The sequence below is a fragment of the Dendropsophus ebraccatus genome, chromosome 6 (assembly GCF_027789765.1).
Source record: "Dendropsophus ebraccatus isolate aDenEbr1 chromosome 6, aDenEbr1.pat, whole genome shotgun sequence".
NCBI classification, from domain to species: Eukaryota; Metazoa; Chordata; class Amphibia; order Anura; family Hylidae; genus Dendropsophus; species Dendropsophus ebraccatus.
The window spans coordinates 35,529,433-35,673,611 of record NC_091459.1 but is presented as its reverse complement, the minus strand read 5'-3'; the positions used below and the strand labels follow the sequence as shown (position 1 = coordinate 35,673,611).

Genomic DNA, 144,179 nt, shown 5'->3' with positions numbered 1-144,179 from the left:
TGCTGCTCCTGTACTGGCCTCAAATGACTATTGTTGGACCTCCACTGGCCTCCAATGACTACTGCTGCTCCTTCACTGCATTTGTGACCTTTTCCTGCATAGACCCTGTAATGGTGAATTTCCTGCATAGACCCTGTAATGGTGAATTTCTTACATAGACCCTGTAATGGTGAATTTCCTACATAGACCCTTTAACCCCTAGACGACCCTGGACGTAGGGTTACGTCATGGAAGTCTGTCCCCAGACGACCCATGACGTAACTCTACGCCCTGGGTGTTTCTCCCGCTATGAAGCGTGCTCCGGAGCAGAGCGCGCTTCATAGGAGGTGGGGGCCGGCTGCAGTGAGCAGCCGGGACCTCACCGGTAATGACACGCTGCAGCGATCGCGCTGCCGCGTGTCATTAACCCCTTAAACGCGGGGGAGTCCCCTGTCACTTACCGATCGGGACCCCCGCAGTGTGACTGCGGGGGTCCCGATCGTTGAAACGGACCGCCGGAGGTCTCTCACCTACCTCCGTGCGGTCCGATCGGCGATCTGCTACACTGAGCCTGCACAGGCAGGCTCAATGAGCAGAGCGCCGATAACACTGATCAATGCTATGCCTATGGCATAGCAATCATCAGTGTAGAAATCAAACTAGTGTATGTAGAAGTCCCCCAAAGGGACTTCAAATGTGTAAAAAAAAAAAAAGTTCAAAACACTATTACACTACCCCAAAACCCCTCCCCCAATAAAAGTTGAAATCACCCCCCTTTCCTACTATATAAATAAAACATATAAAAATAAATAAATAGATAAACATATAATATACCGTAGCGTGCGTAATTGTCCGATCTATTTAAATATAACAAGAGTCATTGTGATCGGTGAACTGCGTACACGAAAAGAGGGGAAAAAGTGCGCAGATTACCGATTTTATGTTACATTATATATTAAAAAAAAAAATTAATAAAAAGTGATTAAAACGTCCGATCTTCACAAATATGGTATTAATAAAAACTAGAGATCCTGGCGGAAAAAATGACACCCCATACAGCCCTGTAGGTGAAAAAATAAAACCGTTATAAGCGTCACAATAGGCCCATTTTATTAATATTTAATTGCCAAAAAAAAGGATTTCATTAAAAAAAATACATATATATCATGAGAGAATCTGTGTAACCTGCATATGGTTGTGTTCGGACTGACCTATAGAATAATAGTATCATGTCGCTGTTACCATATAGTGCATTACGTAGACACAGGAACCCCCCAAACGTTACCATATTGCATTCTTTCTTACGATTTCACCAATTTATTTCTTCATAAATAATATATTTGGAATTCCATCATAGATGTTATGGTAAAATGAATGACGCCATTACAAAGTACAACTATTCCTGTAAAAAACAAGCACTTACATGGTTTGTAGATAGAAAACTGAGAGTGCTAGAGCTCTTAGAAAGGGGGAGGGAAAAATGAAAACACTAAGATCAAAATTTGCGCGGTCCACTGGGTCATTTTGGGCCTGGTCCTCAAAGGGTTAATGGTGAATATTGAAGTCTAAAAAAAAAATAGACTTTGAGATATCGAAAAGATAACGATGTTACTGACATGTAAAGCCCTAAATTCAACCAAATACACTACCCCCGTATCATATAGATGCTTTAAACTATGAAATCCAAAGAAATCCGAAATCTGGTCGAACCGAACTTTTTAAAAAAAATCTGGAAGTCCGGTCAGGACGAACTTTTGAAAAGTTCGCTCATCTCTAATAAGCAGTGGCACTCACCAGTTTCAGCAAAAGATGTACTTATTCAGACACATGCAGAATTACATGGGGCAGTCCACAGAACCAACGACAGCTGTTTCACAGATACTCACTTCTTCTGGTTCACAATAGGATATCTATCATACATCTGGCTAAGTAGTACCAATGACAGTATACAGTGGCAGGGGACAGAGGAGAGGGGGCAGACACAGGGACATCAGCTTATGAGATCATTATGACCCTATAAGCTCATGTCCAAAAATGACTTGGGCATTGAGGTATCAATGACCCCAGGTCGTAAAAGGGTTAAACAAGTTAATACATTACCTGTCAGTGCTCCCGCCTGTTTCTCTAGCCAACCCGCTCACCCAGTTAGTCCTCTGTCCCGCTGCAACGCAGATTGGAGCAGGGACAGGCAGCTGATGCATTAAGTAGGATGTGGCTACATTTTCAATCCACTGTGTAAATGCAGAGCCATAGGGCATAACTGTACTGCATATCACAGGGCAGCATGAAATCCGCTTTGAATGCGGTGCGTGCGAACGCAACCTAAAGCGCGAAAGAACACCATCCCCTATGTAGTAGCATTATATAAAACCTCTTACAGCTGTTTGTAAGCCACGTGGATTTAAACAAAGGGAAGATGATTCCAAGTATTCACACTCTTAGCATAATCTTGTATTTTGATCAAAAGAGATGCCAGATAGGTCAATCTGTCTGAATTCCACTTGAAGCCAAAATTTTGGTTCAGTAGTGTTTAGGGGAAGATTAATATTAAGAGTCTCTGACTTCGCGAAGTAAATCCCCAGTACAGATGACTCTGTAAAACTTATCCATCAAGAGGAATGAGTTAGGTAGGGACACCAAAGGGGAGGAAGCAATCACCAAGAAGCCATAGCAGGGGCCAGGAGCTCTACCACCAGGGCAAATATGGCTGGGGATAGGTGACAGCCCTGTCAAGTACCCTTAACTGATTGAAATTGACCCAGTTTATAACGCTGAACAATAATTTTTGCAAAGGTTCAGGTTGGGTTCACGCTGCGTTTTTTACGTCCATTTTTTTTCATCTGTCTTATGCAGAAACGAATGAAAGAAAACTGATGAATTTGAGTGCACCCATTTTGAGACGTTTTTCCATTGACTTCAATTATAAAAAAAAAACAAAAAAAAAACAGTTTTTAGCGCACACAAAAACATGGTCAACCACCCATGTTCTGGCATTACATGCCCACCCAGCCATCATCATAGGTAAAACCACAGGAGGTTGGATTGAGGCAGTGGCCATATTTCTGGAAATCTGAGGTAGTACTAAATTTACCAACAGTGATCCTCTAACATATGCCTATAAGATGTCAAAAGAAAAATTTAGTTTTGACCTCTGATATAAATATAACATCTCCAAGGATTAAAGTCTGAACATTTCCTTCTAAAGGTCGGTGTAATGATGGTAGGCCCCCACCTGTAATGCATCACGTAGTGCTGTCTAGCTAAGGAGTGATCATACTCTAGGGAATCCTGAATTCAGTGAACAAGGTTCAAGTAGTAAGCTAATAAAGCGATATCCTATTTTACTGTTGCTTTGTGTGTATCGCGTGCAATGCAAGATAAGTTGTTGTATGGTAGTGGTATAACAGTGACACCAAGTGGTCTTAATAGGTATTACTATTATGCTGCGTTTACACGTAACGATTATCGTGCGAATTTGCGCGATAACGATCCAGTTAGAATGATAATCGTACGTGTAAACGCAGAGAACGATCAAACGACGAGCGAGAAATCGTTTATTTTGATCTTTGAACATGTTCTCAAATTGACGTTGATCGTTCGCAAAAAATTCGCAGATCGTTCCGTGTGAACAGTCGTTCGCCATTTTAACCAATGTGTGAGATAGGCTTAAGCGATCACAAAACAATCGCAAAACGAATTTTCCGTGCGATATATTGTACCGTCTAAACGCTGATCGTTATGAAAAAAGACGTTACTCCGACATTGTTAATCGTACGATCGGGCCAATTATCGTTTAGTGTAAACGCAGCATTAGTCTCAGTAATTAAAGGGGTTATCCAGCGCTACAAAAACATGGCCACTTTCCCCCTACTGTTGTGTCCAGTTTGGGTTGGGTTTTGAAACTCAGTTCCATTGAAGTAAATGGAGTTTAATTGCCAACCACACCTGAACTGGAGATAACAGTAGGGGGAAAAGTGGCCATGTTTTTGTAGCGCTGAATAACCCCTTTAACTCTGAAATAAAATATTGTATCTACCATAGGACAGCTCTAAGTCAACAAATATTAATATTCTGTAGCAGTAGTATAGAGTGTGTGTGTGGGGGGGGGGGGGGGATAGGAGGCAGTAGGGCAGTTGCCCGGGCACATAATTCTGCTTTCCTATAAAGTGGCGATGTGCAGAATGCATGCATCACTACTCACTATTGCACAGGAGCAGGAAGTCATTTTGTGATGCACCACTTCAATGAGAAGACTGCACAGCTCCAGGTGGACAGGTACAGAGTGGAGGAGAAGGAAGAGGGCCTGTTACTGGAGCGGAGGGAGTCGGATGTCGGATTGTTATTTTTTATTTGGTGGAGACCTATTACGGGCATTGGCGGGTTGGGTGTGCTTGGGGGTCATGACACTTTGCCTTGACCAAGGTGCTGCCAACCCATGCTACATCAGTGTTCTGCAGTGTCCAAAGATGGCCATATACTTTCAATAACTGATGGCCATCAGTTATCTCTCCTGTCCAGCCTCCGTGCTTCTCATACACAGCAACGTTAGGCACAACCTAGCAGTTGTGTGTTCTCTATGGGGAGTGGAGGGTTAAGCTGCTGTCAGACCAAATCAGTTGGGGGTGATTTCCCATCACACCTGATCACTATCTCCTTCTGCACCTGCTGTAGATTTCTGCGCCTGCCCCCCTATATTACAGATTTGGTCGCCAGCAGAGAGCAGAGAACAAGGGATTACACAGTGGGGGCTGCATGAAAGCCAGTATTCAGAGGTCAGCGAGGTGTGTGCTGACTGTCAGAGGAGATAGCCGGTGATGTAGCTGTAAATTAACTTTTTGTTGTCCTGTTTTGGTGCCTCATCTCCCTCCACCCCTCCCCTCTCTATAGAAAATCATGAAGACAGTGGGGAGAGCCCCAAACTGCATTTTCATGATAAAAATGCATTTTTTGGCTAATAAACCCCAATGACAAAGTTTCTTAAAATCACCTGTACTATTGATTTCTGCAAAAAGAAATTAAACAACAGTGACACTTTAAAGATTTGAAAGGTCCCTCACAGTTAAAGGCACATAGTAGAGATGAGTGAACCTGAACCACACCCAGGTTCATCTGAACTCGAACGTTCTGCATTTGATTACCGGTGACTGGAGAAGTTAAGTGCATCCGTAAGGCTGCCTGAAAAACATGGCTACAGCCATACACTGTATCCATGTTCTCCATGACGTTCTAGGGCTGCATCCAACTTCTTCAGCCACGGATAATCAATTGCCGAGTGTGCTCAAGGTTTGCTCATCTCTAGCACATTGTTAAAAGGGGGTCTGTTAAAATTTTCTATTGGGGTCGAGAAGCTTTAAGCTACTAATATACCACACAGCAAATATCATGTTGTAGCCACTGGGATGCAAGAGGACAAGCAATCCCCCACTTGAAGCAGGCAAGGTGCAGAGAGCTTAGCTAGAGGGTTCTTAAGTGTTTAAAGCAAAGTGCTTCTTAAATATTTAACTGCATGACAGGTATCGTACAATATAAGTGACGAGGCTGAAAAGTCCCGAAGTAAAGGTAAACACGTGAGTGACAAAAGAAGAGGAAATGGAGAGATAACATTGTCACTGCTGTGTGTGACTCCCTGGCTTAGCTTCCATTGAGAAGAACATAACATTGGAAGAAGTCCAAATGATACAATGCATTTAACAAACATGTGATTGTAAGATATTATAGGGAAGATCAGTCTCAGCGCCTGCTGGATTTGACCCCTTGCACTTGTCATCCTGGTATGGGTGCATGCTTTTGTTTACCTCAATACTAATTTTATGAGGTGTGGCACTTCTTGTGGTACTGAGTCAATAATTATATAAATGCATGAAAGGCTTGAAGAAGCATATTGGTATGTATTGTAATACCAGGACAATGTATGCTCTGTTCTGGGTGTGAGTTATGAATCTTCAAAGAAAACACCTACAATTAGTGAATAGAAGATAAAATGCAAATTAATCGAATTTTTTAAAATATATTCATATATATATCTCAACACAATGGGTCTACGGCAATGTACTTTGACCCAGGAAGTCTCCCTCACCTTCCAAATCATGGCAGATCCACTTCAGGCTGGGGCTTGTATCAGGGGACAGGACTGTGGAGGGAATCTCTTCATAGCTGTAACCCCTCTCTCCCCAGAGAGCGCTGCATTTATGTGCCCACATATGCCCTGCTCATTCCTTGATGCTCCCTGCAGTCTTTGACAGCCCTTATGTTTACCATCCTCTCCATTCCTGCTATAATGTGCCTGCACTCACACTCAGCTATACACACTGCTGCTATAATGGGCCTGCACTTACACTCAGCCATTCACACTGCTGTGTAGAAAAGTCTCTGTCACTGTCCTCCTGCACAGCTCTGTGATTCTCACTTCTTGATTGGTCCATGCTGAACACACCCTTCCCCATTGCTGTCATGTGACCACACCGACCTCTGACAGCAGCCCTGCTTCTCTATTCTAGCTTGTTGTACTACACTACTGCATTATGGGGATCCATTCTGCATCTACAAACTACTGCTGTTTTTTTCAGGTTTATGCACTTACTATACATTATATTCCACATGCTGATGGCTATACTGTACAGTAACTTATAATATCACATATTCAGCTGTTTCTAAATGTTTGTTTTATTTGTTTTACATGTTATTCAGATTAAAAAATATTTTTTTGGAGTGTGGAACCAATTGTCTGCATATCAGTGATTTCTTATGGGAAAAATTTGCTTTGGTTTAAGAGTGGATTTGGATTACAAGCACAGTTCCAGAACGAATTATGTTCATAATCCAAGGCACCACTGTATAAGGTTTATGTATTCCTTTTTTTTAGACCAATTGCAAATTGGGCTACTTTTGTAATGCCAACAGCTGCTGCAGTACAGCCAGGAAGGAATGGGAAGACAATGACAGCGAGCCCCAACAGTAGATCCACCCAAGAGCAATAGCAGAGGAACAGAATACTCAAGATATGAAAGACAGGAGAAAACGCCAGCATGCTCAAAAAGACTAATAGCAAGCGCTGGAGTCTGGGCAAGTCAATCACAGAAGCAAAGCCTAAAGTAACCATCTAAAAGCCAGAGAAAACTGAGATGGAGAAGAGATGGGTGTGGTGGAGATTCAATTACCACAGCAGAAGGGAATAGTGCTGTATTCAGACATTCAGGTGTACAAAAAAAAAACAAAGTCATGGTCACACATGCATCCCCTGATATTTGGCTGAGCATGGAGTGACCCCAAACAGCAACTGGAACAGTAGTGGGTGGTAGTGGGGAATGTAAGTATATGCTTTTTTATGTTATCCACAAGCTGATTTATTTTCACATGGAAACATAATATGTTTATCACGTCTATTTCCTAATAGTACGTTTTTTAATGGCACAGTCACCTTCACCATGTAAGTTAACAAATACTGAGATTCATGAGCCTGCCTTTAAAGATATGTGTAATAATCTGCAGCACATGAATCCCTCTGCCATAACCTGAAATCTTATTCAAACATATTCAAGTAAACACAGATACTGTAACACTCACTATCTTCAGGGTCACTACAATTAGGAAAGTAAAATGATGGGTGCACATTACTACAAGGTTCACTGAACAAATGATTTCAACAGGTCAATGGCCATAAATCTTGTTATTTATCACATTTAAGACACTTGTAAAATGACATGTCTGCAAACCTCACAATGTGTACGATGTAATGGCGATGAGCTGCAATACTCTATGTCTACTATCTCATAACCTACAACAACTTACACATACAAAGACTTACTTTAAAATAAATATACAAGATAAATAAAGTCACACAATTAAAAAATAAAATAAATGACATCACCAGATTGCATCAGATATTTATAGTAATATGCAGTATATATGTTGTATTTCTTATTTATGCACAAAAGAATCGAAGACTTTCTAACAACAATCTACAGCCAATAGAAATGTAATCCCCAAAAGGTGCAAAACAAAAAGTACAAACTATCCCATATACATAAATCCCAATGTTAAAATATAGCAAGTGTTTACCCACAACATTGAAAGAACACTAGGGGGAGATTTACTATCCCATTCCTGGCATAAGGCTAGGCTTAGGCTATGTTCACACATAGTATTTCCGTCAGTCTTTCACACACACAACATATCTGCAGCGGATTTCTCACTGCGGATACTTGCCTATTAACTTCAATGGGCTGGCATACTCACAGCGGGATTGTCATCCCACTGCGAGTATGTAAAACTAGATTTTACTTTTTAATGAGCAGCATCTAAGCTTGTGGATGGAACGGAGAACCACGTATAAAGTTATGGGGTGACATTGTCCCTTTAATGTCATCTGCAAGTACCCATATTTACCTAAGGTATAAAGTCATGTTCTGCAATAATGCACTGCTGAAAAGCATGCTTTTGTGATAACCTGTAAGGGTAGCTTCACACGGGCGGGCTCGCAGCGAGATTCTCGCTGCGAGCCCGGCAGGTCCTGTCAGTTTCCATAAACTACATACTTGCTGCGGACCGCAGCGAGTATGTAATTGTACCGCGCTTAACCCCTTCTACTCCCGCCGGCTCCCCCGCTGTAAGCAGCATACATTACCTGTCCTTGCTGCTCGGGTCCGGCGTCCTGCTCTCCCGTCCGGCTAATTAGTGTGTTGCCCAGCCGCAGCCACTGATTGGCCGGGCGGGAGAGCAGGACGCCGGACCCGAGCAGCAAGGACAGGTAATGTATGCTGCTTACAGCGGGGGAGCCGGCGGGAGTAGAAGGGGTTAAGCGCGGTATAATTACATACTCGCTGCGGTCCGCAGCAAGTATGTAGTTTATGGGAACTGCCAGGACCTGCCGGGCTCGCAGCGAGAATCTCGCTGCGAGCCCGCCCGTGTGAAGCTACCCTAATGGTTTCATTGCAACTATCCACACAATGCTCTAAGGATAGGTTTAAATCAAACTGTGATTGGTGGGATGCCACAATTGTCTACCAGAGCCACAGCTCCCACAATACACAGTGAACAGAGCTAGGAGCAGACAGCGCCATACATTGAATAGGGGCTGAGCTGGGTTACTGCAGCTCGAATCCTAATGAAACGAATGGGTGCTGAAGTACTAATATACACTATGCCATCTGGAGGAGATCAAATGACGTGAGTATTAATAAAGAAAATATATCTTTATACCCAGACAACCTATTTCCTCTGTATTATTCTTTAGCAAATAGTAACTACTAAGCTGCAGTGTCAGGGTGATCAACTTCTTGAAAAAAAATGACTTTTTAATTATCTCTTTAACACACAAAGCTCCTTTTTTTATAGCAAAAATGTGATTGATGAGAATAATCTGAAACACATGATTTTAGGTGAAGACAGTGGAGGTCTATGAGGAAGGTTAGGCCAAGGCATCACATAAAGGACAGAGCTCTTTGTGATGATGGCCAAAAGAGACAAAAGAGAACATAGAGAGAAATGTGCTGAAGGACACATGCCAGGAAGGGAAAGAAGGTTATGTGGGTGGGGGGGTGGGGGCAATGCTTGAGACATGATGAAGATGAAGGGGTATGGGAAGTGCTTGATAGGCCAGCATGACAATGCAGAGCGTGGCTGGTGACCTTTCAGACAAGTCACAATGGTTTCAGCTTACAGCACCTGTCACTCCGCGCTATGAGGAAGTGGTCTCCTAACTTTCTTTCTACCGAGTAATTAAACAGAATACCATGAAAACATCTCAAAGTTGATGAATTATGAATACTATGGTATTTCACACTCTTGTCGATAGTGGAAACATTTCTCGCTGACAGAAATGGAAGTTCAATATATGACAACTCATTTAATATTGGTGAGTTATGTGTAACCAAACCACACCAGTAACACCAGGGCTACGCACGAAATGGTTCATAGAGGAGACCTAAAAGCCTCATTCATTAAGGTTAGTGGTAAGATACTCACTTCTCACCATGTGGCGTCAATGAATATGTAGATTGTTTTCCATTAACAAACAGAACCCCTATAGGTTGTTTGAAAAAAAAAAAAAAAAAAAACATACAGAAATGCAACATGGTAAATAAATGTTGACCCTCTCACCTGCTTCCTCAGTATGAGCTCTCTGGGATTTTTCATTCACTAACATTAAAGGGGTTGTCCAGCGAAAATCTTTTTCTTTCAAATCAAATGGTGTCAGAAAGTTATATAGATTTGTAATCTACCTCTATTAAAAAAATCTCAGGTCTTTCCATACTTGTCAGCTGCTGTATGTCCTGCAGGAAATGTTTTATTTTCAGTCAGACACAGTGCTCTCTGCTGACATCTCTGGCCGAGACAGGAACTCTGTCTCGGTATTCTATGAAACCCTATAAAAAACCTCTCCTGCTCTGGACAGTTCCTGTCTCGGCCAGAGATGTCAGCAGAGAGCAGTGTGTCAGACTGAAAATAAAACATTTCCTGACAAATAGTAGCTAATAAGTACTAATTTACTAATAGAAGTAAATTAAAAATCTATATAACTTTCTAACACCAGTTGATTTGGAAGAAAAACATTTTCGCTGGACAACCCCTTTAAAAAAGTATTCCAAGAAAATCAACTTTTCCCCTATCCATAGAATAGGGGAAAAGTAAGAGATTGCGGGGGGTCCGACCTTTGCACTCCTCCCCCCCCCCCCCCCCCACCGATCTCCCTATTGGCCCTGGCTTCTGTATTATTAATAGACCCGTGGGTACGGCACGTGACCTGTGGCTCTATTTATTTCTATGGAGCGACGAAAAGAGCCAAGTACGCCGGAAGAGAGCTGTACTCGGCTCTTTCCATCGCTCCATAGGAATGAATAGAGCCACAGGTCACATGCCGTACCCACGGGTCTATTAATAACACAGAAGTCGGGGCCAATAGGGAGATCGGCAGGGGGTACAGAGGTCGGAGTTTTACCCTATCCTGTATGGCTTGTTAAAAAGTGTTGTGCTATACTAATATTATCAACAGTCCCAGTGCTATACAGGTATGTACTTTTAAAGGGAAACTCAGGTGAAATAAAATTATGTCAAATCAACTGGTTTCAGATAGTTATATAGATTTGTAATTCACTTCTATTTTAAAATCTCAAGTCCTTCAGTACTTATCAGCTGATGTATGCCCTGCAAGAAGTGGTGTATTCTTTCCAGTCTGACACAGTGCTCTCTGCTGCCACCTCTGTCTGTGACATGAACTGTCCAGAGCAGCAGCAAATCCCCCATAGAAAATCTTTCCTTCTTTGGACAGTTCTTTGGCAGCAGAGAAGCGCTGTATCAGTTTGTAGAGCAAATAGCAGCTGATAAGTACTGGAAGGCTTGAGATTTGTAAATAGAAGTAAATAACAAATCCATATAAACTTTCTGACACCAGTTGATTTGAAAGGATAAAAAAAAATGTTGGCGTTCCCTTTTAATGCATGATAGAGGGAAGATCCTCAGTATGACAGGATACTGTACTTTGCTTTAAAGGGGTAGAAAGTGCCAGAAAGTGCCAAAGATTTGTAATATCCTGTATCAAAAAAAAAAAAAAAAGTCTTCCAGTACTTATAAGCTGCTTTATGCCCTGCAGTAAGTGGTATTCTTTTCTGGAGAGCAGGAGATGTTTTCTATGGGGATCTGCTGCTGCTCTGGACAGTTCCTGACATGGACAGAGGTGGAAGCAAAGAGCACTGTATCATACTGGAAAGAATACACCACTTCCTGCGGGATATACAGCAGCTGATAAGTACTGGAAGACTGGAGTTTTTTTTACAAAAGTAAATTACAAACACTTTCTGGCACCAGCTGATGTGAAAGAAAAACATTTTTTTTGGTGAGCTACCCCTTTAAGAGCAATGAAGACATTTTATGGACTGGCCAAATAATTATGAATGACTGTAATAAATGTATACGTTCCTCTGACCCTGATATAAAAGTTTCAGGGTGCGTTCACACCTACCGGATCCGCAGCTGATTTTCATGCTGAGAGTTTGCAGCGAAATCAGCTGCGGATCCTGTACTGTGATGCTCAATGGGTCCCACACATGCAGCGGATCCGCTGCCTGCATGGGACCCGGCCCCTTTAACCCCTGCGCCGCCGCCAGCCGCCCGCGGCTTGCACTAAAATATTGACTATATTATTTAAACATAAAGTAAATCACTTGAGTGTTAATAATACAAATTATGAATGTAAATGCAGCATTATATACTAAATGATGCTATTATACCCAGTAGTATACTCACCAGTATACTTTATTTGTGTGTATTTGGTCGGCTTTGATCACCCCAGTGTACCGGAAGTTTCCCCAGGTATGTAGAGAGACGTGGCCTTTCTCTAACCTCGGCTTTTTGAGTCAACCTAATTAGGCTTGAAAATACAGATGACCCTTTCAAGTCCTGTAAACTGAGCCTCCTGCCTTATTGCAGGTAGATAGCCATTACTATGATGTGCCTAACAAAAAGAGAAGAGAAAGGACCTTGTTTATATTCTATGCTCCACGGCAGATCATCTCTAACCCTGGGGGAGGACAAGGTGACAAATGACACGGCTGAACAACTTACTTTAGTATAATAAAATAAGTTGAAACAAAAAGTGATTTTTGAATACTGTGTAGACACAAAGACACTGTTTGTTTGTAGCTGGTAGACAAAGAAACAAACAGGGATATTCATGAAGAAGAAAAGTGAAGAGGGAAAAAAGGCCGACTTATTGGAGGATAGAGAAAGAGGGCCTTGTGGGGGCTGCTGTGCATTACCGGCATCATCTATGGGTCTACATAGCAATGGGGATATTAAACACAATGCTAAGAGGGCTTGGGAAATTGTGAGGATTTAGAGGGGGAAAATAGGGAAAAAAAATATTTTGAACCAAAAAGTGGGCATAGTGGGGGAGATTTATCAAACATGGTGTAAAGTGAAACTGGCTCAGTTGCCCCTAGCAACCAATCAGATTCCACCTTTTTATTTTCCAAAGAGTCTGTGAGGAATGAAAGGTGGAATCTGATTGGTTGCTAGGGGCAACTGAGCCAGTTTCACTTTAAAACATGCTTGATAAATCTCCCCTAATGTCTATTTACGTTATAGGTCTTTTTACGATTTTATAGGGCATTAGGCTATGTGCACACTCTGTATGAGACAGGCCGTTCCGTGACCCCGTCCCGGTCACGGAACGGCCGGTCTCTGGCCGGATCATCTCGGCCGATACTTAAGTACCGGCCGGGTGATCTTTCCGGCTGCGGAGCTCTGATGCGGGTGCATCAGCGCGCACCCGCATCAGAGCTTCCCATAGCACACAGTGAAGCAAGCGTCCGGAGCCGCTCGCTTCACTGTGTGCACTAACAGGTCTTTCTGCAGCCGGAATTCAGTGAATTCCGGCCACAGAAAACTGACCTGTCAGTTTTGTTCCGGCGCCGCATGGGCTCCCAGCCGGAACGTGTACGATGTGTGTACGCTCCGGCCGGGATCCCATTCAACATAAAGCTATGTCACACACCGCAAAACTACGGCCGTAGTTCTGCGGCGAGAACTACGGCCGTAGTTTTACGTAGTGTGAACATAGCCTTAAAGTTAAACAGCAATTTTTTAGTTGGGCTAAGGTGTAGAAACCAGATGTTCATGTATGTGAAATTCCACTATTAGGCTATGTTCACACAACGTATAGAGACCGGCCGTTCCGTGACCCGGCCAGGTCACGGAATGGCCGATCTCTGCCTGGATCATCCCGGCCGGTACTTAAGTACCGGCCGGATGATCTTTCGGGTACATCAGCGGCCGCAGAAAACTGACATGTCAGTTATTTGCGGCCCCGTGCAGGATCCCGGAGCGCACACAATGTGTATATGCTCTGGCCGGGATCCCATAGAACAATAGGTGTTGTTCACCCGTACGTAGTGTGAACATAGCCTAAGGTACTATTATTAATATTATTATTTATTTTTAAAGCATCCTTGATTCCAGAGTGCTATACTAGCGATAGGGGTGACCAAACAGGAACATTAGAAGATCAAAAACACATTACATGAATAAGGTAAATGGTAGACTGGTACATGGGGAAAGAGGACCCTGCCCGCAAGGGCTTACAATCTACAATATACTATATGTAACGCTGTAAATACTCACATTTCTAATCATTGGTGGTCAATTGAACCCCTCTCTTCGCCACTGTAATTTAAGAAACACTTCTAATCATTGGTGGTCAGTGGGTTTGTGGCCGTTCTACATACTGACCCCCACCCGATCAGGCCGCCCATTCTGCCTCTTCCCATTGGTGGTCAGTGGGTTTACAGATATTTAACCCCCTTACCGTCACTGTACCTTTAAAAACACTTCTACTCATTGGTGGTCAGTGGGTTGGTGGCCGTTTTACATCCTGACCCCTATCCGATATGGCCACTGTACTGTACCTTAATGGCCGCTGTACTGTGCCTTTTAAACAGTTATAACCATTGGTTGTCAGTGGCTTCCCGTTTAACCCTCTCCTCGTTATTAAGGCTGCGATTTATTCATCTTATGATATTGCAGGGGTTGAGATACAGATGAACCACAAGAACCATCTTCTGTCTCAGTGGTGCTGGAGCAGTGGGAGAAGGTAAAGAGTTGGCGACTTTACTACCTCATTCACTTGCGGTTCATCTGGATCCCCCACCAGCCACGCCACAAGAGGAATGGATTGCATCTCTGAGCAGCAACAGGGAGAGGGTTACATCTTTGGATGAGGTAAGTACAGTGGTGCCTTGGATTACAAGCATAATTCGTTCCGGGACGGCGCTTGTAATCCAAATCCACTCTTAAACCAAAGCAAATTTTCCACTAAGAAATCATTGAAATGCAGACAATTGGTTCCACACCCCAAAAATAAATATTAATTATTATGACTAACTTGTAAAACTAATGAAACAAACATTCAGAAACAGCAGAATATGTGATATTATAAGTTACTGTACAGTAATGGAGAGGATGGGAAACACAAGGGCGGAAAGAGACTGCAGGGAGTATGAAGGAATGAGCAGGACATATGTGGGCACATACATGCAGCGCTCTCTGTCTGGGGAGAGAGGGGTTACAGCTATGGAGAGATTACCTTCACAGTCCTGTCCCCTGATGTAAGCCCAAGCCTGAAGTGGATCTGCTATGATTTGGAAGGTGAGGGAGACTTCCTGGGTCAGAGTACAGGGCTGTAGACCACTCCAAGCAGACTATGCCCCTCCTCCAATTGTGCTCCCACCCAGCACAGGGAGCTCTTAAACCAAAACAATGCTCTTAAACCAAGTCAAAAATTTTAAATACTGTGCGCTCTTAAACCAAATCGCTCTTAATCCAAGTTACTCTTAAACCAAGGTACCACTGTATATCTTTTCTTTTTAAGACGCACTGACTTTTTCCTCCCACTTTTGGAGAAAAAATGTGCGTCTTATAAAGTGAAACATACAGTTCTATCTCCATCATCTGGAATGATCAAAGCATAGAGTCAAATGTGAGGCCATCCTTGCAAGGATGACTATAACTGGGTCATGCAACAGGACAATGATCCCAAGCTCAGCAGCAAATCTAAGGCTCTATTGTCTATTCTCCAGCGTGGAGAGAGGAGATGCAGAAGCCTCCCATAGACTCCCAGTATGACACAGAGGCTGCCGTGATTCCTCGCCGTAGAATCCGCCAGTTTTACTCCGTGTGAATGAAGCCTAAAACAGAATGGCTGAAAAAGAAAGAAATTAAGGAGGTTGCAATGGCCCAATCAAAACCCAGGCCTTAATCCAATAGAAATACTGTGGTAGGACCTTAAAGGGAACCAATCACTTAAAAAAACGCATGTAACGCTATGGGAATGTGCTGTAGCAGCACCCAGCACGCTTCCTAAACATGCTTCTACACCCCCGTCCCTGCAATGTACAAGCCGAAAACTTACTTTATAAGCTTGGCGCCCTGTATGTAAATTACCCCCAAGTAGTCCTCTGGGCGGGGAGCTGCGGGCAAGTAGTCACTGTCAGCTGGGCGTTCTGCGGTGCTAATCACGCCCCTCTGGGCGTGATTAGCCTGCATAATTGTGGCAACGCCACCGGAGGCGCGCTGTCCCTAACATCAGCACGCCTACGTTCTTGCTGTGCCGCACTTGCGCAGTACAGCGGGTCCAATCTGGCGTTATCTGGCGTTTAGAAATATTTCCTATATATTGCTGCCCTGTTGGTAAACATAATAAACAAACATGTTATGCTTACCTCTCCGCACTCCACCGGTGTTCCCAGTGTTCAACGCCCACTGTGGCCCTGCTACTTCTAAAACAAACTAATCTCTGGAGTGGCAGCCTGCTCAGCCAATCATTGGCTGAGGCAGGACTGTGCCGCTGCCAGTGATTGGCTGTGCGGGCTATCAGTCCCGAGGCCACTTCGTCTTGGAAGTTGTGGAGCTGCAGTCAGTGGAGGACACCAGAGATACTACATTGGGGCACTGGTGGAGTGTGGAGAGCTAAGCATAACATGTTTGTTTATTGTGTTTACTAGCAGTGCAGCAATATATAAAAATATGTTAAACACTGGATAACCCCTTTAAGGGTAGATTCACATGTACAGTATCGCAGCTAACTCCACTGTGATACTCTGTACTTTTGTGGCCTATGGCTCTGCATTCTGAATGTGGTTGCAACTTTCTTTAACCCCTTAAGAACAGAGCCTAAAATGACCTTAAAGGGGTTGTCCAGCGAAAATCTTTTTCTTTCAAATCCACTGATATCATAAAGTTATACAGATTTGTAATTTACTTCTATTAAAAAATCTCAAGTCTTCCCATACTTATCAGCTGTTGTATGTCATGCAGGAAGTTTTGTTTTATTTTTAGTCTGACACAGTGCTCTCTGCTAACATCTCTGGCAGAGACAGGAACTCTGTCTCGGTTTTCTATGAATGCCCATAGAAAACCTCTCCTGCTCTGGACAGTTCCTGACTCGGCCAGAGATGTCAGCAGAGAGCAGTGTGTCAGACTGAAAATAAAACAAAACTTCCTGCATTGACATACAGCAGCTAATAAGTATGGGAAGACTTGAGATTTTTTAATAGAAGTAAATTACAAATCTGTATAACTTTCTGACACCAGTTGATATGAAAGAAAAAGATTTTCGCTGGACAACCCCTTTAAGCACCGGGCCAATTTTCAATTTTGCGTTTTCGTTCTTTTCCTCCTTGCCTTCTAAGAGCTATAACTTTTTTATTTGTCCATCTACAGGGCCATGTGAGGGCTTGTTTTTTTCAGGAGCAGGTGCACTTTGTAATGGCACCTTTGTATGTACCATAAAATTAATGACAAAATACCCAAAATATGATTTTTGGGGTGAAATAGTTTGGAGACAAATCCTCTATAATTAATATAATTGAAAGGAGAAGTCTGGCCACTGGAGAAATTTTTATTTATTTTTTTAACGGCAGGGGCTTGGGGGAATATAAAAACTATACTAACTCACCTCTCCCCATGCCTCTCCAGCATTAGATTGCCACAAGAGCCGACGTCACAACCCGGCTGATGGACTGACCACTCTGCTGCTCCAGGCACTGATTGGCTGAGTGGGCTGTCCATCAGCGAATCGTAGGCACAAGGAGAGGGAGGAAGCATTTTTAAAATGGACGGACTTCTCCTTTAAGGTCCTAAAGGGTGTAATAAAATCTTTAAATACAACTTTACTTGGTCAGAGATTCTTCATTTCAATATTAATTATAATGGCAAATGATAAGAAAAAATGTTCACACATGTTTAGAGTGATACATTTATAGTCCTATAACATTTTTTCATTTGTCTGGTATTTTGTAGGGTATGTTACATATTAACTATTGACAACCTTATCCTGTTTGCTTTCCAATTTCTTAACTAGGGTACATGGCTTATGCCTTCCTGTCCAATTCATAAAGTTTATGGCCTGCTCTAAAATTATGTATTCCTGATAAAGTGATGTCCTTGCACATTATACTTTGTCAGTAAATAAAATCTTTGCCTACAAAGAATGAAAACATGCTGCCTTCTTATATTTAAGCAATGAACTGAAGGTCACTTTTTCTTAAGATCAATAAGTAACTAGATACAAAGTGTGAAGACCTGCAAGTTAGTTTCACCTGTTATTTTAAAAACCTTTTAATATCTCGTAGAGATATATGAAGGGTTTTATCAGTTGGGGTGTGAGACAACTCCATTTCGGTAGTAGTGAGTGGAGCATTCACAGGGGGACCTGAAGACGCCAAAAGAGGAGCCCAGGATCTGCACCTGTGTCCTGTTTGGATAACCTTGAGGTGCAGCTCTGCATGAACCAACCAACAAAATGGACATTACTCATCTGGACATGCCCTCATTTGGTGCGGAGATCAGCTGGATCTGCAAGACATAAGATGACTTACCTATTAGGATAGACACTCTTTCTCCCTGTGTAGAACCTTGCAGTCTTTTCCCCTAGTTTGCCCTTGTTATTGTCTATTACTTATAATGCATACTGTCCACATTCCCAATCTTGCTTTCTGCTGGCAAGATTGGTAAATGTTGTAAATTGGAAGGTCATCCATCCCAACATTGTTAGTCCCCCTTAAGGGATATGCTAAGCGTACCACTAGCCAATGAAACATGTGTCCTTCAGTATGGTGGGATTTAGATTCCAGGAAACACTAGGGGGGGGGAGGATTTATGAAGACCAGTACGCCAGTGTTATATTAGGCCCCGCCCCTTTTCACCTGCAGGATTCACTAAGAGGCGCACGCCTGCTAGTAAATGCGGCCGGCCAGGCGCCACCTTCGCCCGGCACACTAATCCTACACCTGCTTCCGGCAGGTGTAGATTTACACCTGCTTGCACGCCTCCTCCCCCGCTTGGCCCCCCCCCCCCCCAAGCTCCCCCAGCCCGCACATCGGGCGAGCGGAGCATACGCCAGGCGTACACCAGGGAGAAGAGGCGAATCTGCATATTCTCCCTGCCGTACGCCTCGGCCGTACGTTTCATAAATATTCCTCTTGATGTGCATTTCCAGGAGAAAATACATGCTTGAAAAAAGCACACCTTTCACAGTGACTTCACTTTAAGTGAAACTTTAACCCTTGATACCACCCCTGTAAGAGTTAATTTGGTACCTTCCCTTAAAGTTCAACTGTGATGCAGTACCTTTAATCCCTTAACGACGGATGACATACATTTACACCATTTTGTCGCTAAGGGAGTTCAGAGGGGGCCGCGCCGCGACCCCGCTCTGAACTGCTGGGATCCCAACTGCTATCTGAAGGCCAGGACCACGGCTATTAGCGGGCACGGCCGATTGCCACTCCCGCTAATTAAGACGGTTAAATGCGCTGTCAAACATGACAGCTGCATTTAAAAGTCCTCCATAGCACATCATTGGTGGTCTAGTGGCTGGATTCACCCCCCCAGCCCCCCACGCAATGCGATCGCAGAGGGGGGATCCCTTTATCTTACCGGCCCGGGCCTCGGCATCCGAATGACGCTGATCTCGGCTCGGTATTCTATTAATCCGGTCTGCAGCAGACCAGACCAATAGAGCACCGATCTCATTGATCAGTGCTATATAATACATACTACACTAATCTCTATGAGAGATCAGTGTAGTTATATTAGAAATCTAATTAATGTATAAGTTTTAAAAAAAAAAGGTTTTTTTATTAATAAAAAAAATCCCCATCCCTAATAAAAGTCTGAATCACCTCCCTTTTGCCATTTAATAAATAAAAATAAATAAATAAACATAATTGGTATGGCCGTGTGCGTAATCGCCTGAAGCTTTAAATGATCACATTCCTAATCTCACAAAGTAAACGGCGTAAGCGCAAAAACCCACCAAAGTGCAAAATTGTGCATTCCTGGTTGCATCAAATCCAGAAAAATAGTAATAAAAAGCGATCAAAAAGTTGCATATACGGAATCAAGGTACCGATAGAAAGAACACATCATGGCCCAAAAAATGACACCTAACACAGCCCCATAGACCAAAGGATAAAAGCGCTATAAGCCTGGGAATAGAGCGATTTTAAGGAACATTTATTCTCTTTAAAAGGTTTTATTTTTTTTAAAAGCCATCCAACAATATAAAAGTTATGCAAGTTGAATACATTTAATCGTACAGACTTGAGGAACATATATAACATGTCAGTTTTACTATAGGACGAATGGAGTAAAAAAAAAAGAAGAAGAAATTACACAATATAGTGCTTTTTCAAGCACTATAACAAGAGACAATATGAGGCTATGTTCCCACTAAAGGTTCATAGCAGAAAACACAAAAGTATGTTATTATTAACAGTAGGCCACAATGATCACTATTTGCAGCTGTCAATATTAACATATGCAGGGCCGGCGTCAGCAGTAGTGGATTATAATAGGGGCGTTTTGGGCGGCAGCCCGGGGCCCTGAGCTCCTGGGGGGCCCATGACCACCCAAAAAGACTTATACTTTCAGTGGTGTACTGTCTCCTGGCTACACTTCCGCCATGAGTTGCAAAAATCACAGGTTTTTTTATGGCAATTTTGCACAAATCAGGACATCATGACATTATTTGTCCTGTACTATGAACGCCAGCCTAGTGCTACCATAGTTACAGTGGGGTGGGGGGGCCCAGGCTTGGTGAACAGCCCGGGGCCTATAGTAAAGTTAATCCGCCCCTGGGCGTCAGCACCCGGCATACTCGGCAAGTGCCGGGGCCCACGGCCGCTCAGGGGGCCCCCAACACTTGCCCGAGCAGTGAGCCAGACGCCCGCCTCATCACCAACCTCCGGACACCTGGGGGGGAGGGTGCTGCCGACCCTGAGTCCGTGTGTGTGTGGGGGGGGGGGGGAGGTGCTAGAAGGACCTGCTGTGTTTGCTGCAAAGCAATGGGGAAGGACCTGTGGTGACGTCATAAGGGGGCGGGGCTGAGAACGGGAGAGGCTGCATATGGATGAAGGACCTGTGATCATTGTCATGTGACATGAGGGGTCGGGGCTCACTTATACCTTCTTTCTGTATGCTGTGAGTTGTAGTCCTCCTCTTATACCTCCTCCTGTAATGGCCTCTGATCTCCCATAATAACAGGCTGGACATGCTGGGAGTTGCATTCCTCCTCTTATACCTCCTCCTGTGATGTCCTCTGATCTCCCATAATAACAGGCTGTCCATGCTGGGAGTAATAGTCCTCTTCTTATACCTCCTTCTGTGATGTCCTCTGATCTCACATAATAACAGGCTGGACATGCTGGGAGTTGTAGTTCCCCCCGGTATACCTCATGTAATGAGGACCCGCCCCCCGCCCGGATTAGTGAGTATGGTTTTATTTTTTATTTTCTTGTGTTGAGGTTGAGCAGGGGGCATTTCTATGGGGGCAGGGGGCATTACTATGGGGAATGGGGGACATTACTATGGGGGCAGGGGACATTACTATGGGGGCAGAGCAGGGGACATTACTATGGGGCAGGGGACATTACTATGGGGGCAGGGGACATTACTATGGGGGCAGAGCAGGGGACATTACTATGGGGCAGGGGACATTACTATGGGGGCAGGGGACATTACTATGTGGACAGAGCAGGGGACATTACTATGGGGAGCAGGGGGCATTACTATGGGGGCAGGGGACATTACTATGTGGACAGAGCAGGGGACATTACTATGGGGGCAGGGGACATTACTATGGGGGCAGGGGACATTACTATGGGGGCAGAGGACATTACTATGGGGCAGGGGACATTACTATGGGGGCAGAGGACATTACTATGGGGGCAGGGGACATTACTATGGGGGCAGAGCAGGGGCATTACTATGGGGACAGAGCAGGGGACATTACTATGGGGAGCAGGGGACATTACTATGGGGAGCAGGGGACATTACTATGGGGAGCAGGGGACATTACTATGGGGAGCAGGGGATATTACTATTGGGGCAGGGGACATTACTATGAGGAGCAGGGGATATTACTATAGGGGCATGGCAGGGTACATTATATAGAGGGCATCTTTACTATATGGAGGGCACCGCATTGGGACATTATTACTATATGGGGGGCACAGCACAGGACCTACAAACCTCCTTACTTTACTGCACATGACAACAAACAGTGGAGTTACTACTGTATGGGAGTCTATGGGTGGAAAAAAGGGAAGGAAGTTGCTGGAAATGTGCGGAGTCTAACATGTTTGTCTGACAGGTCCCGAAGAGATGAATTGTAGCTTGAAGATATCATCATGGAGGTTTGGGCAAGATGGAGAGGAAACGAAGAGCGATCGCCTCAGATCAAAGAAGACGTCACCTGTGAGTTACTGGGTTACGTTTTTTTTTCAGTATTTTGTCAAACTTTATTTGGTAGGTGTGCCCCGAGGTGTGCTATACAAAGGGGCCCCCTGAGGCTCTCTCGCCCAAGGGCCCACAAAAACCGGAAGCCGGCCCTAAACATATGGCACCTTTTTTCACTATGATTCTATAGTGGGAACATAGCCTTATAATGTGTTCATATTATCATGGCTAATGTGATAGCTTGGAATGTCTGAGAATTGGGAAAATCCCTCTAAAAGATGAGATGTTCTTCTGTACATCAAACAGTTGCCATTTTATGTTTGTTTGAGACACATCTTATCAACACTATAAAGGGTGTATTGGATAAAATGTTAGTGGACCTTTCCTTCCATGCAAAATTTTTTTTTGCCTTCCTAGGGATTAAGTATCCTAATTCACTACAGTATTGTGTTTACAGAGCTAAAAGACATCCACTACACACTGACACTAATGAATTCTTCAAGGACACCACCAGAGGGCAACATTGCACTATTATTCTCTTATAACGCATGACATCGGGAATAACTAGTTTAATCCTTCCCAAACAAGTTCACATATTCAGGCTTTTTTTGTTTGTTTTGTTTTTTTACACAACAGGTAATGATTATCACCATTTCCTCTTCTTCTTTACTACATCATGCCCAGCCTTCTCATTTCATTTTTTTTTCCCTGAAGCACAACGGGGGCCATTTCACAAAAAGAAGTGGAACATGGTGAGGTATATAGAGTGCTGAAAGTATAAAAATATTAAATGCAGATTGAGCCATAGTGAATGTGGCAGGGTCATGTCATAAAGCTCCCAATGATTTTCATGGGAGCTTAAAAAAAGATACCACAAGGTGAGGCAACTTCTTTTTCCATTTGGTACCATGTCTCCCATTGAAATTAAAGGAGAATTCCACCCATGGCATAAAAAAAAATATTACAAAGCCCCCTGGTTTTAATACCCAACCCCCTCCTCATTTGCAGAAGTTATCAGCACAGACGGTCAGAAGGAGCACTGGAGAGCAGAAGAGGTAGGACTGTTTTTGCTCTCCAGATAACTCCTTTTGGGTTTAAAGGGGTACTCTTTTTTTTTTTTTTTTTTTTTTTTGCTAATACGTTGCTTTAATGAAGTTATATTACTTTGAATGTATATATTTTTTTAAACATACTCAATTGCATTGACTGCATTGATCAGTAAGGGGTAACATGGCCCCCTCTGTGATTGCTATTACCACTCTGCAGAAGCTGCTGGACACCCCAATCCTGTTGCGCAGCTTCCCCCCGTGTACTGTATATAACAACAGTTCTAGAATAGAGCAGGTGATCAGGAACTACAGGGCCTAGACCCCTGCAGTTTCCGACACAAACAATGGTGGCAGCAGAGGGGGTCGTGTCACTGCTGCAAGTCAACAAAGGTGGATTTGTAAAAAAATATTCTTAAAAAAAAATAGTTATATTACAAAGTAATAAAACTTTATAAAAGCAATATATTAAAAACTTTGTTTTTTTTGTCTCCATAGTACCCCTTTAAGAATTGTGTGGGTAGAGGGGGTTGTTGTTACAAAAACAATCTTTTGCCTCTCAACACTGGTGAAGGGAGTGGTAAATTCCCTCAACATATTTTCTGCTCCCCAGACAATCCCTGGCTTTTATACTGATAAAGACTTAACAAAAGATATTACCTCTTTCAGACACTAAAATCTCCACTTTGACATATAACTGTTTCCACACAGCAGATAACTGAAAGACAGCAGAGAAGAAAATTGTGTTGGTATATAAATTGACACTGACATTCTTCAAGGACACCACCAGAGGGCACCATTGCACTATTATTCTCTTATAACTGATGACATCTTGAACAACTAGTTTAAATCCTTCCTGGACAAAATCACATATTCAGGGTTATTTGTTTTTACACAACAGGTACAGTTTTTTTTCCTGAAACAAAATGGGGGCCATTTCACAAAAAGAAGTGGAACATGGTGAGGTATATGGAGTGCTGAAAGAATAAAAATATTAAATGTGGTCTGAGCCATAGCCAGTGTGGCAGGGTCCTGTCACAAAGCTCCCAATAATTTTCATGGCAGCTTAAAGGGGTAGTGTGGGGGTAAAGAATTATTCACAGAATAACACACATTACAAAGTTATACAACTTTGTAATGTATGTTATGTCTGTGAATGGCCCCCTTCCCCGTGTCCCACCGCCCCCACCCGTGTACCCGGAAGTGTGGTGCGCTATACATACCTGTCACGTGCCTCCGATCTTCAGTCAGCGGTGTCGTCAGGGCCAGATTAAGGTTGGTGGAGGCCCTGGGCAACAATTTTTTCTTGGGGGCCCCCCCATTTACTTCCCCCACATATAAACCATACAGCAATCTATACAGGTGGTTGATTACTGTAGGGGACTTAGCACCTACCTCTCCTCACTCCTGGCTGTATGGCTCAGCATCCTCCTCTGTTCTGCATACGATGGTCCCTAGAGGCTGCAGTCCAGAGGAAGATGCCAGGCCCTAGAGACAGGATGGGGGAGGGGTGAGCATCGCGGTGTGTTCCCACTTAATTCAATGCGAGAACAGAGCACTTTAGTACTTTCTGTGCGCTTTTGCCCACTGTGTTAGCCACCACAGCAGCATATGCAGTTGTGAATCGCAGGCAGAACCTGGACTTGCAAGTCTAAGCCCCATCAGTTCCCAACCATATAAACTACCTGAAGCAGTAAAGAGCAGAAAGTACTTAAAGGCTGTGTATAATCTATAGCGGATATGGTACATGTGAATATACCCTAAGGATCATGGCATATATAGCTGCACACAGGCTATATGTCATACACTGCCCACAGGCTATATATCATACACTGCACACAGGCTATATACCATACACTGCACACAGGCTATATACCATACACTGCACACAGGTTACATGTCATATACTGCACACAGGCTATATACCATACACTGCACACAGGCTATATACCATACACTGCACACAGGCTATATGTCATATGCTGCACACAGGCTATATATCATAGGCTGCACACAGGCTATATATCAAAGGCTGCACACAGGCTATATACCATACACTGCACACAGGCAATATATCATAGGCTGCACACAGGCTATATACCATACACTGCACACAGGCTATGTATCATACACTGCACACAGACTATATACCGTACACTGCACACAGGCTACATGTCATATGCTGCACACAGGCTATACATATATATATATATATATATATATACCTCTGCTCTGATATATGCCCCTATAGAATATGCCCTCAGCTCTGATATATGCCCCCATAGTATATGCCCTCTGCTCTGATATATGCTCCTATAGTATATACCCCTGCTCTGATATATGCCCCTATAGTTTATACCCCAGCTCTGATATATGCCCCTATAGTATATATATCTGCTCTGATATATGCCTCTATAGTATATACCCCTGCTCTGTTGTGCCAATACAAAACAAAAACCTCATACTCACCTGATCTGGGCAGATGACAGGTCTTCTCTCTCCTGGCTCTTCTCTGTTCCTTCAGCCTGTCAGCCACTGTGACAGATGCTCCAGCATGCTCGATGATGTCACATCCCTGCTGGAGAGATCAGGTTTCCTTGCTAAGGTCCCACGCAGTCCTCTCCTCAGTGAGGGGGAGTGAGGACCTCGGCAGGAGACAGGCACCCGGAAGCTTGACAGAAAGAATCCATTCAAAGACCCACCAGGCAGGAGTCTGAGCCTGCCGGGAGGGAGATGCTTACACAGGATTAACCCTACACCTCCCTCCCTCCCTGGACAGCATGCAGTGTGGCCAGTGCTGTGTCCAGGTAGGGTTTCCACATGCTTTTTGCGCGTGGGACTGGCTCCCAGACACCACTTCCGGGTTTGAGCTGGTGGGGGCCACCTTGTGATGGAGGCCCCTCGGCACATGCCCCTTGTGCCCTCCCTTTAATCCGGCCCTGGACGTCGTCTTCGGACGGCCGGGCCGAATCCCTCCAGCCGTCCTGAGTGCCGGCCGCCCTCTTCAGCGTCATCAGATGCTCAGCCGCGATTGGCTGAGCACAGTTTGGCTCAGCCAATCGCGGCTGAGCAGCTGATGAGGCGGCCGAAGTCGACACCGCTGAGTGAAGATCGGAGACGAGTCGGCACCTGACTGGTATCTATAGCGCACCACACTCCCGGGTACACGGGTGGGGGGGGGGGACACGGGGAAGGGGGCCATTCACAGACATAACATACATTTCAAAGTTGTATAACTTTATCATGTGTATTATTCTGTGAATAATTCTTTACCGCCGCACTACCCCTTTAAAAAGTGAGACCACAAGGAGAGGTGACTTATTTTTCCATTTAGTACCATGTCTCCCTTTGAAATTAAAGCGACTCTGTACCCACAATCTGACCCCAAAGCACTTGTACCTTCAGATAACTGCTTTTAATCCAAGATCTGTCCTGGGGTCCGTTCAGCAGGTGATGCAGTTATTGACCTATAAAACAACTTTTAAACTGGCAGCCCCATTCCCTACGGCCGTGGCCTAGATTGTGTGTGCATTAGGCTGGCACAACCTCTCTGTCCCTCCTCCCTGCCCTTTTCATCATTAGGAATGCCCCATGCAGATTGTCTCCTATTCCATAGCTGTGTCAGCACGGCAAATGGGCTGGATCATTAAGGCTCATGTGCAATGTTTAGACAGGAGCATTCTAGGGGCATTCCTAATGATGAAGAGGGTGGGGAGGAGGGACGGAGGGGTGGTGCTAAGTTAGGTCACAGATACTCTAAGCCCCAGCTGTTGGGCACAGGACTGCAAGTTTAAAAGTTGTTTGTTAGGACAATAACTGCATTACCTGCCGAACGGACCCCAGGACAGATCTCGGATTAAAAGCAGCTATCTGAAGGTACAAGTGGTTTGGGGGGGGGGGGGTACAGATTGTGGGTACAGAGTCACTTTAAAGGGGTATTCCTTTCAAAACACACTAGTACCATGGAGGCAAGTCAAGCTCTGCCGCACAGGTCTACTGCCTACTTTGCCTTCATGGTAGCTACGCCACTGGGTGGCACATTAAGGGGCATGTCCTGAAGGGCTCCACACTAGTGACCACACTGTCTGTACTACCCGTGCATACTGCCTGCGTATACTGAGTTTATTTATAGTGCCTCTGATTTTTGTCAGAACATGGACAAAGAGGAAAGGATTGACAGGAAACTTGCCATTTTTTGGCAACCTCCTGTACTATGCTGTTACAATCCTGGTGGGCTGCTTTTCCAAAAGCCACCTGCTCACCTTGACTGAAACCTTCAGCAATCCGCTGAGCTGTAGCAACTCCAGCAGCAACCCACTCAGCTGGAACAACATCACTAGGGGCCTGCAATGGCCGAACACTGCTATCAAAGACAAGCCCAGGCAGAACATTACCATCACCAACCTGCTGAGGCACAATTCCGCTGCCAGCAAGCTGCATTGTAGCAACTCCAGCACCTTCAAAATGCAATGAGTCCAAGCACCAACACTGGAGACCTGCTCAACTGTAATATGACCACAGATAAGCCTAATCTCCATCACCAGCCATCCACAGAGCGTGGCAACCGCCTTCATTGGCCTGCTTAGCTGGCTTAGCGGTATTAGTGATGTGCTCAGTTGGATGTCTACCACCAGCCGCCTGCTAAGCTTCATTTTCACTAAAAGCAACGTGCTAAACGGGATCATAGCTGCTGTTGAGCAACTGAGTTTTATCACCACCAACAGTGATTTAATGACCTGGATCTGCAGCACCACCCTCACCAGCTTCCTGCAGATCTGGACAACCGTAACCAGCTGGATCACCACCATCAGTAACCTGCTTACATGTATTTCCACCACCACCAGCGATCTGCAATTTATGATGAGCAGAATCAGTGAGAAGCTGGTGTGGGTTGCCACAACCATTCCACAACCTGTGTGACCAGCCGCTGCAACAGCTGCTCCTGGCGGATAACTGTGAGTGAGACAATGACCTGGATCAACACCACCAGCAGGATCCTGATCTGCTTCCTACAGACCATCAGACTGCTTCTAAGATACTTCACCAGCATGGAGGAGCTGAGAAGATGCATCTCTACCATCTCCAAGGAAGTGCTCAGTCGCTTCCCCTCCACTAGAGATGATCGAACATCGGAAAATCTTAGGTTCTATAGAACTCGAACCTTCCACACTTGATTCCCGATGCCTTCCCGGTCTGTGGGGAAGAAGGAGACAGCCCGAGTACCGCCTGGAATTCCAGGATTCAGCCTATTACATAGGCGGTATTCCAGGTGGTACCCGGGTTGTCTCCTCCCACGGAGCGAGAAGGCATCGGGAATCAAATGATTTTCCGATGTTCTATCATCTCTTCCCGCCACCACCACCACAAAACATCCCTACCGCCAACAGAAAATTATTACAAAGGTTAAATAAATGTTTTATTTGTCAAAAAATGTGTACTTCTTGTTATAAGAAATAGACATAGGGGGAATTTATTATAGACCAGAATTTTATATGTCACTATACATTGGAATAAGGTGTCTGAAAGGTGTAAGTGTGTATAAACACCATACCCCACCTCTCTTACACTGTACCTGTCAGCTCTGCTCCCCCAAAGATGGCCGCTCTGCAGTACTCACCATTATTGTGTGAGGTGAGGAGGAAAGGGGAACTACAACCAACGTGGGCAGCACAGCACCCCTGCTGGTCACTCTCCCACTGGCTGTAGGAGTATACGCTGCCCAGACAAAAACACCCGGTGGGGTCTCGGTAGATTTATCACAGTGTCCTTGTTTGCACACAGTAACCAATCACAGCTTAGCTTAGCTCACATATTATTTACTCTGGTAAAGTGAAAGGGGAGCTCTGATTGGTTGCTATGGTCTATTAAGGGAAAGGTATTGTGCTGTCTTATAGTAAGAGACCCATAGCAACCAATCAAAGCTCAGCTTTCAACGTATTATTTGCCCTGCTAAAGTGAAAGGAGAGCTTTGATTGGTTGTTATGGGCTACTAAGGACAGTAAGGGAAATTTATTGTGCTGTCTTATAGCAAGAGACCCATGGCAACCAATCACAGCTCAGCTTCTCACATTGCTCTGGGAACATGAAAACTGAGCTGTGATTGGTTGCTATGGGCAAAGAGAATCTTACCCCCATTCTTAGTAAAATCTGTGGTGACCTCAGAGTCACATGTTAAGCTCTTTCAGTATGTTCTCTAATGTTACTAAATTGTCTCCTGGTTGCGGTCTTGCCCTGATTTGTGAAAAAATGAAAGCGCTATGGCATTTTAAACACAAGGAGGAAAAAAACTAAAGCAGAAAAACTAAATTTGGCCTGGTCCTCAAAGAGTTAAAGGAGAAGTCCGGCGAAAATTTTTATTAAAGTATTGTATTGCCCCCCAAAGGTTATACAAATCACCAATATACACTTATTACGGGAAATGCTTATAAAGTGCTTTTTTCCTTTGCACTTACTACTGCATCAAGGCTTCACTTCCTGGATAAAATGGTGATGTCACTTCCTGGATAACATGGTGATGTCACAACCCGACTCCCAGAGCTGTGCGGCTGTGGCTGCTGGAGAGGATGATGGCAGAGGGATGCTCAGTGTCCCTCCAGTGCCCTGTATCCCTCAGTGTCCCCCTGCCATCATAAGCAAAGTCCCCCTGCCATCATAAGCAGGTAAGCAATGCTAGATGCTTCTGCAGAATGTTCATTTTGTTACCTCATGCCGGAGTACCCCTTTAGGCTGCGTTCACACTACATATATTTCAGTCAGTATATGTATATTTCAGTCAGTATATTTCAGTCAGTATTGCAACCAAAACCAGAAGTGGATTGAAAACACAGAAAGGATCTGTTCACACAATGTTGAAATTGAGTGGATGGCCGCCATTTAATGGCAAATATTTGCTGTTATTTTAAAACAGCGGCTGTTATATTGAAATAATGGCAGTTATTTACTGTTATATGACGGCCATCCACTCAATTTCAACATTGTGTGAACAGATCCTTTCTGTGTTTTTAATCCACTCCTGGTTTTGGTTGCAATACTGACTGAAATATACTGACTGAAATATACGTAGTGTGAACGCAGCCATAATCTGGCCCTGTGTGCTCCACAGAAGGATGTAGTACAGCTGAGAGCCAGCAGGAGGCAGTGTCAGGAGCTTCTTATGTACTGCAGGTGTCTATTACTGACAGGGCAGGAACATCACTTATCAGGACATGTGGCAGAGCTCCTGAGAAAGCAGGACACCGACACAAATCCGGGACAGATAGAGGCATGTCTAGGCCAGGGATCAGGATATATAGTAGTTATAAGCCTTCCCTGAGGCTGTGGTCACATGCTGCATTTTTGGTGCATTTGGTACCCCAGACCCCACCCGTCTACACCCAGCCAGGGCTCCCAATGTGTTGAGTGCGCCCCCCAGCTGGCCATCTGCATGAACGACAAAGCATAAATATCAAGTTTCCTGCTCTTTAAGTGAACTTGTGTCACATGCTGAAGCACATAAAGGGTTAAGCAGCAGGACACTACCAGAGATGGTAATAGGTCAAGTGCCAGAGGGAATCACTCACCGGGTGCTACGCCTATGTATTTAATATTAACAGTTATAGTTAAATACAGTGGACTGCCAGTGGCTCTTGTGGCCGCAGGCAGCATTCCTACAAGGATGCACATAGGGGCCTAACTACTACATGAATAGCGGTGCTTGGAAAGTTGTAGCGGTGCTTGGAAAGTTGACAGTAGAGGAGAAAAATTTGTAGAGGGAGTCCCAACCCAATGTAGCAATGTTCTCTGCTGGAAAGTAAGAGAATACTTGTAGAGTGAGAAGTTAACTTGTACCCGTGTATAGACTTTTGTCTGACCAACTTCTGCCCTACAGTGTCAAGTGACCTGTCCTAATAGGGTGATACAAGCCCCAGTCGTGGTTATCTGGGTGAAGCTAAGTTTCCAGGGGTGTCCCAGTTACCTGCACTGCGAGATAGGATACGTAGACCTTCCTTGGTAGCTTTGTACTATCCAGGCTAGTTCCTCTGGTTCTCAGGATACTGCCCTGCATTTTTTATACTGGTTCAGGCTGTGGGTCAGGATGTTCCTAGACTCTTCTCCCTTTCTAGTGTTTAGCACTGCATAGTAAAAATATAGTAGTAGTATAGAAATAACTGGTTGTCTCTAGCTGCATCTGTACACTTTGGTGTCTCAGACTAGACTATTCTTTGGTCCTAGACAAGGGTTGTCATGAATGTGCCTGTACCGAATTCCGTGCGCCCCTTGGCTCGTGCTGCGCGCCTGAGATGGCGCTGATATTCAGTGTTTTTGTATGTTTGTGCAGTGTCCTGAACCTTGTCTGAACACTGCTCTATTTCCTTCTGTGTTTGTTCAGCCACACCCGCTTTGCCTGAGATACTCCTGGCCACTCCGGAGTTAACTATGATGCTGGTTAGCTAGTCTGATTGACTGTTCTCTCTGCCAGTCAGGTTGCTCTTGCCCCAGGTGTTCTGAGGAGATTAGGGGTCTGGTCCAATCAGCTCCTGCACTGGACCTCTGGTGTCCTATATAGTGTCTGCCAGCCTGCCTCTCACTGCCGGATATTGAGCTTGTCTCTGCCTGGTTCTGTGTTTCTATTCTTGCTCTGTTGATTCTGACCCTGCTTTGTATTTCTGACCTTTCCTGCTTGCTGCCTGCCCCTGACCATACTGCCTGTATATTGACTTTGCCTTCGGATTGTGATTTTGTACTTTTGCTGCCCGTTTGTTGTGACCCGGACTGTTGACCATTCGTTATTGTGTTTTGTCTGTCTGTCTTGTCCTTGTGTCCCACCTAGCCAGCGCAGGGACTGCCGCCCAGTTGCTCGCCGCCATTTTAGGGTGGATTGTGGCAAATAGGTAGAGGACAGTGGGAGGGGCTGAGCTTAGGGCTCACTGTTTGTCTTGTCCTGCTGTCCGGTTCCTGACAAGGGTCCTGGCATAAGCCAGGCCCTGCCTTGGCTACAGCAGGGAAGTTTGCTCTGTGTGTCCTTCTCCCACGAGAATCTGGATAAGACTTCCTTGTACTTTCTTCACCAAGTAACTAACTTCCTACAGGGGCTAAGTAATCTACCCTGTGAGTGGTGGGGATGAGTGTGTGCAAAAGAGAAAAGGATAGCGATAGGTCAGAAGTAGAGAGAACCTCCTATAGGTTACTAAGAGCACATGGTAAACAATAAAACACCCATTAGGACCTTCAGCTGTGCATACATAGAAATACATACTGACATCTAGTGGTGAAACTATAAAGTACCCTTCATCACCACTTAACCTGGTGAAAGAAGCTTTTGCGACAGGTGCATAAGAGAAGAGAACACCGGTGGTGGGACACCACATATGGTCTATAGGCACATGAGGGGGCTCATCTACTATATGGGGGCACAGAGAGGTATGTATTAGGCACACTGTTTATATGGACACAGAGGGGACACTGTTATGCTGCATTCACACGTTCTGTGAAGTTGTCCGTGCGCACGGATATATTTATAGTCCATTGCTTTGTATTGGGTGATTCACATGTTCAGCGTTTTCATGGATTCCCAATCCGTTCTGTGAAAAAAAATAGGACATGTCATAACTTGGAGAGGAAGAACGGCACAGATTCCCTTATAGAAATCAATGAGATCCGTGTTTAAACTAGTACACTTCAATTTTATTGGCCACACAACACTGACAGAGCAGACAATGTAAAGTGCATCTCCAGCTGGCCTTACAATGTGAAGAAAGTTTGTAATCCAGCTTTCCTGGGACCCTGACATCTGTCCCAAGGATTCTTACCGTACTTACTTTTCCTGGCCGTTGGATAAGATCTGGGGACCTAAGCAGATATTGCGGCCTGGGAAAGCTAAATAACAGCAGCCTGTGTGGAGCTGTGATGAAGGATAAACCGATCACCATTGTGGCACCACAGAGGATATCTGTATTGCTGTATATGGGGGGATTCATTACTATATAATCAGGCAAACTGTCTGGGGAAAGGGGGTGGGGGGAACCAGAGGGCAATGTTGCACACAGGGCACCTTAAAGCCTAAGGCCAGCCCCATATATATATATATATATATATATATATATATATATATATATATGTATATATACTATATATATATACATCCTGTGCTGCCAACTATCGACCTGTCTCTAATCTCCCTTTTATCTCTAAACTCTTGGAACGTTTGGTCTATTCCCGCCTAACCCGCTACCTCTCTGAAAACTCTCTTCTTGACCCCCTTCAGTCTGGTTTCCGTCCTCTCCAGTCTACAGACACTGCCCTGACTAAAGTCTCTAATGATCTCCTCACCGCCAAATCTAAAGGTGACCATTCTCTGCTCATTCTCCTGGATCTATCTGCAGCTTTTGACACTGTAGACCACCAGCTCCTCCTCTCCACACTCCGCTCTATCGGCCTCAAGGACTCTACTCTTTCCTGGTTTTCCTCCTATCTCTCTGACCGCTCCTTCAGTGCAGTAGTGGATTATAATAGGGGCGTTTTGGGCGGCAGCCCGGGGCCCATGACCACCCAAAAAGACTTATACTTTCAATGGTGTACTGCCTCCTGGCTACACTTCTGCCATGATTTGCAAAAAATCACTGTTTTTTATGGCAATTTTGCACAAATCAGGACATCATGACATTATCTATCCTGTACTATGAACGCCAGGCTAGTGCTGCCATAGTTACAGTGGGGTGGGGGGGCCCAGGCTTGGTGAACAGCCCGGGGCCTATGGTAAAGTTAATCCGTCCCTGCTTCAGTGTATCACTTTATGGTTCCTCCTCATCTTCTCTTCCCCTTACAGTCGGGGTTCCTCAGGGATCAGTCCTGGGCCCTCTCCTTTTCTTACTTTACACTTTACCCATTGGACAAATCATCAGCAAGTTTGGTTTTCAGTACCATCTTTATGCTGATGATACCCAGCTCTATACCTCCTCCCGTGATATCACCCAGCTATATACCATCTTTATGCTGATGATACCCAGCTGTATACCTCCTCTCGTGATATCATCCCCGCTCTTCTACAGAACACCAGTAACTGTCTGTCTGCCGTCTCTAACGCTATGTCCTCCCTATTCCTAAAACTAAACCTTGCTAAGACTGAGCTTCTTGTCTTCCCTCCCTCTGCTAACCGCCCTCCACCTGACATCTCCATCTCTGTCTGTGGTGCAACCATAACCCCTACACAACAAGCCCGCTGCCTTGGGGTTATGTGTGACTCGGATCTTTCCTTCACTCCTCATATTAAATCTCTTTCACGTTCCTGTAATCTGCATCTAAAAAACATCTCTAAAATCCGTCCCTTCCTTACTGTTGAATCTGCTAAAATTCTCATAGTTGCTCTGATTCATTCCCGTCTAGACTACTGCAATTCCTTACTAATCGGCCTTCCTTCCTCTAAACTCTCCTCTCTCCAGTCCATTCTCAATACAGCGGCCAGGCTCATCTCCCTGTCCAGCCGCTATACCAATGCCTCCCCCCTGTGCCAGTCACTACACTGGCTCCCTATTAAACACAGGATACAATATAAAGTCCTCCTGCTCACCCACAAGGCTCTCCACAGTGCAGCACCTCCATACATCTCCTCCCTCATCTCCGTCTACCGTCCTACCCGTGCCTTACGCTCCTCTAACGACTTAAGGCTAACATCCACCTTAATCCGCACTAGTGATGTCACGATACCAGAATTTTGAGTTCGATACCAATACCAACTTTTTTTTTTCAATGCTCGATACCAATTCGATACTTAATAAATTTTATTTAAAAAAAAAACACATAAGAATATGATATTACTTTACGGACTATTACGGACCATATTACTTTAAAAATAAAGTTTGCATTATTTAAAATAAATGTTCTTAAAAAAATTGCCCTATTCTCACTCCTATTCTTTCTCCGCTTGCACCATTTACCATGCGTGATCAGGAAGGTGATAATCTTATAATATGCACAATAACACTTCAGCTATCAGGGCGATGATGGGGGCTGTAGTCATGTAACACACACTTCAGCTATCAGGGATCAAGGGGGTTGTAGTCATGTAACACACACTTCAGCTATCAGGGCGATGGTGGGGGTTGTAGTCATGTAACACACACTTAAGCTATCAGGGCGATGGCGGGGGTTGTAGTCATGTAACACACACTTCAGCTATCAGGGCAATGGCGGGGGTTGTAGTCATGTAACACACACTTCAGCTATCAGGGCAATGGCGGGGGTTGTAGTCATGTAACACACTTCAGCTATCAGGGATGATGGGAACTTGTAGTCATGTAACACACTTCAGCTATCAGGGATCAAGGGGGTTGTAGTCATGTAACACACTTCAGCTATCAGGGATGATGGGGGTTGTAGTCATGTAACACACACTTCAGCTATCAGGGATCAAGGGGGTTGTAGTCATGTAACACACACTTCAGCTATCAGGGATGATGGGGGTTGTAGTCATGTAACACACTTCAGCTATCAGGGATCAAGGGGGTTGTAGTCATGTAACACACTTCAGCTATCAGGGATGATGGGGGTTGTAGTCATCTAACACACTTCAGCTTCAGGGATCAAGGGGGTTGTAGTCATGTAACACACACTTCAGCTATCAGGGATGATGGGAACTTGTAGTCATGTAACACACTTCAGCTATCAGGGATGATGGGGGTTGTAGTCATGTAACACACATTTCAGCTATCAGGGCGATGGTGGGGGTTGTAGTCATGTAACACACACTTCAGCTATCAGGGATGAAGGGGGTTGTAGTCATGTAACACACACTTCAGCTATCAGGGATGATGGGGGTTGTAGTCATATAACATACTTCAGCTATCGTTGATGATGATGGGAACTGTAGTCATGTAACACACACTTCAGCTATCAGGGATGATGGGGGTTGTAATCATGTAACATACTTCAGCTATCAGGGATGATGGGGGTTGTAGTCATGTAACACACACTTCAGCTATCAGGGATGATGGGGGTTGTAGTCATGTAACACACACTTCAGCTATCAGGGATGATGGGAACTTGTAGTCATGTAACACACTTCAGCTATCAGGGATGATGGGGGTTGTAGTCATGTAACACACACTTCAGCTATCAGGGATGATGGGGGTTGTAGTCATGTAAAACACACTTCAGCTATCAGGGATGATGGGGCTGTAGTCATGTAACACACACTTCAGCTATCAGGGATGATGGGGGTTGTAGTCATGCAACACACACTTCAACTATCAGGGATGATGGGAACTTGTAGTCATGTAACACACACTTCAGCTATCAGGGATGATGAGGGTTGTAGTTGCAGTATTCCAGCTGGATTCGGGCGGCAGAGTAATGTGCAGGTTACAGCCCCCCTCCCTCTTCCCGGTTGCAGCCAGGCCGACCTTTTGCTCACCCCCCACATTGCTGATGCCGGCCCGAGACTGTCCTGATGGCCCCCACCTCACAGCCATCCACCTCCTGTCAGATCTCCTCCTCGCCTCCCCCGGACTGTGCAGCTCTCAGCCTCTCTCTTTCCTCTCCTGCCGCCAACGCTGCTCTGTAATTCTATACTGACCCAGGACCCCGCGTACCCCTTAGCTCTTGTCAGATACTCACCGGGCCCAGCTCTGTCTCATGCCTGGTGCCTGTGGAGGGGGGAAGCTCATGCCGCTCCTCATCTTATTCCATAAGACCTCAGCACTATCGCAGCTGCCAAGCCCCGTAGTGGCACACACGTGTCCCCGGGTCGGCGGTGTCCCCTGCGGCGATGTGAGAGGCAGGAGCGGCCGGCGGCAGCTGCATGGTGCGCGGAAGATCGGGGTCCCAGGTCTGTGTTTGCAGGGGTGGCACATAGAGAACAGGAAATCCTGGTACCGAACCGTTTTTTGCCCTGAAAATCGATAGTAGTATCGATTTTTCGGTGCATCGTGCATCCCAAATCCGCACCTCTCACTTCCGTCTCCAGGACTTCACCCGAGCTGCCCCAGTTCTATGGAATGCATTACCCAAGACTGTCAGGCTAACCTCCAATACCCAAAGCTTCAAACGTGCCCTCAAAACTCATCTGTTCAAGCAGGCTTACCAGGTACCCTAATTTTGACTGCTACCCTAAAACCCAACCCAACCCCCCACACACCCCAACCCAACCCCCCCCCCCACACACACACACACCAAGCATTTAAGCACCTAGACCTGTGTATGCAGGCATTGGCTGGTGACAGGTTCACCCCCCCTTACCTGCACTGCCTTATTTATAAAGATGGCCGGACCATAAGAACAATAAAGCACTTTGCCCCTCTGCCATACTGTCTCGCACCCCCTCCTGATAGTCTGTAAGCTCATGTATGCGAGCAGGGACCTCACTCCTCATGTATGGATAATTACATGTATATCTCTGTAATGTCTGATTTCTGTCTGTGTATGTACCTCCAGAATTGTAAAGTGCTGTGGAATCTGTTGGCGCTATATAAATAAAAATTATTATTAAAAAAATTATTATTAAATTAAATTATTTTATATATATATATATATATATATATATATATATATATATATATATTAATATTACAGTGGTACATTGGTTTAAGAGTAACTTGGATACTTGGATTGAGAGCACTTTGCAAGACCAGCTCAAAGTTTTTCAAAACTGTAACTTGGATTCGGAGCATTGCTTTGGTTTAAGAGCTCCCTGTACTGGGTGGGAGCGGGAGTGGAGGAGGGGCATGGTCTGCATAGTGGGATCTACAGCCCTGTACTCTAAACCAAGAAGTCTCCCTCACCTTCTAAATCATAGCAGATCCACTTTAGACTGGGGCTTACATCAGGGGACACGACTGTGGAGGTAATCTCTTCATAGCTGTAACCCCTCTCTCCCCGGACAGAGTGCTGCATGTATGTGCCCACATATGTCCTGCTCATTCCTTTATATTCCCTGCAGTCTCTGTCAGCACTTGTGTTTCCCATTCTCTCCATTCCTGCTATAATGTGCCTGCACTTACACTCAGCTATACACACTGCTGCTATAATGGGCCTGCACTCACACTCAGCTATACACACTGCTGCTATAATGGGCCTGCACTCACACTCAGCTATACACACTGCTGCTATATTGTGCTGGCACTTACACTCTTTATTCACACTGCTTTATAGGAAAGTTTCTGTCACTGTCCTCCTGCACAGCTCTGTGATTCTCACTTCTTGATTGGTCCATGCTGAACACCCCCCCCCCCTTACCCATTGCTGTCATATGACCACACAGACCCCTGACAGCTGCCTGTTGTACTACGTTACTACATTATATGTCTCCGTGGTGGTTAATAAAGTACCCAGTAATGCAAGAGATTCTGCAAATCTTTTACAGTATGGGGTAGGGGACTGTATAAGGGCTGGTTGGGACTGTATGTGAGCTGGTGGGAACTGTATGAGGGCTGGTGGGGACTGTATGTGAGCTGGTGGGGACTGTATGATGTGAGTTGGTGGGGACTGTATGTGAGCTGGTGGGGACTGTATGATGTGAGTTGGTGGGGACTGTATGTGAGCTGGCTGGAACTGTATGTGAGTTGGTGGGGACTGTATGACCTGATCTGGTGGGGACTGTATGTGAGCTGGTGGGGACTGTATGATGTGAGTTGGTGGGGACTGTATGTGAGCTGGTGGGGACTGTATGATGTGAGTTGGTGGGGACTGTATGTGAGTTGGTGGGGACTCTATGAGGGCTGATGGGGACTGTATGATGTGGGGACTGTATGATGTGAGTTGGTGGGGACTGTATGATGTGGGGACTGTATGTGAGTTGGTGGGGACTGTATGTGGGATGGTGGGGACTGTATGTGAGTTGGTGGGGACTGTATGATGTGAGTTGGTGGGGACTGTATGATGTGAGTTGGTGGGCACTGTATGTGGGATGGTGGGGACTGTATGAGGGTTGGTGGGGACTGTATGTAAGCTGGTGGGGACTGTATGTGAGTTGGTGGGGACTGTATCTCAGTTGGTGGGGACTGTATGATGTGAGTTGGTGGGAACTGTATGTGAGTTGGTGGGGACTGTATGATGTGAGTTGGTGGGGACTGTATGTAAGCTGGTGGGGACTGTATGTGAGTTGGTGGGGACTGTATGAGGGCTGATGGGGACTGTATGATGTGAGTTGGTGGGGACTGTATGATGTGAGTTGGTGGGCACTGTATGTGGGATGGTGGGGACTGTATGAGGGTTGGTGGGGACTGTATGTGAGTTGGTGGGGACTGTATCTGAGTTAGTGGGGACTGTATGATGTGAGTTGGTGGGAACTGTATGTGAGTTGGTGGGGACTGTATGATGTGAGTTGGTGGGGACTGTATGTAAGCTGGTGGGGACTGTATGTGAGTTGGTGGGGACTGTATGAGGGCTGATGGGGACTGTATGATGTGAGTTGGTGGGGACTGTATGTGAGTTGGTGGGGACTGTATGATGTGAGTTGGTGGGGACTGTATGATGTGAGTTGGTGGGCACTGTATGTGGGATGGTGGGGACTGTATGAGGGTTGGTGGGGACTGTATGTAAGCTGGTGGGGACTGTATGTGAGTTGGTGGGGACTGTATCTGAGTTGGTGGGGACTGTATGATGTGAGTTGGTGGGAACTGTATCTGAGTTGGTGGGGACTGTATGATGTGAGTTGGTGGGGACTGTATGTGGGATGGTGGGGACTGTTTCTGAGTTGGTGGGGACTGTATGATGTGAGTTGGTGGGGACTGTATGATGTGAGTTGGTGGGCACTGTATGTGGGATGGTGGGGACTGTATGAGGGTTGGTGGGGACTGTATGTAAGCTGGTGGGGACTGTATGTGAGTTGGTGGGGACTGTATGATGTGAGTTGGTGGGAACTGTATGTGAGTTGGTGGGGACTGTATGATGTGAGTTGGTGGGGACTGTATGTAAGCTGGTGGGGACTGTATGTGAGTTGGTGGGGACTGTATGAGGGCTGATGGGGACTGTATGATGTGAGTTGGTGGGGACTGTATGTGAGTTGGTGGGGACTGTATGATGTGAGTTGGTGGGAACTGTATCTGAGTTGGTGGGGACTGTATGATGTGAGTTGGTGGGGACTGTATGTGGGATGGTGGGGACTGTATGTGAGTTGGTGGGGACTGTATGATGTGAGTTGGTGGGCACTGTATGTGGGATGGTGGGGACTGTATGAGGGTTGGTGGGGACTGTATGTAAGCTGGTGGGGACTGTATGTGAGTTGGTGGGGACTGTATCTGAGTTGGTGGGGACTGTATGATGTGAGTTGGTGGGAACTGTATGTGAGTTGGTGGGGACTGTATGATGTGAGTTGGTGGGGACTGTATGTAAGCTGGTGGGGACTGTATGTGAGTTGGTGGGGACTGTATGAGGGCTGATGGGGACTGTATGATGTGAGTTGGTGGGGACTGTATGTGAGTTGGTGGGGACTGTATGATGTGAGTTGGTGGGCACTGTATGTGGGATGGTGGGGACTGTATGAGGGTTGGTGGGGACTGTATGTAAGCTGGTGGGGACTGTATGTGAGTTGGTGGGGACTGTATCTGAGTTGGTGGGGACTGTATGATGTGAGTTGGTGGGAACTGTATCTGAGTTGGTGGGGACTGTATGATGTGAGTTGGTGGGGACTGTATGTGGGATGGTGGGGACTGTATGTGAGTTGGTGGGGACTGTATGATGTGAGTTGGTGGGGACTGTATGATGTGAGTTGGTGGGCACTGTATGTGGGATGGTGGGGACTGTATGAGGGTTGGTGGGGACTGTATGTAAGCTGGTGGGGACTGTATGTGAGTTGGTGGGGACTGTATCTGAGTTGGTGGGGACTGTATGTAAGCTGGTGGGGACTGTGAGTTGGTGGGGACTGTATGATGTGAGTTGGTGGGGACTGTATGATGTGAGTTGGTGGGGACTGTTTGTGAGTTGGTGGGGACTGTATGATGTGAGTTGGTGGGGACTGTATGTGAGTTGGTGGGGACTGTATGATGTGAGTTGGTGGGCACTGTATGTGGGATGGTGGGGACTGTATGAGGGTTGGTGGGGACTGTATGTAAGCTGGTGGGGACTGTATGTGAGTTGGTGGGGACTGTATCTGAGTTGGTGGGGACTGTATGATGTGAGTTGGTGGGAACTGTATCTGAGTTGGTGGGGACTGTATGTGGGATGGTGGGGACTGTTTCTGAGTTGGTGGGGACTGTATGATGTGAGTTGGTGGGGACTGTATGATGTGAGTTGGTGGGCACTGTATGTGGGATGGTGGGGACTGTATGAGGGTTGGTGGGGACTGTATGTAAGCTGGTGGGGACTGTATGTGAGTTGGTGGGGACTGTATGATGTGAGTTGGTGGGAACTGTATGTGAGTTGGTGGGGACTGTATGATGTGAGTTGGTGGGGACTGTATGTAAGCTGGTGGGGACTGTATGTGAGTTGGTGGGGACTGTATGAGGGCTGATGGGGACTGTATGATGTGAGTTGGTGGGGACTGTATGTGAGTTGGTGGGGACTGTATGATGTGAGTTGGTGGGAACTGTATCTGAGTTGGTGGGGACTGTATGATGTGAGTTGGTGGGGACTGTATGTGGGATGGTGGGGACTGTATGTGAGTTGGTGGGGACTGTATGATGTGAGTTGGTGGGCACTGTATGTGGGATGGTGGGGACTGTATGAGGGTTGGTGGGGACTGTATGTAAGCTGGTGGGGACTGTATGTGAGTTGGTGGGGACTGTATCTGAGTTGGTGGGGACTGTATGATGTGAGTTGGTGGGAACTGTATGTGAGTTGGTGGGGACTGTATGATGTGAGTTGGTGGGGACTGTATGTAAGCTGGTGGGGACTGTATGAGGGCTGATGGGGACTGTATGATGTGAGTTGGTGGGGACTGTATGTGAGTTGGTGGGGACTGTATGATGTGAGTTGGTGGGCACTGTATGTGGGATGGTGGGGACTGTATGAGGGTTGGTGGGGACTGTATGTAAGCTGGTGGGGACTGTATGTGAGTTGGTGGGGACTGTATCTGAGTTGGTGGGGACTGTATGATGTGAGTTGGTGGGAACTGTATCTGAGTTGGTGGGGACTGTATGATGTGAGTTGGTGGGGACTGTATGTGGGATGGTGGGGACTGTATGTGAGTTGGTGGGGACTGTATGATGTGAGTTGGTGGGGACTGTATGATGTGAGTTGGTGGGCACTGTATGTGGGATGGTGGGGACTGTATGAGGGTTGGTGGGGACTGTATGTAAGCTGGTGGGGACTGTATGTGAGTTGGTGGGGACTGTATCTGAGTTGGTGGGGACTGTATGTAAGCTGGTGGGGACTGTGAGTTGGTGGGGACTGTATGATGTGAGTTGGTGGGGACTGTGAGTTGGTGGGGACTGTATGATGTGAGTTGGTGGGGACTGTATGATGTGAGTTGGTGGGGACTGTATGTAAGCTGGTGGGGACTGTGAGTTGGTGGGGACTGTATGATGTGAGTTGGTGGGGACTGTATGATGTGAGTTGGTGGGGACTGTTTGTGAGTTGGTGGGGACTGTATGATGTGAGTTGGTGGGGACTGTATGTGAGTTGGTGGGGACTGTATGATGTGAGTTGGTGGGCACTGTATGTGGGATGGTGGGGACTGTATGAGGGTTGGTGGGGACTGTATGTAAGCTGGTGGGGACTGTATGTGAGTTGGTGGGGACTGTATCTGAGTTGGTGGGGACTGTATGATGTGAGTTGGTGGGAACTGTATCTGAGTTGGTGGGGACTGTATGTGGGATGGTGGGGACTGTTTCTGAGTTGGTGGGGACTGTATGATGTGAGTTGGTGGGGACTGTATGATGTGAGTTGGTGGGCACTGTATGTGGGATGGTGGGGACTGTATGAGGGTTGGTGGGGACTGTATGTAAGCTGGTGGGGACTGTATGTGAGTTGGTGGGGACTGTATGATGTGAGTTGGTGGGAACTGTATGTGAGTTGGTGGGGACTGTATGATGTGAGTTGGTGGGGACTGTATGTAAGCTGGTGGGGACTGTATGTGAGTTGGTGGGGACTGTATGAGGGCTGATGGGGACTGTATGATGTGAGTTGGTGGGGACTGTATGTGAGTTGGTGGGGACTGTATGATGTGAGTTGGTGGGAACTGTATCTGAGTTGGTGGGGACTGTATGATGTGAGTTGGTGGGGACTGTATGTGGGATGGTGGGGACTGTATGTGAGTTGGTGGGGACTGTATGATGTGAGTTGGTGGGCACTGTATGTGGGATGGTGGGGACTGTATGAGGGTTGGTGGGGACTGTATGTAAGCTGGTGGGGACTGTATGTGAGTTGGTGGGGACTGTATCTGAGTTGGTGGGGACTGTATGATGTGAGTTGGTGGGAACTGTATGTGAGTTGGTGGGGACTGTATGATGTGAGTTGGTGGGGACTGTATGTAAGCTGGTGGGGACTGTATGTGAGTTGGTGGGGACTGTATGAGGGCTGATGGGGACTGTATGATGTGAGTTGGTGGGGACTGTATGTGAGTTGGTGGGGACTGTATGATGTGAGTTGGTGGGCACTGTATGTGGGATGGTGGGGACTGTATGAGGGTTGGTGGGGACTGTATGTAAGCTGGTGGGGACTGTATGTGAGTTGGTGGGGACTGTATCTGAGTTGGTGGGGACTGTATGATGTGAGTTGGTGGGAACTGTATCTGAGTTGGTGGGGACTGTATGATGTGAGTTGGTGGGGACTGTATGTGGGATGGTGGGGACTGTATGTGAGTTGGTGGGGACTGTATGATGTGAGTTGGTGGGGACTGTATGATGTGAGTTGGTGGGCACTGTATGTGGGATGGTGGGGACTGTATGAGGGTTGGTGGGGACTGTATGTAAGCTGGTGGGGACTGTATGTGAGTTGGTGGGGACTGTATCTGAGTTGGTGGGGACTGTATGTAAGCTGGTGGGGACTGTGAGTTGGTGGGGACTGTATGATGTGAGTTGGTGGGGACTGTGAGTTGGTGGGGACTGTATGATGTGAGTTGGTGGGGACTGTATGATGTGAGTTGGTGGGGACTGTGAGTTGGTGGGGACTGTATGATGTGAGTTGGTGGGGACTGTATGATGTGAGTTGGTGGGGACTGTTTGTGAGTTGGTGGGGACTGTATGAGGGCTGATGGGGACTGTATGATGTGAGTTGGTGGGGACTGTATGATGTGAGTTGGTGGGGACTGTTTGTGAGTTGGTGGGGACTGTATGAGGGCTGATGGGGACTGTATGATGTGAGTTGGTGGGGACTGTTTGTGAGTTGGTGGGGACTGTATGAGGGCTGATGGGGACTGTATGATGTGGGGACTGTATGAGGGCTGATGGGGACTGTATGATGTGGGGACTGTATGATGTGAGTTGGTGGGGACTGTATGATGTGGGGACTGTATGACCGAGCTGCCTATAGTCCCAGTCCGGTCCTGTCACTCAGCCTGCACTATCCTCCCTCTCTGTACATGTCAGTGACATGGAATCTCCCGGGCTCCAGCCTGCTTTGTAGAGCGCCCCCTGTCGGCTCAATGTGGTGACATAAATCCAGTCGGTGTCGTCATTGCTCGGCGCCCGCACTTCTTCTCGGTCAGGCCGTGCAGTCTTCCTGGAGTGTGTAGCGGAGCCGTCTTTGTGTAGTCGTCAGCACCGTGAGGAGATGCAGCAGCCCCGGCCCTTCAGCTACCCGGAAGTGTTCCGCGATGAGAGCGCAGTGAGTGCGGCGGGGCCGGTCTGTGTGCGGGGCGGAGAGCGCTTAGTCACCGTACACGGTCCTGTCGGTGCCGGCTCTATAGACGGAGAGCTGCACTGGTCTGCACCTATTACATGGGGCTGACAGTGTACACAGCCCGGCTGCGCGGTTTCCTGGAAAGAATAAGCCGCTGTTCCCACACGGCTCCTGTAATATCACACACATCCAGTGACTGATGGATCCTGCGATTATTCAGGAGCCATGATGTGAATGAGGCCTCAGCCCTGAGCTGTCACAGAGCTCCTGGACCATACTCCATATGTATATATATATCCATATACTAGTGCAGTGATCCCTGACCTATACAGGAGATGCAGAACTACAACCCCCAGCATGCAGGGAGGTGCAGGTTGGGGGATGTGTGATCACCTATCAGACTTTCCCAAAACAATCACCATTTTCCCTTATGGATCCCTGGAAGTCACTTTGTGGCCATGACTTATCATTACTCTGTTAGGCTGCGTTCACACTACGTATATTTCAGTCAGTATTGTGGTCCTCATATTGCAACCAAAACCAGGAGTGGATTAAAAACACAGAAAGGCTCTGTTCACACAATGGTGAAATTGAGTGGATGGCCGCCATATAACAGTAAATAACGGCCATTATTTCAATATAACAGCCGTTGTTCTAAAATAACAGCAAATATTTGCCATTAAATGGCGGCCATCCACTCAATTTCACCATTGTGTGAACAGATCCTTTCTGTGTTTTTAATCCACTCCTGGTTTTGGTTGCAATAATGACTGGAATATACTGACTGAAATATACGTAGTGTGAACGCAGCCTTAAGCTGGGTTCACACTATGTATATTTGAGGCTGTATTTGTGAGGCTGTATAGCAACCAAAACCAGGAGTGGATTGAAAACACAGAAAGGATCTGTTCACATAATGTTGTAATTGAGTGGATGGCCGTCATTTAATGGCAAATATTTGCTGTTATTTTAAAACAACGGCTGTGGTATTGAAATAATGGCCGTTATTTACTGTTATATGGCGGCCATCCACTCAATTTCAACATTGTGTGAACAGATCCTTTCTGTGTTTTCAATCCACTCCTGGTTTTGGTTGCTATGCAGCCTCACAAATACAGCCTCAAATATACATAGTGTGAACCCAGCCGTAGGCTGTATTCACACGCTGTACAAACAATGGCCGTTCTGCGTGAATGACTGCAGTTTAATGCCTTCTTAATGATCATCATCATTAATTCTGGCTGTTTGTAGTGTTAAACAAGGCCGTTCACGGCAGAACAGAGTGCGAACACAGCCCTAGCCTTAGGGCCCTATTCCACCGGACGATTATCGTTCAGATTATCGTTAAATCTAGGGCTGGGCGGTATACCGCAAAAATACCGATACCGTCACTGGCGTCGGTTAACCGACCTCAACTCTGCCAGGACGGTATCTGCGGTATTTCCCCCCCCACCCGGCGGCCGCGTGCTCTGGTGCAGGGAGAGAGAGGGGTCCCGGGTGAAGAGGTGAAGGCTGGACAGCTGATGATCCGATTTACCTCCCGAGCCAGGACGCACATATACTGCTGCAGGGGAAGGGATGGAAGATCCTGCTGCGGGGGGCTGAAGAGGAAGACTGGAGATGTGACAGGCTGCACACAGACGGCAGGGTCCCCTCCAGTGAGTGCTTTGTGCTGCTGCTGCCGGGGGCTCACTTCTAGCTTCTCTGGAAGCTGCATGGTGAGCCCTGCCCCCCCTCCCCCGCACATACAGTTGGGGTCAGGTATCGGTCGGCACCTCCATGCTCCACTGGCCACCGCACTCTGTCCCGCACAGGAATTCTCGGAGCCCCGTTATGTTTTGTCAGTGCTGGAAGCGGCCGTGTGCGACGCTCAGTCCGGAACACAGATACATGTGCTACAGCACTGCGTGACAGGGGCCGAGGATTCCTGTGCGGGAGAGAGAGAGCGGTGCCCGGGGGAACATGGAGGTGCCGACCTATACCTGACCCCCTGCAGCCACTGAGTGACTGGGGATGGATGGATAGATAGAAGATAGATAGATGATATGATATAGATAGATGATATAGATAGATATCATCTATCATGTATCTATCACCTATCTATCACCTATCTATCACCTATCTATCACCTATCTATCACCTATCTATCACCTATCTATCACCTATCTATCACCTATCTAGCTCCTATCTAGCTCCTATCTAGCTCCTATCTAGCTCCTATCTATCTCCTATCTATCTATCTATCTATCTATCTCCTATCTATATCATCTATCTATCTATCTCCTATCTATATCATCTATCTATCTATCTCCTATCTATATCATCTATCTATCTATCTCCTATCTATATCATCTATCTATCTATCTCCTATCTATATCATCTATCTATCTATCTCCTATCTATATCATCTATCTATCTATCTATCTCCTATCTATATCATCTATCTATCTATCTATCTCCTATCTATATCATCTATCTATCTATCTCCTATCTATCTATATCCTATCTATCTCCTATCTATCTCCTATCTATATCATCTATCTATCTATCTCCTATCTATATCATCTATCTATCTATCTATCTATCTCCTATCTATATCATCTATCTATCTATCTCCTATCTATCTATATCCTATCTATCTCCTATCTATCTCCTATCTATCTATATCATCTATCTCCTATCTATCTATCTATCTATCTATCTATCTATCTATCTATCTATCTATCTCCTATCTATATCATCTATCTATCTCCTATCTATATCATCTATCTATCTATCTCCTATCTATCTATCTCCTATCTCCTATCTATCTCCTATCTATATCATCTATCTATCTATCTATCTATCTATCTATCTATCTATCTCCTATCTATCTGTCTATACATACACGCACACACACACACACCCACCACCCACCACACACACATATATGTGTGTGTGTGTATGTATAGACAGATAGATAGGAGATAGATAGATGATATACGTAGATAGGAGATAGATAGATAGATAGGAGATAGATGATATAGATACACTCTGATGGTAATACAAACGTGAATTTATTACATATAACAATGTGCAGCAAACTTTACAAGTAATATACGATGTTTCGCCGTCTCCTACGCCATTTTCAAGTGGCACTTGAAAATGGTGTAGGAGACGCCAAAACGTTGTGTACTACTTGTGAAGTTTGCTTAGTTATATGGAATAAATCCACGTTTGTATTACCATCGGAAAATGGGGTTTTCAAAAGGGGTGTGGCTTTTAAAAGGGGCGTGTCATAATTATCGTTCAATTTATCGTTACCGCGGCTACATGTACGATAAATCGCGATATTCATTTAGGCCATTATCGCCCAGCCCTAGTTAAATCGTTCGAATCTAAACGATAATCGTTCGGTTGAAATGCAGTTAACGATTAACGACCGAACGAGAAATCGTTGATCGCTTTATAAGACCTGGACCTATTTTTATCGTTGCTCGTTCGCAAATCGTTCGCATTGAATAAGACATCGTTCGGTCGTTCGCAATAGATACGAACGCAATAGCGAATAAATAGCGAAGAAGAAACGATCGCAATTACGATCATAAGTAACGATTATCGTTCCATGGAAATGAGTGAACGTTTTCAGGTCTTTCGCAATAGTGGTCCTTTGAGATCGTTAATCGTTAACGATTATACAAACGATAATCGTCCGGTGGAATAGGGCCCTTACACTTTAGAAGACGTTATAGTGTATTTGTGTTTCTACTTGTTTCCTGCAATATTATAACATCAGTATTATCCTCGTGTGTTTTACAGATCGACGACTACCATGGGGTTAAAGTGCCTGATCCATACAGGTGGCTGGAAGATCCAGACAGTGAGCAGACAAAGGTAGTTGTACTTACACGTTACACTATGCTCAGGCCAGGGATGGGGAACCTTCAGCCTTCCGCCTGTTGGAAAACTACAATTCCCATCATGCCTGGACAGCTAAAGCTTTGGCTGTCCAGGTATGATGGGAATTGTAGTTTTCCAACAGCAGGAGTGCCAAAGGTTAAGGCGGCCAGGAAGCTGTAAGCTGAAGCTGGAAATCACGCACATACTGTAGTGCCACAGGGTACTCAGTTTAAAGGAGAAGTCCGGCGAAAATTTTTCTTAAAGTATTGTATTGCCTCCTAAAAGTTAGACAAATCACCAATATCCACTTATTACGGGAAATGCTTATTAAGTGTTTTTTTCCCCTGCACTTACTACTGCATCAAGGCTTCACTTCCTGGATAACATGGTGATGTCACGACCCGACTCCCAGAGCTGTGCGGGCTGTGGCTGCTGGAGAGGATGATGGCAGAGGGATGCTCAGTGTCCCTCAGTATCCCCCTGCCATCATCCTCTCCAGCAGCCACAGCCCGCACAGCTCTGGGAGTTGGGTCGTGACATCACCATGTTATCCAGGAAGTGAAGCCTTGATGCAGTAGTAAGTGCAGGGAAAAAAACACTTTATAAGCATCTCCCATAATAAGTGTATATTGGTGATTTCTATAACTTTTGGGGGGCAATGCAATACTTAATAATAAAAATTTTCGCCGGACTTCTGCTCTAAGGAATTCCAGCATTATAGAGGTTAAAGTGTACCTGTTCGGGTCAGCAGAAGTTTGGGACTCCATGGCTTCGAATACGCATGAGACTGTAATGTGCACATCCGGTATTGGATCAGAGCAGGGGTTACGTGCGTTACATTCTCTTGCGTGTTTGTAGCCATGGAGACCCGAACTTCTGCCGGCAGAGTGGAATTCACCGCTGATACGGCCCTGATGACAAGTACACTTTAGGACTATAGGAATATGGTGAGTTTGGCTGTTTCCGTATCTGCCATAGAGTATAATAGGAAGTATCTCTGGATGGCAGCGCAGTTCTCATCCTTGGTGATTCCTAGGATAAGTGGTAAACAGCTGGGCAGGCTTACTACAGCGGAGCCCTCTTTGTTTCTTAGATATAAGATACTTTCTATTAGTTTTCCTTTTTTTATACGGTAAGATGAGTCATTGATTGTCAGCCGTATATGACACCGCATTTCCTCCTTTTCAGGCCTTTGTGGAGGCTCAGAACAAACTTACAATGCCATTTCTTGAGCAATGTCCCGTCAGACGGCTATTTAAAGAACGGATGACTGAGCTATACGACTATCCTAAATATAGCTGCCACTTCAAGAAAGGGAAGAGGTAAGTAGAGTGCAATTGTTCTTATTTCTTACTCCGTGAGATGAGATTGTAGTGTGCAGTCAGCGGCTCAGACTCCTCAGTCTGTCTGTGTAACTACACGGCTCGGCTTTCAGATATTACTGAACTCCGGGTGGGGTTCAGGGGTCAGACCTCCCCGAGATCTCCTACTTTTCCTCTATCCTGTGGATAGGGGAAAAGTACATTTTTCCTGGAATACCCCTTTAAGTTTACAGTCTGTCTGTGTCCATAAAGAATATCTATCATTATGGGTGTACGCATGCCTGAGGCTGGTTTCACACTGCATTAGCAGTATCCTTGGAAAATATACATTGGCAAGAGACCCTCTACATATAAGTCCACTGTATAATCATGACTGATACTGCTTAGTGGCATCCATCATTCTAAGGGTTCATACCCTGCAGGCCACAGTGGCTGGGTGTGCTGAGCGCTCCATTCATTGCAGGGTGATTGCATTACTGTTAGGATCAGTGGTGGTCCCAGCAGTCAGACCCCCAGCAATCAGCGTGTCATCCCCTATTGTATAGGACGGGTATAGCAAGCGTGTGACACCAGCCAGCAAGATGGGGAGATGAGACTATTAGCCCCAGAAAGATTGCTAATAGTGATTAAAAATGTTATAACTTTTCAAAATATAAATCAACAGTAGATGTGAAATAAAGCAAGTTTGCTATTTACATTCATTATTTTAATTTTTTTTTTTTTTATCGTGCTGTAAAACAAAGCTGAACTTACCAGAAATCCAGGTCCAGTCTCTTGAAGGCAGATTTTCTGACTTGTGTTGACTTGTGCTGGTACTGGCTTCCAGCCAGTACAGAGAGTCACGGCTCAATGTGTCTATCAGTCACATGACTGTCTTCTCTCTGTGAGCGCTCAGATGGTCTGGGATACACAGGACTTCCTGTTTTCTGACGGTTTCCTGTTTTTTGAGAAAAATTGTCAGAACACAGGAAGTGCAGTGTTTTCCATGAGAACTAAAAAATATTGTAAACTTGCTTTAAATAATGCAATAATGCGGACTTGCTTTATATCACATCTACTGTTGTTTTAGATTCTTAAAGTTATAATGACAGCGACACTTTAACCATATGGGTTTTTCCAGCTGTGAGGCTACTGTCACATGGGAAAGTTTTACTGCAGACAAATATACAAAATCTCTACATACAGTACCATAAAATGATTTTCCCCATTATCTTGCTTTGCATAGCCTTAAAGGGTTAGTCTCAAACTAGTAGTACTTGCATTTTACGGAAACTGGTTTTCTGAAAAATCACTGAACGTGTGAATGAGGCCTTGGGAGGACTGCCCACGCTTTCTAATGTTATGGAAAGGAGTGGAGGGGCCATATCGGTGCTAAAGGGGTTGGCAGTGCTCCTAACTGGTGCCCCAGTGCTCCTAACAGTCTCACAGGACCGTGGAGCAAATGACTAACTGCCCCAGAATGGTGCCGAGGAGGAAGGTAAGACACATACCTTCCTCCTCAGCGCCTTCTGTGCAATAGGGAAATATTAGCAGGTCAGATTAGTCTTGCCTGCTGATAGTTCCCCTTTAATCTTAGTTTAGGTCCTTCCCATCACTGAATACTTGAGTAGACATTGGTACTACTGTTGGCAGTAGACATTGATGCTATTGTTGCTAGTAGGCATTGCTGCTATTGTTTCTTGTATCTCTGGTTTACCCAGTAACAACAGTTTTTCTTTCACATTTAAGGTATTTCTATTTCTACAACTCTGGTCTTCAGAATCAAAGAGTGATGTATGTTCAAGATTCCCTAGATGCTGAAGCCCGGGTTTTCCTTGATCCTAATAAGTTTTCTGAGGACGGCACTGTTGCATTACGAGGTTAGACAACTTTCTTTACACCTAATTATTCTGAGGAGAGGGCATCAGTATGAGATACGGGACTTCTCTCCACATTTATTAGGTGGCAGACCCTCCCCCCATGGTATAAAAATGTATTGAATTCAGGTACCAAATTCTGGAGAACTTTAAACAAACTAATAGTTGGTGTAAACTTCAAGTAGACAGTCTTCAGATGTGACAGAGTTATTTAGCCTGGGCTAAGTGCATTTCAAGACTGTCTACTCAAAGGGTGTGTGCACACAGGAAAACACGCGGAGGACTTGCGTCGGATTCTACCGCTCATCCCCGCACGCTTCCGCTTCACTCTCGGCCTGTGCCTTAGACTCCGTTCTATGTTAAGGCAGATTCTGCCGTCCGCCCAAAGAATGAACCCATCCATTCTTTGTGGAATCCGCCGCAAGTCCTGCGCGTGTTCTCCTCCACGTGCACATACCCTAAAGAAAGCTTCAGCAAGTTCCCATGCTGTTAACAGTGTAATCCTTGGTCCAGAGCACTGCCCCGCCACCAGAGTGCCAAGCCAGTCCGCTCCTTCTAATGATAATCATTGGAGCTGGTGGGCCCGCTTGCTCTCTGGGGGCGGGACAGTGCTCCTAAAGGTGCTCCGGACCAAAAATTACATTAACGGCACAGGAACGGTGCAAAGGGGGAAGGTAAGACACCTACCTTCCTCCTCTGTGTCCCGCGCGTAATAGAGGGCTATCGGCAGGTTAGATTTGTCTAACCTGCTCATAGTTTACCTGTTACTAGAATTAACTTTTGACAATGTTATAGACATGTCATAAGTTATTGATCACAGCAGGTGTCACTGCTGACAACCTCTCTAATTAGAGGATATATAGCCGGAGAAAGATCACAGCAGCGCAATGCAGTTTACAGCCGGCAGCACAGTCTGTCAATATTCCGCATAAAAATCTATGGGAACTTTTGATATTCTGAGCTGCCGGTCGGGTAGTGGATTGGGCTGCCGCAATTTCTCCCCAGCTATATCCTCTGATCAGACCGGCTGTGTGTCTGATGATATGTCAAAAGTTAGTTTTAGTGACAGTGTCCATATAAGCTGTTGCACCCAGTCATGGCACTCAGCAAATTATGAGGGACAAGATTGCACTTGTGTGCAGGGACCACGTGATGATGATATGGAAATCTGAGCAAAACAGTCAAGTGTATACAGAACCCATATAAAACTAAAATTAAATCGTACCTGTCATGAGGTAGGCTGGCCCAATTGGAGTGGAATTCCTTCTGACGCCGTAATCCATGCATATAACCATACCGGGTCGGAACTGTGCTCAAGCCGAATTGGATCAGAATGAGGATTGTGCAGAGTACTGACCCAGTGCGGTAATATTTATGGATACCCGAACTTCCGGTGGCAGAAGGAATTTCACGCTGATCAGGCTGGTATACGTCATGATAGGTATGCTTTAAAAATACATCCTAGTTTACCTTTCTGGTGCCTTATATATGTGCTTGGTTATTTGTGTAATTGTTTGATTGTGCTACTAATATCTTCCACCCCCCAAATGGTTAAAGGGGTTATCCAGCGTGTGGGCACACTTTTTTTGGGACCTCCCCGGTTCCAGCGGCGGGTCCCGCATCACGGCGCTCCGATGCCCGGTTCCCGGACGCTTCCGGGTGTCTGACGCCGCCCGAGACGCTACGTCTCAGGGCCGCTCAGCCACTCAGTGAAGGAGGCGGGATCCCAGCGGACTTCAAACGGATCCTGCCTCCTTCACTGAGTGGCTGAGCGGCCCTAAGACGTAGCGTCTCGGGCGGCGTCAGACACCCGGAAGCGGCCGGGAACCAGGCACCGGAGCGCCGTGATGCGGGACCCGCCGCTGGAACCGGGGAGGTAAGTGGACGTCTTTTATTTCAGCCACCTCCTCCCCGGTCCCCCCCAAAAAATGCCCCCACGCTGGAGCACCCCTTTAATAAAAGTTAATACGTTTACGTGAATCCTAAAATGACCAATTAAAAAGTAAAATTGTTCCAGCAAAAAACAAACAAAAAAAGTCCTCATATGGCTATATCGATAAAAAAAAGCATTACGGCTCTTGGAAGGCGAGCCATAGACTAATGTCACAGTAGAATGAATTTGAAGGAGACAGCACTTTGTAGAGTGAAAAACGGTGACCTTTATTCACACCTCAATGTTGCGGCGGTTCGGCTATACACAGTAGCCTTCCTCAATGCTTGAGGAAGGCTACTGTGTATAGCCGAAACGTCGCAACATTGAGTTGTCAATAAAGGTCACCGTTTTTCACTCTACAAAGTGCTGTCTCCTTCAAATTCATTGGATTATCCCGGACATTAAGCCCAGTCTGGTGAGGTGTGCACTAATTAAAATTTTTTCTACTTTTTGCCTGTGCTGCTATACTATATTTAGTAATGTCTCAGTAGGTCACCATGACTCCTAAGTTTCCCTATGGCGGAAGAAGCTATGCAGGTGGCTCACGTATACTGCAGTTCTCACTCATAGGCTAATGGTGCGTTTACAGATAGAGATTTTTGAAGCCAAAGCCAGGAACAGACTATAAACTGAGAACAGGTCATAAAGGAAAGACTGAGAATTCTCCTTTTTAAATCCATTCCTGGCTTTGGCTTCAAAAATCTGTCAGATAAATCTGTGTAAACACACCATTAGTCTTGGCCAAACTCAAAATTGCCTTTGGTGCAAAGTATCTGAGGCGAGCAGGGTAAAACAGTCCATCTTATCACCATGTATCCATGCTAACACAGCTGACGTTTATGTCTATGGCCTGCTTTCCCATTCTGTGTTTCTTCAGATTTATCTGCTTCGTCAGTGATTTATAAAGTAGTTTTATAGTAAAGCAGGTCCTAATAATTGATGATCTCTCCTTTTCCCAGGCTATGCATTCACCGAGGATGGGGAGTACTTTGCCTATGGGTTAAGTAACAGTGGTTCTGACTGGGTTACAATCAAGTTCATGAAGGTCAGCGACCAACAAGAGCTCCCTGATATTCTGGAAAGGGTGAAATTCAGCTGTATGTCTTGGACCCATGATGGCGTTGGGATGTTCTACAACTCATATCCTAAACAAGAAGGCAAAAGTGACGGTGAGTTATGTTACAGTTTGCTTTATAGCAGGGATGGGGAACCTTCGGCCCCCATCCCTAATAGTTGCCCTTACTTTACCAAACTTACTTTACCAAACTTACTATGTGCCTCAGTACTCCACAGTGCCATGCAATGCACGAAGAAGAAGACGAGAACAGTCTCCCTTACTTTAAGGGGTACTCAGGTTATAACGTTATATATAGATTTATAATTTACTTCTATTTAAAAGTCTCAAGTCTTCCAGTACTTATCAGCTGATGTATGCCCTGAAGGAAGAGGCGTATTCTTTCCAGTCTGACACAGTGCTCTCTGCTGCCACCTCTGGCTATAACAGGATCTATGAGATTTGCTACTGTATGGAATAAAAACTGTTGTGATTTTGCCTATAGCAACCAACCACAGCTCAGGTTTAATATCTTTAAAGGGGTATACCCATCTAGAAAACTGATAGAGCATAAATAGAATATTGTGGAAGTGTCCCCTCTTAGGCCCAGACCTATCTTTAGACTGAGGACCCACCTGTTCACAGCTGCCAGAGTTGGTTGGGAAATCTAAGAAAGCCGAAGTCAGCATGTTGCGCAATTTATGTACTTCCCATTGACGTTAAAGGAGAAGTCCGGCGTTTTCTAAAAGCCGTCAGCCTACAGGGGGGGGGGGGGGAATTGATTACAAATGGGCAAATTACACCCATTTTTCTGTCACACAAGTTGATAAATCTAGAAAAAAATCTGACACTTTAACCTGATACTGAATATCTGTGGGGCAAGCAAAAAGAAAAACTGCTAAAAGGTGATAACATTGATGTACCAGCTGTCTACAATACTCACTTCCTTCAAGCTGCTTCAGCGCATTCTCTAAGCCCTCTAAAAAGAGAAATGTTGGCCTATAAATTCATTACATCGCAAGGGCTTTAGATGTGGACCACGTATTCCATAAGGCCTTGTCTTCCTTTGCATAATAAGTGCTCGCAGGCATAAAACGTGTAATAATCGTATAGTTTTAGAGCCCCCCCCCCCCCCCCAGCTATCATTGTCTCTGAGCTCATTCACACTTACAAGCAGCTTCTCCTTAGCAACTGGGAATTCTTTTTTGCGAGTTGGTAAATGGCCTATAAGTCTAAATTGCATGTAACCCACTGAAGATATCTTCACTGTTTAAATGTCTTTTTGACTAATAATAATAATAATAATAATAGATATTATTTTTTTATAATAACAGGTACAGAAACCTCCACCAATCTCCACCAGAAACTCTATTACCATGTCCTTGGCACTGACCAGTCAAAGGATATATTATGTGCTGAATTTTTAGATGAGCCTAAATGGATGGGGGGTGTGGAGGTAAGATGAAAGCTTCTTGTTTGTTACTAATGAACATTTCAAGACTTGTGGTTTATCCCCAGAATCAATATTTTCTAGTAGTGGTCCAAGCATTGGGTCATGTACAGATTACAGGAACAAAGGTGCCGCAACACACAGGGAGCACTATGGCCCCTTTATAGATTTACCAGATACAGTTCACCCCCCTTCCCCATACGTTTTGGTATTGCTGACACATTCTCTCCAGTAATCACTTTCCGTTACACTAAAATTCCAATAGTTTGACCCACTCCAATCACTTCTTAAAGTGAACGGGATCCCGGTGGCACGGTCCTTTTTTTAAAACACTGCAGTTTTTCTGTGCTTGGCGCTGTTTTGTTCTTGTGCACCAGCCCGCTGAATGCACTGGGGGCAGGACCAGCGCCCCCCAGTGTAACAACATCACCTTCCCTCTTAGCACTGTCTGTTACTAATGGAGGTGTGTCACAGAGGAGAGGGGATATTGTTATATTGGGGGACACCAGCCTGCCTCCAGTGCATACAGCAAGCCGGTGCTCAAGAACAAAACGGGAACCGGGCAGCGTTTTTTAAAAAAAGGACCACACCATCAGGTACCCTGTGCCAGCACCGACTGGTCAGTGCGGAAAAGGAAAACCTCTCTCCACCTGATGGTACATTTGCTTTAAAACACATGGTTTAATGGGGTTATCCAGCGTTCTTCCAGAGACAGCACCACTCTTGTCTCCAGTTTGGCTGTAGGTTTTGCAACTCTGTTCTATTGAAGTAAATGGAGCTTAACACCTGAACTTTAGACGAGAGGTGCTATCTCTGGAAGAAAGTGGCCATGTTTTTCAAACGCTGGATAACCCAACCTTTATACCAGGTTTGTTGTGTCCTAAAGAGACCAGGGACTGAGTGTGGCAGAAAGCATTGATGAAATATTACAAGGTACAGACAAGGTCACTGGTTTCTGGAGTCCTTGTTATTGCTGCACTTTGCAGCAGTCATTTTACAGTCAGCAGCGTCTCCACTCTGTCCTACTAGTTTTGATCCATATCCCCCCCCCCTCAGTATTTGTAGTTTACGATTGCACTGTATATGCATGCACTTGATCAGGGGTGTAACTAGAAATGGCTGGGAACGTTTAATTGCCCCCGCCTTCCCGACTGACCACTAAGCCGTCAGGTATAGTCAGAACTGCAAGAACTAGTCAGGAGTGCTTGCAGTTAAAGGGAACCAATCACCGGAAAAACGCATATAGAGCTTTTGAAATGTGCTGTTAGAGCACACAGCACACTTGCCACACGTGTTTCCATAGCCTCCATGCCTTCCCCGTGTAAGCCGCAAAGTAACTTTATAAAACTGGCGCCCTGTATGCTAATTACCTGAGGTAGTCACCTGGGGGTGATTCAAATGGCCGAGTAGCTGTGACATTCTGATGCCGGACGCCGCTGCACATGCGCAGTGCAGCCGCTTCCATTCCGGCTGTACTGCGCCTGTGCAGAATAGCCTCGAATAGCCTGTTAGCCGGAGTTCGAGGCTATTCTGCACAGGCGCAGTCCAACCGGAATGGAAGCGGCTGCACTGCGCATGTGCGGCGGCGTCCGGCATCAGTACGTAAGCGCGCCGACGTTGGGCACGGCGCGCTCCCGAGTGACGCCACAGCCACTCTGCCATTTGTATCACGCCCAGAGGGGCGTGATTACAGCGGAAGAACGCCCAGGGGACCGTGACTACCTGCTAGCAGCACACCGCCCAGGTGACTACCTTAGGTAATTAGCATACAGGGCGCCAGTTTTATAAAGTTACTTTGCGGCTTACACGGGGAAGGCACGGAGGCTATAGAAACACGTGTGGCAAGTGTGCTGTGTGCTCTAACAGCACATTTCAAAAGCTCTATATGCTTTTTTCCAGTGATTGGTTCCCTTTAAAGAGACACTTGCAGGATCTGGGAGCCCCATCCAGCCACCTGGTGCTGCAAATGATGACAACTCAGGGGGCCCAGTGTATTGCAGGGATGGGCCCCCTGAATTGGTGGGCCCCATAGCAACCGCTATGGCTGCTACAGTGGTAGTTACATCCCTGCACCTGATTGTCTTCTGCTGTAACCCAGTTTATGTTTCTGATCCCTGAAGGTCTCAGATTAATCTCACAATATAGTGGACCAGTCAGCAACCTGTTAATGTGTATATGAGGTTCAAGTGCCCAGGGGGTGTTCCCCAGAACAGCAATAGCTGCTTGGAGTAATGCCTCCCCTCCCTGGTAAAGAAGAGGATATGGGCTGGCTAACCTTGAGGTCCTGTTGTGCTAAATTACATCCCCTGAGCTCATTTACATACCAACAAAGAGGCTGCTGACAGGTCCAATTAAAGGGGCTATCCAGCACTACAAAAACATGGCAACTTTCTTCCAGAGACAGCACCACTCTTGTCTCCAGTTCAGCTGCGGTTTGCAATTAAGCTCCATTCACTTCAATGGACCCAAGTTGCAAAACCCCACCCAAACTTGAGACAAGTGTGGTGCTGTCTCTGGCCGTGTTTTTGTAGCACTGAATAACCCCTTTTTAAAGGATTATTTGGTAAAACTAGTACAAAGAAAAGTATGTAGTTTCCTGTATCAACAAAACAAGTTTTCCCTTAAACTTTATTTCAAAGGTCCTCTGAAAAATTAGAGGTGAAATCTGATTGATGTGTACTACTCCTCTTTTTGTCTGAAGTATATACGTGTGCCCTAGATTTGTTCCCCTGGCACCTCTGCAGAACAGATTGCAGTATGCTTGTGTGTCCAGCAGAGGGAGCTGGACATCTGTGTTTGGTATCATTTTGCAGGGCTTTTATCACTGGGGCAGTGAAGTCATGGACAACTGTAATAAGGAACAGTCGTCTTACTTATGCCTAGAATTTCAAAGTACAGTGGTACCTTGGTTTAAGAGCGTTTTGGTTTAAGAGCTCACAGTTTTTCAAAATTGTGACTTGGTTTAAGAGCATTGCTTTGGTGTAAGAGCTCCCTGTACTGGGTGGGAGCGCGAGTGGAGCAGGGGCATGGTCTGCATAGCTGGGTCTACAGCTCTGTACTCTGTCCCAGGAAATCTCCTTCCCCTTCCAAATCATAGCAGATCCACTTCAGGCTGGGGCTTGCATCAGGGGACAGGACTGTGGAGGTTATCTCTTCATAGCTGTAACCCCTCTCTCCCGGACAGAGAGTGCTGCATGTATGTGCCCACATCTGCCCTGCTCATTCCTTCATGCCCCCTGCAGTCTCTGTCAGCCCTTGTGTTTCCCATCTTCTCCATTACTGTACAGTAACTTATAATATCACATATTCTACTGGGTTTTTTTGTTTGTTTTTCATGTTATTCAGAATAATCATTATCTTGGGCTGTAGAACCAATTGTCTGCATTTCTATGAATTCCTATGGGAAAATTTGCCTTGGTATAAGATTAAATTTATTTTTGAAATCTGTTATGTTTTTTTTTTTTTTTTTTGGCTACTAACAATATTGATCTTTACCAATGAGAGAATCAGTTTTGGGGGTCTTTGTTTTTCACATTGGTTGCCCTTGTTGCTTTCTGGGCTGCCTGTCATGAACTAAAGATGCCGTGAGGGTCCTTCAACAATTGTTTGCAAAGCCTTTGCGTGGCAAAATTAATCTAGCGGCTAGGCCGCACGAACGATCCTTGTATTATTCATGTAGCCATGGAAGCAGACAGCACCACAACCACCTCCAGCTGTCAGTCTTTCTGTAGGAGGCGGTGGCCAAAGCTGGACGGGAGAGCGGGATGCCAGATCACACAGCAACGCATTTTATATGTATGCGCTGCTTGAGTGATTTGCTATTGGCCGCACATCTCCTGTTTACCCAGGGAGATGTGCGGCTGATAACTATAAATTTTCCTTTATTGTACAAGGTATTACAGGGCTAAATAACATACATCTTTCTGCTACCGGAGTGGTATACAGTCTCTGCTAAAGTAGTTAAAATGGTGCCAGAGATTTGTACTTATGATCGAATGTATTCCCTGCGGGAAGTGGTATTCCTTCCAGTCTAGAGAGCAGGAGAGGTTTTATATGGGGATTTGCTACTGTTCTTGACACTTTATGTCACATACAGAAGAGCAGAGATCACTGTGAGACTGGAAAGAATACACTACTTCCTGCAGGACATACAGCAGCTGATAAGTACTGGAGGACTGAAGTTTTTTCTTTTTTTAAACAGAAGTAAATTACAAATCTCTGGCACTTCCTGACACCAATTGATTTGAAAAAAAAATTCTAAGTTCACCAGTTTCCCTTTAAGAGATTTAATAAAATAGTGTCTCGTTTCTGGCCCGATTTTTCAACTGTCTAGAATTCCCAATGCTTCAGGCATTTGTGGCAATGAATATATACCTAATTGTCCTTTACCAAGTTACAACCTATGGGAATTACCTCCATCGTTTTGACCTAGTACTGGGGCTTGTATTTCTTTATCCGGAATAGAAATCCTGAGGCACGGAAACAATTTATAGCAGGTAAGAAGTAATCCACCTACCTGCTCCACATCTGTAGTTTGTATGCAGCCCTCATTGCTGCTTATGAAATCTTTAGATGTAAGCTACCTCTCTCATCAGACAGATAAAAAAGGCCTCTCCCTCTTGGGAAATTGGAATTATTCATGTTCAGGCATGGCTTGTGAAATCTTACTAAAAATGCATATGTGTTTCTGGGAGCATCAGAATTTCTGGTTTGCTGCTGCTGTAGCCCAGGTTTGTGTTACCTTCTCCATCAATTATTTGTGTATCTTTCTTTTTGCTTTATAGGAGCGCCTATTTTTTCATGGTTTATGCCACACATAACATCAGTACCCTTACGGCTTAGAGGGAAACTCTCCTGCTAAGCCGAACTCTGGGTCTTTGTTTCATACCTGTTAAAGGGGTTGGCCCCTTTATAGTAAAATTGCTCAGTGTACAGTATTAGTAAGTGTAGTCACTGTATATACTGACAGCAGCTCCCTGTGTACCTCATAGAGCTAAGATCAGACTCCCCTCCTCCAGGCTGTGCTACCCTGCTCTGTGGTGAGTCTGTCTATTAGATGGCTGACATGGAGGAGCATTTGACCATGTCCCGCCCCCCGGTGTCCACCACAGAGTCTGTATATACCTATGGAGGACACTGGGGGCTGGTCACATGCTCCTACATGTCGGCCATCTAATGGACAGACTCACCACAGAGCAGGGCAGCACAGCCTGGAGGAGGGGAGTCTGATCTTGGGTCTATGAGGTACACAGGGAGCTGCTGTCAGTAAGGGCTGTGACTACACTTACACTACACACAAATCAATTTTACTATAAAGTGGCCAAACCCTTTTAAAGGAGAAGTCTGGGGACTTTGAAAATGCAGGAGCAGGCAGGAATCTGATCATGAGTAGGCACTTACCTCTCCCTGTGCCCACAGTGAGCGGCCTCAGGACCCCCACCAGAAGTCACTTTCCCCCATGTTGTCGGGGGGGGGGGGGGTTGCAGCATATTATTACACATGCTACTGTACACTATATAGAGTTAATCCAAATAAGTTTTCAGCAGCACAAGAAAATAATAGTTTATGGGTGCATGTCTCACCAAACCGGACCCAGGTTCGTATGAAATATCAAAATAGATGAAGGAGACCGCACTTCCGAAAGAATTTGCACTTTTAATTACACCAATGCAATGTTTCGGCTGACAGTGTAGCCCATCTATATGGAGTTATGCATGCATAGGAGCTGCAGGTCAGTATTACATGCATGGGAAGATATGTAATACTGACCTGTGACTCCTGTGTACTACACAGGCTTATACATGCATTGGAACATATGTAATACTGACCTGCAGCTCCTGTGTACTATACAGGCTTATACATGCATGGGAACATATGTAATACTGACCTGCAGCTCCTGTGTACTATACAGGCTTATACATGCATGGGAAGATATGTAATACTGACCTGCTGCTCCTGTGTACTATACAGGCTTATACATGCATTGGAACATATGTAATACTGACCTGCTGCTCCTGTGTACTATACAGGCTTATACATGCATGGGAACATATGTAATACTGACACTGCAGCTCCTGTGTACTATACAGGCTTATACATGCATGGGAACATATGTAATACTGACACTGCAGCTCCTGTGTACTATACAGGCTTATACATGCATGGGAACATATGTAATACTGACCTGCAGCTCCTGTGTACTATACAGGCTTATACATGCATGGGAACATATGTAATACTGACCTGCAGCTCCTGTGTACTATACAGGCTTATACATGCATGGGAACATATGTAATACTGACCTGCAGCTCCTGTGTACTATACAGGCTTATACATGCATGGGAACATATGTAATACTGACCTGCGGCTCCTGTGTACTATACATGTAATACTGACCTGCAGCTCCTGTGTACTATACAGGCTTATACATGCATGGGAACATATGTAATACTGACCTGTGACTCCTGTGTACTATACAGGCTTATACATGCATGGGAACATATGTAATACTGACCTGCAGCTCCTGTGTACTACACAGGCTTATACATGCATGGGAACATATGTAATACTGACCTGCAGCTCCTGTGTACTATACAGGCTTATACATGCATGGGAACATATGTAATACTGACCTGCTGCTCCTGTGTACTATACAGGCTTATACATGCATGGGAACATATGTAATACTGACCTGCTGCTCCTGTGTACTATACAGGCTTATACATGCATGGGAACATATGTAATACTGACCTGCTGCTCCTGTGTACTATACAGGCTTATACATGCATGGGAACATATGTAATACTGACCTGCAGCTCCTGTGTACTATACAGGCTTATACATGCATGGGAACATATGTAATACTGACCTGCAGCTCCTGTGTACTATACAGGCTTATACATGCATGTGAAGATATGTAATACTGACCTGCAGCTCCTGTGTACTATACAGGCTTATACATGCATGGGAACATATGTAATACTGACCTGCTGCTCCTGTGTACTATACAGGCTTATACATGCATGGGAACATATGTAATACTGACCTGCTGCTCCTGTGTACTATACAGGCTTATACATGCATGGGAACATATGTAATACTGACCTGCGGCTCCTGTGTACTATACAGGCTTATACATGCATGGGAAGATATGTAATACTGACCTGCTGCTCCTGTGTACTATACAGGCTTATACATGCATGGGAACATATGTAATACTGACCTGCTGCTCCTGTGTACTATACAGGCTTATACATGCATGGGAACATATGTAATACTGACCTGCGGCTCCTGTGTACTATACAGGCTTATACATGCATGGGAACATATGTAATACTGACCTGCGGCTCCTGTGTACTATACAGGCTTATACATGCATGGGAACATATGTAATACTGACCTGCAGCTCCTGTGTACTATACAGGCTTATACATGCATGGGAACATATGTAATACTGACCTGCAGCTCCTGTGTACTATACAGGCTTATACATGCATGGGAACATATGTAATACTGACCTGCGGCTCCTGTGTACTATACAGGCTTATACATGCATGGGAACATATGTAATACTGACCTGCTGCTCCTGTGTACTATACAGGCTTATACATGCATGGGAACACATGTAATACTGACCTGCGGCTCCTGTGTACTATACAGGCTTATACATGCATGGGAAGATATGTAATACTGACCTGCAGCTCCTGTGTACTATACAGGCTTATACATGCATGGGAACATATGTAATACTGACCTGCTGCTCCTGTGTACTATACAGGCTTATACATGCATGGGAACATATGTAATACTGACCTGCAGCTCCTGTGTACTATACAGGCTTATACATGCATGGGAACATATGTAATACTGACCTGCAGCTCCTGTGTACTATACAGGCTTATACATGCATGGGAAGATATGTAATACTGACCTGCTGCTCCTGTGTACTATACAGGCTTATACATGCATGGGAACATATGTAATACTGACCTTGCGACTCCTGTGCAAAGATCTTTGCAATAACATACTAACTGCATCTCGGTACAACTCCTGCTATTAAGTGTTCTGCATTTGTAGGCAGAAATCTTTTATGTATGTGTAAGCTCCAGCATATGTGGTGGCAGCATAAAGTAAGCCATACATAACCATATCCTCCAGGTAAACTGTTCTCAGGTGCAAACAGGAAAGAGTGATCCAGGCATACAAAATCACATTTTAAGGGCTAGACTACACCTCGTTCCTAGATGTCATATACTGACTAGGGGTATAATTTGTCAAGGCAGATAAATTCCACTGTCCCCATTGTCAAATTTAGTATAACAACCTGTTTTTGTAAGTAACCTATTCATATGGTAACATTAGATTAACCAATGACTCCCACTCAGCTTGGGCGGCCTACTTTCTATCCACCATATGGCAATAGTTTTTCGTGCCATAAACAATACCTCCTTCAGAAATACTCTGAGGGTGCATGAGTCCACTGCTCCTCATCTAAAATACCAACCAAACATATTTTGGGATCACAGGGCACCGTCACCCTTATAACCTCTTCAAGAACATCCAATACCTCTTCCAGAAGTCTTGGACCGGCTGGCATCCCCATACCATGTGGCAAAAATTGTGTCAAAAAGTTGTATATTGTTGGCGGCAGCAGGTGACAAACGTGGGATGACATTATATCCTGTCAAATCTCATCTGTTATGCCGGGTATAGGTGGCCCCTGTACCGAAGGTGGCCCCATTTCTAATTTAGAACTGAGGAGATAGAAGTAGATAGTCGGAATAAGCACCCAGGGTTCTTGTGATCTAATTACTCCTCACCGGTTTGAGGGAATTGACTCTGAAAGGCATGCCTGAGTTGTGAATAACAATAAAAAGATTCTCTAGAGAGACCAAATTTAGTCTGGAAGTGTTGGAAACCATTGTCACCTTAAACATCTTTGACAAAAGTGACCCGCTATTAATCCAGAAGGTAGGTATTCTAGAGTGTCAGATACATGGGTAAGCTGCGGATTATACCAGAACGGCATCTCTACCATGTTATCAGAAAAGTTAAGAATTCTTTTTCGTTTCTGTCCATGCTAATTTATGCATGGGTAATAACTTTGTTCCCCTTGGCATACTTCCCTCCAGCACCGGCCATAGTTGTCTTCTGCACGGAACACTGTTGTGGAATACCTGTAGTGTATGGGAGCATCCAGATAGGTGGGAGAAGATATTGCAATAATAAAAAAACACTTTGCATGCAAGACCAAAGAAGTGATTTATTGCAAAATATGTCCCTGTCAAAAACTCTGTGTGGGCTGAACTAAACATTAACTCAACATCAGAATACAGGAACATATATATATAATATTGAAAGGAAATATGAGGGACATCTGTTATCCCGCCACTACGTGGAAAAGCATAATAGCAGCTTTAAAGGATCTGCGTTTCATGCTATAGAAAAAATTACACCACCCTGGAGGGGTAATATATGTAATATTCAGAGAATTCAAATGTAGAAACATCTACATGTAATACAGTAAATCTGTTGCAAGAAAATATTTTATAACAAAACTCCAACCATATATACATTCTAGTTACGACATTCTGATACACTGTAACGAAACTTCAGCTCTGTATAGATTTCAAATACATTTTACGATCCAGCTGAAGAAAAGTGGTACATTGTAACGGAACTTGAGCCCCTGCATAGTCTAGACACATTGGGTGGACACAAAGGGGTAAGGCGTAAAGACAGAAGGAGGGTCTTGCTCAGCTGCTGAGGATTTGGTAATTAACATGGCACAACAGAATCCTTGGTTTACTGACCGTATAAAGGAGAAAGGATCCTGGGACCACTGTAACCCCTGATGAAGGTGTTTGCACTGAAACTAGTAGGGTTTTGTCCCTCCAAAAGATCTGCAGTCAAAAAGAGTGACGTCACTCAGGGCTGTTTCAGTTCACTACGAAACTATTGTGCTAGTGCTCGAAACACTAAACTAGCAGGAAAATTACCAGGAGGCTGCCCACTAAGTAAAGCGAGCCGTGGGCTCTCAACGTGAATTTAAAGGGGTTATCCAGCGCTACAAGAACATGGCCACTTTCTTCCAGAGACAGCCCCATTCTTGTCTCCAGCTTGGGTGGGGTTTTGCTGCTCAGTTCCATTGAAGTTAATGGAGCTTAAAAGGGTTATCCAGTATTACAAAAACATGGCCACTTTTCCTCCTCTCTTGTTTCCAGATTGAGTTGGGTTTCAAATTCAGTCCCATTAAAGTAAATGGAGCTTAATTGCAAACCACACCTGAACTGGAGACAAGAGTGGAGTTGTCTCTGAAAGTAGGGGCCATGTTTTTGAAGCACTGGATAACCCCTTTAAGCATGACTACACGCATACAACATATATTAGCTAGGCTTTTTCCAGTATTTGTGTTTTAGTGGCCTATGTATTGCAGACTGCTGGATACCTGCTATGATAAATACAAAGTTAGACATTGTCAATACAGTCTACTACTGATGTATATGAGACTGGGCGTCGCTGTGTGACAACAAGTTTTAGTATATCTGCACGCACAATATTCACCAATAGGCACATTTATAACTGGAATATCAGTTATAAGTTATATTAGTACTTTCACTATCTGCGGAGACAATTTGGGTTCTCCTTAACATCTAGCTGCCATCTTGAAGCTTTGTATAGTGCCAGTTTTGATTTTCTTGACTACCCCAGGGATTTTGTATTTTGGTGTTTAGATGCCACCACTCATTTTAGCCTTTTGCCCACCCACTGCCTGCACCCTCCTGATATTTTCAGACATGGAGCCAGTTTGGTCAGTGTATTAAACTAAGAATGGCCTCATTCAGTCTGTTGGCTATCACTTTTGGCAGAATGTCGTAATCTAGATGTAAAAGTGATATGGGCCTATACCATGTACATTCTACCGGGTTCAGTAGTATCACAATGGTTGCATCATATAGTGAATATGGTAATTTACAATTTTTGAGGGCTGACCTCTACATATCCACCACCCGTAATAATTTTCTGCATATCTCTGATACACCTCTACAAGGATGCCGTCCGACGCCTTCCCTTTCCGTATGTCGGCCAAAGCCTGAGCCACCTCATCCACCATGATGTCCACCTCCAGTGCCTCTCTCTGCAAACAAAGCAGACTGATGGAGGATTCTCATGGGCACTGGAGGGGGAAAGTATACACCCAACAACACATACGGGACATTGTCAGTCAAGGCCGACACATAACATCCGTTCGGGTCTGTCTTGACCGTATCTAATTCCCATTTAGGCATTTTATGGACTAGAAGGTATAGGTCCCTAGAATGTGAAGTCCCACATGAGTGTGCTGCCCATTGCACCCACGGCTTTTTAAGCCATTTAGTTGTCTGGGGCGTCTTGTATACATACTACATGAGGGTTGTATTTGTGGATATGAGATGCTATCATCACTCTTTTAGGCAGGCTTTCAATCCCCCTAATATTCCACAACATTACCGTTATTACGGCCATCGTGTTTCCTCTAAAACACTAGGCAGTGATGATGGTTGAACCCACACACACCCCTATAGAAAGAACATTGTTTGGGCAACCAGCAGACAAATAAGGCAACAGTGCCTTCTAGTGGCCAAAAACTGTAGTGGCCAACAGGGCTAAAACTTGTGATCTAGAACTAGTAAGGCAAGGGTATGGTACCATAAACGCCATGCCGTCGTGCCACAGGTTGTTATGGGGAAAGACCCCAGCACACGCTAATGGAGGGGGATAGGTAAGCAGGAAGAGCTGAGAAACGGCCTGTGCAGTTTGCAGGCTTTCCGGTCAGAGAAAATGCTGGATTCACGTGTCAGGGCGCGTTCAAACTATGAAATCCGCACAGAGAACATCCCGCGGAATCCGCTGCTTTCCACCGCACGTGCCCCTACTTGGCTCCCCGTCCGGAATCTGCCAAAGCATAGAATGGAGTCTATAATACAGGGGTATCACCTGTAGGAACGTGCAGAATGCTGCCCGGCATTCAGCAGTATAACACTGTCCGTTGTGAATATAGCCTTAAACTGACAACATCAGGTCCCCACATGAACTGTAACAGTACCAAATAAAGGGTACTCTGCAAGGCTCTGACATATGTATCATGAGTTCTGTACATAGCAGCACCAGGATTGTTGTTTCTCCAAATGTTGTGTAAGGTTGGTAAGAGTGTTGTCTGCCCCATCGATACTGGTGTGCCCCAGATTGGGTCTTACACAGTCCCACCTGTACACATTGCAAAATAACCCCCACCCCCTCCTTTTCTTTACATTTACAATTTGTGCAAATTATGTCAGTCCTTTTCTTGATAATATTTCTCAATTCATACAGGTTTCAGATGATGGCCGCTACATTATATTGTCTATCCGAGAAGGCTGTGATCCAGTTAATCGCCTGTGGTACTGTGACTTGCACAAGCAACCCAATGGTATTGCTGGTGAGTACTGCTCTTTCAGAAGGTTAGGTGTTAGCCTTCATATAATAACTGTAATTATAAGAACTTAAGTAACCGAGATCAGGTGGACATGTGTAAAAAACGAACACAAGCAGAAGGATCTAATGCAATGTACAGGGATAAGAACAGGTAAAAGCTACATCCTGATATATTGGTCCTTGATAATTGTGTTTATTACATTTGTTTTATTCATCGAAGTCCATGAACATACAGCAGTCAGATATGTGAGATCACTGACTGTAAGGGTCCTGTTACATGGAGCGATTTTTAATGATAGACGATCGCACACTAGATTGTTTATTGTTAACCTGAAATCGTTCACCATATTACACAGAACGATGGTCGTTAGATACAATGGTTACTACGGTCGTTATTGCGATCGTTACTATGATCATTTATTCCTTCTGATCCCAGCAAAACAATGAACAATGTGCAATTACACTGATCAATTAGTGAACAAATGCGGAACTACAGCGAACGATTAATGATAATTTTAGGTTCAGATCTAAATCAACGATCAATGACACACGAACGATTTTTCGATCGTTGCCTGCAATTACACAGAACGATTATCGTTTAAATTCGAACGATATAACGATTTTTTTGGATGATAATCGTCTTGTGTAATAGGGCCCTTAGCCTAAAAGTTCTGTGTTGCATTCTGTAAGACCATGTTATGGCCACCAGTGCTTATACACTGTGACAAAACAATACACATCGCTGAAAAATATCACTCTACACAAAACATAACTTTTATTCAACCTGTTAAAAGCTACAAAAGGACCACGATTCCCTATACCCACAACAAAGGCGAAAAGTGTGAGATTCCTAAAAATAAAATAAGAAGCTGAAAAGCCTTTGGATGCTCGTATTGTTTATTTAGCTATATTTTAGTTCCTATTTGCCATCGCTGTATAAGATTGGTATACCCTTTAAGGTTGTCTAAACACAGTAGAAAAATGTCTGCTGGCCCTGGTTTAGCAGGTTTAATAAACCTGTTAAAAGTATAAAGTATGACCTTTTTTGTGATCTATAGCCATTTTTTTATGAATAAATGTGCAAGCACTGAAGGCTTATTCTATTTCAAAGCAAAGACTTTTAAGTTTAGAAAAAGATTTAAAAATGGTTTCCAGCTCCAAAAGCAGGGAACCTTCGCTTTGGCTGCCCAGGCATGATGAGAATTGTAGTTTTGCAACAGCTGGAGAGCTGAAAGTTCCCCATCTCTGTCCTACTGTAATGATATCCCAAGGTTATGGCATCAGTTCATGGTTGGTGATGGTCCCAGAGGTTGGGTGCCATCAATCCTAAGAATAAAGCACTATTCAAATGAATGGAGCCACCCTAGTTCCCTACATACCTGGGTGACCAAGAACATCAATTATCCATGGAAAAATGCTAAAGGGGCCACAGTGGTGAAACAGCGCGCCTTCATTCCCTGTATCTGTGAGGGTCATAGAGACAGACCACCATCATTTATAAAGTGATAGCATATCCTAGCGAGGTGCAGTCATGTGTGGAGGTCAGTATACCTATTTATAGCATACCTGTGGGGAAAAATAGATGTACAATACTGTGATACGATTTCATAGGCTTTCATAGATGACGTTCTCATCGGCATTCGTTCCCAAATTATCCTTTGCTTCTTTTATGTGAAAAAATGCTTTTATTAATGGGTGGACACAGTGTCTTCAATGTGGGGCCTTCCCTCGGACTGAGGCAGGGGAGAGGGGACGCAGCAGCTGAGAAGGGTTCAGACCATTTTTCCAGCAAAAAGCAGGGTTTTTGAGAAGTTCTCTGTGATTATATCATGGGTGGGAGACAGTCGGATGGTGGAGAAGTCCAGCATGTGACCTCTTAACACCTACATGCTGATCACCTAGATAGTGTGGATTATGGAATGGTTTGCGTTTAGTGGTCATTTTATGGTATATTACCACAATAATATTTAAATTATAGCAAATGCCTTGTTTTTTTTCATAGACATTTGCAGCAAAACCAATGAGTTTTAGGGTATGTTTATGTCAATTTTTTCAGTGGAGAGCCCTCCCACAGACACACTGTTTGACACTGAAGCAGGCAGGATTCCGTGGCAGAAAGCTCTGCAGCAGAATTCCACCGATTTTGCTCAGTGTAAACATGCCCTTACTATGGTTTTGTGGTAGTCATAGTAGTAAAAGAGATATGACTCCCTCTTCTTCTACGGAACATGGTCTCGCTAAACCGGTGCATTTTGTCTAATGGAATATATGTCAAATACACAAGCTTTTGTGAAAATGTTCTGTTTGAGAGATGTAGACCGATTAACCCCTCGTGCATGCGTTGTTTAGATAGCATGAGTGACTCTCCTTAATGGAAGCCCATCCTCCTGACATGACATCTATACCTGGGGGTGCACAGATAGTAGTGTTTACTTTTTCTTTCTTTGGTCCTTGGCTTACAAGCATCCGTCAATCACCTGCCATTTTGGTACTGATCCCACTTTTGTCCTGGCCAAGGTTGCTCAGATCCTTTGCCCATTTTCTTGCCACCTGCACATTAGATTCAAGGACTGTCTGTTCACTTGTTGTCTGATATTCCCCACCTCTTGACATGTTCCATTGTGACAAGAGTTAAGGCTGATTTGGTGAATCGATCTAATTTTAGTGCAGTCTATTGCACACCATTGAGCTGCAGCACCTGCTGCATTTCTTTCCTGTCTGCTCTGTGGCACTGTTCAGCCCAAGGCAGCATGCTGTAAACCCTCCCCACTCTCCACAAATGTCCAAATAAATATGTGTATTTGACAGGGAGATGGTGATGTAGGCTCTAGATCAGAGATGATGTCACTCAGGATGTGTGCCTAAAGCTCAAAGACTAAATCTAGCCAAGCCTCCCATCAGAGGCAGGAGCCGGGGAGCTGTAGAAAATACACATTTTGTAGTGTTTTCTCTTTATAACTTCCTGTCAGGGGTGATTGAGGCAGAAGAACAGTGAAGTGATATTATCTGTTAGTGATATACTATTCGTATTAGATACTATTAGTGATAACACTATATTAAAGGGGTACTCCAGCGAAAAACTTATTTTTTTCCCAGTAATTGAAACACATTACAACGTTATAAAACTTTGTAATTTGCTTCAATTACCTATCTGCCCCCATTCCCTATCTTTTCCCCCCTCAACCCTCAACCAGGAAGTGAAGTAAACTCATTCTTACCTAATGACTGATGACGCCCAGGCTTTTCTGTGGCAGCCATTTTGTGACAATGACATCATCAAGAGGGAGGCGGGTCTAAGTCCTGTTAGGCCAGCCTCCCTTTGGCAGATGACTCGGGTTGCTCAGTTCTGATTGGCTGAACAAGATGTAAGCTATCTAACAGTTCTACAGAGTCAGACATCATAGGAGACAAAGTGCATCATGGGAAAGCCCAAACCAGGAAGCGAAGAAAAAATGAAGACACCAACTGGAGCTTCAGGGACCTGCAAACAGTGGGAAATTCAAATGGAGACAGACTCAGGAGGGATGGTAAATGTGAAAACTATGTGTTGTTTTTTTTTAATCAGCGCCGGAGTACCCCTTTAAGTTTAATATCTTAATATAATTTCTGATGCCCTTTAGTCTGTAGTTTTTCAGAGTGGGAATCAGAATGCTGTGAATTCTGCTGTGAATTCTGTAAAAATCTGTAAAACATTCTATGGGATATAAAATCCCCTTCCCATGCATTGCCAGGTGATCATGGCATCCTTAGCAATGCATCATGGCCGACCAAGTTGAGAAGTGGAGCACTGGAGGTATGCATTCATTTTCTTACAGTGACCCACTTTCAAGTAGTGTATAGTTCTTAAACCGGTGTCTTTTTTTTTTAGCTGATCCTTTGCTTTCTAGACTCTCAGATGATGTACACAGTTGTTAAGCTATCTTCTATGTCTACATTTAATTGACATTTCCTGGGTGTGTATGGGACCCAGGGCACACGCTTGTTTAGATAATTTGCATTTGCCATTAAACACTTTCTTTTGGTTCTGTCATTTCATGCCAATCTTGTAATTGAAATCCATTAAAGGAGAAAATTGGATCTCGGCCCTTCTGATACTTTACATAATGAATTTTTCACTTCCTTGGTGCCTGTTGGGATGAGATTTTTGGTGGGGAGTTGGTTTCTTTTATCCACTGAAAACCAATTGAAATGATGAAACCATACACAAAACCCAGATGAATTATTTACTCAGAATCCATCACAAAGTAACTTTCATTAATATTATATTCAAAATATGGGAAATAGAATGGCCATTTGCTGAGTTAAATAGAACGATTTATATATTTTGCTGCCTCAGTTTTAGTTAATTATACAGTATTCATATGCATATAATCGTTCATAATTTATTTTCCGTTTATTGCTAAAATGTTATTTACTGTGCAATATATGGTAAATCCTAAAGTGTACCCATCATTTGGGCAAAGTCTTGCAGCAGGCCAGATGTGCAAGAGAGGGGGAGGGGATGGTACAGGAGAGGATGATGGTGGTGGTAGTGGCCATAGATGTCTACACCTCTCCTGCTGTATAGTGCCTCCGTGCAGGAATGATTGGGTTGCTCATGGGCTGCAGGGGGGTTGCGAGCAACATTGCTATCTGTGGGACTGCTGGACCTTGTAGTTCTTCACAGCCCTTTCTTACACTGACTTTGACGCTTCCCTTGAAAATCTCTTGAAGAATCCCTTGAAGTGCCCACTCAACCAGTCAGTGACTGCAGCGGTGTACAGGCCCAATCACTGACTAGCTGAGTGGGCATTCCTGGGCCCAGGTCATGATGTGGGAGCTGGAGGAGGCTGACTAAGGTCCAGGAGCGAGGACACGGCACTGTGAGGTCACAGAGACAGGCAAATATACTTTTTTTATTGTTATGTTTCCACACCCTCCTACCTGCAATGTATTTTTTGTTTCGGTCTGGCTTCTTCTTTAAAAGCTTACTTGATATAGGACATGGAGAGAAAGGAGGAGCGTTGCACCTCACACCTATGGCTGATACTAATGCCTCGGTTAAATTTAAAAACCAACGCCAGGATGTTGGTATATAATTTGATCAAACCATATTGCCTCATGTACCACATGCAGGTCCCCTGGTTCACGAGTCCCTGCACTAACTCACCACTGTGTCAGTCAGCGACGCCAACCCCGCAAAGCCAGCGCAAGCAGGGAAAGGAGGCCCCCCAAATCCAGCAGGCGCCGCCGGCAGAAAAAATGGGCACCAAGCAACACAGGTGTGAACAAAGTCTTACTACTCACCACTGCACCTGAGGTAGAATGGGAGAACTAGGAGGTACTTACCATTGGGGTCACATGGGTCTTACCAGGAGGAGTGCTAGCCACTCAGAAAAAGGAGAAAAGTAAAATATGGACATGGAGAGAAAGGAGCTGCTGCACCTCACACTGATATAGGCACTTATACAATCGAGTTCCATACAGTTATTTAATGGCTGGCGACCTAAGATGGGTAACTGGACTTGTGTGGAGAGGTATTTGTAGCCAAGAGCATTACTAACCAATGGGACTGGAGGCTTCTACCCCTTCTATCTAGGGAGATTTCTGAACAGGTATCTTGGCTGGTATGGAAGCCAACTAAGACGATTCCTAGAAATGTCCAATCAGTCACTGATCAGTTTTCCGGCACCCGCACTACACTGTTCTTTGTGTAGCGGTAAAGGCTTTTTCCCATATTCAGTAAAACACAGAACCTACAGAGGGGCAAGCCTTGCAGTGCACTCTATGCCCACCTGGCACAATGTATCAATATGATATGGGGAAAGTGTCTAAATCCTTGCTGCACTGTAATGAAATAGCTGTGCAGCTGCATCATTACAGTGTTGTGAACATTTAAACAATTTCCCCGTTCCCGGCATCATACTGATACATTGTGCCAGGCGGGGATAGAGTTCACTGCAGGGCTTGCTCTGAACCCCCATCTGCAGACACCTGCCTGCTATGTCTTTTACTGGGAGGTCTCACGCGTCTCCGCTATCTGTTGAAAGACATAAAAGGCAGAATACGCGGGCGGGGGTTCCAGGCGGTATCTCGGCGCCAATTTGGTAGTGTGATAGCTGCTTCTGGACATGATGACTGTGTAGTGTGGGTGTACTGTGTAGCCAAGTAGCTGTTTGACTGTTCAGAATGCAAATGTTGAAACATTAACAGTTTTAGGCCTAATGTCACTACTTTGAGATCTGCTCTGGAAATGATCGGATTAGATGCTATGGGCAGCTGCTCCGCCTTTTATGTGGAATATACATGGAGCATAGCATGAGTTGGGAGTTTGGGGAAAAAAACCTGCACAGGCAGAACATACAAAACGCATTTAGCGTATTCCCTTGGTTGGCTTTATATAATGACTAAAGATGCTTTGTTACAGATATAATCTTTATATAATTGGATCTGTTGCCAGTTTTTGTTTTTCGCTCTACAGCAGCGTAGTCCTCTGGCTTGTCCGACTTGCCAGCATTGATTCATATCTGCACCTGAGCTTGACGTCAGATGGGTTTTCCTGATTATAAGGCTTTATGGTGTATTCTTTATTGACCTAGGGTTCCCGTTTTCATTTTCTTTTTGGCAGTGATACTGATTTATAAGAACAAGAAGTTACTGAATAACTTCATTTTTAATCGCCTAGCTGCTTACACACATTTAACGGCCGGTATATAAGACTGCATTGTCAGCAGGGCACAAGAAGAAAGATGGAAGACATTAGACTATTGTAATTTTGACCTTTTACATTGCTTTTACTAGTAGTGTTTGTTAATCCCATATTGATTTATGTGGTTTTTTTTTTTTCTTTCTTTTTTTAACTGAGTGCCTTTTTATTTGACATTATGTAGTTGCACTTCTGAAGCACATTGGGTTTCTAGTTCTTTCAGTACTTGTTGTTGTTTTTTTTTTTTTTGCCGTTTTGAAACGTTTCATTTTGAAAAACATTGGGGAAGGTTTATCAAGCAGCCTTGTAGTAAGAATGTGGTTTATTTCCCATAGCAGCCAATCACGTCTCCATTGCGGCTGTATGAATGCTTGATAAGCCACCCCCGGGAAGCTGCCGGGGGGGAGGGGGTGTCTGTCCCCGTGATTGCTTGATCGCCCGGGCAGCTCATAGCAGAGAGCAGCGGTTTGCTGCTGCCACTCTTATTCCATGGAGTGACGACAGCAGATCGTTGCTATATTAGTTGTTTGTCTTTCAACTTTCATGTTGAAAAACCAATGACTGCAACAATCAGCGACATCGTTTGTGTTGGCTGATCAGTGCCTTCTATTACACAAGACGATTATTGCCCGATAACCGTTTCTTGTAAAAGGGCCTTTAGTTTGGACACAAAAAAACTGTTGACATATCCGCTATAAAGGGAATCTGTCAGCTGTAAGTTATGTTTCACACTGTTATATAGCTGTAGGTCAAGGAGGCACTTGGTACCTTTCATATATCCAGCAGTGCTTCCAGGATGTTAAAAAAAAGCTTTTATCTACTGGTACAAAGAGTCAGAGGCTTTTACAAGCTTCTAAATAGCTGTAAGCTGCAATTGGAGGTGAACCAATTTACAGTAATAATCAAGCAAATCAGTCGGCTGCCATCTAACTCACTGCTGCTGGGTCCTCCCTGGATGCTGGGAAAAGATGGATCCAGAGAAGCTTCCCAGGACTTGATCCAGCTTTTCCCAGCACCTCGGGAGGAGCGGCAGTGAGATAAAAGGCAGCAACCTGGTGCACTTTAGGAGCTCTGGAAAGCTTCTTTGACTCTTCCTACTATACAATAAAATATTTTCTATTGAATGACAGACTGATAAATGACAGGTACCATATGTCTCCCTGACCTAACCGCATCTAACAGTGTCAGCAGTTTGGAACGTGAATTGCATTGAAAGATGGAGAGAAAGGGGATATGCAGCTGCAGGTTCTTACTCATTTAATTCGAGGGAGTTATGGCCACAAGTGGGAAATATCCGAATGGCTTTAAGCACCTCCAAACATGGAGAGCAAAATAGTATGGAGATAATGGTTAGACCTTTCATTTCATTTATTATTTGTAATGTTGGATGTATCTTAAATGAAGAAAAATGAAGCTCTCAGAACTGCAGTTTCGGGTTGTAATATTAGGTTAAATTGTCCCCCATACTGGAATTGCAGAATGTTTTTCTCTTTGATGGATAAATTCCGTATTTTCAGCTTGTGCTTTTTTTATGAGTCAATGAAATAGGCTCGTGGAGGTCAACAAGACTTGTGTGTCAGAGCGCTGCTGAAATGATCTGACATTTTCCCAACCGAGTGTCAGGAACAGAAAGAATATTCTGTCAAAATCAAATGACCTCTTTAAAGATGTGGCGCGGGGGCATCATGTGTTCTAGTGTACCTATTGCTCTGTCACTCACCGGGCCTTTTAGATATTTTGATTGCTTTTATTTCTGTACGACAAAGTATGTAAAGTACGGTAAATTTAAAGGTTTTTATCAGTGTGCAGAGATCAATATGATATATATATATATATATATATATATATATATATATATATATATATATATATATATATATATATATATATGTGTATGTATATTTTATTTTTTAAAACAATATTTTCAACGAACATACCAAACAGAAATGTCCAGAAACACACAAGGCATGTTACATGTACCAAGAGTTGAAAGTATGAAAAGGTTATGGCAAATTTGTACTGTGCTTTATACATGTGTACATAATAACATCAAACTGTCCATCCTGCCGCAGATATCTACCGGGTTATTCATCTTCTTAATCCAGCGTGCAACCTCCAGTGTGAACAGTCATAGATGTGCTGCCAATTTTTTCCTTTTTTTCTGTTGAATGTGGGGGATGTGGCTACTACCTTCTTTTGGCTTGCACTCCACCCAAGGGTGCTATAAAAAGAGATAATTTGGCTCCTATCTGCCTAGTTGTAGGCCTATTAAGCCCAGGAGAGGCTATTGCTAGTGTGAAAATACTAGAGTAGGACCATGTCTCTGAGGACACCTTAACGTGGCAACATGGTACACTCTGATCAAATAGTTTGCTAAGATCCTCACTTTTTAATATTTACAGAGCAGGTGTTTACCGTGTGTACACTGGGAGGAGTATATATGGTAAGCCCTTGCACCTGTAGGTTGCTGGTGCACCTTCTGTTTTTTTTTTTTTCTAATTTCTTGTCTACAGGTATCCCTGCGATGCATCTCTACCTAACCGTAGAGTCTTTCCATACAGAGTCAGGGTAGGGCATGATATTTGCTTTCAACTCATGATCTTATCGGGAAACAACCCACTAAGTGCGAACTTCTCCTGTCTTGTTGTTGTGGTCGGTCGGAGTCTGAACGATCAAACCCCAACTGACAAACACTTTTTCATGTATTCCTAAAACATATAAAAAGTGTTTTGTTTTGCGCTTTAAGGCTTAACAGAGCATAATGCATTATGTGGGATTATGTGTTAAATAAAATATGCAAATTTAATTTTGGATTCTTTGGAAGTGCCATTGAATTCTCTTACAGATAGCTCCTATGTAGTTCTGTTAATTGGAAGCGCCAGCATATAGGTGGTCACTTTCAGAATTAGTTTCTCAGTTATTAAAGAGGTATTCTGCTCAGTCTATACTTTCATTCTGTTTCTGCCCTTGGGGAGAACATAACAAACAGCCTACTTTTACTTTTTTGCCAGGTGTCTTTCTTCATCCTCTTCAGGTCCCTGACTGAACAGTCCCGCCTCCACTTCAGAGACTGACACTCATCTTGGCAGTGACAACCCACTCAGCCAATCACTGGCCGCATCACTGTCCCGTCTTAATCAGTGATTGGCTGAGCAGGCTGCTACAGCTCAGATGAGTCCATCTTGGAAGCTGGATCGGGAACGCTGAGAGGTAAGAATAGGGTGTTTTATTATATTCTACCCAAGGGCAGCAACATATTGAAAGCTTAGTTTGAGCGGCATACTCCTTTAATGATCAGCGACAGTTTTACAATGGGTTTCTGAAAAGCCAGTTGCAACCAATATAGCTGCACTTCTTGTCGTCAATATCTGACATTTAATAAATAAAAAAATAAAATATAAAAAACTATTCCCAACCATTTGCTATTACCATTCAGCCAGCAGGGATCTGGCTGCTTTTACAACCACTAAGTGTGACCCATCTCCGGCAATCTAGTATACATAATTTATAATCGTACTCCTTTTAACCTCCTAAGGACATGGCTGTTTTGGGCTTTGAGTGAGCTATTCTGCTTTCTGAAAGCTATTGCTTTTTTGTTTTTTTTGTTATCTCTTTAGGGAACATATAAGTTATTCACAGCTGACCTTAAAGGAGTTTTACAGGCAAAAAGGATTGTTGGGCTATCCTCAGGCTCACCTGTTCTGTGGGGTTGCCATTACTTGGTCTGTGATGTGAAAGGGGTTGGGCATATTTCAGTTTATTTTTGACTGCATCAGATACTTGATATACAGTGCCTCTTATGCATAGGAACACTACATTATGCAGCATCCTTGTGTTTGGTGAAATGGAGCTCCCATCCATAGATGGTGTCCTGTGGAAGGGCAATGAGACTTAAAAACAACTTTGAAAGGGAACCTGTCGCCCAGCTGAAACGTCACCCACCCACCTCCGTGGAGCCTTGGATACTTACTCTTTCCTGGAATGCCCGCTCCTAGAGCCGGTCCCTGGGCGGCGATATCGCCATCAGAAGCTGAGCGTGCGCTTTATGCTAATTGCGCCAAAGATGAGTCCTAAGTCCATAGAAAATTACGTCATTTTCTATGGGTGTCGGACTCCTCTCCGGTGAGCCGCGCGCACAGCTTCCAACTGCGATACCTCTGTCCCGGGACCGGGTCCAGGAAAGAGTAAGTATTCAGGGCTCTATGGGGGGGTCTGGCGGGCTCTGCCCCGACACACCGCGTGACAGGTTCCCTTTAAACTTACAGCCCTGTGTCAAATTTGCGTGGCCTACAGTGTGTGTGCCCTAGGCCTGCACCATCCCACCTTCCCACCCTCTGCATCATTAAGAACGCCCCTGGGCAGGATCTCTCCTATTTATCACCTTTCTAAACACAGCACACGTTGGATTGTTAAGACACGTGCAGTGTTCAGACAGGTGCAGGAGAACTCCTGCCTGGGGCATTTCTAATAGTGAAGAAGAGGGGATGGAGAGGCTGTGCAGGCCTAGGGCACAGACACTCTAGGCCAGGCAAATTTGACAGAGGGCTGCAAGCTTAAAAGTTGTTTTTCAGGACAATAACTTCTATTAACAAATTAGTTGTTTTTCAGTGGTGGGCCCCCAACCATTAGTTGTTTATAGGGGAGGGCTAACCCCAATAAGTGACAGGTGTCTCCCTTCTGGAGAAAAGTGACATGTCATACCTTTCCCCAGGGAGCACGGCCTGTAAGACACCCTGCATCGGCTGCACAAGAGAGAACACTAGTCCCCTGATAGTCCCCTTGTGAATTAATGTTCAATGACCAAAGGCCGAACACTTGTTTTGTTTTCCGAACGATACAAGATAGTTGACAGAAAATGCATCCAGTATTTACTTTGTTATGAAGACAAAGTTATACAGTTTTAATTGGCTTTAAAATGCCAACCGTGACCACTTAATTGGCAGAAAAAAAAGGAACTTTTGATCTCTGTCCAGATATTTCCCAATTTGAGCATAATTTCCATCCTACTGGTATTTGAATTGATTGAAATGGTAATTCCATGGTAAACCTGCAGTGTATTAATAGGGTTTGCTGTCACATTTACTTGTAACTAAGGCTGGGTTCACATTGTGTTTTTGTTGTCCATTTAACGGATCCATTTAAAGGGTTGGCCACTTTAAATAGCTCAGTGTACAGTATTAAGCGTACACACAGCCCTTACTGAAAGCAGCTCACTGTGTACCTCATAGAGCTAAAATCAGACTCCCCTCCTCCAGGCTGTGCTGTCCTGCTCTGTGGTGAGTCTGTCCATAAGATGGCCGACGTGGAGGAGCATGTGACCATATGTTCACACAACATATGTTTTGCATACATCACAGCTGTTGTTGCAATTTGCAACAACAGCCGTGATTTATACAAATCATAAGTTGTACAGTATTTGAATGAACGGAATCCCGGCCGGAGCGCATAGCATACGCTCCGGCCGGGATTCCAACTGGTTGCACAAAAAAAAACTGACAGCCCTATGGCAGCATCCAACTTCTCCTGCTGAGCATCCAACTTCTCCTGCTGAGCATTCAAGTTACAAGTAAAGCAGAATGTTGCCGAACCCAAACAGTTTGACAAGTTCAATCAACACTATTAGTATGTCAGGGGAAAAAGCGAACACTTGATTTTTTTTTTTTTTTAATTGTTTTGTTGTATTTTAGATTTTTAGATATTTTTTTTTCAACTTTTTTCATAAATTAAACTAGTAAAGAAAGTTCAGTTCTGCTGTAGAAGACTCCGTCCCTGCCATTCAGTTCTCTTACTAGCAGATAAGAGCGACTTTGATGTGAAAGAACAATGTCAGTACGTGGAAGCTCAAGCATATGCTCCTTCTCTGCCATCTCGGAGCTTAGCTTTGGTTTGAATGTACCCGGGACATGAAGCACAATAAGAACAGCCACAGGGCATTTTTACTTTCCAGAAGTTGGCTTTTGTGACACTGACAGCCTAAGAAATCTGTTTATGAAGATCTGAACTTTGCATTCTGGGCATACATTGTGTTATCTCTGCAGCTCCTGCGTATGGCTAGCGAGGATCCTAGAAATGCACAGTACACATACTGCAATATCCTTCTATATAAAACTTCCTTTCTTTATCTCTGCTGTAGATCCTTCCTATCTGATTCAATTCTTCTCTTACAGGAATTCTTCCGTGGGTGAAACTAATAGATAATTTTGATGCAGAATATGAATATATCACAAATGAAGGGACTGTGTTCACATTTAAAACTAACCGCAATGCCCCAAACTACAAGCTGATCAACATAGACTTCAGTAATCCGGATGAATCCAGCTGGAAGGAGCTTGTGCCAGAGCATGAAAAGGATGTTTTAGGTAAGTGTATGCTAAAGCTACTTTATTCCTGTAGTCTGTAGAAAACGGATGGATTGGTTGTCCTCGTATAATGTTCCTGTTTTCCGTCACACTCTAAGGGCCCTTTAACGCTGAGCTCTGTAATAAAAACAGTGATCAGCCGAGGAGCGAGCACTCATCTGCTGATCGTTGTCCTTCAACAAATTTAAAGGAGAAGTCCAGCAAAAATTTTTATTGAGGTGTTGTATTGCCCCCCCAAAAGTTATACAAATCACCAATATACACTTATTACAGGAAATGCTTATAAAGTCCTTTTTTCCCTGCACTTACTACTGCATCAAGGCTTCTCTTCCTGGATAAAATGGTGATGTCACGACCCGACTCCCAGAGCTGTGCGGGCTGTGGCTGCTGGAGAGGATGATGGCAGGGGGATGCTCAGTGTCCCTCCAGTGCCCTGTGTCCCTCAGTGTCCCCCTGCCATCATTCTCTCCAGCAGCCACAGCCCGCACAGCTCTGGTAGTCGGGTAGTGACATCACCATGTTATTCAGGAAGTGACATCACCATGTTATCCAGGAAGTGACATCACCATTTTATCCAGGAAGTGAAGCCTTGATGCATTAGTAAGTGCAGGGAAAAAAGCACTTTATGTGTATTTCCTGTAATAAGTGTATATTGGTGATTTGTATAACTTTTGGGGGACAGTAAAATACTTAAATAAAAATTTTCACTGAACTTCTCCTTTAAATATCATCAGCCACTGGCCATGAATTGCTCCATGTATTAGCTGATTGAAGGAGAAGTCCGGGCTCAGGAGGTTGCTGCACATAACAACATGCTCCTACCTCCCCAGCTCCAGCGCTGGTGTCGCTGTCCCCCACTCCAGTTCCCAGTCCACCACTCCGGTTCCCAGTCCCCCGGCCGCTTCCTAGTCAAAGCAGGGACCCAGGTCGTGACATGTCATCCAGTCAGCAGCCATAGCGGGGTGCCACCTCGCCACTGACTGACTGAGCAAGTCACTGCCACTCAGGTGCAGGACTTACTAGCTCAGCGAGTCACTGGCCGAAGCAGTGTCCTGTCTCAGCCAGTGATTGGATGAGCTGGATGTAAATACCCCTTTAAAATTGCCCTTTGACCATCTACAAGTGAATGACTTATATGAGGAAGAGCAGCAGTAAGTGGACACATACACTGTTTACTGTGTATTTTATTTGTGTTCCTAAAGACTGCAGTATACTTAAAATATATCAATAATGAATTTGTATGCAGAACAAAATTTCCACTATACTTCAAAAGCTCTGCGAGATGTTCCAATTAGCCAAGAAGAATCCAGGTAGTTGCTTTCTGAATGCTAATGTGTTTTGATAAGCTGAGTCCAGCTTTTTAGTTTTTAGACATCGAACTTCAGGCAGCCAACATAAAAAATCCTTCAGTCATTTTATCAAGTGAACATCTCGCCTGGAAATTGAGCACCCAAATGCCTACAATGTTGCGTAGTTCTTGGGGAGAGGAGTCGCATGTCGCCTCTCATTTAGCTGTCTTTGGCTACGTTACCACGTAATGACAGCTGTTAATAATCTCATATAAGAGAGGACAGATGTATGTCATAAAACACTAGGCACACAGCTTAAAAGTTCAAAAGTATATAAATACTATCTTTATTCATGACAATATTTACAAAACAACCCTACACAAACCCAAAAACATTAACCCCTTAGGGACCAAGCCTGTTTGGGCCTTAATGACCAGGCTCATTTTTCAAAATCTGACCTGTCTCACTTTATGCGCTTATAGCTCAGTGATGCTTTAACGTATGCTAGCGATTCTGAGATTGTTTTTTCGTAACATATGGTACTTTATGTTAGTGGCAAAATTTGGTCACTACTTTGTGTGTTTTTTGTGAAAAACATCAAAATATAATGAAAAATTTGAAAATTTTGCACTTTACGAACTTTGAAATTCTTTGCTTCTAAAAAAAAAAGGCACATGACAAAAATTAGTTAGTAAGTCACATTATCAATATGTCCTCTTTATTCTGGCTTCATTTCGTAAACATATTTCACTTTTTTAGGGTGTTACAGGGGTTAGAAATGTATGAGCAAATTATCAAATTTTCATGAAATTTCCAAAACTGATTTTTTTAGGGACCAGTTCTTTTTTTAAGTTGATTTAGGAGGCTTGTATACTGGAAACTCCCATAAGTGACCCCATTTTGGAAACTAGACACCTTAAAGAATTAATCTAGGGGGTATAATGAGCATTTTAACCCTACAGGGGCTGGAGGAAAGTATTCACAATTAGGCCGGAAAAAAATGGAAAATAGAAATTTTCCAATAATATATTTGTTAAGATTAAAGTATCTCATTTTCATAATATGAGAGAAAATGCACCCCAAATTTTGTAATGCAGGTTCTCCTGAGTAGAACGGTACCCAACATGCGGGCGTAAACCACTGTATGGGCACAGAGCAAGCCTCAGAAGGAAGGGAGCACCTATTAGCATTTCCAGTTCAGATTTTGCTGAAGAAATTTCTGAGCGCCAGGTGCGTTTGCAGAGCCCCTGTAGTGTCAGCAGAATAGAACCCCCCCCCAAAAGTCACCCCATTTTGGAAAGTACACCCATCAAAGAATACATCTTGGGGTGTGGTGACCATTTTGACCCCACAGGTATTAGAGGAAAGTATTCAAAAGAAGACAGTAAAAATGAAAAAATTGAATTTTTCCAATAACATGTTTGTTTAGTTTGAAATTTCTCAATTTCACGAGAAACAGGGGAGAAAACTCACCCCAATATATGTAACGCAGGTACTCCTGAGTAGAACGATACCCCATATGTGGGCATAAACCACTGTGTGGGCACACAGCGGGCCACAGAAGGAAGGGAGCGCCAAGCATTTTCAGTGCATGATTTTCCTGAAGAAGTTTCTGAGCGCCAGGTGCGTTTGCAGTGCCCCTGTAATGTCTACAGAATAGAACCCTCCCCCCCAAAATCACCCCATTTTGGAAAGTACACCCCTCAAGGAATTTATCTTGGGGTGTGGTGAGCATTTTGACTCCACAGGTATTGGAGGAAAGTATTCAAAACTAGACCGTAAAAATGAAAAAAATTTAATTTTTTCAATAACATGTTTGTTTAGTTTGAAATTTCTCAATTTCACTAGGAACAAGGGAGAAAAAGCACCCCAAAACTTGTAACGGAGGTTCTCCTGAGTACAATGGTACCCCATATGTGGGCATAAACCACTGTATGGGCACACAGCAGGGCTCAGAAGAGAAGGAGTGTCATTTTAGTTACAGGCAATATGTGGGTGTTTACTGGTTATCTGGGGTGGTAATAGACAATCTCAGGGTGTTTACTGGCTATCTGAGGTGGCAGCAGGCAATCTGGTGTGTTATGGGCAATCTGGGGTGGTTACGAGCAGTCTGTGCCAATCTGGGGTGGTTACGGTCAATCTGGGGTGGTTACGGTCAATCTGGGGTGGTTACGGTCAATCTGGGGTGGTTACGGTCAATCTGGGGTGGTTACGGTCAATCTGGGGTGGTTACGGTCAATCTGGGGTGGTTACGGTCAATCTGGGGTGGTTACGGTCAATCTGGGGTGGTCACAGGCAATCTGGGGTGGTTACTGGCTGTATGGGGTGGTTATGGGCAATCTTGGGGTGTTTACTGGCTATCTAGGGGTGGTTACTGGCTATCTGGGGTGGTGATGGCAATCTGATGGTGTTCACTATCTGGGGTGTTGACGGGCAATCTGGTGGTGTTCACTGACTATCTGGGGTTGCAACGGGCAATCTGGGGTGGTGACGGAAAATCTGGGGTGGTGACGGGAAATCTGGGGTGGTTGCGAGCAATCTGTGGTGGTTACAGGCAATTTGGGGTAGTTACAGGCAGTCTGGCAATCTGGGGTGGTTACGGGCTGTCTGGAATGGTTATGGGCTATGGGGGGGATACGGGCAATCTGGGGAGATTACGGGCAATCTGGGGAGATTACGGGCATTCTGGGGTGGTGACAGGCAATCTGGGGTGGTTATGGGCTGTCTGGGATGGTTATGGGCTGTCTGGGATGGTTATGGGCTGTCTGGGATGGTTATGGGCTGTCTGGGATGGTTATGGGCTGTCTGGGATGGTTATGGGCTGTCTGGGATGGTTATGGGCTATCTGGGATGGTTATGGGCTGTCTGGGGTGGATACGGACAATCTGGGGAGGTTACAGGCAATCTAGGGTGGTTACGGGCAATCTGGGGTGGTTACGGGCAATCTGGGGTGGTTACGGGTAATCTGGGGTGGTTACGGGTAATCTGGGGTGGTGATGGGTAATCTGGGGTGGTTACAGGTAATCTGGGGTGGTTACAAGTAATCCAGGGTGGTTACGGGTAATCCAGGGCACTTGACTTTGGTGACAGGCGTAAAAAAGTGCCGGCACCATTTGGAACAAGCGATCAGTGGTATATAGTATATACCGCTGATCACTTGTACTAGGACCACACCGGGTGGTCACCGATCATTGCCCCATGCTCTCCGCCACCTCCGGTGGTGGAGAGAATGAAGCTTGGATCATTTTTAGGAATCCATCACTGTGAACAGAGTCTGTTCACAGTGATGACTGCGGCCATCTTGGATCAGATGGCCGCCCAGGGAGGGGAGGGTCAGTGGCCAGGTCACTAGGGTTAATTCTGGGGATGGGGGGGACATGTTTTCATCTCCTCTCACTGTGGATTCACGATGAGAAGAGATGAAAGCGTTCAGCTGCGCTGGCAATGCCCGTTACCGGTAGCCGCCTTTATACTGATAATAACGGCGATCACCGGTGAGGGGACTGGCCGGGACTGACCCCACACTCTCCCCCAACCCCTCAGCTACCTCCGGTAGCTGAGAGGAGGGGGCTGCAGGCATTACCGGCGTCGGTGCACTATTCTGTACCATCACCATAAAGAGCTGATGGCAGCAGAATAGAGCCCATTAGTGATCGCCGTAAAAATCCGTATCGGCGGTCACTAATAACATAATACATGTATTCTCTGGGTCGCTACGGTTACGGCGATACCACATTTGTGTGAGTTTTTTTTAACTATTACCGCTTTGGCGCAATAGAAACTATCTTCCTAGCCAAAACCCACAAAAACTGTCGCCACATTGCAAGATCCATAGCGTTCTCATCTTTTGCGCGACAGAGCTGGTTTTGGGCTTATTTTTTGCGGGAAGATCTGTAGTTTCTATTGATACCAAGTTTTATATGTACATGACTTTTTGATCTCTTTTATGACGTATTTTCTAAAGTGGATTGATAAAATACAGCTATTCTAGTACTGTTTTTTTTATTTTTTTTTACAGCGTGTGTCGTGCGATATAATTATTGATATAGTTTTATAGATTGGGTCATTACGGACGTAACGATACTAAATATGTATAGGATTTGTGTTTTTGATCACTTTTATGTAATGTTTTATAGTGTATGGGGAATGTAATGCATCTTTATTATTGGGGGGGGGCTGTGTTGTGTTTGGTGCACACTTTTTTCACTTTTTTTTACTTTTACACTAGTGTACATTACTGTACACTAGTGTAAAATACTTTGATCACTGATACAATACATTGCAGTAGCTGATGTACTGCAATGTATTGTATCATACCTCATGCTGACAGGCAATAGCCGCGGCCACCCCTGTCAACATCAGGCATCTCCATGGAGACCCCGGGGACCTTCATTAGGACCCCGGAATCACCATGGAGACATCGGGACCCCGGACGGCGCCGCGGGACATCGCGATTATGTAAGTGACCCACGGCGCCGTCCGGGATCCACCGGGACCCGTTAGATGCCGCTGTCATGGTTTGACAGCGGCATTTAACGGGTTAAACTGCCCGGAGCGGAGAATCCTCCGCTCCGGGCAGTTACAGGAGGGTGTCAGCGGTCACACTGACCGCTGATCACCCGTCCTGCAGCCGCCGCCGGGTGGTAATTTATTCCGATGCGCCCGCCGTTAAAAGGCGTACGCATCGGAATAAAGCCCATTAGTGGCCGCCGTGAAAAGGCAGCATGGCGGTCACTAAGGGGTTAAAGGACAAGTGCCATGAAAAACTTTTTCCCAGTAATTGAAGCACATTACAAAGTTATATAACTCTGTAATATGCTTCAATCACCTATCTGCCTCCCTTCCCTGTCTTTTCCCCCCTCCACCCCCCACCAGGAAGTGTCCTGACTCACACAGACCTAATTACTGTCGTCACTGTCACCAGGCAGCTCCTTCTTGTGAGGATGAGTCATCAGCAGGAGGGCTGCTCTAGGTCCTGTTACACCAGCCTCCCCCTCCTTGTCAGGTGACTCTGCTTGCTCAGCTTATCTTCTCTAGTGACATGACTCCTTCACTGAGTCCACAGCAGCAGGAGAGAGGGGATGAGGGGAGGGGGGAGCTGCCTATGTGCCGGAGTCAGTCAGAGGGAAGATAAGCAAGTGAGATGTGACAAGTGATGACTTGCAGTTGTTCAGCCAATCGGAGGTGAGCAAGCTGTCACCTGACAAGGCAGGGGAGGGGGAGGCTAGTGTACAGTAATCAGGTCTGTGTGAGTCAGGACACTTCCTGGTGGGGGGTGGAGGGGGGAAAAGACAGGGAAGGGAGGCAGATAGGTGATTGAAGCATATTACAGAGTTATATAACTTTGTAATGTGCTTCAATTACTGGGAAAAAGTTTTTCATGGCACTTGTCCTTTAAAAACACTTAAAAAACCAAATGTATCCAGAAGGGATCCATACACAATACAAAAGATCCCTTCATCCCCACTCAGCTCAATATGAATGTAGCCACACTCTAAATAAATATAAATACTGTACAACCTCACTGGTGAAAGAAATCGCAAAATATCACTGCAAGTGCATAAGTGCAACACTATGAAAAATACAGTGTAAAGACAAAAAATATATATTGTCTTTACATTGTATTTTTCATAGTGTTGCACTTATGCACATGCGCTGGTATTTTGTGATTTCTTTCACCAGTGAGGTTGTACAGTATTCATATTTATTTGGTAGAATGTGGGTACATTCATATTGAGCTGAGTGGAGATGAAGGGATGTTTTTTTTACTTGTGTATGGATCCCTTCTGGTTACATTTGGGTTTTTAAGGTTTTTTTTTTTTTTTTTTTGTGTTTTGGGGTTTGTGTAGTGTTGTTTTGTAAATATTGTGTCACAAATAAAGATAGAATTTATATACTTTTGAACATATAAGCTGTGTGCCTAGTGTTTTATGACATACATCTGTACTCTCTTATATGAAATTGTTGCTTGTTTAGTATGTCACACTATGAGCACCATTGACTTGGCTGTGCATTACCCCCCCCCCCCCCCCCCCCCCCCCCGTTGTACGGCTGTTAACAATCACAATAATTATTTATGGCAGCCAATGTAAAATAACAGCCTTTATTTTACATAAAAAGACATTGTGGGAACATAACGACAATAAGGAACTTTGAAATATATCTTATCAGATAAAAAATGTTTCCTTCTGTAATGAAACACACACACACACACACTAAAATGTTATCCACTCTGGTTACAAATTATGCATAGCCCATGGGTTAGATTCCAAGCAATACAAGTCTATGGCGAAGGATGGATCCCTAGCAGAACCCTAGCAGTTCCAGAAGTCTTGTGGTTTGCTTAAATGTAATTTTAGTTTAATAGCAATTCATCACTGTGCATAATTCAGGCATAGAATAGTGAGATAGATAAACTGCATTTACAGATGTGCTGTAGAATTACAAATTTCACGCACACAAAATTGTTGTCTATATTAGTCTAGATGATGTGCCTCTCCTCCCCAGTGCTGGGAAAAGCTGGATCCTGTCCTGGGAAAATTTCTGCCGGATTTCCAGGACTAGATACAGCTTTTCTCAGCACCTGGGAAGAAGCGACATGGAGCGGCAGTGAGTTAAAAGGCAGGCGGCTGATGAGCAAATTACAGGGATAACAAAGCACTTCGCTTTATTATTACTGTACATTCACTCTAGTGTCCAGTTCTCTGTCACTGCACTGTTATTGACAGCACAGGAGAACACAGAGCTCAGAATGCCCTGCCTACACTCCCTGTATTTTTTTTCAAGCACTGCCATTGTAATCAATGAATCCTTTTTAGGGCTCGTTCCCACTGAGCAAAAGCAGCTGAATTTCTGCGCTGAATCAGCGCTGAAATTTCAGCCGTTAAAATAGGTGCAGAGCTAATTTCCATTGTGTTGAATGGAAATTCTGCTCTGCAGTTCACACAGTGGAATTTCCACACTGAACTAATCCGCTTTCCGCCAGAAGAATGAACATGTTCATTCTTCCGCTAGCAGAAGCCTATACAAACCAATGGGGCTCTGATTTTCTGTTTCAGCGCGGATTCAGCGCGGAATACAAGCGGAATACAAGCGGAAATTACTCGCTGAATCAGCGCGGAAATGGGGAAAAGGGGGGGAGGAGGATTCTAGTATATGTTCTGGTATAGTCTAGTTTACTCGCCAAATACTCGCTGAATTTCAGCGCTGAATGCATGCGGATTCAGCGCGGATTCCTCGAGTATTCCGCGCTGAATTTGTCAAGAGCTGATTACGAGCTGAACACTTTCCTAGCAGAATACGCAGGGATTCTGCTTATATTCTGCTCGGAATTCAGCGTCAGTTGATTTCAGGCGGAAATATTTCCTTGCGTAATCCGCTCCTTTTGCTCTGTGTGAACGTAGCCTTAAGTGATTAAGAAAAATGTTTATACTCAAATGCACCGATCAGAACCTCCCTGTGAGGTTGAATAATGCCACGGGCTTCAGTCTCTTCTAGAGTTTCCCAATGTGCCTGCCATAATCCCTAATATCCATTTTCCCTGCTTCAGCCACCTCCAAAGTCCTCTGTATCCTCTCTACAACTTCATGCTGGGGACTCCGGCTGCTCTCTGTCTCCACCAGGGAAGCTCCCCTGATGTAACTATCCATAAATAAACAGTCACCTTATGTTACCTGAGCAGAAATAGAAAGCAGCAGGGTTACATACAGGACGCCAGGGACTACAACTGCAGGTGGAAGCGGAGGATCAGTTGTTATGGGTTAAGGACACTTTTTTAGGCTCTGTCCCTCACAGGCATGCTTTGCATGTACGGAGAGCTTGCCGGTATATCCTATTAAGCATCCGTGATAAATGGAGGATCATAATGTGATCCAGCCTAAGTAGCGGCCATAATGTGTGGTTGCAGATTGTTCCTATACAATGTGCTTCAGGTATCTTTGGAGAATAATCTCAGGATGCGGATGTGGTACATGTCTATCTGCCTTCTGCATGGTCAGGTTTGTCCCTCGGTGTCTGCTCTATATATAGATACTTTAATTAGCATGGAGAATAGTGTGACACTTTTCATGGACATCCAGCAGATATGTAAAGATTCTCTTTTTTTAATTTTCTGCTGTTTACTGCAGGATACAACAATTTCACCTCATTACCAGCTTCGTTTCAAGGTTAATCAAGGGACTAATCATTTGTATTCTTACTATGGTGAATCAGCCTTTCCACAGCAATCAGAAACAGTTGGGGTTAATTAATTCAGCCGAGACTTGGGCTAAATATAGTGTTCTTCACAAATGGCGTTTAGAGGAGACACCATGCTAATGTAAAGTTTTATGATATTTAGTATCTATTTCTGTGCAGCTGTGCCAATAGCATCCCTAATGTGTATTAGCAACTAGCATTTAAAGGGAACCTGACACACTTAAAGTGCTGTCCTGTCTACCAGCATCAAGTTCTAGAGGTGAAGAAAATGAGCGGTTTCATACATCAGTGAACATGCCTGTTTAGAATAAGCTTAAAGAGTCACTGTCGTATTTTTTTTTTGCAGAGATCAATAGTCCAGGCGATTTTAAGAAACTTTGTAATTGGGTTTATTAGCCAAATCTGCCATTATCTGCATGTAAAAAGCCTTTTCCCAGGTCCCCCCCTCCTTCCTCTTTTCCATCCACTGCAAAAAATCTGAAAATTGTGACTTGTTGCATGAGTCGTACCCTGTCTGCTCTACGGAGAGGGGAGGGGGGAGGAGGAAGGAGGGAGTTAGCCGGCAGCAGAAAGCAGATAACAGAGGATTACAGGCACAGAGCTGGGTGACAGCTGTAATCTGAGCTCAGACAGGTCACTGGTGACTGTCACAGGAGATATCCCGTGAGGGATTTGTAGATTAACTCTTTGTTGTCCTGTTTTGGTCTTTTCTTTAGCTCTCTCCATAGGAGAACAATAATGACAGGGGAGAGAGCTTCAAACTGCTTTTTCATGATAAAAATGCATTTTTTGGCTAATAAACCTAATTACAAAGCTTCTTAAAATCGCCTAGACTATTGATTTCTGAAAAAAAAAAAAAAATCACGACAGTGACACTTTAAAGGGCAACTCCAGCTATTTTTTTCTTTTAAATCAACTGGTGTCAAAAAGTGCCAGAGATTTGTAAATTCACTTCTGGAAAACCTGGATATTTCCTATGGCTGTATCTGTTTTCCTGGACTCCCTAGGGCCGCATCCAACTTCTTCAGCCACCGGTAATCAAATGCCAAGCACTCTAGTTCAGACAAATCCCAGCGTGCTCAAGGTTGGCTGATCCCTAATCTTGACTAAATGACTGATTCATTTTGATTGCTTTTCACTTTTAAGCTACATTTTATCATAGAACAATTGTAAGATCAGTTTTATTTAGTATAAATCATTTCTATAGCTGAATTATATACGGAATTCTTATACTTTGTGCAATCTCCTAATCTACTCTGTATTCATCACAATAAGAATCTTTCTCGGCAGCATTCAGGTCACAGTGAAATCTCGGAGAGAACGGATAATGACAGCAGATAAGAATTTGTGCCTTTTTATTAATCACCGTTCCACACATTTGGCCTTTTGTGGTGTCTCCATTCTGCTTGCGCAGATGCTGTTGTAAACTTTTCATTCTTGCTCTTTCATAAATCCCAGCCTAGATAAATAGATTTGATTATTCCCGACAAGGAGCTTGCCCTTTATGAAACAACATCAGAATTCCTCCGTGGCACCTCTATGCTTTGTACTGTGTGTCATTTAAACATAAGAGATCCAGTATTGAATGTAAGTGAATACAAACGCTGTGCCTTAGGAGAACCGATAGTGATCTACCTTTTTCTGTTGTACGTCTTTGAATTATGGAATACAAACACTGTTAGGAAGTGTCTGTTATGATGATCTAAAATGTTATTTGCAGTAAAGATAACATGATTTGTTCTGTACCGAGCAGAGATTAAAGCAGCACGGAAAGTAAATAGTACAAAAATGGCTGTGCAACTATGGGGTTGTCTAGGAAATATTGTTTTCTAAGGGGTCTGGGTGCCCTGGTACTGGTTGCTCCACCGCTCTGGTCCCATTGGAAAAAAGTTTTCCGATTCGGCCGATTATTGCTCGGTGGAATAGAGAGAACGATTAGCCGATGATCGTGTCATCGGCTGATCGTTTATTTAGGGCCAGACCTAAAATCATCGGTCCCCCACCGCAAATCGCTACGGTGGAATAGCGGTGCGCGGCGGGCGACCGACGATTTGAGAAGCGCAGCATACATTATCTGTCTAGGCTTCTCCTCCGCTCCGTCTTCCTCCCTCCCCAGGTCCCGCTCGCAGCATCAGCAACTCCGGAGCAGCCTGACTGAGCAGTCAGACCGCTCAGCCAATCACTGGCCGGGACCACCACGGCCAGTGATTGGCTGATCGGTCTGACAGCTCAGTCAGGCCGCACCGAAGCTGCTGATGCTGCGAGCGGGACCCGGGGAGGAAGACTGAGCGGAGAAGAAGCCCGGACAGGTAATGTATTGCTGCAAGGACATCGGTAAGGATCTCCCTGCAGCCCTCGCTTAACGATCATCGGGGCCGTGGAGTAGGCCTAGTAAACTAGCGCCGATCTAGCAGACCGGCGCTCGTTTACATCCTTACTTGGCCCATGAAATAGGGCCCTTAGCCATTGCTGTCTAGCAGATCTCTTCTGTGGTTTATGCAGAGTACTGACATCCCTCTTTGTCATACATGTGTCCTAATAGGATGCGGAAAAAGAATAAACCAAGATAAGGAAAAAATGCATTATAATTAAAAAATGTATTTCAAATTACCCCAGTAATCTAGGGGTATAGGTCTTCTATGCAAGAGCTAAAAAAAACCCAGTGCCTACATTACTGTATGTCCACTGGCCCAGATCTATCAGTCTGTCTGGGACAAAGACTGAAGTGATTTGCCTGTAGCCATCAATCACAGCTCAGCTTTCATCTCGCCAGAGCTTGTTAAGATATAAAAGCTCGGCTGTGATTGGTTGCTGTGGGAAAAAGTGACAAGTGTTTGTCTCTGACAGATTGATAATTCTTAGCCAATACGCTAATAAATATTTTATCACATGAGAGTGTCCCAGGAACGTGATTTCTGGTAGGAAGAAACTTTTTGGTTACCACAGTAGTTCTCCCAGATATGGAGCCTTTAGGACTCTCTACAGTAACGCAGGCCAATGGTGTGTTGTTTATTCTCGGGAAGCCAATGCTTAAAAGGGAACTATTAGCAGGTTAGACAATTACAGGGTGCCAAAGTGGAAGGTATGTCTCTTACCTTCCTCCTCGGCGTTGTTCCTGTGCTGTTGGCAATGTAATCCTCGGCCCAAAGCACCACTAGGACCACTGCGCCGCCCCCAGAGCGTCTACTGATGATAATCAATGGGCCGGCTCGCGTGATGGGGACGGGGCAGTGCTCCTAATGGTGCTCTGAACCGAGAATAACACTGCTAATAGCATAGGAACAGCACCAAGGAGCAAGCCAAGAGACGTACCTCATTTTGGTTCTTATTTCAGCAATATGCTTTTAGTGTGTGTATGCAGGCAACAATCAAACGACTAACAAAAATTTGTTTGTTGTTGATATCATCTTTTGAGACAACCAAAAAAATCATCATTAATCATTTGTTAATCGTTCACAATGCACACATTATTCGTTCATTCGATGGGATCAGGAGTATACGTATGATCAAAATAATGATTGCAGCTAACAGTATCGTTCCATGTTATATGGTGAACAATTTCAGGTTGTTCGCAATCGCTAATCAGAGGGAATAAAAAATTGCGTTGTCTAATACTGGTACTAAGCAGCAATTCCTTGTTTATTGTAGTCCAGGATTGCCTGGATCATAGTTTCTTGTTTCTGTAATGACCACAGTATAGAACAGGTCATTCAGATAATAAAATCTGCTACTAGTTCAGCAGACCACTATCCAACAAGCTTGAAAAAGGCTAAAACGTCACGTTAGATGTGAATAAAAAAAATCAAGAATCAATAGGTGCTGTCTCCTGCTTTTTTGTTGGATTGTATCCAGACAAAAGGGTCCCGTACGGTGAGGCGTGCTCTCCGCTCAACTTTTTTCTATTTGATTCCATTCAATGCTGTTCCATTGGAAGTTTCTGCAGCAGACCACTATGTCACGTGACCTAGACAGAATGCCAATGTAAGTCTATAGGGACATACAGACCTAGAGCAAGGAGAGGAACATGGTTGTCTCCCCTCTCCCTCTCTCCTCTCTTCAACTGATGTACTCTCAGATCCTAACCGATAAAACCGACTTTTTTTTCACCAACATCCATGCATTGTTCTCTGGTGTTCTGTTCCTTCCACACTCGGGGGAACCATTATGGTCTCACTGTGGGGCCCATGGAGTGAGGTCTCTAACCAAAAGTCAGTCGCCAGACCAGTCTCTCCAGAGAAGCAGTAAATACTTCTGGTTACAAACTGGGTCACGTTAGCCCCACAGTGGGGCAATTATTATTATTTTGCCCCCTTCACGTCAGCAATACATCTATGTACATTGCCACTGCTGATGCACCGTGCAGTTGCAATGTCCATGTTCCTGGTGTGGAGGGGTTTTATTGTGTTTGAGCAGCCCTGTACACATTATCGCAGCAGGAGCTGACCATAATGTGAGACCTCTGCGATCACTCTGTGTTTTGCCTGTAACTAGGGGCGTAGCTAATGTCTCTTGGGCCCTGGTGCAAGAGGTCAACTTGGGCCCCCCCCCCCCTTACCACATACTGACTAACACAACCGCTGCTACTGAATAAAATCCTCTGTACATAGACCAATATCACCTCATCCAGTCATATAGAGGTGGCCCCAGCTCTACACAGGCTCTATACACCATATACATTACAGTGCAAATATATCAGGTGACTCACAGGGGACGTCTTCTCTGATCGGAGTTCTTCCCTTTTCATCTTCTCCATCTGCCCTGGGCTGTTATGAGAACTTTTTGGAGCCACGAATCCACAGAATCTGCCAGACAAACATATTAGGCTCCTCACACTGACACCATCCTCATCTCTCTACAAACTGCACATCTGTATTGGCCCCTTTACACCCTCATTTAGTGGGTAGCCTGACTCTATGTGACTCCCTTATAGTACATATCCCCCTATTGTATACACCCCCTGTGTAGTCCACCTTATAGATGGCCCCCCAATGTTTCCCCCTTATAGATGGCCCCCTGTGTTGTCCCTATTATAGATGCCCCCCATGTTAACCCCCATATAGAGTGCCCCCATGTTATCAACCATATAGATGCCCCCCATTTTATCCCCCTTACAGATGCCCCCCATGTTGTCCCCTCCTCCTGCCCCTCCATCATCATACTACTACCCCTTTCATCCTCCTACCCCTCCATCATCATACTACAACCACCTCCACCATAATACTACTACCCCTTCATCCTCCTGCCCTTTCATCATCATACCACTTCACCCCTCATCATCCTCTTGTTCCATCATCATCATACCACTACATCCTCATCATCCTCTTGTTCCATCATCATCATACCACTACATCCTCATCATCCTCTTGTTCCATCATCATCATACCACTACATCCTCATCATCCTCTTGTTCCTTCATCATCATACCACTACACCCCTCATCATCCTCTTGTTTCATCATCATACCACTACACCCCCCATCATCCTCTTGTTCCATCATCATCATCATCATCATACCACTACATCCTCATCATCTTCTTGTTCCATCATCATACCACTACACCCCTCATCATCCTCTTGTTCCTTCATAATCCTCTTGTTCCTTCATCATCATACCACTACACCCCCCATCATCCTCTTGTTCCATCATCATCATACCACTACATCCTCATCATCCTCTTGTTCCTTCATCATCATACCACTACACCCCTCATCATCCTCTTGTTCCATCATCATGCCACTACACCCCCCATCATCCTCTTGTTCCATCATCATCATCATCATACCACTACATCCTCATCATCTTCTTGTTCCATCATCATACCACTACACCCCTCATCATCCTCTTGTTCCTTCATAATCCTCTTGTTCCTTCATCATCATACCACTACACCCCCCATCATCCTCTTGTTCCATCATCATCATACCACTACACCCCCATCATCCTCTTGTTCCATCATCATCATACCACTACACCCCCATCATCCTCTTGTTCCATCATCATACCACTACACCCCTCATCATCCTCTTGTTCCATCATCATCATACCACTACACCCCCATCATCCTATTGTTCCATCATCATCATCATACCACTACACCCCTCATCATCCTCTTGTTCCATCATCATACCACTACACCCCCATCATCCTCTTGTTCCATCATCATCATACCACTACACCCCTCATCATCCTCTTGTTCCATCATCATACCACTACACCCCCATCATCCTCTTGTTCCATCATCATCATACCACTACACCCCCCATCATTCTCTTGTTCCATCATCATCATACCACTACACCCCCATCATCCTCTTGTTCCATCATCATCATCATACCACTACACCCCTCATCATCCTCTTGTTCCATCATCATCATACCACTACACCCCATCATCCTCTTGTTCCTTCATCATACCACTACACCCCTCATCATCCTCTTGTTCCATCATCATCATACCACTACACCGCTCATCATCCTCTTGTTCCATCATCATCATACCACTACACCCCCATCATCCTCTTGTTCCTTCATCATACCACTACACTCCCATCATCCCCTTAAAAACAAAAAAATCTATACTCACCTGCATGATTTCTGTAGCCCCCAGGTCACACGCGCTGGCGGGCTTCCCCCGGCGGGAGGCGGGGCTTAGTGCGGAGGGGGCGGAGCTTCGCGGGACCTGTTTTTTTCTTAACGCGATGCTCCCTGCGCTGGAAGTACTAACACCCCCCCTTGGTAGCGGCACGGTCGCGGCGGCGACCCCTGCGACCGCGGTCGCTACGCCACTGCCTGTAACCTCTTAAACGCAGCAATCTATAGCAGTTGTGAAATTTAAGGAAGTCTGTGGTATGAACGGAAACTGTAGTCTGCCTTTGGCAGACTCTACATGTTGAGTGACAATCTCGCTAATTATTGCTATGCAATTACATTGATCAGTATAAGCAATCTAATGGCTGCTTATATAAGTCCCCAAGGGGGACTTAAAAAGTGCAAGAAAAAGTGTTTAAAAAAATACTTCAAAGCCTCTCCCCCAATGTAAAAGTTGACATTTCCCCCTTTTCCATCTTTCAAGTAAAAATGTATAAAATTTTAAAATATAGAGGCATTGGTCTCTATTAGATTAGTCATAGGGCCACCGCAACCACATGCAGATAGGCAATATCATTGCTGCAACCATTTAAGTGGATGAGGATCAAGTAAACTCTGAGCAGTAAGTAATTTAAAAGATGGAATATTTGTTAGGCTAGATTCAAACTACATTTTTGCAATCTGTTTTATGTCAGATGCATTTGTGTGTTTTGTTTAGATCATTATTTAAAAAATAAAAAAGATCAAAACCCATTTTTTTAGGCGTATTCAAAAACACGGTTGACCACATTTTTGTGCACGCCAAATGCATCCATTTTTTTCACGAAAAATGGATGAAAGAAAAACTGTTTGAAAAAAATGCAGTGTAAACCCAGCCTTACTTATTAGCTCAAAAGCAGCTGCCTTAGTGCCACATCTAAATTACATCCAGTGAAAGTATACAGATAGCAGGTAATGATCCTGTTATATATTTGTATTGATAAGATATCCAAACTTCTGTTTTGAACTTTTTTATATTTGGTAACACCTTTTAAACAATGGTTTTATTGTATTTTTTCTGTAGAATGGGTATCCTGTGTGCATTCCAAGTTCCTGGTGCTCTGCTACCTCCATGATGTAAAGAATGTGTTACAACTACATGACCTTGCCTCCGGCAGCCACCTTAGGACCTTCCCTCTGGATGTTGGCAGTATTGTAGGATATAGTGGCCAGAAGAAAGACTCAGAAATCTTCTACCAGTTTACTTCGTTTTTATCTCCCGGTGAGTGGTTGTTCTTTTATTTAGCGTTGTATGCTAAACTATTTTCCTACTTTCCTATATAATCTCCTAACTATATTTGCCGGCTAGGTGTTGCCAATTCTAAAGGAAACCAGTCGGCATGTTTCTAACACTAGTGCTCTCTAGAGCTGGGAATAAAGGCAACATTATAGTACATAAGCAGAACATTGCATTGTGTACTATATTGAGTTGAGACCTGAGGTAAAGCATAGGCACTTTTAGAGGGTAAACAAGTGGAAACAGTTTTTAAAGGGACTCTGTCACCTCCAACCCACCCTCCTCAAAACCCTAAACTGAAGTCATCTGTAAGTAGAATAAAGGATGCTAATTCCAAATCTGTAATTTGTAGCTTTCTGCTTCTTTTTATTTCCCCGGTGTAAGCCTACAAACTGGGCATGTTGATGCATAGAGAGGAGTAGTTGGCTCAAGAATATAATGGAGAGGACTACTTAGACTCCTTCATTTGTAAATTATAGCAAAGTAATGCAAGAACATAGAAAGATAAAAATTGCAGATACAGAATCAACGTTGTATACTCTAATTAAAACTAGCGGGTGTTTTACAGGTGATAGAGTCCCTTTAAATGAGAAGTCCGACAGGGGTGTAAAAAAATCACTACTGGCAGGGAGTGGGGGAAAAATAAACAAACCAATATGCTTACAGCTCCCCAAGCCTGCGCTGCATGAGAACTCCCAGACCCTGCCAGCTGTTATCTTTTCCCAGGTTCCAGGTATGTAACAATCCAGGTTCAACATCATGGACAGGTGGCATTTAGCCCGCTCAGCCAATCGGTGAATGCAGTGGTGTCCCGTCCCAGTCACTGACTGGCTAAGCAGGGCATCTGCCAGCTCGTGACGTAGCCGGAGGGGAGCTCAGAAGACAGCCAGTGGGGTCAAGGAACAGGCATTGCGTGGGCATTGGGACAGGTGATTATAATTATTATTATTTTTTTTCCCCAAACCCTGCTAACCCCTTCCCGCACGAGGACGTAACTGTACGCCCTCGCGGGGGTGGGGGAGTTCAGAGCTGGGCTGCGGTCCCGGGTACGGCATGTAGCCCGGGACCGCGGCTATTTGCGGGCACGGTCCGATCGCCGTGCCCGCTAATTAAGTATTCAGATGCAGCTGTCAAAGTTGATAGCTGCATCTGAATACTTTATTTTAGCCTTCCCTGGTGTCTAGTGGTGTGGATCGCCCCCTGCATCCGTCACCGGCCGAGGTCTGCGCCGTAATGACGCTGATCCCGGCTCAGCCTTCTATTGCTTTTGGCTGCAGCAGCCAAAAGCAATACAACACTGATCTCATCGATCTATGCTGTATAACTATACAGCATAGATCTCTATGAGAGATCAGTGTGCATATATACTAGAAGTCCCCCAGGGGGGCTTCTAGTATTTGTGTAAAAAAAAAAATGTTGCATTATTGATAAATAATCCCCTCCCCTAATAAGTTTGAATCACCCCCTTTTACCATTTTGTAAATAAAAATACATAAATAAACTTGTTTTTGGTGTTCTGCGTGAGAAATTGCCCAAACTATAAATTTACTTAATTCATGATCCCTCACGGTAAACGGCGTAAGCGCAAAAAAATCCCGAAGTGCAGAATTGTAATAAAAAGCGATTAAAAAGTCATAATTAAAGGCATAATTAAGGTACCAATAAAAAGAACACATCATGGTGCAAAAAATGGCACCTCACACAGCCCCATAGACCAAAGGATAAAAGCGCTATAAGCCTGGGAATAGAGCGATTTTAAGGGACATATATTTGTTAACAATGGTTTGAATTTTTTACAAGCCATCAAATAAAATAAGTTATACATGTTACATATCGTTTTAATCGTACCAACTTGAGGAATATATAAAACATGTCAGTTTTTCCATAGGACACACGTCGTAAAAAGGAAGCTGCATATTTTATGCAAAAATTAAGTCTGTCATTGCAAAGTACAATTAGTGATGCAAAAAATAAGGCCTCATGTGGGTCTGTAGGTGTAAAAAGTCAAGCGCTATGGCCTTTAAAGCACAAGGAGGAAAAAACGAAAGCGCAAAAACAAAAATTAGCCCGGTCCAGAAAGGGTTAATAAACCAAATTTCAGTGGCAAAAAAATCCAAAATTTCAGGTCTGAGGGGATGTTTTTGACATTCTATAGTTATTACCTATCAAAAGTGATCCAAGAAAGACCAATTGCTGAACTGACAACAAGGCCATTTGCCTCTAAGGGCCCTATTACATAGAAAACTTATGGTGCGAAAAATCATTATACCTGTCGAATTTAAGTGATAATCTTTGTGTATGCAGGCAACGATCAAACGACTAACGGAAATTTGTTCATATCTCATTGATCGCTTCTTTTGACATGACCATAAAGTCATTGTTAATCATACACAAATCTTTTGGTGTATGTACACATCGTTTACTCGCTCTCTATTACGATCATTTATAGACTAGACTATACAAATGATTGTGATTAACGACTATTATTCAGTGTATTATTTCAGGTCATTCACAAAAGTTATCATTTGCAATCGTTTATTGGAGAAAATGAAAAATTGCTTCATCTAATAGGACCCTAAGGGCCCATTTACACAGAAAGATTGTCTGACAGATTATCTGACAAAAATTTGAAGCCAAAAGCAGGAATGGATTTAAAAAGGAGGGAGCTCAGGCTTTCCTTTATAACCTGTTCCCTGTTTATAGTCTGTTTCTGGCTTTGGCTTCAAATCTTTGGCAGATAATCTGTCAGATAATCTTTCTGTGTAAATGGGCCCTTAGGGTGCGTTTACACAGAAAGATTTATCTGACATATTTTGGAAGCCAAAGCCAGGAATGGATTTGAAAAGAGGATGAATTCCAGTCTTTCCTTTATGACCTGTTCCCTGTTTATAGTCTCTTCCTGGTTTTGGCTTAAAAAATCTGTCAGATAAATCTGTCTGTGTAAACGCACCATTAGGGCCCTTTTACACAGAAAGATTATCTGACGGATTATCTGCCAAAGATTTGAAGCCAAGGCCAGGACTGGATTTGAAAAGAGGAGAAATCTCAGGCTTTCCTATATGACCTGATCTCTGTTTATAGTCTGTTTCTGGCTTTGGCTTTAAATCTTTGGCAGATAATCTGTCAGATAATCTTTCTGTGTAAAAGGGCCCTTATGGTGCGTTTACACAGGCAGGTTTATCTGACAGATTTTTGAAGCCAAAGACAGGAACAGACCATAAACTGGGAACGGGTCATAAAGGAAAGGCTGAGCTTTCTCCTTTTTTCAAATCCATCCCTGGCTTTGGCTTTCAAAATCTGTCAGATAAACCTGCCTGTGTAAACGCACCATTAGTCTCACCTTTCGTTCAGCAGTGTTTCTCTACACCTCAAGCACTTTGTATACATACAGAGGCTGGCTGGTGACTGGCTTATCCATATATATATATATATATATATATATATATATATATATATATATATATATATATATAGTAGACATGTCACTGGAGATGTGTTCGAGGGGGTGTACATCTCACCTAGGCTGATGCATAGTGTGAGATGGTAAGTCCAGGAGGGATCTGTTGCTCAGCAGTGCTATGCTGCTGAGTTATTATTTATTTTTACCGGGCCTGGATTTACTGGAATGGTGGATAGGTTGGTAGTGGGACTTGCCATTCCCTTCCCTCGATCCAGTATGGGTTTTGGGATCAGGTGAGCTCTGATCCCAATCAGCCTAAGAAGGCAAAAGGTGGGCTCAGTGTGCAGGGGAGCTCTCAGCCAGGAGTGAACAGCCTGCATGCTGTTTGGTGAGAGCTGGGGAGACAGCCGCTGCTGGGGCCTGTTCACACCCCGCAATACTGACCACTGAAGTGCCAGAGAGGTAACCTGCTTTGTTAGTTAGCGCCCAGACGGGCAAGACCTTTTGTTTTGTTCTTAAAGCACAGTGTTGCTATATTTCTGTTATGGACTGTTTATGCTGCAAATAAACGCCAAGCTGTTATTTTACAAGTCCAAGTCTGCTGTGAACTGTGTCCAAACACACCATCCCCCGGGAAGATCCCTACAATTGGTGCTGCGGAGCGGGCAAAACGGTTGCTAGGGGCAACGGTGTGCATCAACTTGGCTACAGCTGCTTATGTCCTGGGTGAAGGCTTCACTCCAAAAACAGACAAGCAACATGGAGGAGATGATGAAGCAGTTAATGCAAGTGAGTCTGCAACAGCAACAAGCTCTGACAGACGCTAACCTGCGCCATGAGCAGGCTAATCTGCAGTAACAACAGGCTGACAGACGCCAATCTGCGCCATGAGCAGGCTAATCGGCAGCAACAACAGGCTCTGACAGATGCTAATCTGCGCCACGAACAAGCGATGTCTCAACAACAGAGACTTATTGAGCACCTGATAGCAAAGCAGGAGGCGTCTGCAGGTGCTAATCCCCAGCTGGTGGCAGCAGCCGCGCCAGAGACTTTGTCTGTGAGAAGAGCTGTGCAGCGTGCGCTGCAAAAGATGACTGCTGATGACGATGTTGAGGCCTACTTAACTGTCTTTGAGCGTGTGGCTGAGCGAGAAAAGTTACCCTCCACTGAGTGGGCAGAGGTCATTGCTCCCTATTTAACAGGCGAACCTCAAAAGGCCTACTATGACCTCAGTGAGCAAGAGGTCAAGGACTATCCTCGGCTAAGAGCAGAGATACTCGCCCGACTAGGAGTTACTGCTGCTGTCCGTGCCCGGAGAGTCCGCAACTGGAGCTACAGTCTGGACAAGTCAGCAAGGTCCCAGATGTATGATCTGATTCATCTGGCAAGAAAGTGGTTGGAGCCAGACACCTCTACTCCTGCCCAGATCCTAGAGAGGGTCGTGATGGATCGCTACCTCCGTGCACTTCCTGCTGATCTGCAACGCTTGGTGGGACAAGGCGACCCTAAGATTGCCGATGAACTTGTCAACCTTGTGGAGAGGTTCCAGGCGACTGACGACTACCTCCGTGATGTTCCTGCAGCACCGTCACCTCCCCGGACTGCCAGACCTGTGCCTTCAGCTGGTAAGAGACTTCCATCTATTGGGGGAGTGTGGAGGGGTGCTGATAGAGGGAAGAGCGCTCAGGAGGTGTCTCAGGGGCAAAAGACTGGTGGTGGTCCCCGGTGGCTAAGTGGCCCTAAAAAGGACTCCCTGCCAAGGAGACCAGGCCCTATCCAGTGCTGGAGATGCCATGAGACGGGACATATGTCTGCCCATTGCCCTCTTACCACTGAGCCCATGGAGTGTGACGCTAGCCGGCGTCAGTCGCTATTTGCGGAACCGTCTTTTGTTGCGGTCACTGGACTAGAGACTGAACCGCAAGTCTGCAACATTACGGTCAATGACTTCCCTGTTAAGGCGTTGCTGGACTCAGGAAGCCTTGTCACCTTGGTGCATGCCAGTCTGGTGACTAGGGACTTGGTGCCAGAAAGACATATGAGCGTGGTGTGCATACATGGTGATACAAAGGTTTACCCTATAGTACTGGCTAATGTCGGGACTGAACTAGGCGCTGTACAGTATGAAGTGGGTGTGGTTAAAAACCTTATGCATAATGTAATATTGGGGCGTGATTTTCCATTGTTCTGGGCTCTATGGGGAAAACAACAATCCCCTGAAAGGAGTGAGGAGACCCCTAAGTCTATTGCATTACCCACGGTAAATGATAAAAATGTACAGGATGAAAATGATGCTTTTCCTTTGCAGGTCCTGGCTGGTGAGGAAGAGGCTCCTCCCACTGAGCAGAATGTTCCAGACTTAGAGGTGTCCAGGGATAATTTTGGTACTGCACAATTACAGGACCCCACTCTCAAAAATGCGAGAGAGCAGGTCACTGTTATGAATGGGGTACCTCAGGAACCAGAAGCTGAGAAAAAGTTTCCACATTTTTCTATGGCTAATGATCTCTACTATAGAGTCACTAAAATTAATGATGAGGTTGTGGAACAGCTTCTGGTGCCTAAGTCGTACCGGCCTCAGGTACTCGACATGGCCCATAATCATGTCCTTGGGGGCCACTTGGGGACAGATAAAACGCAGGAGAGAGTCCTCCAGAGGTTTTATTGGCCTGCGATTTATGCTGACATAAAAAAATACTGTGAGTCGTGCCCCACATGTCAGCTTAGCGCTCCAGTGTCGCATTTCCGCAGTCCTTTGGTACCACTCCCCATCATAGAGGTACCTTTTGACCGGATCGCAATGGACTTGGTGGGTCCCATTGTAAAGTCAGCTAGGGGTCACCAGTACATTCTAGTTGTGTTAGACTACGCGACCCGCTATCCTGAGGCTGTACCCCTAAGAAACACTGCCTCTAAAACAATTGCATGGGAATTGTTTTATATGTTTTCCAGGGTGGGGATCCCCAAAGAAATCTTGACCGACCAAGGTACACCATTTGTGTCAAAAATGATGAAAGAGCTATGCAAACTGTTTAAAATCTCACACCTACGTACCTCTGTATATCACCCACAGACAGACGGGTTAGTGGAGAGGTTTAATAAAACCCTGAAACATATGTTAAAAAAAGTGGTGGAAAAGGATGGTCGTGATTGGGATCACTTACTACCTTACCTGATGTTTTCTATTAGGGAAGTACCCCAAGCGTCCACAGGGTTCTCTCTCTTCGAATTAGTCTATGGTCGTCACCCTAGGGGTTTGTTGGATATAGCGAAAGAGACATGGGAAAGTGAGTCCACCCCATACAAGAGTGTTATAGAGCATGTAGCACAAATGCAGGACCGTATAGCCACTGTAATGCCCCTAGTAAGGGAACACCTCCAGAGGGCGCAAGAGGGCCAAAGCAGAATTTACAATCGTTCTGCAAGAATCAGGACATTTAGCCCAGGTGACCGGGTACTCATACTTGTTCCCACGGTAGAAAGCAAATTCTTAGCAAAGTGGCAGGGTCCCTATGAAATTGTAGAGAAGATCAGTGAGGTCAACTACAAGGTACACCAACCAGGTAGAAGGAAGCCTTTCCAAGTTTATCACATAAACTTGATCAAGCCCTGGAAAGACAGGGAATCCTTGGTGGCTACAAAGCCTGTTGGTCATCTGTCACCACCAATCCCTCCGGTCAGGATTGGTGACACCCTATCAGTGTCCCAGAAGCAGGAAGCTAAGGAGTTCCTGCAGAGAAATAAAGACAAGTTTTCTGACCTACCAGGGCGTACGCATCTCATTAGTCATCATATTGAAACTGAGCCTAGAAGCAGAGTAAACCTTAAGCCCTATAGGATACCAGAAGCACGGAGGGAGGCGGTATCATCCGAGGTAAAACGTATGCTTGACCTAGGAGTCATTGAGGTGTCCCAGAGCGAGTGGTCCAGCCCGATTGTGTTAATCCCAAAGCCCAATGGAACTTGGAGGTTCTGTAATGATTTTAGAAAGTTAAATGAGATTTTCAAGTTCGATGCCTACCCCATGCCCAGGGTAGATGAGTTGATAGAAAGGATGGGTAATGCCAGGTACATAACTACCCTCGATCTCACTAAGGGCTACTGGCAGATCCCACTCACTCCTGAGGCTAGAGAGAAGACTGCATTCTCCACCCCTGATGGGCTCTTCCAATATGTAGTGATGCCATTCGGGTTACATGGAGCCCCTGCCACTTTTCAGAGGTTGATGGACTTGATCCTGCGACCACATCGGGATTACTCTGCTGCCTACCTCGATGATGTGGTCATTTTTAGCCCTGATTGGGAAAGTCACCTCTGTAAGGTCCAGGCGGTGTTAGATGCCATAAGTGATGCGGGGTTAACCATCAATGCAGAGAAGTGTGCACTAGCCTTAGAGGAGGCCAAATACTTGGGCTACATTATTGGGAGGGGGTTAGTGAAACCACAACTAAATAAAATTGAGGCAATACAGAATTTGCCTCACCCCCTCACAAAGAAACAGGTCAGAGCTTTCCTGGGTATTACGGGCTATTACCGTAGGTTTGTGCCAAATTTTGCGTCAGTTGCAGCCCCACTAACTGACCTGACAAAGGGTGCGAAGTCCGCAATGGTGACATGGACTCCAGAGGCCGAGAAGGCTTTTCAAAGCCTTAAGTCTGCCCTGTGCCAACAACCTGTGCTAGTTACCCCTGACTTTAGGGGAGAGTTTCTAGTACAGACAGATGCCTCTAACACAGGGTTAGGTGCCGTCCTCTCACAGGTCGTGAATGGCGAGGAGCACCCGGTGATGTACTTGAGTAGAAAGCTATCCCCGGCCGAGAAAAATTATGCCATTGTGGAGCAAGAATGTCTGGCAGTGAAGTGGGCCCTAGAATCCCTGAGGTACTACTTACTAGGCAGGAGGTTTAAGTTAGTGACAGACCATGCCCCCCTAACATGGATGAAGCTAAACAAAGAGAAAAACGCAAGGGTGACTAGATGGTTTCTGTTCCTACAAAACTTCAATTTCACTGTGGAACACCGGCCAGGGAAATTACAGGCGAATGCTGACGCCCTATCAAGGGTACACTGTCTGTGGGGACGAAACGCTCAGCTCTCCGGTCTGAAAAAGAGGGGGGGGATATGTAGACATGTCACTGGAGATGTGTTCGAGGGGGTGTACATCTCACCTAGGCTGATGCATAGTGTGAGATGGTAAGTCCAGGAGGGATCTGTTGCTCAGCAGTGCTATGCTGCTGAGTTATTATTTATTTTTACCGGGCCTGGATTTACTGGAATGGTGGATAGGTTGGTAGTGGGATCTGCCATTCCCTCCCCCTCGATCCAGTATGGGTTTTGGAATCAGGTGAGCTCTGATCCCAATCAGCCTAAGAAGGCAAAAGGTGGGCTCAGTGTGCAGGGGAGCTCTCAGCCAGGAGTGAACAGCCTGCATGCTGTTTGGTGAGAGCTGGGAAGACAGCCGCTGCTGGGGCCTGTTCACACCCCGCAATACTGCCGACTGAAGTGCCAGAGAGGTAACCTGCTTTGTTAGTTAGCGCCCAGACGGGCAAGACCTTTTGTTTTGTTCTTAAAGCACAGTGTTGCTATATTTCTGTTATGGACTGTTTATGCTGCAAATAAACGCCAAGCTGTTATTTTACAAGTCCAAGTCTGCTGTGAACTGTGTCCAAACACACTATCCCCCGGGAAGATCCCTACAATATATATATATATATATATAATATATATATATATATATATATATATATATATATATATATATATATATATAATTTATTACCCTATTTATATATGATAGTTAGACCATTATACAAATAGATATTTTTTAGTTTTTTGTCCAAACCCCAACCAAGATAAAAACCAAAGAGGTGTTTAAATGTTCATTCTACCCATTCTGAATATAAGATTCTCTTTGACTGTGTTATTAGCAGCCAGGCCTTCTATGTTTATGGGGCATAAGTCATTGTCTCTTTCTTCCATAATAAGTTACCAACGTGAAGCATTGTGTTATGAAAAATGTCATCTTTGGAACTCTCCTTTCATATGCTTTACATTGATTTTAGTTTGAAAGGCGCAAACATTTACAATGTTCAATTACTGTCTTCAGCTTGGATTCTTATAAGGAATAATTGAGCAGTCTCTATATAAAGGGCTTCATTTGCTTCGGAGTAAGTGCTTATAAATTATTCACTGCATGAATGTACCCTAGACTGTTTTGTAGCGGTGTACAGCTTTTGTCATTCATTACAGTTCTCTGTGCTTTCAGATCCATTGTTTCCCTCGTGATCTATGTGTACTCAGTTGACGTTCCGGTACTCTTGTTTTAGGTATTATTTATTACTATGACCTGACCAAAGACGCACAGGAGCCAAGGGTTTTCCGGGAAGTGACTGTCAAAGGATTCAATCCGGCGGACTACCAGACAGTGCAGGTGATTAACCACAAAAATGCATGGTATATTTGCATAGCATACTGTGTCTACTTTGTTACTTCTAGATCCTTGACGCTTCGGCAGCACTGATTGATATACGGAGTGGTTAAAAGGGCATAATCTGTCACAAAGTAGGCAGACTGCTGACTGCAGAGCCCGCACCGCTACTTCATTTAACTTGGACATGCCGCTCGCCATTCCTGAAGAACACAACGTGATAATGGTTATATAACGACACCTGTCATCTTAGAAGTTATCTAAGAGCTTACTAGATCGATGGATTTTGTCAGAAGAAAATGACTTCCTCTTTGGCTTGTGACCCATGTTAGCAAGAGTCTACTGTAAGGTTAGAATCTGATAGCACTTTCTCGCTCCTATCTCAGTGAATCATATCTACATATACACAATCTAGTCACATTATTATGACCACCAGCTAATATCCATTGTAACTAATGTGTGCATCATAGACAGCAGTTAGATGGGCTGGGAGTGACTCAATAAGGTTCAGCTGCTAGAGGATGCATACAAACATAGATGATTGTCAGCAGAAAAAGACCACTAGGTCCAGCTAGTCTGCCCTTTTAGTATTTCCCTTCTTAATATCCTAGGATAGATATATGTTTATCCCAGGCATTTACATTCTGTTATTGTAGATTTACCAACCACATCTGCTGGAAGTGTGTTCCAAGCATCTACTACTCCTTTCAGTAAAGTAAATTTTCTCATGTTGCTTCTGTTTTTTTCCCTTCCCCCAATGTCTACGATGACATTTAAGCATTGTCTTGCCGGCAGATCCCATCCCATGACCATCTAAATGAAGGGGTAAATATTTGGATATGTTCATATGTACATAGGGATGAGTGGGCCCAGAGAATGTAACAAAAAGACTCCCCAGACCAAATGCTTCCACTAGCAGCTTGTGTCCCTAAAGCAATGGTTGCATGGTGTTTATTCTCTATTTCTAGCGTGATGCGCCTATGTCCATCAATTCCATTCCATTGAAGCAGAAAACCTGACTAAACTGAGAAGGCAACCCTTTACCAATCAGCTGAGGTCTAAGCCTGTTGCTGCCATGGAAGTTAAAGCCTTTTCTGTCAATCCAACTTCACTAATAGAGATGTAGTGACCATCCTATATACAGTAGGGTTTGCTAGATCGGCACTCGCTTACTGAGCCTAGGGCTGCGTTAGCGATGTCTGTGCGGCCCTTGCTTCCACATAGAATATAATAAAGTTTATAGTTACCCATGCTCCCCCAGTGTCCTGGTGCCTTTTCCCCACGTTTCTTGCTTCCTTCAGCCGCCTCTGACACTTCTGGCCTGAGATGGGACAGCCCCGCGTTCAGTGATTGGCTGAGTACCCTGTCAGTACAGATATGGGGCCATACTGGAGTCGGCTGCAGGGAGCAGGAAACACTAGCAAAAGGCTGCAGGACACCGAAAACTGTCATCAGCCATCGGCCATGCATCACTATTATTGTGGTCAGTGGCCGATGATTTTTAAACTTGCTAAAAGACAAACGTTGAGCCGTTAATTGGCTCCTCAGCTGATCGTTGTCTTTATTACACGGAGCGAAAATCTGCTGAATGGGTCGGATTCTGCAGTTTATCGCTCCGTGTGATAGGGCCCTTAGTCACAGTGGTGCCGTTTGTCCGCCCATGTTACACTTTCACCAACGTAGCAAGCAAACAGTTCTTCAAGAATACGGTCACCCTTTGCCCAAAAAACAGTAATCCTAACATCTAGCCATGACCGCAGTGAATATAACTGTGTGTGCAGACAGCCTATCACACACCTTATATACCCACCAATTCAGCTCACAAGATTCTTCACCACTTCCTTCATGGCTATGTTGAAAGTAATAAGTAGCCACAATAATGTGACTCGATTGTGTTTTATGTGTATGTAGAGACTAGGGCTGAGCGATTAATCAAATTAATTTGCCCAGAATTTAAGAATCGATTTTATTTTTTAAGAAAATCAATTAAAAAAAACAAAAAACATTGGATGTGTGCAGGCAGGCGAGGCGCGTTGGTCGCAGCCTCCAGCTCCTGAAGCAGAGCCTGAGAAGGGAGAGCTCCCAGCAGCGTCCTCTATTCCCACCACTGACCCGCCCCCGTAGCGGGATGAATACACGCCACACATTGAGGTTCCCGGTCTCTGGAGGAGGCTGCAGGGACTGAAGGATCAAGTGATAATGTCCCTGCGGGTGCTGGAGCTTTGCAGCGGGTTCGGGGGTCTGCACTGCACCCCCCCATCTTGCTGTACAGCTTCAGTAAACGCAGCTACACTATCACCCGATCCTACAGTCTCTGCGGCCTCCTCCAGAGACCTGGGAACTCCATGTGTGGCCGGTAGGGGATATTTGTCTCGCTATGGGGGCGGGTCAGTGGTGGGGAGTATAAACCTCCATGTGGGGCCCAGAGGCGAGCACATGTGCCGGAGGGGTGCGCCCGGGCAGAGGGTTAGGAGGGTGCTTCCTCCAGTCTGCCCCATGCTCCCCCAGTAACCCTCAGTCCGCCCCAGTCACCAAGTTTTCAAGGGGCCCCATGCTCCTAGCTATGTCTCTGCCCCTTATCTTTTCCTGTACTACTACACCCCTCATCTATTTCTGTACTACCACTACTACACCCCTCATCTGTTCCTGTACTACTACTACTACATCCCACCGCACAATACCTCCACTACTACACCCTACCTAGATGGAGGCACAAAGAAGATATCTTATACTATATGGGGGCACAAAATGGCACATATTTGGCAAAGCTACTTATATGGGGCACAGAGGGGGCTTGTCTACTACATGGGGGCACAGAGGGGGCTTGTCTACTACATGGGGGCACAGAGGGGGCTAGTCTACTACATGGGGGCACAGAGGGGGCTTGTCTACTACATGGGGGCACAGAGGGGGCTTGTCTACTACATGGGGGCACAGAGGGGAGCACTGGTACAGTGGGAAGCAATACAGTTTTAAACATCGTTAAAATAGCATTTGATGCTGCAAAAGGGAAAAATGTTGTTTATTTGGCAAGAAATAAAAAACTGGATTTAAATCGAGAATTGTCGATTTTATTTTCTGGCCATATCACTAGAGATGAGCGAACCGGCCGAGGTTAGGGTTCGTATGAAACTGAACTCTCAGCTTCTGATTCCCGCTGTCTGCCCAATCCGTGGAGAGGGTGGATACAGCCTGAGGACCGCCTGGAAAATTGGGATACAGCCATAGCCATAGGATGTATCCCAGTTTTCCAGGCAGTAATCAGGCTGTATCCACCCTCTCCACGGAGCGGGCAGACAGCGGGAATCAGAAGCCGAGAGTTCAGGTTCATACAAACCCAAACCTCAGCCGGTTCGCTCATATCACCCAGCCCCAAAACCAGTGTGGCATTGTATTCGATCAGTAGGTGCTTTAGTTTACTCCCAAGAAGTCAGAGCTGAAATCCTATTGCTGTGGGTAGTTGCGGAACTCCTATTTTTGCATTTGTTCTGACCCATATAATTTCCTTTGGAGATGGTGTCCCGTTAAATCGCAGTTTCATATGTGGATATCCTTGTTCATAATACGCAGAGGACATTTCCTTGGAGTGAACCTTCCATATAATGGTCTCCTCCTCTAAGTTTATTGCCAGCTCCTGAAGCTTTAATATGGTTTTTGTGTGTGAATTCAGCTCTTTCATTCAGTTTCCCATTCTGAATAAAATGAGTTCCTTTGAAACGTTCAGCATCGGGGAGGTAAATCTATGCCCATGTTTTGAAGCCGAACCTTATTTTCTGAGAAGGCAGCAAATGTATGAGCCGCTTTTGTTAAAACCCAGACATATACACTGCGTCTCCTTGTTTGGTTTAGAAGACGCCGGTATAAATGAATATCGCCTCAGAAAGTATTGTTGTCACATTGCAGCTCAGATAAGCTTCTTCTCGTCTGTACAGTTTTATTGAATAGGGCAAAACACCTTTCTCTTTCTATGAACATCTCAACTGCTTTCATGTTCTCAGGCAGCATATTCTCCTGAGACCGAGAGAAAATCCTGAATCAGATACGATGACTTTATTGCAGAGAGTCTTCTCAGTACTGTTTTCTGTTGTATATTGAAACCCAAGACCCTAAAAAAGACTAGCCAATTTAAAGGGACACGGTCACTTATCCCAGCACTTAGCACCACCATGTCTAATGCTGCTTCTCCTAACACCAATTGCAATTTGTTTGGAACTTTTTGATAGTGTATATGGTTGCTGTCTGTTTTGCATTTGATTGCTAGATAGACAGTATCTATAGATTATTATAATAATCTATAGATTATTATACTGTTCTACTTGAGCATGCAGAGTAGTGTATCGGAACCTACTCTCAGTATGGAATGTATGGCTTCAGTACTCGGCCATATAACATATGTGCATATAGAGCTCATGCATTTTATAGATTGAATATTTGATCTGTACAAACTCTATATGTTATAAATCCTTAATCTTGCATTATTGTTACCCGTAAATCCGTAATTTCCGTCTGCAGTCTGTGTGCAACTGGAAGAGAAAACTATTGGAAATGGGTAGAAACTCAAACATTTGATTCATGAGAAACTTCCGTACAGGTACCAGTCAGGCTTTTAAACTTCAATCCAAGATCTGTCCTGGGGTCCGTTTGGCAGGTGATGCAGTTATTGTCGTAAAAAAAACAACAACTTTTAAACTTGCAGCCCCGTGTCAAATTGGCGTGGCAAGTATGCATGCCCCCCTCTCCGCCCTCTTCATATCAGGAATGCCCTAGGCAGGATTTATCCTTGTTTAAACACTGCACCAGGGCCGTATTTACCACTAGGCACCCGTGGTCCGGTGCCTAGGGCAGCACCTTGCAGGGGGGCAGCACCAGGGAGCAGGGGGACAGAAAAAACAAATTTTTTTTGTTTTTATTTTTTTAGTTTCCCTCCTCCCATTCAGATTCAGACTTACCAGTAAATCTGGTGTCTTTTCCAGGGGGGGTGGGGGGTATGGTGGTATTGGTCAGGTCTGGTATCGCCAATAGGTGCGTGAAGATGGGGCGTCTTCAGGTTTAGTGCCTAGGGCAGCAGCAGCAGCTGTTAATACAGCCCTGCACTGCACATGTGTTGGATCGTTAAGGCCCATGTGCAGTGTTCAGGCTAGTGATGATTAGGAGAAATCCTGCCTGGGGCATTCCTAATGGTGGGGAGAAGAGACGGAGAGGCGGTGCAAGCTTAGGGCACAGACTCTATGCCAATTAGAAGCAGGGCTGCAAGATTAAAAGTTGTTTTTTAGGACGATAACTGCATCACCTGACGAACGGACCCCAGGACAGATCTAGAATTAAAAACAGTGCTTTAAAGGGGTAGCCATAAATTTATACAGATTTTTGTAAACTTTTCTTTAAAAACCTCAAGTATTCCAGTACGTATCAGCTTCTGTATGTCTGGCAGGAAAGGGGGTTTTCTTTCCTGTCTGACATAGTGCTCTCTGCTGCCATACAGCAGCTGATAAGTACTGGAAGACTTGATATTTTTATATAGAAGTAATTTTCAAATCTGTTTAACTTTCTGGCCAAATTTAACCAGTTGATTTGAAAAAAAATGTATTTATTTTTTCTCTCCACCGGAGCATCCCTTTAAGGGGTAAAATCCTAGATGGTTTCCAGCTTTCATAGCGTGAAGGGGGTTAAAGATGAGCTCTGTCAGCTCATCTCTGTAATGCTGCCAGTGTGCCAGCCTGACCTATTAGCACATGGCAGCTCCATGACAAGCCAACCTGGTGTCCGTTCTTTATCGTAGATAACTCTTTGGTTGTGTGTTGGGAAAGGCTTCATCTGTCTAATAAAGGTAACATTGCAGTAGGAAGTTATCATCCTAGGAAGCTCGAGAATATTGTTTTACAATTATCAGAGTGTTAAAATCCATCTTATGGCCTTGTCCTCCAGAAGTAACAGCTGACAATGCTGTGGGGTCTGGCATACATTCTAGCCACGCTTCATTTTCCTTTTTCACAGGGAGTATAAATATTTTGTGGTGTTTTGCTTAGTTGTTAGAGGATAGAGGTTATGAAGATCAGCAGGCCGACAAAGGAGCCATATGCTGTTTTTGTTAAAAGCGCATTCACTGAAACCTTCTTTGCAAACCTGTTAAGAGAAAAGGAACTCAAGATATTGTATCTGAGCGTATCTTTCTTCTAAGTAAGTAGCAGCGTAAATGATTTGGAGTGTTTTTGTAATGTACTTGGCAAAGCTATGGTGGTCCGTTTCTTTCCTACAAAGCACCATTCCTTTGTACATGCATCTGTACACACACTTAAAACTGCACCAGGCAATGACAATTCATTCTGTGTATATAGGCAGCTTAGCATAGATGTTAATTTACTGCTGATTTACTGTTGATGTGGGAGGCTCTTGCTGCATCCTGACAGGATTGCAAAGAGGAGAATTCAAAATGGCTAATTCCCTGAAAAAAAAAAATTGTATACTTCACAGTTGTAATTGCAATAAGATGCAAACTAGGAAAAGAGAAAGTTAAAGGGGAACTTCAGCCATACCATAAAAAAAATAAAATGCTCAAAAAGCATATAGGTGCACTTACCGATCCTCCGCCGATTGTTTGACACCTTTCCCACTTGTCTACTCTGCTCCTGGCCCCAGATTCAAACTTCTACAAATGATTCCAGTTTTACATTATGGCATCTGCCTGCAAAACTACATGTCCCAGCATGCATTGCACCTCAGAGCCAACTCCTGGGTATCCGCCCCTGTCTTGTAGTATCTGCCCACCACTGGCTCGATCTGCTTCTGCTTTGCACAGTAAACACAGTATTTATCTTTATGTCTGTCTATTTATCTACACACAAAACACAGTAATCACTGAACTCAAGGAGATCAGTTAAAAAACTCCAATGAAGTACTCAATCAAGAGTCTCCACTGATGCCCCCAAAAATTTAAATATGCAAAACAAGAGTCCGTGGAGCCTCGTTTGCCAGTCTCAAAACACAGGATAGCCAGATATCTCTAGCCTGTTGCCATAGGGTGCCTCCATGATGGGGAGAGCACCACACCACCCTGAAAGAAAGACCCTTAAGTCCCACTCGGTTGCGAGTATTGGAACATAAATAGGAAAACAACAGGGCTGCCCCTTTTTGTCAATGTCTAACTCAAGTTGCGAGTATTGTGACATGACAAGGGCTTGCCAAGGCAGGCATCCATCCACAGACAGCCGTTTCGGGGTATTTGCCCCTTGTCACTGTGGAGCAGGATTCTGGCTAGTTGGGGCAATGACAAATCAACCAACAAAACACAGTAATCACTGAACTCAAGGAGATCAGTGAAAAAATTCAGTGGAGACTCTTGAGTACTTCATTGGAATTAATTTCATATTTATCTATATAGATAGATTTGAGAAAAAGAGAGACAGATGTAACAACCATGTCTCCCTTCTCCTATTACACGGGAGAGGCTGTTGTTTCCCCGCCCTTGGCCAGGTGATCACTCTGTGATGTCAGTGGTGGGTGGGGTTACAGATGAGTGGTTACTGCTTGCCTGGCAACACAACAGACAGATCATGTGGCCTCTGTCTCAGAAGGGAGGGGAGACAGAGTGGAACAGGAAGTGAGGATTTTCTGCAGCTTCAGGGTGTGCAGGGTCTGCTGCAGACAAACGTTCCAATTCATGTAACAGAAACCTATTACAAATAGAAGTAAATTACAAATCTGAATAACTTTCTGACACCAATTGGTTTGAAAGAAAAAGATTTTCACTGAATAACCCCTTTAAGTTATTAACTCGCTAGGAATCGCATAGGTGATCAAATAGAGAGAAGTGGTCTGAAATGATGCAACAAATTCTCCCTGTCGTAATACAACAGATGCCAAATCTTTTTTCTTTTCTTTTTTTTCATCATGGATTCCGTGCAGGTTTCTCCTATGTCCCTTCTGAAAGGGCCACGCACAAAGGGATATTTCTCATGAGAATTCTCCAGTTTAGTTTTTTTCGTTCATGCATCTGTTGCCAACACTGGAGTGTATTGTCACTTGGGTGGATGTCTGTGTAATAGAACGGTAAGGAAACCTCAACAGTTTCTGCCAATCACTTGCTGGGCTTTCAGCAAGCTGTTCTGTGCCCACTGGGACTAGTCGAGTCATTGTATTGAGGTGTTGCATGAAGAATTTAACCAGCTGTTGTTTATGGAAGTTCATTCATTTGCAGCATCTATTGTGTTCCTTTTTTTTTTTTTTTTTTTTTGCAAATTTGCCTTCACTAATCGGACTACAGACTTTCCGTTACTGTATTATTTTAATATTCTCACAAATTATTTGTAGGGTTTTTCACTCCAAATTTCCCCAACAGTGTCACCAGCAAAACACCCCCACACCATCACACCTCCTCCTCCATGCTTCACAGTGGCTACCAGGCATGTAGAGTTCATCTGTTCACCTTTTCTGCGTCACACAAAGACACGGTGGTTGGAACCAAAGATCTTAAATTTGGACCAAAGCGCAGATTTCCACTGGTCTAATGTCCATTCCTTGTGTTCTTTAGCCCAAACAAGTCTCTTCTGCTTGTTGCCTCTCCTTAGCAGTGGTTTCCTAGCAGCTATTTTACCATGAAGGCCTCCTCTTACCAGTTGTTGTAGAGATGTGTCTGCTCCTTATTACACGGCTTGGTGATTGTGCAGCCCTTGCTGGCTATTCCAAACTTGCCACAGCCGCCTCTGAAGCTGTCTGTACAGTGACAGTGCTCAGCCAATCACTGGCTGAGACGGGACAGTGCCAGAGCCAGTGATTGGCTGAGCTGCCTGTCACTTCAGAGGCAGCTTCAGAATCTTTGAGGGTTGTGGGGCACAGGCAGGACACGAGGGGAGCCTGGATAGGTAAGTAATAACTTTATTTTCTATATACTTTAATCAGCCACCAACCACGCACCTCCTATTACACAGAGCAATGCACGGTCAGAGGATGATGACTTTTTAGCTAGCTGAAAAACAATAATCAGCCGATGATCGGGTCATCAGCCGATTGTTGTCTTTATTATGGCCATATAAGGTACAATGTGCCAGGGAAGGGAGCGCTGACCTGTCAGCTAAGCCTTTCATTCCCTTCTTGCTTCACTGTGCTATTAGATGCACATACAGCGAGCAGGGAGCAGTGAAAGGGGCCACCCAAATGATCCTCAGATCGTTTGGGCAGCCCATTAAAGTCAATGGCAATCTGCTGCCACTGCTCTAAGTAAGGCCAATAATCGTTCCGTGTAATAGGGGCCTTACACGGGCGATATCTGCCCGATTCGGCCTGATTAGGTAGATAATCAGTAGGACCCTTAGGCTGGTAATAGCAGAATTGTAAAGGTAAATTATTACAGCAAATAAAACCGATATTACAGAGACACATGAAATTGATCAGTTCAATAATTTAACAGTATATAATATGTTGAAATGGTAGATGTCCTCTTTGATAACATTCTCTGTTAGCTTTGCTCAGGACTTCTGTTACAGGCAAGGACAAAGCAAGTACAGGTTTTCCTCAGTGTGCGGCAAGTGATCTTGAACAAGAGCAGAACGGACATGTAGGTTTTTTTTTAGACTCTCCTGAGGTTTTCTTTCAGTGTAATTAGCTGCTTGTGATTTTTCACACCCAAGGCATTCACAGTGTGTATATTTTACTGGAACTCCTTCAAGATGTTATTGGTCTTATTAACCCCATTGTGGCCCAGTACATGTCAGTATGTCCTGGAAGGAAGGTAGTTAACTCTGCACTGGTACGTCCTGGCGTTATTCAGGCTTCACATCACATGACACAGTGACAGCTTTGCGATCGCGAGTTGTGGCATCGCCCAACCATCTCCTTTCCTCTGCAACGTATTGTAAATCACAAAATACTTGTGCAATGTGAAATCTTTGTATGGAGATCCTCGCCTAAATTCCCAGATTTACAAACCAGGAAGATCAACTACGCATTTATAGTCTAACCTGCATGGCACATCCCGCTTTGAAATAGTCTAACTTGGGCAGCACAACCTTTGCAGTTTATAGTGTTAACTCTGTGGAACAATCTGCACCAAAATATCTAAGTTGGGCGATGCAACCTGCACATAAATATCTAAGTTGGGCAATGCACATAAATTGTGTAACTTGTGCTGCACAACCCGATGAGATTATCTGTGTCCAAACCTGTGCATATGTAGTCTAACCAGTGTGGCACAACCTGCGCTAAAATAGAATAACAGTGCCTGCAGAAAAATACATGATCTAGGTGAGCTCAGCTTGTGCTGCTCAAGTTACACTATTTTAGCACAGGTTATGCCACAGAGATTAGACTATAAATGTTTGGATTCACAGATGGATTGCACAGGTTGTGCTGCACGAGTTACACTGCTTATGCACAGTTTGGAAACGGAGGATCTGCTCAGGTTGTGCGGCACAGGTTAGAATGTTTCCAAATGTGTGCATTAAAAAAAAAAAACTCTAAGGCTGGGTTTACACTGTTTTTGCAGTCCATTCTTTTTTGTTGCATAAAATGGATGTACAGTAGTACCTTGGTTTAAGAGTAACTTGGATTTTTATTGGGTGGGAGTTGCAGTTGGGGAGGGGCAAGGTCTGCATAGTGGGGTCTACAGCACTGTACTCTGACCCAGGAAGTCTCCCTCACCTCCCAAATCATGGCAGATCCAATTCAGGCTGGGGCTTACATCAGGAGACAGGACTGTGAAGGTAATCTGTTCATACAGCAACTGTAACCCCTCTCTCCCTGGACAGAGAGTGCTGCATTTATGTGCCCACATCTGCCCTGCTCATTCCCTTCATGCTCCCTGCAGTCTCTATCAGCCTGAGCCTATGCTCGTAATCCAAGGCACCACTGTATTTGTGTGCATCCTTTTTGATGTTTTTTTTTTTTTTTTATTCAATTATTAAGGGATAAAAAAAAACATCCCTTTTTTTCTTTTTCTCTTTTTTTTTTTACGTACACAGAAACGTGGTTGACCATGTTTTTGTGTACGGTATAAAAAGTATGCGTTTTGATCCCTTTTTTTATCTTTTTTTTTTTTTTTTCTTTCATAATAGAAATCAATGGGAAAACAGATGCACACAAATACACGTTATTTGAAGCAACCAACAAAAAATACAAAAGGACTGCAAAAACATGGTGTAAACCCAGCCTTACCTGAATAAAGAGACAATAAAATTTCGATTTAACCTGGTTTGTGTAGGTGGAGGATGGGCCCCCAGATTCCTAACTATAAAAAAAAAAGAGAATAATGCAACGTGTAAGAATTGACTTTTATTGTATTCATTGTTTATAAGCCTGGGCCCTTGATTAATTGAGGGCAGCGGCTTTATATTTTATGAAAATTGGAGAAAGACAATAAGAGGTATGAAAGCAAATAGGGATTATAAGCCTTTGGTATTTTATGTCCTTTTTTAGAATTAGGAGTTCTGCCATTGTTATTGAAATGGAAACATTTCCCATTATTGCTTTTTATCCGTTTAATAAACAACTTGACCAGTTGCGCCAGTGCTAGACACGGATACATTTGTTATCAAATGATTTCTGCATTGAAGTTGTCTTAAAAGCCTCATATCTCATTGCTGAGCCGTAATTGATCTGTGTCTGTGTACAGCAAAACAATCACTACAACTTAACTTTTGGCTGCGTCATAGGAAAGCTTATATTCTATTTAGTGTATCCGTGGTCCATGTTAGGTCATGAAGAGCAATAAAAGTTTTTGCTAAAGTAATAATAATAATAATAATACATTTATTTGTATAGCGCAAACAGATTACGCAGCGCTTTTTTTTTTTTCCTATGCATACAGTACAGAGGTACATAATACACAGTTAAATTGGAACAAATAAGAACATAAATAAAAACAAAAATAAAACTATAAACGAGACCTGCTCGTTGGAGCTTACAGACTATACATTTTCGTTGACACCAGGCATAAGTGCTTTATTTGTCCATGGTCCGGCCATTGTACATAGTAATGCTGCCACCAGCTTCTCGTTTAGGTATTATAATAATATATTGGGCCAGAAGCCAGCCATGTAATATGTAGTATTAGCTTGAGAACACTGGCTTATGGGTTCGTGGATCGGACTCGGATTAATTGGAATATTTAATTTCCATAAGGGTGCACTCAACAATACACTATATACACGCCACTTGCTGCCAAGCCCCTCGTACATATACGTCTGCCAGACAAACACTCCTCCCCTTTAGGCTGAAAGCCCGAAGTCCATAAAATACCAAAGGGGTCATAACTCCATAACACAGGGTCATAGGAAGATGGTTCTGGTACTACTGGATCCGGCTGGGCCGCCAAAATGTTTGGAGGCCAAACGTGACTTCTGTGCCCAGCTTTGCCTACCAGCTCTGCGTATCTCCCCATCCCGGAGTGTCAGAGAGGAGTGAGATGCAGGAGGACAAGTCAAGCTAACAGTGAAGAAAAAGAAAAGAAACTTGTAACTCTGTAAACCAGCAAGATTTCTTAATACGAGCACCCCTGTGTCCCCACCCTGATACTGTACTGGGTAGAAAGCCCTCTTCTTTTTACCCACTGCTACCTGATCAACTCTGCCAGTGATCAGACACCTTCCGGCTCTCCTTCCTTGTGTTTCTGGGTCACTGCTGCTTCCCTCAGACCTCTAGTTTAACCTCTTCATGGATAGCTTCTCCAGACAGCAGGCACAAGTACCAGCACTCACAGGTTTGTAGGCATCCAGGGAGTTGTGTGTGGAGGGAGAGTTAACGGATTAACCCTTTCTTTAGTTTATTGAACGCCTTACCTTATTTTTGGGTTGTGGAACAAATCGTCTGCATTTCAGTTATTTCCAACACCGGCCGTTGTTAGTACGTAGTGGGAACATAGCCCTAAGTTTTGTGTTTCGGGTGTGATTATGCAAGTAATTTTTCATTTTTTGTAAAGGGCTATCACCATATTGTAAAGTGATAACCTAGTGCTTCGCTATCCGTCCTCTGAGGTCAGATCATCTTCTGCTCCCCAGGCAACCTCTTTAAGCTTGGCCATAGATTTAAGATAGCTGTTGGCCAAAGGCCCATTCTGCCGACAGCTATTTGCCTACATTCTTGGCATGGCTAAGCACTAGTGTTCTCAGTAGGGAAATTTTTGCCAGACTCCCTTGACAGTTATCTCTTTCAACATCTGAAGTCAGGGGACAGTCTGTAGACTGTCATACATATTAGAAGGTCAGCTGCTCCCATCAACATCCGCAGGCTTGGCCAACATTTATCTGATGCGTATGACTGATATGTATGGAATGTGTCATTAAAAAATGGTGTTAATTAGTGATGAGTGAATTTACAGTAGGAACGAAGAAAAGTGCTTGTTTAGGATCGGCCGGCAGCTTGTCAGGCTTCTGGCTTTGAAGTCTATGCTGCTCCTCCCCAGGTGGCAGGAAAAGCTGCATCCAGTCCTGGGAAGCTGGGAGAAGTTTCCCAGGACTGGATGCAGCTTTTCCCAGCACCCAGGGGGGAGTTGCACAGAGCGGCACAGACTTCAAAGCCAGATGCCTGACAATCCTAAAAAAGCACTTCCCTTCGTTCTTACTGTAAATTCAATCATGTTAATCATAAAACTGAAATTTTGGTCACTTTTTCAAATTTTTTTATTTGACCTTCTATATTCGAGATAAAACACATTACATATCAACTTGACAGAAACAAACTATGCAAATCTTTTTTTTTATTTTACTGTAAAATTAAAAAAAAAAATTCCTTTTTGCACACATTTATCCGAATAAAAGTAAAAAAAGAAATAATTAACAGAACTACCAGTAAAACTTGTAATATTTATGAATTTCTAATGGCATTGGGCACTTTTGTAATGTAATGCTATGTCCTGCTTGTCACTACAGATGAGCGAATTTGCCGAAGTTTGGGTTCGTATGAACCTGAACTATCCGCTTCTGATTCCCGCTGTCTGCCAGCTCCGTGAACAGGGTGGATACAGCCTTACGTACCGCCCGGAAAACTGGGATACAGACATTGGCATAGGCTGTATCCCAGTTTTCCAGGCGGTCCTTACGCTGTATCCACCCTGTTTACAGGGGCTGCAGACAGCGGGATTCAGAAGCCGATAGTTCAGGTTCATATGAACCCAAACTTCGGCAAATTCGCTCATCTCTACTTGTCACACAGACACTTTCTTGCATTTATGTAAAGTTGACTATTTTTGCTTTTGCTTTTAGGAATTTTACACTAGCAAAGATGGGACCAAAGTACCAATGTTTATTGTCCATAAAAAGGGTATTACATTGGACGGTTCTCACCCTGCCTTTCTGTATGGCTACGGTGGTTTCAACATATCTATTACCCCAAGTTACAGGTAAGAGACTTGATATATCAATGCCAAAAATACAGGCAGTTGGCATGAAAAGTGAACAAAGATGATGTTTCTAGAATATATAATGACATGGAATTACCCCTCTGGAGACTGCCAGTGATAATCCTGCACAAGATCTCTGTTGGTTTATTGATGTACTGTAATGTAGTCCTAGTATAATATATCATTACTTATTGTATTAAAAAAAGGCAATTGTCTATCACATTCAACAGATGACCTGCTGTAATCTATGGAAGATTTCAGTAGTGATTGTTCAGTTGCCTTGCAGCACTACTGAAGGGAAAATTAAAGTGAATCTGTCATCCCTGCCCGCCTACAGAGCTGGTGGCAATGCTGGATAGATATCAGTAAAATCATTCAGAACATACCTTTGTTGCCTGTCTGTATTTATATTTTCAGAAAACAAAGGGTTAATTTAGACTTTGAATAGGGTCAAGGAGGTGGGGCATATGATTCCCTGATCTCTAGCCCTGCGAAGTCTCACTGTGCGGTATGCCTGTGCATAATAAGCGACATGCATTGTGCGTACAACACACTGCAGTGTAGAGGTCCTAATGCCATGGACGTGATGGGCTCCGCCTCATTGACAGTATTCACAGCCCAAATCAAGACTCTGCAGTAAAAATAACATTGTAATTTAATTCTGTGGATTACAGATATGCCACCGCTTTCTAAGACCCTCAACGGTTTATTTTTTTTCTTTACAGTGTTCAACATGTTTTATAGTTCGTATCATTACGGACCTTAAATTTGTCTACATTGTATTTGTGTTTTTCTACTTCCAGTGTTTCCAGGTTGATCTTCGTAAGGCATTTAGGTGGCATTCTTGCTATTGCAAATATCCGGGGTGGAGGAGAGTATGGGGAAACCTGGCATAAAGGTTAGTTCTTTTCTTTTGTTTTCTTTTCTTTCATTGCCAATCAGGTATCACAGCAGCTGGAGGCGTAAACTAGGCCTCCGTGCCTACCATAGTAACTTTGCTAATAGAGCCTGACTCAGGCAGACTCTACTAGCAGAACACAGATTTCTTACACTAATCCATGCAAGGCTATGGCATTGTATAAATCAAACATTGCTAACAAAGGTTTTCTAGGACCTTGAAGTTCAAATCACCTCCCTCAAATAAAACACATTAAATATAATAACCAATTCATAATACAGTTGAAAAAAGGCTTTTGAACTTTGTTTCCCCCTGTTGTTCCAGAAGAAGATAAGAAATATAAATTTCAGAATCAGAAAAATACAGAAAAAAAATTAGTCCTTTATGTACTATACCTCTTGCTTGATACACTTTTAGGCTGGGTTCACACTACGTATATTTCAGTCAGTATTGTGGTCCTCATATTGCAACCAAAACGAGGAGTGGATTGAAAACACAGAAAGGATCTGTTCATACAATGTTGAAATTGAGTGGATGGCCGCCATTTAATGGCAAATATTTGCTGTTATTTTAAAACAACGGCTGTTATATTGAAATAATGGCCGTTATTTACTGTTATATGGCGGCCATCCACTCAATTTCAATATTGTGTGAACAGATCCTTTCTGTGTTTTTAATCCACTCCTGGTTTTGGTTGCAATATGAGGACCACAATACTGACTGAAATATATGTAGTGTGAACCCAGCCTTAATCAAAAGTGTAATGGGTGTGAAGTGTATTATCTACACTTTTCTGATTCTGGTCTTTGTGCATTGGTTAGTGCATGCTTTAAGTTAACCTCGGTTTCATATATAGGTGAGCTGCATCTATTGTTATATTAACGAACAGTCTGCCCTTCATGAAATCTGTACATTTGACATATTTTGTTCTAAAGAAACTGCTCTATCAGCCATTTTAATTTAAATGAAGCCTCTCCTGGTACTACTGTGCAAACTGTTCACAAATTCACATCTCTTATGGCAGAGAAGGGTTATTTTTGCTGCTGGAAATCCCCCCTCCCCACCCAAAAAGGGGGTATACCCCTTGTCTTTCTCATGGGACAGCTTTTCACAAAATTGTACGTATGCTTATACAAACTAATCATGTCCTCATGATTTATGAAATAACCCTTTAAATGATTAATAAAACTGGAAGTTTTAAAAAAGTGGAGTTTTTTTCAAGTATTGTTTGCTCATTCCACATCAGTGCATTTTTATTACATATATCTGATCATTTTATTTTTATTTATTTTGTAAATGTAACTGGTATCTCCAAGTTCCTTGTCTCCACTCAGGTGGTGTAATATACAATTATCTCCTTTACAACTATTCATGCATATTCTCCTCCATTCCACTTGTGCATTCTTGATTGCTCATGTGGCGTTCTGACTTCTGATCAGCTCACCGGATTATTTTACATTTTGTTTTCTGGAGCAGATAAACAGAATGATGTGTGTGGATTAGCATTTCAATCACTTCCTGGTCACTAGAAATTTAAATTGCCACCTGGAGTGATGTATCTTGGCTTCCAGAATCCTACAGTATGTCGTCTGCTCCAGACTTCTGTAAAATAAATAACTTTTTGTGAGCGTGCACATGGTGTATGTTATATAAATGTAAAAGTGGTGGCTTTCTTATGGTCTTTTCTGCTTTTTTTCTAAGCCGCTATTATGGATAAGAAGCAGAACTGTTTTGATGACTTCCAGTGTGCAGCCGAATATCTGGTGGAGAAAGGGTACACCTCTCCAGCGAAAATTACCATCAATGGAGGATCAAATGGTGGCCTTTTAGTTGGTATGTATTATGTTTTATGTATTTTGTATTATGTTTTATGTATGTGTTATGTATATGTATGTCCTATTTGCCCATGCCGTTGGGCATGCTATTTAGCTTTATCTTTTATGTTTGCATCAGTCTTTTCCTTTAACATAAAGTCTGTATGATCACTGGTTATTACCATTGCCTTGGCTTCCCTTCACGTTCATTTTGTGCACCTTACCTATTTAGCAGAAATGTGTTTCTTGCTCCATGTGTCTTGTTTGATTTTGAATAGTTACACATTTATATAAGGAGAAAGAGACAGTATGTGCTTAGAAATGGGCTAATTCTGTGGGGAAAAGACCTATATTTTGTAGGACAGAATTACTTGCCATCATAGCAGCTGACCTACACATGTTCCTAGATTTGACATTCACTTCACAGATTTTTCTATCTTTATTGTTAGGAGACGAGCTCAAGGATTACTGTGCTCCCTCAAGGTTTTATTTCCATTGTTCTGTCCTCTATCAGTAATATACATATGGGGGTATGCATCGTCCTTTTCCTTTCATGTGAAATGTGGCCTGGATATATACATACGCGTGTGTGTGTGTGTGCACGCGCGTTAGTTAGGCCTGGTTACTAGCTAGGTTGAAATTTTTTCTTAAAAAATATAAATCCATTTTCCTTTTAATCTAAATATTTTAAAAAAATGTATCACTATAAAAATCAGTGTTGCCCAAAATATTCAAATATCCAGAAAACAGCCATTGGATAGACCCCGCTTCTACCTATCGTTCAGAGCTACAAAGGCTTGAGAAAGGTCGGGGGATCTGACCTAAACGTTGCCAGTAGCCACATACACTCATTTCACTATATGCCTTTTTCATTGCTGGATTATGCTTTGTATTCTAGAATAAAACTTTAAGTGTATATTACTTTGAGTGCTGTGTTTTTCTGGATATCTTTGAGGAATTCCTAACCACAGGCACGAGACCTACTAGAAGGGAGCATGCAGTACAGTTTTATTACATAAGATCGGCCCAAAAGATGTTTAAAGTGAGCCTAAAATTGCATCCCTCGCAGTGATTTTGAGCTTTTTGGGCTTTTCTAAACAGGATGTTTGGCGCCATTGACCATAAAAGCCCTTCCAAAGCAGAAGGTGATTTGCATTCCAAGTTAATGAAAGGGTTAATGTTTAAAACAGTAATTTTGTACATTTAAAGCGCATTTCCATCCCAGACCTTTATAGAATATCGACAGTTTGTACTGTAAGTGTCTGATAGATGCAGGTTCCCGCATCCAGAAAGAGAGAGAGAGTAGGGAAGTTAGACTGGGTCCATTTTCGGAAAAAAAAAAATGGATGGAATAAACGATTTATTTGTGTGCATGCATTTTTCCTTTGACTTCCATTATAAAAAAAAAAAGGAATCAAAAGCCATCGTGTTTTTTTTTTACGTTCACAAAAACCGTAGCTGACCTTACTTTTGTGTACGGTAAAAATAACGAATGCGTTTTGATCCAATTTTTTATTTATTTAATGGAAGCCAATGGAAAAAAAGGATCAAAATGGATGCACACAAATGCATCCATTTTTCATCTGTTTGTTTTTTGCAAATACGGATTGCAAAAATGTTGTGTGAACCCAGCCTTACATAAATCTACTCAACTTCATTTATAAACTGTCTCGGACCTTCACCGGTGTTGCCCTTTCCATAAATCAGAGAGGGGCCAGTTTGCGACAGGGGGTGTAGGGACGCCTGTCTTTGACATAGTGCCATTAGTTGGAATATTATACGTGCAGGTGCCAAAATTACTGTTTTTGGTTGGGAATGATCTGAATACATTTTTTTCTGAAAGACATTGGAAGGTATAATACAGATATATTATGAATTATATGAGAGGAGAAATTATCTGATGGAAGGTGCCGATTTTCAGTTTTTACCTAACTGCATGATTTATAAGGTGTCTGAATGTATGAAGCCTGTCTTAATTTTACAGCTGCGTGTGCTAATCAGAGACCAGAGCTGTTTGGATGCGCCATTGCTCAAGTTGGTGTGATGGACATGTTGAAGTTTCACAAGTTCACTATTGGTCACGCATGGACAACAGACTTCGGGTGCTCCGACAATAAAGAACACTTTGAATGGTTATACAAGTAAGACTCCAACATTTCATGCTAGATTCAATAAATATTTGTACCAAATAGTAAATTATAGGACCTCATTCAGTTCATGTTATGTATATTCCTTTGTGTGCAGAAAAAAAATATGACGGATGTTTCGTACAGTAAAAAAAATGTTGAGTGCTGTGATTGCGGTATAAAAATGTAACAGAAAAAAACAACTGTTTTGGAGTCGGAGCTAGTTTTGGCTGGAGTCGGAGAAAGTGTACTGACTCCGACTCCAGCTTTAAAAAAAATCTTTAAAAAATGTAGAATTGAATTTTGATATGAATTTTACTAGTTTTGCTCATGAATATGTATTATGAGCAACATTCTAATAGGACACTGGCCCTATTACATAAGGGTGGTCATGGAAAAGTTTTCGGTGACTATTTGGCAGTTTGTTTGTGAACTGTATAAATGATGGCAGTGTCTTATATTCAGTGAGACTCAGGTGACGTCTTCTCTGATCGAAGTCGCTCACTTTTTTTCTTTTCCATCTGGCTTGGGCCATGACTCTTCTCTGCAGAATCTGCCAGAGAAACATCTTAAGTTCCTTGCTCCAGCACTTTTGCAGTGTCCCAGAGAGGGTGTGCCACTGCAGTCTTATTCATGTAGGTCGGTGTTATCAGGTATGTATGCTCTGGGCTGAAGGACGCATTCTGCACGCCCACCACTAGATGTTGCTTTATACTTCATGCACTACATGGCTCAGCTGAAGGAAGGTGTACAAAAGGGGTTAACTGTGAACATGTCTGATTTCATGTATTTCTCTGCCTATGCCACTGTTTTGTAAATGCTGACTGACATTCAATCCCTGATCTGGGTATGTCACAGTTGTCCCTCCTCTATTTCACCAACCCATCAGAGGTTAGACAGTCCCCGGTGTCTTTTTCTTCCAATGACCTGCCTGCTCCCTGAGGCCTTATATAGTGGGGAAGAAGGCCATGTGCGTCTAATATGTGATCTGTTGGAGAGTAGTGCAGAGTGGGTTAGTGAGTATTTTCTATAAAAGAGTTCCAGCACCATCCATGCTAGGCTAGTAAGACCTGTGGTGAGGCTATTAGATGGTTGAGTAGGCCTGATGCATGCTGATGCTAATAACTTAATAGGAGCCATCAGACAGCAGTTGGATAAGTGCAAGTCAAGCCGATAACTCTGCTACAACATGCCAGGTTTCCTTAGAGGTCTCCCCGAATTCTAGCTTTACCCACAAGGTGCTCACTTTGAGCTCTCAACCAGCAAAAGGTGGATCCTCATAGCTGTGGACTTGGGTACTGTCTTACCACCACTCACTCAAGATAGTTAGAGCTAGAGATGAGCGAACCTCGAGCATGCTCGAGTCCATCCGAACCCAAGTGTTCGGCATTTGATTAGCGGTGACTGCTGAAGTTGGATAAAGCTCTATGGTTGTCTGGAAAACATTGATAGGTTCACTCATCTCTAGTTAGAGCCCCTCTAGCTGAGAACCCAAAGGACTAGATATGTCGTCGTCCCTGACCATACCTGAACTGGAGACAAGAGTGGTGCTGTCTGTGGAAGAAAGTGGCCATGTTTTTCTAACACTGGATAACCCCTTTAAGAAATACTCCAATAGCTGTATTAGTCACACAAAGTGACAAGTACATGACAGAATTATTAAATTGTATTTCTGTGTAAACCATAAGCCTTATTCGTCAAGAAAAAAAATACTCTGCCTATAGTAGTCGTTTCTCACCACTTGTGAATTCTCATTACAGATACTCACCACTTCATAATATTAAGGTGCCTGAAGGAGATGGGAAGCAGTATCCTGCCACGTTGCTGCTCACAGCTGACCACGATGACAGAGTTGTTCCTTTACATTCTCTAAAATTTATAGCTACTCTGCAGTACATTGTGGGCCAAAGCCCGAAACAAACCAACCCTCTTCTCATCCACGTGGATACCAAAGCCGGCCATGGAGCAGGAAAGCCAACAGCAAAAGTGATTGAGGAAGTCTCTGACATGTATGCTTTCATTGCACAATGCCTAAATCTCAGCTGGTGCGAATAAGTCAAACTGAATAGATTTCATTTTTACCACAAGGGCTTTTCTCTCACATGACAAACTCTAGTGTAATCCTTTGTAAGAATCGGAGATTAATTTCCTATCTCATCATTTTACATGTATTCCTGTTACTTGAGCTATACTGAATGAGGAGTTGCTTTTTCTGGATCATATTATAAAGGTTTATCTTTTTATGTGATCTGTTTCGACGGATCTGCCCTTCTAATAATTTAAAGCATACTTTATCGACAGCATTTGGGAAGTTATAAACGTGGATGGCACATATCAAATAAATATTGGCTTCTACTTTATCCTTACTCTGCGGTCTTTGTCTCAGGTTACAAAATGTTTCCTGTCATTTTTCCCTAAATGTCAAAACTGTTCTGCAATTACAGCTCAGACCCAGCCCATGGACAGTCTTTTAATTTATTTTAACCTGTACAGTTTCCCAATCTTCTACAACCCATTTTAACCCCTTAAAGATGGAGCTTGAAATGGCCTTAAGGTCCGTGCCAATTGTCACTTTTGTGTTTACGTTTTTTCCTCCTCGCCTTCTAAGACCCATAACTCTTTTATTTTTCCACCTACAGGGCCATGTGAGGTCTTGTTTTTTTTTCAGGAGCAGGTGTACTTTGTAATGGCTAGAGATAAGCAAACCTGCCTGATTTCTGGTTCCTACAAACCAGAAATCTCGGCATCTGACCCCCGCTGTCCGCCAGGCTCCGTGCAGCGGCTGGATACAGCGTAAGGAACGCCTAGAAAACTGGGATACAGCCTATAGGCTGTGTCCCAGTTTTCTAGGCGTTTGTAACGCTGTATCCACCCGCTGCACGGAGTCGGCAGACAGCGGGAGTCAGATGCCGAGATTTCTGGTTCGTACGAACTAGAAATCCGGCAGGTTTGCTCATCTCTAGTAATGGCGTCTTTCAATTTGCCATAAAATGAATGACTGAACCCCCAAAATATCATTAATGGGATGAATTTGGGTCAAAAATGCGATTCCCCAATTTTTTTTTTATTTTTTTTTTGTGTGTGTGTGTGGGGGGGGGTAGGGGGCTCCATGTTTACATATAATGCACTTTATGGTAAAATTGTCATTTTTTCTTTATTCTATAGATCAGTCTGAACACAGCGATATGCAGGCTTACTAGGTTTTCTAATGTTTTACTATTTTTATTAACAGTAAAACTTTTTTTTAGCAATTAGGTGTATTTAAAATTGCTCTATTGTGACTCTTATAGCGCTTTTATTTTTTCACCTACAGGGTCATGTGGGGCATCATTTTTTGCGCCATGATCTCTAGTTTTTAGTAGTAAATTTTTTTTATAGATCAGACTTTTTTTATAGATCAGATTGATTGCTTTTTATAAATTTTTTTACACATAAAATGTAATTTAAAAAAAGCAATCTTAGCGGGTTTTTACCGCTTTTTGTTCACGCCGCTCACCGTGCGGGAACAATATCTTATTTTATTAGGACGATTACGTGCGCTGCGGTATATTTTATGTTAATTAGCTTTTATTATTTTTATGTGTTTTATGTATAAAATGGGAAGGGGGGTGATTTTACTTTTATTGGGGGGAGGGGCTTTGGGACATTTTTTTTTTAAACTTTTTTTTTGTTTGTTTTTTTTGTTTGTTTTTTTTACACTTTTATAGTCCCTTTAGGGGGGACTTTTGCTTACATACTTTGGATTACATACACTGATCACTGCTATGCCATGCGATCAGGATATGCTATATAGAATGTGAAATACACAAGTGAAAAACAGCCCTACACTATGGCCGTATATCCAGTACTAACCTCCAGGTAGACGTTCTATCCAGGTTGAGGTTTGTCAGGTAATCAGCTACCTGTATCCCCTCTGGGATTGTTTGAATAGAAGCTAGCACTCCTCACTCCAGATGGTGGTGTAGCAATCGCTGATGAGAGTTGCAGTCTGTTTGCTCCAACTGAAATATTCTCTTCACAAGGGAAGCGCTCTGGCCGGTAGCCCGTGCAACACTTGCAATGCAAAAGTCTTTTGCTGGAAACAGACTTTTGCATTATCTAACCTGCTGATGGCTCCCTATAGTGCACAGGGCACTGAGTATGAAGATACGTTTCTTATTTGCATCCTCTGCACCATTAAAGGGAACCTATCACCCCCCGTGCCGGGGTGACAGGCTCCCGACCCCCCGTTAGAGCCCCATATACTCACCTAATCCTGCCGGGTCCCGCTTCTGGAGGTGGTCGGGTGATGAAGATCTCAGCCGCTGCAGCCCGGCGCGCGCGCTGAGAGATGAGTCCAACACCCATAGAGAATGACGGAGCGCTGGACTCTCCTGTCATTCTCTATGGGTGTTGGACTCATCTCTCAGCGCGCGCGCCGGGCTGCAGCGGCTGAGATCTCCGTCACCCGACCACCTCCAGAAGCGGGACCCGGCGGGATTAGGTAAGTATATGGGGCTCTAACGGGGTGTCGGGAGCCTGTCACCCCGGCACGGAGGGTGACAGGTTCCCTTTAAGTATAAAAGTGTGAAACCTAATTTTTTTTATTTATTTTTTTAAAGTAATACCATGTACTAAACGACATCCCCATAAGGATCACCTACTGAGTATCCACAATCACTTTAACCAGTAGGGGCCAATCTAATAGAAATAAACAAATGCTTGTTATCTTCTACCTCACACCTGCCATCTTCTGTTTGGGGGCAAAGTGTAACCAGGTTGTAGGGAATCCACCGATTAGAGAACTAAAGGCAGTCTGCAGGGCCAGTCACAATGCACCGATTTATAAACAGACAGATGGTATATTTGCCCGACCTCCCTGAGTGTACAGCGCTGTTATCATGGCCCATGAAACAACCTCATTGTACTATAAGGAGCATGAATCCCATGGTACGTAGAAATGCTTTAATTTGACAATTGCTAATTTTAATCTTTAACTATGAGGATATCATATGGGTATACCAATGAAGCCACGGCAAGCGAACAAAGACATGTGCAACAGATGTTCCTTATAAAATATAATAGGTAACAGTTCAAAAGTGTAATTGCAAATCAGGTTGGTGTGATTAAATTGCCAAGTGAATAACATGTATCAGTCCTTTCCCTTATGATGCAATTAGATGTGATATGAAATTACTAAATGGGACGGCTCCGTTTTATGTTTTGTTTACTTCAGGTCAATTGATTTATTGTGATTTTATCCAGCTGTTTATACTTGACAGTTATATACAGAATGTCGTTAAAAAAAAAACTGGACATATTATATGTATAATCATCTGGAAAACGGTGTTCTCTTTTATAGTAAATTCCATTATTTTATTTTTTCAACAAGAAACAAAGCAAAGATATGGTCATGTGCCTATACTACATGATAGGGTCTGAGCGTATGTGATATGATAATGGAATGAATCCCGGCACTCGCTGGTGTAAATTGCTTCAATGGATGTTTATTACATCAACGCTGCACGCGTATCGACCATACTGGTCTTTATCAACAGCATGCTGTTGATAAAGACCAGTATGGTCGATACGCGTGCAGCGTTGATGTAATAAACATCCATTGAAGCAATTTACACCAGCGAGTGCCGGGATTCATTCCATTATTCTGTGACTTTATTGCCATGGGCACCGCGCCGCAGAAGTTAACGGAGTGCCGGTTGTTTGAACTTTGTCGTATGTGATATGAGACCTTCAAACTGGTGACAATGGGACTGAGAGCAAGTGCTCATGATGATAGCAATAAATCAAGAGACAGCCATGCTTACCAAATCCGATGGGTAAAACCAGCCTTAATTCCATACTGCTTAAACTCCAGCAGGTGAGGGAAAGCAGCTCCTACAAGCAATGGGCTTACAGCTGTTTCACGAACTAAAACTCTTTCTCAAGCCCCAGTAGATCTGTAGGTGACAGGTTTAGTTTCATAACCTACATAGTAGTATAGTATGGATGGAAAAAAATACATACTGAATGTCCAATGAGTTTAAAAAAAAAGGGAGAGATTGGGGCAATTGATGAAAGTAGAGTAAAATCCTAGAACTTTTCTTCTCACCCATTGATCCAACATGGACCTTAAAGGGGTACTCCAGCAAAAAGCTTTTTCCCAGTAATTGAAACACATTACAAAGTTATATAACTTTGTAATATGCTTCAGTCATCTATCTAACGCCCTTCACTATATTTTCCCCCCTCAACCCCCCACCAGGAAGAAAAGTAAACTCATTCTTACCTAATTACTGTTGACCCCAGGCTGCTCTGTGACAGCCATTTTGTGACCAAGACATCATCAAGAGGGAGGCGGGTCTAAGCCTTGTTAGGACAGCCTTTCTTTGTCAGATGACTCAGTTTGCTCAACTCTGATTGGCTGAGCAAGCTGTAAGCCATCTAACAGTTTTACAGAGTCAGTTAGACATCACAGGATACAAAAAGCATCATGGGAAAGCCCCAAACCAGGAATTGAAGAAAAAATAAAAACAACAACTGGAGCTTCAGGGACCTGCAAACAGGGGGAAGTTCAAACAGAGACAGATTCCGGAGGGGTGGTAAATGTAAAAACTATGCTCAAGCCAAAGACAGAAATGGCTGGACATCACACCCATGGCTGACACGAAAGCTTATTCAGCTACATTTAAAACCAATATCAGAAGTTAGTATATAATTTGGCCAAACCATATTGCCTCATGTACCACGTGCAGGTCTTCTGATACACATGAGTCCCTAACCAAAAAACATCACTGTGTCGGTCAGCGACCACAATCCCCGCAAAGTGTGTGCAAGCAGAGAAGGGGGCCACGGAATGTCCCTGCAACCCCATTGTCACAGGACCAGACCCTAAAGGGCCCCCTCAGACCCCGCAGGTGCCACCGGCGGAAAAAGTGGACGCCAAGCAACACAAGTGTGAACAAGCTCTTACCTCTCTCCATTCCTCTGCAGGTAGAATGGGAGAATGCTAGGAGATCCTCCCCTTATGTACACAGGTGCTTCCTGCTAATTTGGATCACATGGGTCTTACAAAGCACGAGTGCTAGCCACAATGAAAAAAGGGGACAGAATACATAAAATATGCACAAGCCAAGAAGACAGAAATGGCTGCACATCGCACCCATGGCTGACACGAAAGCTTATTCAGCTACATTTAAAACCAACATCAGAAGTTCGTATATAATTTGGCCAAACCATATTGCCTCATGTACCACGTGCAGGTCTTCTGATACACATGAGTCCCTAACCAAAAAACATCACCGTGCTGGTCAGCAACCACAATCCCCGCAAAGTGTGCGCAAGCAGAGAAGGGGGGCCACGGAATGGCCCTGCAACTACATTGTCACAGGACCAGACCCTAAAGGCCCCCCCCCAGACCCCACAGGCGGAAAAAGTGGACGCCAAGCAACACAAGAGTGAACAAGCTCTTAACTCTCTCCATTCCTCTGCAGGTACAATGGGAGAACACTAGGAGATCCTCCCCTTATGTACACAGGTGCTTCCTGCTAATTTGGATCACATGGGTCTTACAAAGCACGAGTGCTAAAAAACTATATAAAAAACTATGTTTATGATTAATTGATTGTTTTTTGTTTTGTTTGTTTTTTTATCAACTGTCCCCTACATTTGGAATGCTGAAACCTGAACAAATAATACGTTTCCCAAAACATCTTCTTGGCCCTATACCCATAGGTTAAGCCATAGCAAGTTGCTGAAATAATGGACCGTACACAGTGACCTAGATGTCACCTATTATGGCTAGAAAAGAGGAGCTAGAGCCTGAGGGTCCTTAAACTCCATACCCTAACTAATACTGCACATTTAACTAAAACTGTTTGGCTTCAGGTGAAAATGTTGATTCTTGCAGGAATTTTTATGACAAATGTCTATTTATAATCATATACAGTATATTAGTTTCACAATTAAATTGTAAATACCAGATAGAATACATACATGGACTTGTATAAATTCTTCTCCACACAGTTACAGAGCAAGGGAAGAAAAACTATTAAGGGTATGGAAAACCTATAACTTAGTAAATTGGAATATATAAGTCCCATTTTATCATTATTTAGTATTATACTAGAGGCTCACATACTTATTCTCATCATTAATTGTGTAGAAAAGTGCTGATTGCTGCATTTTTCACCTATTTGCCTTACAAATCTGTATACACAAATGTAATTATATTACTTAAAAAGTAATATACTGGGATTCATTACTTCTTATACCGTATCTGTAACTATAGAGTCTTCTGGTGATAGGATTCACTTCACCCTATTATGAGAGAAGCCTGTTAGCACAATAATTCAAAGCCTACAACTAGTATTTTGTGTCATGATGTTCTTGGAATGTTGAGAAGTCCCACCAAATAGGAAGGAAGGCGGGTGGTGGGGAAAATAATAACCTAAACCCATCCCCGGGTCCCTCTGACGGCTGGCGGAAGTAATTTTCGACTGGAAACCAGGTATGTCATGTACCTGGCTCTTCCAGCTGCAACGTCATGGCCTGCATAAGCTTTTGCCCGCTCAGCCAGTCAGTGATTGGCTGAGCAGGCAATCACTCAGTTGGGTATGTGACGACAGCTGGAAGAGCTACAGGACACTGGCGGCTGTTAACAGGACCCGGGAGGGGCGCCACGGGGAACACCACCTCCACCACCACGGCTTCTTGACTGGTGGGAGCTGAGCCATAGTTACAAGTTGCCACTGCTACTCCCCCGTTCACTATGTAGTGCAGGCACAGAAGAGCTAATCAGTGGAGGTGGCCAGAATTACACCTTTATGGTATAAAGAAGGGTGTGATTAAAAGTTTCAACTTGCCCTGCAAAAAGTCCTCATACAATTCTGGCAATGCAAAAATAAATGTGTTATAAGGTATTAAGGAAAAAAATGTAGGTGAAAAAAAATCACTGTGTATATAAGTGGTTCACCTTTAGTTACATCACTTGATTATGTTCAATAATCAATGCAAGAAAGGATATGAAAAATAGCTCTCACACCTCTTAGGTAAAGTGGTGTCCCTTCAAGTCAGTGTTTCACCCCATCTTGGAGTTTTAGAACATTGACTGGGAATCTATGCCAAGCCAAAAATGTCCGAAAGGAAAGACTTCCCATCTGTAGACAGTTGTTTGGAGGTTCTCTTCAACGCGGGGCAGGGTGTTGGCTGGCTAGTAAGAGGCCAATAAAAAATAGCCAAAGTGATGTCCAAGTTCAATAATCTACAATAATACCTCTGTTCTCGAACTTAATCAGTTCTGGAAGGCTGTTCCAGAACTGAGCAGTTCGAGAACCGAGCTGTGTGTTCCCATAGGGAACAATGTAAATGTCTTTAATTTGTTTTTATACTCCATGGGTCAGGTACAGAGAACCCGGCCCATAGAGTGTAAAGACTATTAGTAAGTAGTAGAGCATCTTGCACCACTACTTAATGTGAAGGAGCGGGGATTCCCGTCATAATGAGGGGAATCCCTGCTCTAAACGGGTGCGGGGATTCCATCATCATCATGATAAGAATCCATGCTCCTTTGCAGTGTCATTCCCTAAGTGGAGGCAGAGAGAGAGGCAAGAGCAAGTGGCTGTTTGTACTTGTCACGCCACCCTTGCTTCTCCCCACAGTGGAGAACAGCTCCTACAGCCTGCCCTAGTTGCCGGCACCCATTTCCTGGCTGCTGGGGCCTGTGCTTCAGCGACAGTGGCCTGAAGATGGGTGCTGGCAGCTGGGGCAAGCTGGAGGAGCTGTTACCCGCAGCGGGGAGAAGCAAGGGCGACACGGCAGGTTCTCTCTCTTCTTCCACCTGTTTAGAGCGGGGATTCCCCTCATTGTGAAAGGAATCCCCGCTTCTCTAACCTTGGTGTTCCAGAATACCTCGATAGCTGTCAGGTGAACAACAGTACAGCTGACATCTCCCTTACATGATTTTTTTTTCTAGATACCAAACGGTACCGTGTACCGAACAAAACCGAAATTTAGTTTGAATACTGAAGTTTTCAAACACCAAGGTGTTCAGTAACAAGGTAATATGGTAATTAAATCTATTTTGATGTTGCCATCTACTCAGGACCCATCTGGCTATATATCCCCCTTCCGTGTGATACATTTATTAGTGCGTCTTTAGTGGTGCTAGGTTGCTATTAATAATGGATTATACCAATTGTTGGAAGCTGAAGCAATGCTTAGGTCTCATTTAACAGAGAGCTGAGTGAAATACAACCGGGACACTCTGTAATGTTTTACTAAAGCCCACGATTACGGGTTTCTTTACCACCTTCATTACCAAATGTCTGATGTTCAGCCTAAGAATTTGGAGGTGTCCTTTTCGTTCATTAACTGATAAAAAGGAGCAACATTAATTATAGATTCATTATTCTCCTAACTGGAGATACAGTATGTTGTGGGAGACGTTCTACATATCAGTTCATTCTAATGCGATATATTATTAAAAAATTAGCCGATTGTTAATGAGTAATAGAGATTTTTTTATATAGTCCGCACTTTGCCTGACATTTTATTACTCATGAATATGTAGATTTTATTTATACTGGAAGAACAGTGTCATTTGTCTTAGAGCGTATAAGTTAATGATAGGCAAATGAGAGCTTCCATGCACTTTGTCTGTGCACTCTATGTGCTGAGAAATGTTACAGCGGATTATGCAAAGGATTATGTCAAAATTTGTATAATTAAAATCGAAAGGTCAAAGGGCATTCTTACCTATAAACATAAAATAGCTCTTATACTGTATTGAAATACTAATACTAACACCTGCTTTTATACAAAACTGTGAAAAAATAAAAAAAATGGGCGCTGTCATTACCAATAAATATTGTTACATCAACAGGGGAGGGGATATACTACATCTTTGTAATTTATTTTATTTTTACTCACATTTATTTTTTATTTACTATATGGATAACAATGCTATAAAATTAGCCACTAGGTGTCTCACTTCCTGGAAACTGCAGTTGAGGTTCCAACACTAAGGCCATTTGGTCTTTTGTAACGGCAAAAAAAAAAAAAAGACATAAAAGGAGTACTTCAGCGACACTTTTTTTCTTTCAAATCAACTGGTGTCAGATAGTTATGTAGATTTGTTATTTGCTTCTATGTAAAAATATCAAGTCTTCTGAGACTTATCAGCCGTATGCCCTTCAGGGAGTGATGTTTCCAGTCTGACACAGTGCTCCCTGCTGCTATCTCTGTCCGTGACAGGAACTGTCCTGAGCAGCAGAGGTTTTCTATGCGGATTTGTTACTGTTTTAGACAGTTCTTGTTATGGACAGAGGTGGTAGCAGAGAGCACTGTGTCAGACTAAAAAGAACACACCACTTCCTGCAGGACATACAGCAGCTGATAAGTAGAAAACGGTTGATTTGAAAGAAAACATTTTTCGCTGGAGTACCCCTTGAAGTGATGTCTCTTGTCTTTCTGTTCTGCACAGATTGGTCCTGTGAAGATGAACGCTGATTGGCCAGCAGCCATGCATGCCCTTTTAGTTATGCTCAGCCAATCGTGGCTGAGTAGCTGATGACATGGCAGAGGGGGGACGGCTGGAGCAGTTCGGCCAGCCTCCCGAAGATGTCGTCATTGTCCCAAGATGGCGGCCGGGGGTCGACAGTAATGCGGTGAGTATAATGCACCACACTTCCGGGTGGTGCATTATACTTGTATTTCATTCTGCTGCCAGTATGTGACCCGGCCCCTTTAACCCGCAGCCCCCGGCCCAGAGCATACATTACCTGCTGGTAATGTATGCTCAGGGGCGGCAGGGGGTTAAAGGGGTAGGCTTACATATCCGCAGCGGAATGAATATTCTGCTGCAGATATGTAACCCCCATAGACCTTCACACTACATGGATCCGCAGCAGATTTTGCTGCAAACTCGCATCGTGAAATCCGCTGCGGATTCGGTAATTGTGAAAGCACCCTCAAAGTTAGGTGAACCCTACCAAACCAAGCTTTTGAGTAGTTCACTCATCTCTAACTATTAACATCTAGTTATATTGTATATGAAATACCTATATAAGAGGTAACTGGGAAATTGGTCCCTATAATTCTTTCCTAGATTGCTGATTTTCTGAAGGCAACCCACTAACAAGGACACTGCTGCAGCACAGGATTTTTTATTTATTTATTTTTTTTTAACAGATGGAGCTGGGCAGCCCCAGGAACTGGTATGAGATATTATTACTACCTACAAAAACAATTGTTTGCTCGGCAAGAAAATTGGCTGTCTTCCAGAAGAGAGATGCTCTGTTTCGCATGGTCCCTCAACGACAAGCACTGTTAACTTTCATGCCTCATAGTTTCCCCAGATCCCCAGTGAATGCAGTTTCTGTATATTTACAGACAGGTACAATAGCCAGAAACAGTGGGAAAATACATTTTCTTTATCAAAATATATTAGTTTCTTATCTTTGCATACAGTAATTATGAAAAACATTATAGCTAAACATAAATCGGATACATGTGTATTTCTTTCTAAGAAAAATTACTAAAAATCAATCACACCGTACATCAAATTTTGTAAACAAAAACAAAAACAGCGACCAATTATGGTTATCTTTACTAACCTTTTCATAACCAAAGGTTATTAATGCACAGATGTCCAGGCCACAATGAAGCAGCGCTCTCCTCCTCGTCTTCTAAGAGCCATAACACTTTTATTTTTCCACCTACAGGGCTGGTTGGGGGGCTCATTGGTATCGAATTGGTGTAAAAGAAATTTTTTGATTTGCTTTTTGTTAATTTTTTTTTCTGAATTTAAATAATATAAAAAAAAACAGCAATCCTGATGTTTTATTCCCCCTCTTTTTGTTTATCCCTTTCACCTTACAATATTGTTATAGTTTAATAGATCGGACAATTCTGAACACTTATATTTTTATTTTTTTTTTACATATTTTTATAATGTAAAAGGAGGTAATGTAAACTTTTATAGGGGGTTTATTTATTAAGTGTAAAAATAAGTGTAAAAAGTTTTGGGAATATATAAATATATATATATATATATATATATATATATATATATATATATATATATATATATATATTCCCAAAACTTTTTACACTTGTTTTTACACTTTTTTTTACTGTTAAGTATGCAATCATTAGAATGCATATACTGATCAATGCTATGCCATAGCATAGCATTGATCAGTACTATCGTCGATCTTCTCATAGACCCTGCCTAAGGGCAGACTCTATCAGAAGTTATGATAGGATGGAGATAAGGAGAACTCTTCCGCCTGGCAGTGTCACGTGCTTATTCTGTCCCTGACTTCCTTAAACACCACTACTGCTATATATTGCAGCATTTAATGGATTAATGACAGGCAGCTGCGGTTGCCTGTCATTATTACCTCCGGCGCCGGTGACACTGCTGTGTGTGGGAACACTCAAATTGGAGCAGCCTTGGACACATTAAAAGCCCCTTCAGTGCAGGAATGTATATATACTTTCTTAGGGTGGGTTCAGACTGAGGAATTCTCATGGAAAATGTCCGCGGAATTCCGTCAGCTGTCCGCCCGCACATCTGGGCACCTTTCCGCCGGCCCCATAGACACCATTCTATGGGCCGGCGTATTCCGCTATACGCTGAAAGAAGTGTCATGTCACTTCTTTCAGTGGATCGCGGAATACGCCGGCCCATAGAATGGTGTCTATGGAGCCGGCGGAAAAGCGCATGCCCATGCGGGCGGACAGATGACTGAATTCCGCGGACATTTTCCACAAGAAATTCCTCAGTCTGAACCCACCCTTACTGTACGGGGCAAGTGCAATAGGAACCTTCTAAGAGCCAAAACATTTTTATTATTTTACCTGCAAGATCAGCAATCTTGGTGTATTTTTTTTCCCCTTTGCGTTAACGCTGTTCACTGCGTGGGAATAATATTATTGTATTTTAATAGATCGGCCATTTTTTACATATTTTTATTTGGTGTTATCCTTTTATTTGGAAGCAGTTTTGTTATATTTAATTATTTTCTTTACCTTTTTAATCATTAGATTGCCTATACTGATCAGTAAGATTAGCGCTCTACATGTAGGCAAACTCTAGATGCAGATGGCCAGTCCAACAGACAGCGGTAAGTACTGCCAGGAAAACTGATCGGGATCCACAAAGTCACACTGATGGGGTTCCGATCAGTCAGTGACAGGTACTGCTCCTGTCACTGACTGCCTTAAACGCGCAATCGCTATAGATCACGGCATTTAAAGAGTTAATGGCAACAGCAACACTGAAGCAGCCCCGTACACATTAAGACCCCTCCAAGCCAAAAAGCATATATACATTGCAACTACTTGGGGCATATAGAATTTAAATACATATATAGAATTTAAAGAAGGTAGCTATCAATGTCACCTGTAGAGAGTGACATTGATAGAGAGCTATCAAGGTTACCTGTTGAGATCAGCGTGACCTGAGCACGGCTGTATCCATGTTTACCAGGACTCCCTAGGGCTGGTAAGAGCATTTTCTATGGCTTCAGCCGTAATATTATTTCTTAGAATGTGTTAGCCGCCCCCACCCCCCCACCGAAAAAAAATGTAGGAAAGTATTGTATCTATTTATCTTTCATGTAAACAACCTGCAAATTCAGAATTTTTCCAGCTACAGCAAAAAAAAAAAAAAAAAAAAAATCATTAATTTTCCTGTCAGGATATCGACTTCACAGTTGTAAGAGCAAATGAGTAATGAACAAAATGTAAGTAATTTATCAGTTTTACATTAATCAGATGATACTGATTCATTGCTTGGTTGCTGAATAGAGAAGCGTACATGGTAGAGAGGAGTTCTGCTCAGTCAGTGATGAAACAGCTGCATAAATGAATGTGTTGTTTATGCATGAAATACTGGAAGGTGTAAATGTAATATACTGCTTAGTATGTAAGAAAGAATTCATTGTTCACTGTAGATGCTGGCTCCACATTGTTCCTAGCACCATGGAGGCTTTATAGCACAGGTGTCAAACCTGCGGCCCTGCAGCTGTTAGAAAACTTACAATTTCTATCCCTGAACGGCCCTGGCTTTGGCTGTCTAGGCTTGATGGGAACTGTAGTTTTGCAACACTTGGAGAGCCACCACTGCTTTATAGAGATTATTGAGTTTCATCACTACACTGTTTGCCCTGTGGTAAAATAGACCATCTATGGTCATTAGCGTTATCTATTAGAGATGAGCGAACCTTGAGCATGCTCGAGTCCATCCGAACCCGATCGTTCGGCATTTGATTAGCGGTGGCTGCTGAAGTTGGATAAAGCCCTAAGGCTATGTGGAAAACATGGATATAGTTTTTGGCTGTATCCATGTTTTCCAGACAACCTTAGAGCTTTATCCAACTTCAGCAGCCGCCGCTAATCAAATGCCGAACGATCGAGTTCGGATGGAGTCGAGCATGCTCGAGGTTCGCTCATCTCTATTATCTATGTTGCTCAAGTCAGTACAATTATAACGTACTTACCAGGCTCATCAAGCTGGAAGCCATGTGATGTGGTCCAGCCAATGAAAAGGATGCAGGTGCGCAAGTGCACCAGTAGCCTTTTCTCTCCCATTAAGTCCCATAAGAAGATGTTGAAGAGGAGGAAGATCAGGCAAGCCCCCCCCCCCCCCCCCCCCCCCCCCCCCCCCCCCCCCCCCCCCCCCCTGCTGTTACAACATCAACACAATATGGCGCCAGGAGAAGAGGACATGGTTGAAAGTTATTAGGCATGTATGGCTGTAAGTTATTCATCTATCACCATCATGTTATAGAGCAGGGAGAGCTGAGCAGATTGATATATTTCTTAGTGGGAAAAGATTCAGTATAACTTGTAACATGTTGCTTAAAATCCGTGATGATTCCAGTGGGCGGTGTCACTCAATGGTCTGGATTATTTAGCATT

The 144,179-nt window shown here is 44.0% G+C and overlaps 1 protein-coding gene across 1 annotated transcript; it reads left to right on the top strand.

Annotated features, from left to right (window-relative positions):
- The first annotated feature begins 44,754 nt into the window (after window positions 1–44,754).
- PREP (prolyl endopeptidase) lies at window positions 44,755–130,636 on the top strand. Its single transcript, XM_069973611.1, has 15 exons — window positions 44,755–44,930; window positions 48,744–48,818; window positions 50,013–50,146; window positions 51,875–52,005; window positions 54,895–55,104; window positions 56,324–56,445; window positions 68,791–68,896; window positions 81,745–81,936; window positions 99,073–99,270; window positions 109,012–109,115; window positions 123,302–123,438; window positions 124,242–124,336; window positions 126,038–126,169; window positions 128,135–128,291; window positions 130,037–130,636. Exons 1-15 carry the CDS (start codon window positions 44,877–44,879, stop codon window positions 130,329–130,331), a joined length of 2,142 nt encoding a protein of 713 aa, XP_069829712.1. The 5' UTR covers window positions 44,755–44,876; the 3' UTR covers window positions 130,332–130,636.
- Window positions 130,637–144,179: the final 13,543 nt, after the last annotated feature.

Coding starts and splice junctions, on each gene's coding strand:
- PREP (XM_069973611.1), top strand. CDS start 44,877: ATGCAGCAGCCCCGGCCCTTCAGCTACCCGGAAGTGTTCCGCGATGAG. Junction 81,937..99,072: donor GCATGAAAAGGATGTTTTAG/GTAAGTGTATGC, acceptor TTTTTTCTGTAG/AATGGGTATCCTGTGTGCAT. Junction 128,292..130,036: donor CACTTTGAATGGTTATACAA/GTAAGACTCCAA, acceptor TTCTCATTACAG/ATACTCACCACTTCATAATA.